Here is a 125,909-nt window from a genome sequence, read left to right on the forward strand (position 1 = left end):
AATATATATTGAGGGCATTGGGGTGGGGGGTATAATATATATAATGAGGCCACTGTAGGGGTTGGGGTTTAAAAAAAAGGCAATGAAGTTCATTTGTTTTCAACGGACATTAAAATTGAATGCCAAGTGGACGTTAAACACTGATAGACAGCCAGGAAATGGATGCACACATCCATGAAAAATGGCAATGAAAAACTTACAGTTTATTCATTTTTTATGTTTTTTCATGTCATTATACCCATAGTGTTCAAACCCAGGACCATTGTGAGATAACAGAGATGGCTGCTGAGTTGCTAAATTTTAAAATCATAAAATGTGATTAGAGGGATTGCCTGAAACAACACTTTTCTCAGATTCCTGCCACATTTAAATGGCTAGACACAGTCCGTGGACAGAAATTATGCGGACAATAATAGGACATGTTCTGTTTTTTGGCGGAATGGATATAAGGACATACGGAAACGGAATGCACACGGAGTAACTTCAGTTTTTTTTTGCAGACCCATTGAAATGAATGGTTCTGTATACGGTCAGCAAAAAAAAAATGGAACGGACACGGAAAGAAAATACGTTTGTGTGCATGAGGCCTTAGTGCTACTTTAAACTATTTGCATATATGTCTACCCTAGTAAAGTGACAGATCTGGAAATTTTTCATTAACATACAGTATTCTCACAGGTATTTTCCCTGAAAATATATATGGTGGACACATACTGATGGAATTTCTATTAAGTTCAGGTCTCCCTCATATAAAAATCCCCAAAAAGAAGCAGCAAATGTCCTAAATAAAAAATAACAGTTGTTACCTCTTTAATTTTCTGTCGATCCAGCACAGATGCTTTGGAAGCCCCCTGCCAGTCTTTATGTACAGACTGTCCATAATGGCATTAAATAGGGAATGAATAGGTGAATTTGTTTTTCATTAGGACATTTGTTGCATCTTTTTTAAATTCCTGGACAACACCTTCCAAAACTGAGGCTAAATTAAAAGGAGATTTGTATAGGTCCGCTTCAGTGGAACCATTAGTAGCCAGTTGTTACATAAGAAACACAAACTCTTAAAACACTGGCACAATACGCCTATATATCTAAGGCCAAAGTGTGTAGATTTCCTGAGTCTGAAAACAATGCTGTAGGGGAGTAAATATATTAGAGTAACAGTAACTAGCATTAGGTTGTAGAATATAATCAGAAGTCACAGAATAACTGTAACAGAATATAATACTATGTACAGAATTTTACTTTCATACATGTTTCTTTCATGTTTTATACATGAGCAAAAATAAATTTAAAGTTCCTCTGATCCGAGGAAACATATGATAAATCATTGAACTCTTTTTTTCTTTATGCCATCACTCACCTTTTTGCTTCTTCCTTGCATAGTGATCGATTTTCTATGTTATTCTTGGCCTCTTTTACTGGTGTACAACTTCTTAATTAGTCATCTTTGCATAATCCTCTGCCCGTTTTCCACATTTTGTTCGGCATAGCAATACTTTTATTTGCATCCTTTCATTCCTGTCCTGTACCCCCTCCCTATGCCTGTCCGCATCATTATAGCTCTTCCCCCTCCCCCATACCTCTGAATTGCAATTAGCTAATTTCGTACAGACTTCGTTCTGATGCCCCTTCCACATACCTTTGCTGCTCTTGGTTCTTCATTTAGAAATAAACTAAGTTATTTCCCACTTTGCTCTGATTCCTCTTCTGAAGGCTTCTGTACTCATGAGACGTCTACCTACTTTTGCTGTTCATTCTTTCTCTCTCTTTACTTGGTTTTGGAAGTCTCACTGGAGTCTGTCTGTGAGCTTCCTCTCTGGGGACAATGTGGGAGTTTGTGTGACCTTAATAAGCAGGTTCTGCAAACATGGTCCATAAATATACGCCTGCATTTACCAATGTAAGGTGCTATTTTAAATCCCATGCACGTCTGATGTTTTAACTAAGTTTATAGAACATGCTTTTGATTTTTTCCTTAAGTCTGAACTTATTAAATTTGAAATGTGAATGCAATCTTCATTTTGTATGCTACTTTCAGTTAATACATGAGACATATCACCTGGTTTGGGGCCACTAAACCGCCAGCATGGACGGTGCACCTCTGATGTGCAGTGCACGTGCAGTGAAGTGAGGTGTACCGTCATTCATCGGTGCACTGGAGAACAGTCCCACACTCATCTCCTGGATTGGACTCTATACAGTCATGTGAACGGGGCCTAAGTTTGATTTTCATTTACTACTCTCTGTGGTGAAGGATGGGTTTGCTATGGCAGTTTTAGGACTGTGAACCCCAGCTGCATAACAGCATGCTGATGGTTTAATGGTCCTGGACCAGGTGACAGGTTCCTTTTAAAATTTATAAATTCAGTTTAATTCCAAAGTTGAATCATTTATCCCATGAGACTGATGGTTGTCACATGTGTCTTTATAGAACATTGGTATTACTGGAAATTGAGCATTAGAGACTAGAGACTTAGAACACGTCTGTCTTAGGCCTCATGCACATGGCCGTTGTGCAGCCGTTCTGTGCATTGGGGACCGCAATTTGCAGTCCCCGCTCATCCGTGCAGTGGCTGGGATGGATCGAGACCCAAAAATAGAACACAGTGCTTCCATAGGGTTCCAAGCCTCCGTTCCGCACCGCAGCTCTGGATTGAATGGGTCTGCATCCGTGATGCAGGGAGCACACGGCCAGTGCCCACATATTGAGGTCCCGCTGTTTGCAGGCCGCAATACGGCCACGGCCGGGCAACGTGCGTGTGCATGAGGCCTTAGGCCCCATGCACACGGCCGTGTTTCACAGCCGTGTGCGGGCCGTGGAACCGCGGCCTGGATCCCTCCTGAGAGCAGGAGCGCACGGCGTCACTGGTTGCTATGACGCCGTGCGCTCCCTGCTGCCGGCACAGTACAGTAATACACTGGTATAGATCATACCAGTGTACTACTGTATTGCGGCGGCAGCAGGGAGCGCACGGCGTCATAGCAACCAGTGACACCGTGCGCCCCTGCTCTCAGGAGGGATCCAGGCCGCGGTTCCAAGGCCCGCATACGGCTGTGAAACACGGCCGTGTGCATGGGGCCTTATTCAGGACAGTCAGAGAGTATGTGACTGGTTAATACCTAGCACATATCCAATTATTTTTATAGCAAATGGTGGTAAATGTTGAACAAACCCTATTCAGGCATATATCAACTTTCCACAGATTACTGCTCAAGAAAACTGCTGGTGTCTGCTCAAATCTATGGACAGCCATCCATCGTAAGTACCACAATCAGGTTCTCTGGGGCAGTTTAGGAAGCCAAAATCAGGAGTGGATGATAAAAGTAGTGACAGTATTAAATGTGACTTCTCCTCTTGTATGAATTCATTTCTGAATTTGGCTTCCAAAACTGCATCAGGAAACCTGAACAACGTGGTCATAACCTAATTCATGTCTGCAGGCAAGATGAGTGTCTTCACTTGATATAGCAGCTAATCATGATGGCTTCCAACAGCGAGATAGCTAGACTTGCTGCTTGAGAAACAGTTGTTCATGACAGAAATGTATGTGTTAATGTGTAATATGTATGGTATATGCATGCCTTAAAGGGGTATTTTAGGAAAATATGTTACAGGCATGCTTTAAAGGGGTATTTGGGGAAAATATGTATATTGTCCCCCAAATAAAAATGAATAAAACTTACTAATATACTTTCCAGACCCTGTCTTGCTCTATTCTGACAATACAGATTGCGTGTCCTCCCTGGCTCAATTTATTAGCTAAGCCAGCCCCGTCTTTGCACCCTCAGTAACGGAAAAGGGGGCTTATTTAGCTTTTAAAATGAGCCAGTCAGCACCTCGGCAACATATAACTGGTGCACAGAGAGGGAGGAAGCTCTGTACTGTGTCAGAACTTACTTGCAGGAGGAAGATGGGGTTTGAAATTGGGACATTGGGGCAATATTAATAATAATAAAATGTATTTATATAGCGGCATCATATTCCGCAGCGCTTTACAAATTCATAGAGTTCATTTACAAAACAAAAGTAACTGGCTAATATGCAACTAAAACACTAAGAGTCAGGGTCCTGCTCGCAAGAGCTTACAATCTATTCAAAATGAAAGCATATTAGCAAGTTTTATTAATTTTTATTCAACTTTTTTTCTCAGACAACCCCCTTAAAGGGGTTCTCTCATCTGAGACATTGGTGCCATATCGCTAGGATTTGCCACCAGTGTCAGATTGGTATGGGTCCTACCTCTAGGACCTGGACCTATCTCCAGAACAGGCCCCCAAAAGTGAAGGAGCAGTGTGCTCTATGTTAATTTCTATGGGAGTTACTAAAATAGTTGGGCAAACTTCTATGGGACTGCCGGATATAACCAGGCAGGCACTCAGCCATTTTCCGCAGTCCCATAGAAATGAATGGAGGGTGGCCATGCATGCACAGATGCTCTCCACTCACTTTGAGGATCCTGTTATGGAGATAGGTGGGGATCCCAGAGGTGGGAATCACACCTGACATTAGTAGCATATCCTAGAAATATGCCTCCAATATCTCAGATGAGACAACTTCTTTAATAGTGTTCCACTGGCACTTGTATATATTAAAAACTATTTGCTGAATTGTGACATGCACACTTGCAGGTACTCTGCGCACTCATTTCAGTGACTTTTGCTGTTGTGTCTTGGTTTTAGTTTTATACTACACAGGTACAGTTCGTTGGTGTCATCATTGCCTCTGGTGCCTCCTCCTTTCCTGCAGATCTGGAGTTTAGACTGTATCCTGGCTGTCTGTATTTTGAGTCTTTCACAAAACCCTCTTTGTTCCCAGCTCTGCACACAGTCACATGACTTAATTGCTACCAACTTTGTATTTGTTTTTTCAAGTTTTCGGAAATATTTTTTTTATATGAATGCATTTCTCTGTGAGAGACTTGGTGTAACACATTAAGTGAGGATGGAGGAAAATAAACTTCCATAAGAGGCTTGAAAAGAGTATGAAATATGTACTTCTATGATTACATTCAGTCAAAGAAGCTATGTACGCAGTGTAGATTTACCCCAAAATTCTGTGACAAGACTACACATTATAAGCTTCCATTTATTTTCCTGTGTAACATCTCCCTTAGCTCCAAATTATGACCAAGGATATTACATCACTTCCTGGGTCAGTGACCCCCAACATCTCTTCTCTTAACATACCTGTCATGGTCATAGACAGGGATTCATACTGGCTGCCAAAATGGCCCAGATTTGAAAGCATATTATGTATGTTACAACACATACCAGTGCTAAACACATTTGTACACTGTGCTAAGTACAACTCAACAAAATTTTCCAGGAACCACAAAAACATTTGTAAATAATATTCCGATACACATGCATTGATCATACTGATCACTGAAGGGTATAGCAAATAATAGAGCATCAAAAAATAAGGATCCATGTGATTTACCAGTAATAATGCTAGACATTTTGAAAAAGTTCCCTTAATGGGGTTTCCCAACTTCAGATCGTTTTACAAATGCCCCTCTTCCATCCAGCAGGACTTGTTCAGAGAAGCATACTAACCTGCTATCCTATAGGTGTCTCCTCCTTTCATCAACTATATGTAACGGGGGTTTGAGGGCGCCCCCTAGTGTCTTTGGGGTCCCTAAACCTAGTTAACTCACTATGCCTGACAGGCGGATCCTGAGCCTCCGCTATCTGGGAGCTGGGGTACATGTCTGCGGCAGTGCCTCCACCCAGTGGAGCATCCGGGGTAGGGATGTGGGGTCCCACTGGGAACATACTTGGTGCAATGAGACTGACACAGCCTAACTGAAATTTACATATTATAGTAAGTAGCAAATGAACCAACATACATAGGAAAATACAATAGAGTAACACAGATAACAATGCAATGTGGATTTTCCTCACCCACCCACCAGCACACCTGCATCCCACCCCCTTATCTTCGCCCTAGTGGTCGTTGGTGCACATAGGAGAGTTGGGGCCCTATAAGTCCTGCTCCGCAGGGTCACTGAAGCAGCCTGAGCTGTGTAATGTACGTCACTGGACCTCAGAGTCTTTACTGTTAATGAGGAGACAGGTGCCCTGTGGTGATACAGGGAGAGGTTTGGCTTACCCTCACAACACGATTAACCAGGTCAGTCAGCAGCAGTCTCCTCTCACTGGATTCACCAGACGTCTGGACTCAGTGCTTGTCTTTGCCAGCAGGTCCCTCTCTTAGCAGATGTGATCTTGGGTGAAGCAAGTTCTCTTCACAAGGTTCTATCTCTGTGCTGCAGTCTCTCACAACTCGACACATGTCCTTTCTCTGGCTCAGCATGTGGTAACTACCAGAAATCTTCCAGGACCTCCCTCCTCAGCGCTGTGCCGGAAGTATATCCTAAAAGGACCTGCGATGATGCCACCATCATGTGACTGATTTCAGCAGGTCATGTGATCAATGCAAAATGTTTTATTAACAGCATACTGAGTCCATCTACCATCTACTGGGCATTTCAGATAACGCAGCCCATGTAACTTCACAGGGTTACATGCTCACCCTTGAAAATACTTGCCTTCCACTGGCAAGTCCTAGCCAGGGGGCTTAACAAAAATTCAACAGAAAAAAGTTTAGTATACATACAGTACAGTTAGCACAGTAACATCCTAGCTAGCTAGTTATCTAGGGCAAAGAGTCACTAACATTTACCACTTCAGCTAGAGCATGTAGGAAAGTGGCCATTTTAGATGCTGCTTGTGTCAGCGAGGTATAACTGGGCTCTCCTATATTATCATAAACTAGGGCCCTAGGGGGGTGCCGCACTCTGGTGCTGTGCCTCAGTCCTGTGGGAGAGGATTTTGGGACATCAACTGTGGAACTTCGACTCCTGTCCTCGAAGTAGAGTCTCTAAAGGAAGTTCCAGGCACAAAACATGAACTTTCTGGATTCAACCTTGGAGAACTTTGCGACCCAGGAGAGGTTCCGGGACTTTGTGAAACCACAGGAATTAAAGGAGTCAATTGCTGTGTTTCTTCTGCGGGTAATGACCACCACTGATCCTCTGCACTGGGAGTTCCCGGGGTCTCCTCTGTCCCATTTCCAGGACTCTCTGCTGGGTTTTCCTCCAGTTCTTCACTACTCTCTTCCTCTTCATCAGCATACACAACTGGAAGCAGATGGTTTCTATGCCAAGCCTTTATTCGGCCCTCCGGGCCCCTAATGTTGTACACTGGCAGTCCTTCCAGTTTGGACACAACCTCAAACAGAGTATCTTTCCATCTGTCACCCAGTTTGTGTTTTCCAGGCACACCTAGATTCCAGAGAAGAACTTTATCTCCTGCTTGAATCTCCCGATATCTCACCTTAGAATCATACCTTCTTTTGTTCCGTTCTTCCATTTTTGCTGCTTAGGTGGCCAACTCATAGGCCCGATGAAGGTTTTGTTTGAGGTTCCTCACATATTGAAAGTGTGAAGTTGAATCTGTTCCATTAGGAGACACTCCCAAATGGACATCTATCGGCAATCGAGCTTCTCTTCCGAACATTAGGAAATAGGGTGAGAACCCTGTAGATTCATGCCTTGTACAGTTATATGCGTGGACCATGGCTTCCAAATGTTTACTCCAAGACCGCTTCTCGACTTGCTTGAGAGTCCCTAGCATATCTAGGAGGGTCCTATTGAACCGTTCTGGCTGTGCATCACCCTCCGGATGATAAGGTGTGGTTCTGGACTTCTGCACCTGCAACATGTCCAACAGCTCCTTGATCAACTTACTCTCAAAGTCTCTACCTTGATCAGAGTGTATCCGATTGGGTAGTCCATAGTGCATAAAATACTTCTGCCAAAGGACTTTGGCTACAGTCACAGCCTTTTGATCTTTAGTAGGTGTTGATGAAGGGTTGAGACGTATGCATATATATCCATGCATGCCTGCAAACACGTGCGGGCATGTATGGTATATATGTGCATACATTAACCACAGTATCATGGGACGATGTGCGCAGATGTGCCCAGCATCTGCGCACGTCTGCCTATGGTGATCCCCAGGGGCTCATGGTGGCCCCTGTGGGAAATATGTGCCTCCTTTAGACCGTGCCCCTTATAATATATATGGCTGTGGCCCCTTATGACATATATATATATATACACTATGTGCAGAATTATTAGGCAAATGAGTATTTTGACCACATCATCCTCTTTATGCATGTTGTCTTACTCCAAGCTGTATAGGCTCGAAAGCCTACTACCAATTAAGCATATTAGGTGATGTGCATCTCTGTAATGAGAAGGGGTGTGGTCTAATGACATCAACACCCTATATCAGGTGTGCATAATTATTAGGCAACTTCCTTTCCTTTGGCAAAATGGGTCAAAAGAAGGACTTGACAGGCTCAGAAAAGTAAAAAATAGTGAGATATCTTGCAGAGGGATGCAGCACTCTTAAAATTGCAAAGCTTCTGAAGCGTGATCATCGAACAATCAAGCGTTTCATTCAAAATAGTCAACAGGGTCGCAAGAAGCGTGTGGAAAAACCAAGGCGCAAAATAACTGCCCATGAACTGAGAAAAGTCAAGCGTGCAGCTGCCAAGATGCCACTTGCCACCAGTTTGGCCATATTTCAGAGCTGCAACATCACTGGAGTGCCCAAAAGCACAAGGTGTGCAATACTCAGAGACATGGCCAAGGTAAGAAAGGCTGAAAGACGACCACCACTGAACAAGACACACAAGCTGAAACGTCAAGACTGGGCCAAGAAATATCTCAAGACTGATTTTTCTAAGGTTTTATGGACTGATGAAATGAGAGTGAGTCTTGATGGGCCAGATGGATGGGCCCGTGGCTGGATTGGTAAAGGGCAGAGAGCTCCAGTCCGACTCAGACGCCAGCAAGGTGGAGGTGGATTACTGGTTTGGGCTGGTATCATCAAAGATGAGCTTGTGGGGCCTTTTCGGGTTAAGCATGGAGTCAAGCTCAACTCCCAGTCCTACTGCCAGTTTCTGGAAGACACCTTCTTCAAGCAGTGGTACAGGAAGAAGTCTGCATCCTTCAAGAAAAACATGATTTTCATGCAGGACAATGCTCCATCACTCGCGTCCAAGTACTCCACAGCGTGGCTGGCAAGAAAGGGTATAAAAGAAGAAAATCTAATGACATGGCCTCCTTGTTCACTTGATCTGAACCCCATTGAGAACCTGTGGTCCATCATCAAATGTGAATTTTACAAGGAGGGAAAACAGTACACCTCTCTGAACAGTGTCTGGGAGGCTGTGGTTGCTGCTGCACGCAATGTTGATGGTGAACAGATCAAAACACTGACAGAATCCATGGATGGCAGGCTTTTGAGTGTCCTTGCAAAGAAAGGTGGCTATATTGGTCACTGATTTGTTTTTGTTTTGCTTTTGAATGTCAGAAATGTATATTTGTGAATGTTGAGATGTTATATTGGTTTCACTGGTAAAAATAAATAATTGAAATGGGTATATATTAGTTTTTTGTTAAGTTGCCTAATAATTATGCACAGTAATAGTCACCTGCACACACAGATATCCCCCTAAAATAGCTAAAACTAAAAACAAACTAAAAACTACTTCCAAAAATATTCAGCTTTGATATTAATGAGTTTTTTGGGTTCATTGAGAACATGGTTATTGTTCAATAATAAAATTAATCCTCAAAAATACAACTTGCCTAATAATTCTGCACTCCCTGTACTATTGTATTCTATGTATAAGCGATCAGGATTGCATGTTCAAGTTAGAAAAGAAAAGAAAAAACAAATATATTAAAAATTGCAATCCCCTTTTCCCATATTAAAAAATACAAAATCAAACCATAATTGGTATTGCTGCATCCAAAATCTTCCAGCTATTAAATTCTATAAATATTTTTAATGCACGTACTGGATAAAATAAAATAAAAACAAATTAGCAGTTTTTGGTCACATCCCCACCCTAAAAAATGCAATAAATAGTGAAGGCAAAAAGTCAAATGTACCCTAAAATGGTACAGATAAAAACTACAGCTCACCCTGCAAAACAAAAGCCCACACACATTATCAAAAAGTTGTGGGTGTCAGAATATGACGATGCAAAGAAAAAGTACTAAAACATATACTGTATGTCATGCCTTCAGCAGTTATCTGTAAAGTATACATTTGCTGTACTTATAGTCATACTGTTAGGGCTCATGCACACAAATGTATTTTCTTTCTGTGTCTTCATTTCAATGGGTCCACAAAAAAACGGAACGTACTCCGTGTGCATTCCGTTTCTGTATGTCCGCATAACCGTTCCGCAAAAAATGTGAACATGTCATATTATTGTCCGCATTACGGACAAGGATAGTACTGTTCTATTAGAGGCCAGCTGTTCTGTTCCGCAAAATGCGGAAAGCACACGGAGGTCATCAGTATTTTTTGCAGATCCATTTTTGAGGGCCGCAAAATACATACGGTCGTGTGCATGAGCCCTTATAGCGTCATCTAATGGTCGCTTGTGAAAACAGCTTCTAGCTAGTCAACATTTAATTCTATGTATGCCCCATGAGAGCCACTATATCTATCGCATATGACCCTGGTAACATCACTAAATTAGCTCACAGTAGCCATATTTTCCATGTTCAACTGAAGGACATGCAGCATCTCCAATCACCCTCCACACTGAAACCTAACATGGCATCACTGGTATGTTTTAGGCTGTCAGTTAGCATTGCAGGATTGGATATTCATGCATATTGATATGCTGTACTGAATGTAACCCAAATGTTATGCACATGTTTGTGTTTGAATTGCTTTGTACAGTAATGTGTCTTAGCCTGTTGCTGCGTGCTGATGAACAATAGTAAGCACACGTTCTTTCTGCTTCTCAGATATCAGAATGAAATGTTCGAAATGACAAATTTAGTCTCTCTTCTGGATTTATTTATGGTTCTGATGTGTTTTATGCCTCCCCTGCCTATACGTTAGGGTGGCCAGATGTCTGGTTTTAGACCGCATAGTCCCGGCACCCTGTCCTCCATCCAGAGCAGGGCCTGGACGGACATTGGAGTGTCCTCTTGTTCAGTGGCTCCATGCTCAGACAGCAGTCAGGCACAAACTGACTGAATGAGGCTTTTGTCACCCCTAGTCAGTGACAGATGCCAGCTCTGTTAACGGACCCTGCTCTTGATCTCTTGCATTGCACTCTTCTTCCCAAGGCCCTGGCCGAGCTCCTTCTCCTGTGTATGTGTAGCAGACTTTGTCTTCCCCTGTTATCTCTACCTGGGAACTGGCTCCCTCTGCTGGACTGAAATGATAACAGCAAGTCTCTATGTCCCAGCACTGGAACAGCTCCTCCTAATACTACAAGCGCTGACTGGCCGCTCTCCTGCAACTCTAGAGACTTATTAGTCAGCTCGCCAGGGATACAGACCATTAACAGTGTACAGAAGTCACTGGGCAGAAGTGAATTTATAGCGTTTAAGGCCAGCTTTATTCCTTCCCTGTAGGAGGGGAGGCCAGGCAGGCTGGCTTCACGGTACTCTATTGTGCTAAGGGAAAAAAGAAGCAAACTAATTCACCTTTATAGAGGTTTCCCGAGATTTTTTTTACTGATGAAGTCACAGATAGCGGCCCAAATAACTAGCTGCGCCTGAAATATGCCTAATTTAGGATTATTTCAGAATATTAAATGATCCCCTATGTTCGTAAATGTTGAAATTGTTTTGAGAATGTATTTGGTCTTGATGGTAACAGGCTGCCGTGGAGAGAGATCATTTTCAGAAATGAAGCTGATAAAAAAAAACACTTCACAGTACAATGGACCAGGAACATTATCCCGCCAGAGGTCACATGACTGACGCCATCTTTAGTCCTATTCAGATCTCCTGCAGATGCATTTTACAGGACTAATATGGGCCGCACCATTTTTTTTTTTACAGAGAGGCTATTGTGCGAATATAATTAAGGTCTGAGAGCAAAATTTTAAATACATGTAAACTAGAACATGGTATAACTAACTACCTATTCTCTAACCAAATAAATGTAATCATTAAAATCAGAATTCATCTTTAAAGGGATTCTGTCACCTCGTTTTAGCTTATAGAGCTGTGAACATGCACAACTAGATCGCCGCTAGCATGTCCACAATATACCTGTCCCATAAAGCTCTGTCCTCCGAATCTCCTCCTTGCTCACAGTTAGATTGCCGTAATCTCGCTATGCACGAGCTTGCGCATGCGCAGTTCCTTCCCTGAGGCTGATGCAAGCACAGGGAAGGGACACTATACCGGAACTGCGCATGTGCAAGCTCACGCATCGCGAGATTACGGCAATCTAACTGTGAGCAAGGAGGAGATTTGGAGGACGCAGGCGGTGCTGGGCTCCTTCACAGTGGGGCGTGGCTGGGCACGAAGAAGATTAGTACAGCCCCTTGGGCACCTTACAAGGCTCATTTACATATCTATAAAATCATTTTTTTAACACAATAAAAGGACACAGCTTTATGAAACAGGTATATTGCGGACATGCTAGCGGCGATCAAGCCGTGCATGTCCGCAGCTCTATAGGCTAAAACGAGGTGACAGAATCCCTTTAAGCATTGAACTTGACATTAGTGAACTAGACTTTTCAAATCTCATTGAAGCATTTCCTTTCAAAAAAGCAAGAAAAGTTCACTTCTAAGTTTCTAAAACTTGGGCTTTCCTAAATGTATCCCCTCCCCTACATATGTGTAGTTTTTAGATAAATATCACATAGAAATGTTCACAAGACTTTCGTATTTCATATATAGTTACATAGGGGGTCTTAACCCCTGTATCTAGCGGTTGAACCGCCAAAGTCATGAAGAGATGCAGGCCTCTACATGACTTTAGATAATAGCAGCTTGTGATATGGCACTCATATATCTGAAGAGTCAGCTTCAACAATTATTGATTATTATTAATTCATATATCATAACAGTAAGTAATAAAAATGTTATCCATAAAAACATACAATAAAATAAAATAATATAATATAACACCACTAAAATGACGTAATTAGGAATATATAGTTTAAAATAGGACTAAATAGTAGCCACCATGATTAACTCAGGTATACCGGGTTGAAAATATTGCATACTTTTGCATTTCCATAGATCAATCAGCTTCACATAGGATTGATAGTAGTCAATTTGAATGGTAAGTATAGGATATAGCCGCACCATATGTTTCAAAAAGTAACGTTGCCATTATCATCTCTGTGTAAGGTATAGTTCACAGATGCTTAACAGTGGGGGAATTAAGCTCTAGGTGGGGTCCCACCTGTTTGGAGCTATATTATTCCTTCCTTCCAAGTCAGTGTGCGGCTTGCTCCTCTGAACTCCACCACTTTAGCGTCCCTCGTGCTTTGATGCTGGCTTGCTCCAGTCACGTGAGAGTAGATTTGCCAGACTCCAAGTGTTCTTTGGAGCAGTTGTTCACGAGGGGACAGATCAGTTTCCTAATCGGCAGGCAGCAGGTAAGTAAGCGATCTTCAGCATACGCAGAGACAATGGTGTTGCAAAGTCCCGATTCCTCCCAGACGCATTTCGAAGTCCTGACTGACTTCTTCCTCTACATAACTTTGTTGGATCTGGCGCCTGTCTAAATGTACACCATCTAGCTGTCTTACATTTTGACCATTTTCTACGCCTAAAACAGGCATAGAAAATTATGAATGAGATGGACCCAGCGGTCCGTCCCCTTCCCCACTTACGGCACGCCCACTTTTTTAGACCTGGCGTGATCGTGGAAAAGCCGCACTGCAATCTGCGTCAGAAATATGCCTAATCTAGGCATATTTCTGGATAATAAATGACTCCCATAGTTTGTAAGGCTGAAAATACATTATATTTATCCAGCAATGTTCAAAGGAAGGCGAGAACCTACAAGAAGCAAAAACTATTTTTCATTTCTTTAGAAAAAAGGTTAAATCCCTACTTCAAATATGGCAGCCAAAATTAATCCCTGGCTCATCAAACATTCTCCTAAAATCTGGCACCTATAACATGCAATACTTTTATATCCAAGAAAGGCAACTGGGACCTTCTTGAACTTGTTCAATGAATCAACCTCCTCTGGCAGAGAGCTTCATAGTCTCACAGCTCTCACCATAACACTTGTGTTCATGGTGACACCTTCTTTGCTCTAGCTGTAGAGGATGCACCCTAGTTATAGTTACACATAGTTACACACTTTATTATAAAAAGAGCTTTGTACTGGCCATTCATATATATATATATATATATATATATATATATATATAAACACAATGCAACAGCACTCTGCAAACCAAATAAAGTGCAAAAAAGTATTCTGGTGCTAATGCTACACTTATTAAGTAAATTTGAGATTCTTGGCAAATACATTTTGTATATAATTATTTGAGCCTGTCTTCCAAACATCAAGCAATCTCTGTAAGAGGGGAGCCTAACCTGACAGGAACATATATAAGTACATTACAAATGGACCACCCCTAAATAGAGCACTCTTTTGTCCAAACTGAATGACACAATGTGTTATACCTTGTTAGATATTTTATTTTTTATATTAATTCATTTTGGGCATTTAAGTAGTCGTAATCTCATGTCCTTTTATGTATTTAATAAATTATGATCCCTCAATCACTTTAACATGAAAAGTCATCATTTTAACCCCTTCTTGTGTTTTTTTTTTTTTTTTTCCAGCGCTGATTAAGGCTAGGTTCAAATCATGTTTTTCCCATGCTTTTAATGTATACAAAAAATGTATATGTTAAACGGATGCCTCAGACTGATGCCACACAGTGGCATACATTCCCCATAGAGTTCAATTGTAATAAAAAAATAGTAGTTTTTTTTACTGGACTGTGCAGAATACAAGAATGTGGTGTGCTTTGGAATTATATATGGAGAATTACTGTGTTGAAGGTAAGTAGAGTTGCAAAGTTCTAGTCTGGTAATACGGCAATTCTAATAGTTATTTTACCCTTTTCTAATACTTTTCACTTTTTCTCAGCATATAAGATATGTTTTGAGGTTACTGTAAGAATCACTGGGTGTATATTCATCATGGCATTGTCTGCAGACATGGTGACAGTGCTGAGACCCCGGCTGTTACACACAGCCAGGGATCTCAGCTACCTGGCCCGGGATCAATGAGGGCAGTCCCGATCCAGTGATCGCTCTGGTTGACTAGTCTGTACAGACTTGCCAATCAGGGAATCCTAAGAACCTTGCTAAATGTATAAAAAAAAAAAAGGTTTATACCCCCCTCCTGAAAACTGTGGTGGCCGGTCCCCATCGGTTCTCCCTCTCCCTCCTCCCCGTTCAGGATGACCCGCACTGCTCATCACCCTCCCCTACCCTTCTTGCAATCTTAATTTCTTCAGGATGGCCGGAGCGGTGAGCAGTGTCAGCTGTAACATACAGCTGACACTCTGCTTAAAATGGTCGACATCGGTTCTGGCACAGATGGCGGTCGTTTAACCCTTTCCATGCCATGGTCCATAGGGACCATTGTATGGAAAAGGGTTAACAGGGAGGGAGCTCCCTCCCTCTCCCATCAGGCCACTGCTGTGCAGCGTGCAATGCTTCAATGGTTCACAGAGGGAAGGAGCTCCTTCCCTCCCCCACCGGGCTGCTGTGGCAGCTTTCCTATGGTTACCATGGCAACTGGACATCTTCACAAGCATCCAGCTTGCCATGGTATATCTGAGCCTGATCAGGCAGGAGCCTGATCAGGCTAAGAGCTGTTCACACAACCATGCCGTGTTTTGCGGTCTGCAAATTGCGGATCCGCAAAACACAGATGCCGCACCTTGTGCCTTCCGCGGTGGTGAGATTGAACCATGCACCACCAGCCCATTTACCAAGTGCTTTTAATTAGATAACTTGTACAGCTGTATTCTACTCAGCCCATACTGCAGGTTCACAACCTGGGAGAGGCATGCGTAGGATACAGCTTGGTACTACTTTGCCCAGATTGTAGGCTGTAAGCCCAGGAGAGGCATGTTAGAGTAGGACCCATCTGATTAGAAGCTACTTTGTCGATTTGGTAGATGGGCCCGAAATATTTTTGATCAATTATATTCGCAAAGAGCTTCTAGCTGCATTTGCAGTAAGTATGACCACCAAGTATTTATTTTTTCAGTGTTTACTTATATCTTTGTGCAATTGACTAGCAGAGTGCTGTTACCTGTAGTTCTACTAATCCAATAATATAACCTTCATCAGATGAACATTGTAAAAAAATAAAAATAAAAACTGTGCCAGAACAGCCATTTTTGGCAACCTTGCCTAAAAAAAAGTGTAATATCAAGCAATCAAAAATCATATGTACCTCAAAATAGTATAAATAAAACTGTCACCTTATCCTGTAGTTTCCAAAATGGAGTCACTTTTTGGTCTATTTTACTGTAGGGTGCATCAGGGGGGCTTCAAATGGGACATGGTGTCTAAAAACCAGTCCAGCTAAATCTGCTCTCCAAAAACCTTATGGCGCTCCTTTCTTTCTGAGCCTTGCTGTGCACCCATATAGCAGTTTACAACCACATATGGGATGTTTTTGTAAATCTCTGAATCAGGGTAATAGATTTTGAGTTTTGTTTGGCTGTTAACCCTTGATGTGTTACAGTAAAAAATGGATTAAAGTAGAAAATCTGCCAAAAAATAAAACATTTAGAAATGTCATCTCCGTTTTCCTTAAATTCTTGTGGAATACATAAAGTGTTAACAAAGTTTGTAACATCAGTTTTGAATAACTTGAAGGGTGTAGTTTCTACATTGGGGTATTTATGGGTGGGGTCCACTATATAAGCCGCATAAAGTTCATAGTTCATAACTGAACTGGTCCAAAAATGGTTTTGGAAATTTTCTTAAAAATATTAGGAATTGCTTCTAAAATTCTAAACCTTCTAACTTCCCAAAAAATAAAATAACATTTACAAAATGATGCCAACATGAAGAAGACATATGGGAAATGTAAAGTAATAGCTATTTTGTGAGGTATCGCTATCTGCCTTAAAAGCAGAGAAATGCAAATTTTGAAAATTATAAATTTTTCCAAATTTTCTGTAAATTTAGGATTTTTTTTTATACATAAAGCTGATTTATATTGACTCAAATTTATCACTATCATGAAGTACAATGTGTCATGAGAAAACAATTTCAGAATGGCTTAGATAAGTAAAAGTGTTCCAAAGTTATTACCACATAAAGTGACACATGTCAGATTTCCAAAATTTGGCCTGGTCCTTAACCACTACAGGACCGCCGCATGCAGGATCGCATCCTGGCGGCGGCCCTGTTATTCCTCCTGGAGGCGCCGGCGCGTCCTCTCGCGAGACTTCGGGCAGAGCCGGCCCGCGCATACGCATTGCGGGCTGGCAAAGGTTAAAGAAGTATTTCGTCACCAGCCTGCCAGCCAATGATCATCGCTGGCAGGCTGGTGATTTTCAAAAAAACTAATCAGAAGCCATTTAACACCTTATATTTATAAATATAAGGTGTTAAATGGCTTCTGTGCAGTTCACAGTGAGTACACCAAACAGTACACTTAACATAGTACATAACATAGTAACATAGTATATAAGGCCGGAAAAAGACATTTGTCCATCCAGTTCGGCCTGTCATCCTGCAAGTTGATCCAGAGGAAGGCAAAAAACCCTGTGAGGTAGAAGCCAATTTTCCTCACTTTAGGGGAATAAAAAATTCCTTCCCGACTCCAATCAGGCAATCAGAATAACTCCCTGGATCAACGATCTCTCTCTAGTAGCTATATCCTGTAATATTATTACACTCCAGAAATGCATCCAGGCCCCTCTTGAATTCCTTTATTGTACTCACCATCAACACCTCCTCAGGCAGAGAGTTCCATAGTCTCACTGCTCTTACAGTAAAGAATCCTCTTCTATATTTGTGTACAAACCTTCTTTCCTCCAGACGCAGAGGATGTCCCCTCGTCACAGTCACAGTCCTGGGAATGAATAGATGATGGGATAGATCTCTGTACTGACCCCTGATATATTTATACATATTAATTAGATCTCCTCTAAGTCGTCTTTTTCTAAAGTGAATAACGCTAATTTTGATAATCTTTCAGGGTACTGTAGTTGCCCCATTCCAGTTATTACTTTAGTTGCCCTCCTCTGGACCCTCTCCATCTCTGCTATGTCTGCCTTGTTCACAGGAGCCCAGAACTAGGGATGAGCGAACTCGAACTGTATAGTTCGGGTTCGTACCGAATTTTGGGGTGTCCGTGACACGGACCCGAACCCGGACATTTTCGTAAAAGTCCGGGTTCGGGTTCGGTGTTCGTCGCTTTCTTGGCGCTTTTGTGACGCTTTCTTGGCGCTTTTTGAAAGGCTGCAAAGCAGCCAATCAACAAGCGTCATACTACTTGCCCCAAGAGGCCGTCACAGCCATGCCTACTATTGGCATGGCTGTGATTGGCCAGAGCACCATGTGACCCAGCCTCTATTTAAGCTGGAGTCACATAGCGCCGCCCGTCACTCTGCTCTGATTAGCGTAGGGAGAGGTTGCGGATGCGACAGTAGGGCGAGATTAGGCAGATTAACTCCTCCAAAGGACTTCACTTGATTAATCGATCGATCTGCAGCTGTGCATCATTGAGCTGCTGAAATTCAAATGCTCACTCACTGTTTTTAGGCTGCCCAGACCGTTTGTCAGTCACTTTTTTCTGGGGTGATCGGCGGCCATTTTGTGTCTTGTGCGGTGCTGCGACCAAGTGCATCCAAGCTGCGACCAAGTGCATTTAACCCTCAATGGTGTGGTTGTTTTTTGGCTAAAGCCTACATCAGGGTGAAGCTGTCACACCAAGTGCATTTAACCAGCAATAGTCTGTTCATTTTTTTGGCCATATACTAAATCAGGGGCAAGCTGCGCCTGTCACCAAGTGCATTTAACCCTCAATGGTGTGGTTGTTTTTTGGCTAAAGCCTACATCAGGGTGAAGCTGTCACACCAAGTGCATTTAACCAGCAATAGTCTGTTCATTTTTTGGCCATATACTACATCAGGGGCAAGCTGCGCCCGTCACCAAGTGCATTTAACCCTCAGTAGTGTGGTGCGTCAAGCTGTGACACCAAGTGCATTTAACCAGCAATAGTCTGTTCATTTTTTGGCCATATACTAAATCAGGGGCAAGCTGCGCCCGTCACCAAGTGCATTTAACCAGCAATAGTGTGGTTATTTTTTGGCCATATCCCAGTCTAATTCTGTCACTAAATCCATACCGGTCACCCAGCGCCTAAATACTAGGCCTCAAATTTATATCCCGCTAAATCTCTCGTTACCGCTGTCCTGTTGTGGCTGGGAAAGTTATTTAGTGTCCGTCAAAGCACATTTTTTGTTCTGGGTTGAAGTACAATTCCCAATTTAGCAATTTCATAATTTAGTGGTTCCTGCTATATCAGAGCTATTTGAAATCTATCCCTAAAAGGGTATATAATATTCAAGGTGCACATTGGGTCATTCAGAATAACTTCACACACACCCGCTACTGTGTATTTCCAAGTCTAATTCTGTCACTAAACCCATACCTGTCACCCAGCGCCTAAATACTAGGCCTCAAATTTATATTCTGCTAAATCTCTCGTTACCGCTGTCCTGTTGTGGCTGGGAAAGTTATTTAGTGTCCGTCAAAGCACATTTTTTGTTCTGGGTTGAAATACAATTCCCAATTTAGCAATTTCATAATTTAGTGGTTTCTGCTATATCAGAGCTATTTGAAATCTATCCCTAAAAGGGTATATAATATTCAAGGTGCACATTGGGTCATTCAGAATAACTTCACACACACCCGCTACTGTGTATTTCTAAGTCTAATTCTGTCACTAAACCCATACCTGTCACCCAGCGCCTAAATACTAGGCCTCAAATTTATATCCTGCTAAATCTCTCGTTAACGCTGTCCTGTTGTGGCTGGGAAAGTTATTTAGTGTCCGTCAAAGCACATTTTTTGTTCTGGGTTTAAATACAATTCCCAATTTAACAATTTCATAATTTAGTGGTTTCTGCTATATCAGAGCTATTTGAAATCTATCCCTAAAAGGGTATATAATATTCAAGGTGCACATTGGGTCATTCAGAATAACTTCACACACACCCGCTACTGTGTATTTCCAAGTCTAATTCTGTCACTAAACCCATACCTGTCACCCAGCGCCTAAATACTAGGCCTCAAATTTATATCCTGCTAAATCTCTCGTTAACGCTGTCCTGTTGTGGCTGGGAAAGTTATTTAGTGTCCGTCAAAGCACATTTTTTGTTCTGGGTTGAAATACAATTCCCAATTTAGCAATTTCATAATTTAGTGGTTTCTGCTATATCAGAGCTATTTGAAATCTATCCCTAAAAGGGTATATAATATTCAAGGTGCACATTTGGGTCATTCAGAATAACTTCACACACACCCGCTACTGTGTATTTCCAAGTCTAATTCTGTCACTAAACCCATACCTGTCACCCAGCGCCTAAATACTAGGCCTCAAATTTATATCCTGCTAAATCTCTCGTTAACGCTGTCCTGTTGTGGCTGGGAAAGTTATTTAGTGTCCGTCAAAGCACATTTTTTGTTCTGGGTTTAAATACAATTCCCAATTTAACAATTTCATAATTTAGTGGTTTCTGCTATATCAGAGCTATTTGAAATCTATCCCTAAAAGGGTATATAATATTCAAGGTGCACATTGGGTCATTCAGAATAACTTCACACACACCCGCTACTGTGTATTTCTAAGTCTAATTCTGTCACTAAACCCATACCTGTCACCCAGCGCCTAAATACTAGGCCTCAAATTTATATCCTGCTAAATCTCTCGTTAACGCTGTCCTGTTGTGGCTGGGAAAGTTATTTAGTGTCCGTCAAAGCACATTTTTTGTTCTGGGTTTAAATACAATTCCCAATTTAACAATTTCATAATTTAGTGGTTTCTGCTATATCAGAGCTATTTGAAATCTATCCCTAAAAGGGTATATAATATTCAAGGTGCACATTGGGTCATTCAGAATAACTTCACACACACCCGCTACTGTGTATTTCCAAGTCTAATTCTGTCACTAAACCCATACCTGTCACCCAGCGCCTAAATACTAGGCCTCAAATTTATATCCTGCTAAATCTCTCGTTAACGCTGTCCTGTTGTGGCTGGGAAAGTTATTTAGTGTCCGTCAAAGCACATTTTTTGTTCTGGGTTGAAATACAATTCCCAATTTAGCAATTTCATAATTTAGTGGTTTCTGCTATATCAGAGCTATTTGAAATCTATCCCTAAAAGGGTATATAATATTCAAGGTGCACATTGGGTCATTCAGAATAACTTCACACACACCCGCTACTGTGTATTTCCAAGTCTAATTCTGTCACTAAACCCATACCTGTCACCCAGCGCCTAAATACTAGGCCTCAAATTTATATCCTGCTAAATCTCTCGTTAACGCTGTCCTGTTGTGGCTGGGAAAGTTATTTAGTGTCCGTCAAAGCACATTTTTTGTTCTGGGTTTAAATACAATTCCCAATTTAACAATTTCATAATTTAGTGGTTTCTGCTATATCAGAGCTATTTGAAATCTATCCCTAAAAGGGTATATAATATTCAAGGTGCACATTGGGTCATTCAGAATAACTTCACACACACACGCTTCTGTGCATTTCCAAGTCTAATTCTGTCACTAAATCCATACCGGTCACCCAGCGCCTAAATACTAGGCCTCAAATTTATATCCCGCTGAATTTGAATACAATACATTGGGCCAAATAATATATTTGTTGTTGTGGTGAACCATAACAATGAGAAAAACATCTAGTAAGGGACGCGGACGTGGACATGGTCGTGGTGGTGTTAGTGGACCCTCTGGTGCTGGGAGAGGACGTGGCCGTTCTGCCACATCCACACGTCCTAGTGTACCAACTACCTCAGGTCCCAGTAGCCGCCAGAATTTACAGCGATATATGGTGGGGCCCAATGCCGTTCTAAGGATGGTAAGGCCTGAGCAGGTACAGGCATTAGTCAATTGGGTGGCCGACAGTGGATCCAGCACGTTCACATTATCTCCCACCCAGTCTTCTGCAGAAAGCGCACAGATGGCGCCTGAAAACCAACCCCATCAGTCTGTCACATCACCCCCATGCATACCAGGGAAACTGTCTCAGCCTCAAGTTATGCAGCAGTCTCTTATGCAGTTTGAAGACTCCGCTGGCAGGGTTTCCCAAGGGCATCCACCTAGCCCTTCCCCAGCGGTGAAAGACATAGAATGCACTGACGCACAACCACTTATGTTTCCTGATGATGAGGACATGGGAATACCACCTCAGCATGTCTCTGATGATGACGAAACACAGGTGCCAACTGCTGCGTCTTTCTGCAGTGTGCAGACTGAACAGGAGGTCAGGGATCAAGACTGGGTGGAAGACGATGCAGGGGACGATGAGGTCCTAGACCCCACATGGAATGAAGGTCGTGCCACTGACTTTCACAGTTCGGAGGAAGAGGCAGTGGTGAGACCGAGCCAACAGCGTAGCAAAAGAGGGAGCAGTGGGCAAAAGCAGAACACCCGCCGCCAAGAGACTCCGCCTGCTACTGACTGCCGCCATCTGGGACCGAGCACCCCAAAGGCAGCTTCAAGGAGTTCCCTGGCATGGCACTTCTTCAAACAATGTGCTGACGACAAGACCCGAGTGGTTTGCACGCTGTGCCATCAGAGCCTGAAGCGAGGCATTAACGTTCTGAACCTGAGCACAACCTGCATGACCAGGCACCTGCATGCAAAGCATGAACTGCAGTGGAGTAAACACCTTAAAACCAAGGAAGTCACTCAGGCTCCCCCTGCTACCTCTTCTGCTGCTGCCGCCTCGGCCTATTCTGCTGCTGCCGCCTCGGCCTCTTCCTCCGCCTCTGGAGGAACGTTGGCACCTGCCGCCCAGCAAACAGGGGATGTACCACCAACACCACCACCACCACCTCCGTCACCAAGCGTCTCAACCATGTCACACGCCAGCGTTCAGCTCTCCATCTCACAAACATTTGATAGAAAGCGTAAATTCCCACCTAGCCACCCTCGATCCCTGGCCCTGAATGCCAGCATTTCTAAACTACTGGCCTATGAAATGCTGTCATTTAGGCTGGTGGACACAGACAGCTTCAAACAGCTCATGTCGCTTGCTGTCCCACAGTATGTTGTTCCCAGCCGGCACTACTTCTCCAAGAGAGCCGTGCCTTCCCTGCACAACCAAGTATCCGATAAAATCAAGTGTGCACTGCGCAACGCCATCTGTAGCAAGGTCCACCTAACCACAGATACGTGGACCAGTAAGCACGGCCAGGGACGCTATATCTCCCTAACTGCACACTGGGTAAATGTAGTGGCAGCTGGGCCCCAGGCGGAGAGCTGTTTGGCGCACGTCCTTCCGCCGCCAAGGATCGCAGGGCAACATTCTTTGCCTCCTGTTGCCACCTCCTCCTTCTCGGCTTCCTCCTCCTCTTCTTCCACCTGCTCATCCAGTCAGCCACACACCTTCACCACCAACTTCAGCACAGCCCGGGGTAAACGTCAGCAGGCCATTCTGAAACTCATATGTTTGGGGGACAGGCCCCACACCGCACAGGAGTTGTGGCGGGGTATTGAACAACAGACCGACGAGTGGTTGCTGCCGGTGAGCCTCAAGCCCGGCCTGGTGGTGTGTGATAATGGGCGAAATCTCGTTGCAGCTCTGGGACTAGCCAATTTGACGCACATCCCTTGCTTGGCGCATGTGCTGAATTTGGTGGTGCAGAAGTTCATTCACAACTACCCCGACATGTCAGAGCTGCTGCATAAAGTGCGGGCCGTCTGTTCGCGCTTCCGGCGTTCACATCCTGCTGCTGCTCGCCTGTCTGCGCTACAGCGTAACTTCGGCCTTCCCGCTCACCGCCTCATATGCGACGTGCCCACCAGGTGGAACTCCACCTTGCACATGCTGGACAGACTGTGCGAGCAGCAGCAGGCCATAGTGGAGTTTCAGCTGCAGCACGCACGGGTCAGTCGCACTACAGAACAGCACCACTTCACCACCAATGACTGGGCCTCCATGCGAGACCTGTGTGCCCTGTTGCGCTGTTTCGAGTACTCCACCAACATGGCCAGTGGCGATGACACCGTTATCAGCGTTACAATACCACTTCTATGTCTCCTTGAGAAAACACTTAGGGCGATGATGGAAGAGGAGGTGGCCCAGGAGGAGGAGGAGGAGGAGGAGGAAGAGGGGTCATTTTTAGCACTTTCAGGCCAGTCTCTTCGAAGTGACTCCGAGGGAGGTTTTTGGCAACAGCAGAGGCCAGGTACAAATGTGGCCAGCCAGGGCCCACTACTGGAGGACGAGGATGAGGAGGAGGTGGAGGAGGATGAGGATGAAGCATGGTCACAGCGGGGTGGCACCCAACGCAGCTCGGGTCCATCACTGGTGCGTGGCTGGGGGGAAAGGCAGGACGATGACGATACGCCTCCCACAGAGGACAGCTTGTCCTTACCCCTGGGCAGCCTGGCACACATGAGCGACTACATGCTGCAGTGCCTGCGCAACGACAGCAGAGTTGCCCACATTTTAACCTGTGCGGACTACTGGGTTGCCACCCTGCTGGATCCACGCTACAAAGACAATGTGCCCACCTTACTTCCTGCACTGGAGCGTGATAGGAAGATGCGCGAGTACAAGCGCACATTGGTAGACGCGCTACTGAGAGCATTCCCAAATGTCACAGGGGAACAAGTGGAAGCCCAAGGCCAAGGCAGAGGAGGAGCAAGAGGTCGCCAAGGCAGCTGTGTCACGGCCAGCTCCTCTGAGGGCAGGGTTAGCATGGCAGAGATGTGGAAAACTTTTGTCAACACGCCACAGCTAACTGCACCACCACCTGATACGCAACGTGTTAGCAGGAGGCAACATTTCACTAACATGGTGGAACAGTACGTGTGCACACCCCTCCACGTACTGACTGATGGTTCGGCCCCATTCAACTTCTGGGTCTCTAAATTGTCCACGTGGCCAGAGCTAGCCTTTTATGCCTTGGAGGTGCTGGCCTGCCCGGCAGCCAGCGTTTTGTCTGAACGTGTATTCAGCACGGCAGGGGGCGTCATTACAGACAAACGCAGCCGCCTGTCTACAGCCAATGTGGACAAGCTGACGTTCATAAAAATGAACCAGGCATGGATCCCACAGGACCTGTCCGTCCCTTGTCCAGATTAGACATTAACTACCTCCCCATAACCATATATTATTGGACTCCAGGGCACTTCCTCATTCAATCCTATTTTTATTTTCATTTTACCATTATATTGCGAGGCTACCCAAAGTTGAATGAACCTCTCCTCTGCCTGTGTGCTAGGCCTAAATATATGCCAATGGACTGTTGCAGTGGTGGCTGACATGAAGCCTGATTCTCTGCTATGACATGCAGACTAATTCTCTGCTGACATGAAGCCAGATTGTCTGTTACGGGACCTCTCTCCTCTGCCTGGGTGCTGGGCCTAAATTTATGACAATGGACTGTTGCAGTGGTGGCTGACGTGAAGCCTGATTCTCTGCTATGACATGCAGACTGATTCTCTGCTGACATGAAGCCAGATTGTCTGTTACGGGACCTCTCTGCTCTGCCTGTGTGCTAGGCCTAAATATATGCCAATGGACTGTTGCAGTGGTGGGTGACGTGAAGCCTCATTCTCTGCTATGACATGCAGACTGATTCTCTGCTGACATGAAGCCAGATTGTCTGTTACGGGACCTCTCTGCTCTGCCTGTGTGCTAGGCCTAAATATATGCCAATGGACTGTTGCAGTGGTGGGTGACGTGAAGCCTCATTCTCTGCTATGACATGCAGACTGATTCTCTGCTGTCATGAAGCCAGATTGTCTGTTACGGGACCTCTCTGCTCTGCCTGTGTGCTAGGCCTAAATATATGCCAATGGACTGTTGCAGTGGTGGGTGACGTGAAGCCTCATTCTCTGCTATGACATGCAGACTGATTCTCTGCTGACATGAAGCCAGATTGTCTGTTACGGGACCTCTCTGCTCTGCCTGTGTGCTAGGCCTAAATATATGCCAATGGACTGTTGCAGTGGTGGGTGACGTGAAGCCTCATTCTCTGCTATGACATGCAGACTGATTCTCTGCTGACATGAAGCCAGATTCTCTGTTACGGGACCTCTCTCCTCTGCCTGGGTGCTGGGCCTAAATTTATGACAATGGACTGTTGCAGTGGTGGCTGACGTGAAGCCTCATTCTCTGCTATGACATGCAGACTAATTCTCTGCTGACATGAAGCCAGATTGTCTGTTACGGGACCTCTCTCCTCTGCCTGGGTGCTGGGCCTAAATATATGCCAATGGACTGTTGCAGTGGTGGCTGACGTGAAGCCTCATTCTCTGCTATGACATGCAGACTGATTCTCTGCTGACATGAAGACAGATTCTCTGTTACGGGACCTCCCTCCTCTGCCTGGGTGCTGGGCCTAAATATATGCCAATGGACTGTTGCAGTGGTGGCTGATGTGAAGCCTTATTCTCTGCTATGACATGCAGACTGATTCTCTGCTGACATGAAGCCAGATTCTCTGTTACGGGACCTCCCTCCTCTGCCTGGGTGCTGGGCCTAAATATATGCCAATGGACTGTTGCAGTGGTGGCTGACGTGAAGCCTTATTCTCTGCTATGACATGCAGACTGATTCTCTGCTGACATGAAGCCAGATTCTCTGTTACGGGACCTCCCTCCTCTGCCTGGGTGCTGGGCCTAAATATATGCCAATGGACTGTTGCAGTAGTGGCTGACGTGAAGCCTCATTCTCTGCTATGACATGCAGACTAATTCTCTGCTGACATGAAGCCAGATTCTCTGTTACGGGACCTCTCTCCTCTGCCTGGGTGCTGGGGCTAAATTTATGAAAATGGACTCTTACAGTGGTGGGTGACGTGAAGCCAGATTCTCTGCTATGGGACCTCTCTCCAATTGATTTTGGTTAATTTTTATTTATTTAATTTTTATTTTAATTCATTTCCCTATCCACATTTGTTTGCAGGGGATTTACCTACATGTTGCTGCCTTTTGCAGCCCTCTAGCTCTTTCCTGGGCTGTTTTACAGCCTTTTTAGTGCCGAAAAGTTCGGGTCCCCATTGACTTCAATGGGGTTCGGGTTCGGGACGAAGTTCGGATCGGGTTCGGATCCCGAACCCGAACATTTCCGGGATGTTCGGCCGAACTTCTCGAACCCGAACATCCAGGTGTTCGCTCAACTCTACCCAGAACTGTACACAGTACTCCATGTGTGGTCTGACTAATGATTTGTAAAGTGGTAGGACTATGTTCTCATCACGGGCATCTATGCCCCTTTTGACGCAACCCATAATCTTATTGGCCTTGGCAGCAGCTGCCTGACACTGTTTTTTGCAGCTTAGTTTGCTGTTTATTAAAATTCCTAGATCTTTTTCCATGTCAGTGTCACCGAGTGTTTTACCATTTAATAAGTATGGGTGACTTGCATTATTCCTTCCCATGTGTATAACTTTACATTTGTCAGTGTTAAACCTCATCTGCCACTTATCTGCCCAAGCCTCCAATCTATCCAGATCGCTCTGTAGTAGTATACTGTCCTCTTCAGTGTTAATTACTTTACACAGTTTAGTGTCATCTGTGAAAATTGATATTTTACTATGCAAGCCTTCTACAAGATCATTAATAAATATATTGAAGAGAATAGGGCCCAATATTGACCCCTGAGGTACTCCACTAGTGACAGTGACCCAATCTGAGTATGTACCATTAATAACCACCCTCTGTTTTCTATCATTGAGCCAGTTACTTACCCACATACAGACGTTTTCTCCCAGTCCAAGCATTCTCATTTTATATACTAACCTTTTATGTGGTACAGTGTCAAATGCTTTGGAGAAGTCCAAATACACGACATCCATTGATTCACCGCTGTCAAGTCTAGAACTTACCTCCTCATAGCAACTGATTAAATTAGTTTGACATGACCGATCCCTCACAAAGCCATGCTGATATGGCGTTATTTGCTTATTTCCGTTAAGATGCTCTAACATAGCATCTCTCAGAAAACCTTCAAACAGTTTACCCACAACAGATGTTAAACTTACCGGCCTATAGTTTCCAGGCTCTGGTTTTGGACCCTTTTTGAATATTGGCACCACATTTGCCATGCGCCAATCCTGTGGGACATTTGCTGTCAATATAGAATCTGCAAATATCTGAAATAAGGGTCTGGCTATGACATTACTTAATTCCCTTAGGATACGGGGGTGTATGCCATCCGGTTCTGGCGATTTGTCTATTTTAATCTTTTTAAGTCGCTGTTGTACTTCTTCCTGGGTCAGACAGGACACTTTTAATGGGGAATTGATTTCAACATTCAGCATGTCATCTGACAGTTTATTTTCCTCAGTGAATACATTGGAGAAAAAAATATTTAACAGCTTTGCTTTCTCCTCGTCGCTCTCTGCGACTCCACCCTCATTACTCTTTAAAGGGCCGACACCTTCAGATTTATACTTTTTAACATTTATAGAATTGAAGAATATTTTAGGGTTAGTTTTACTCTCTTTGGCAATTAATCTCTCGGTCTCTAGTTTGGACAATTTTATTTGTTTTTTACATGTTCTATTTTTTTCCTTATAGTTTTTCAGTGCTTCCGTGCTACCTTCCTGTTTTAGTGTTTCATATGCTTTCTTTTTGTCATTTATTGCTTTCTTTACAGTTCTGTTTATCCACATTGGTTTCTTTTTGTTCCTTAACCTTTTATTCCCATACGGTATGTACCTCTCACAATGAGATTTTAGGATGCTTTTAAAGATATCCCATTTTGTGGCTGTATTTTTATTTGTGAGGACTTTATCCCATTTAGTTAGGCCTATTGCCTCTCTTAGTTGGCTAAATTTAGCTTTTTTGAAGTTTGGTATTTTTGTTACTCCCTGTAGAAATGCTCTTTTGAATGATAATTGGAAGGTTATTACTTTGTGGTCACTATTTCCCAGGTGTCCCCCAACCTGCACGTCTGTTGTTCTGTCAGGCCTATTGGTTAATACTAAGTCCAAAATGGCCGTCCCTCTAGTCGGGTCCTGAACCAGTTGGGAGAGGTAATTGTCTTTGGTTATTGCCAAGAACCTGTTTCCTTTATGAGATATACAAGTTTCAGTTTCCCAGTCTATATCTGGGTAGTTGAAGTCCCCCATAATAACCACCTCATTATGATTTGCCGCCTTGTCAATCTCATTTAGTAGAAGATTTTCTGTGGACTCTAGTATATTAGGTGGTTTATAGTAAACTCCTATTAGTAATTTATTATTGTTTTTAGCGCCATGTATCTCTACCCACAGTGACTCCACATGTTCATGTCCCGCACTTATATCTTCACGGAGTGTGGGCTTTAGACCGGACTTTACATAAAGGCAGACTCCTCCCCCTCTCCGTTTTGACGATCCTTTCTAAACAGACCCTGTGCATTAACTGCCCAGTCATAGCTATCATCCAGCCATGTCTCAGTTATTCCCACTATGTCATAGTCCTCCTCACACATCACTAATTCCAGTTCACCAGTTTTATTAGTCAGCCTTCTGGCATTAGTATACATACATTTGAGAGGTTTATGTATATTTTTTACCCTACACCTTTCCTTCTGAACTGTTCTAGTCCCTCCTTCCATTCCTCCCCCAGTCCCACTACCTTGCCCCCGGTCTCTATCTGCACTATCTTCCCATCCTATAACATAATTACCCTCCCCCCTAGTCCCTAGTTTAAACACTCCTCCAACCTTCTAGCCATCTTCTTCCCCAACACAGCTGCCCCTTCCCCTTCCCCATTGAGGTGCAGCCCGTCCCTACGATAGAGCCTGTAGTCGATAGAGAAGTCGGCCCAGTTCTCCAGGAACCCAAACCCCTCCTTCCTACACCAGTTCTTGAGCCACTTGTTAATCTCCCTAATCTCCTACTGCCTTTCTTGTGTGGCCCGTGGTACAGGTAGTATTTCGGAAAATACTACCTTTGAGATCCTTGCCCTAAGCTTTTGAACTAAATCCCTGAAATCATTTTTAAGGACTCTCCACCTACCCCTAACTTTGTCATTGGTTCCGATATGGACCATGACTGCTGGATCTTCTCCAGCCCCTCCCAGTAATCTTAGCCCCCAGATCACCCCCCATCACCCGAATTAACCCCTTGATCGCCCCTGTAAATCACCTAGTGAAAGGGAAAAAAGTGATCAGTGTAAACTGTCACTTTTTTTTCCCACTAGTATTGACGGTTAGGTTAGGATAGTTTAGGCCCCTTTGTTAGGCAGTTAATGTCAGTTAGCGCCCAGCCTACCGCACCGCAGTCACTGATTCGCTGATTAGCGTATCGCAAATCAGCATTTGTACTTTTATAGTATCTGTAAGTTATCAGAACTGATCACAGTCAGATCTATAATAGTATTAGTGTCACCTTAGCTCGCCCTCCACCGAAAATGCGGTGTTTGCCTGATCAGGCCTGATCGGTCGCCCACACGTGCGTTCACCCAGGCCCGCCCCGCCGCAGTGACAAAAAAATTATAATTTTTTTATCACTGCACAATCACTTTACAAGCTCTGCGGCGATAAAAAAAAAAATCAGTTTTGATATTTTTTATCAATCGCAGCGGCCTCCGGTACTTCGCTAGCCTCCCATTTGTAAGACAGGCTTGCTTTTTTTCTTGGGTAGTCTCAGGGATTACCCCCTAAATTTAGCTGTCCAAATGGCAAATAAGGGGTATTCTTCTGAAGAGGCCTACAGGCTTCTGACCCAGTCAGGATGAGGAATGGGAACCCTCATCTGATGAATCCAGCGGGTCAGAATACGAACCTGTAGAAAGCAGTGGCAGTCTGACCCAAAGTTCGGAGGTTGAGGTCCCTGATACCACCAGGCGTACCCGGCCCCGTGTTGCTAGACCACAGGTTGCGCAGGATCCGCTTCAAGGGCAGCAGAGTGGGGCTGGCGCTGTCGTATTACGTGGTGAGGCATACACCAGCAACGCAGCCCATCCTAGACCTAGTACCAGCACTGCCGTACAACATGGTGAAGTGGTGAGCACCAGAAGGGCAGTTGAAGCTGGTACAGTGGTACGTGCATTAGTTCCCCCGTCGCAGCCACCACACATACAGGCCCGTAGAGCCCCTGAAGTGCTGGCAAACCCTGATTGGCAGCCTCCAACTTCAGCCGCAACAGTAGTTCCCCCTTTCACCGCCCAGTCTGGAATTCGGGTTGAGACAGCTCGGCACTGAGGTTTTTTGAGCTGTTCTTGACTGCGGAGCTGTCGGACTTAGTCGTGGCAGAAACAAATCGATATGCTACTCAATTTATAGCTGCCAACCCGGGAAGCTTTTATGCCCAGTCTTTCCGGTGGAAACCCGTCCAAGTTTCCTAAATTATAACTTTTCTGGGCCTTCTCCTCAACATGGGCCTAACAAAAAAGCATGAATTGCGGTCATATTGGTCCACAAACCCAATTCATCACATGCCCATGTTCTCTGCTGCCATGTCCAGGACACGATTTGAGACCATCCTGCGTTTCCTGCACTTTAGTGACAACAGCATCTCTCGTCCCAGAGGCCACCCAACTTTTGACCGGCTCCACAAAATTCGGCCCCTCGTAGACCACTTTAACACCAAATTTGCAGATTTGTACAGGGAGTGCAGAATTATTAGGCAAGTTGTATTTTTGAGGATTAATTTTATTATTGAACAACAACCATGTTCTCAATGAACCCAAAAAACTCATTAATATCAAAGCTGAATATTTTTGGAAGTAGTTTTTAGTTTTAGCTATTTTAGGGGGATATCTGTGTGTGCAGGTGACTATTACTGTACATAATTATTAGGCAACTTAACAAAAAACAAATATATACCCATTTCAATTATTTATTTTTACCAGTGAAACCAATATAACACCTCAACATTCACAAATATACATTTCTGACATTCAAAAGCAAAACAAAAACAAATCAGTGACCAATATAGCCACCTTTCTTTGCAAGGACACTCAAAAGCCTGCCATCCATGGATTCTGTCAGTGTTTTGATCTGTTCACCATCAACATTGCGTGCAGCAGCAACCACAGCCTCCCAGACACTGTTCAGAGAGGTGTACTGTTTTCCCTCCTTGTAAATCTTACATTTGATGATGGACCACAGGTTCTCAATGGGGTTCAGATCAGGTGAACAAGGAGGCCATGTCATTAGATTTTCTTCTTTTATACCCTTTCTTGCCAGCCACGTTGTGGAGTACTTGGACGCGTGTGATGGAGCATTGTCTTGCATGAAAATCATGTTTTTTTTTACCTTGCAGACTTCTTCCTGTACCACTGCTTGAAGAAGGTGTCTTCCAGAAACTGGCAGTAGGACTGGGAGTTGAGCTTGACTCCATCCTCAACCCAAAAAGGCCCCACAAGCTCATCTTTGATGATACCAGCCCAAACCAGTACTCCACCTCCACCTTGCTGGCGTCTGAGTCAGACTGGAGCTCTCTGCCCTTTACCAATCCAGCCATCTGGCCCATCAAGACTCACTCTCATTTCATCAGTCCATAAAACCTTAGAAAAATCAGTCTTGAGATATTTCTTGGCCCAGTCTTGACGTTTCAGCTTGTGTGTCTTGTTCAGTGGTGGTCGTCTTTCAGCCTTTCTTACCTTGGCCATGTCTCTGAGTATTGCACACCTTGTGCTTTTGGGCACTCCAGTGATGTTGCAGCTCTGAAATATGGCCAAACTGGTGGCAAGTGGCATCTTGGCAGCTGCACGCTTGACTTTTCTCAGTTCATGGGCAGTTATTTTGCGCCTTGGTTTTTCCACACGCTTCTTGCGACCCTGTTGACTATTTTGAATGAAACGCTTGAGTGTTCGATGATCACGCTTCAGAAGCTTTGCAATTTTAAGAGTGCTGCATCCCTCTGCAAGATATCTCACTATTTTGACTCTTCTGAGCATGTCAAGTCCTTCTTTTGACCCATTTTGCCAAAGAAAAGGAAGTTGCCTAATAATTATGCACACCTGATATAGGGTGTTGATGTCATTAGACCACACCCCTTCTCATTACAGAGATGCACATCACCTAATATGCTTAATTGGTAGTAGGCTTTCAAGCCTATACAGCTTGGAGTAAGACAACATGCATAAAGAGGATGATGTGGTCAAAATACTAATTTGCCTAATAATTCTGCACGTAGTGTATACCCCTGAGAAAAACATCTGCGTAGATGAGTCCCTGATACATTTTACCGGGCGCCTTGGCTTCAAACAATACATCCCAAGCAAGCGTGCCCGCTATGGGGTTAAATTGTATAAGCTCTGTAAAAAGGGCCACAGGCTATACGCACAAATTTCGTGTCTATGAGGGTAAAGATCAGACCCTGGAGCGGGTCTGTTGCCCTGACTACCTGGGGAGCAGTGGGACAATCTGGGACTTGGTGTCACCCTTATTTGGCAAGGGGTACCATCTTTATGTGGACAATTTTTACACAAGTGTGCCCCTCTTCAGGCATTTGTTTTTAGAACAGATTGGCTGCTGCAACCTAGTCGCCGGGGCTTCCTCCAACGGCTCGTTACCACCCGTCTTGCTTGAGGGCTGCCTTGTGTAACGAAAAAACTGCTTGCGGTGAAATGGAGAGACAAGCGTGACGTTTACATGCTCTCCTCCATTCACGCAGACACGACAATCCAAAGTGAACGACCAACCAGTGTCATTGAAAAGCCCCTATGTGTCCACGACTATAATTCGCTCATGGGAGGGGTGGACTTCTATGACCAGATGTTGGCTCCCTATTTACTTTCCCGCAGAACCAGACGCTGGTATAAGAAGGTGTCTGTATATTTGATTCAATTGGCTGTATATAATAGTTTTTTTCTCTACAGTAAGGCTGGGAGAACAAGATCCTTTCTCAAATTTCAGGAAGAGATCATCGAGAACCTCCTGTATCCAGGAGGTTCCATGGCCCCAACCACCAGTGTAGTGAGCCGTCTACACGAGCAACATTTCCCCAGTGTCGTTGCTGGTACCTCAAACCAACCGCCACCCCGAAAATGTTTTGGTGTCTGTAGCAGGAGTGGAATAAGGCGTGACACCCGCTATTTCTGTTCTGACTGCCCTGACCACTCTGCCCTATGCTTAGGGGAATGTTTCCGGAAGTACCACACACAGGTACACTTAGCATAGGGATTGCATCTCACAGGACAGGCACACAGGGCTATTAAGGCCCATTCACACAGAGCGGCTGCAAACCTCTCCTTTCACCTGGGACAAAGTGCATAATGTACTTCGCCACATCTCTGGGCGATTTGCGCTTCGCACATTGTCCCATGGGGAAGGAGAGGTTTGTCCAATAAAAGGTAAAAAAAAGCAAAACAAAAAAAAATTCACCGGTAAGCAAAAAAGTTAATGTTCTGTTTCAAAAGTTCATAAAAGTTAATGTTCTGTTCAAATGTTATTATAAAGTTCATGTTAATGAATCTATTGCGTTGCGGCCTGTTTTTTTTTCCTTTTTCTTTAGTTTTTTTTACCTTCTAGGTGGACCAACCGATGAACCAGCTGCAGCACTGATGTGCATTCTGACAGAAGCATTGCGCTGCTGTCAGATTACACAAAAGTTGGTGTATGCGTCGCTGCAAGACGAGATTTCTTCTCTGCAGTAAAAAAGATACGTTTGCCGAGGCTTATGAGCTGAGGAGGTGGCGGTGTTCATATGCTTTGGCAAACACTTTGTATATAAAAGGAAAAAAAAAAAAAACGCCAAGGATTTATTCATCCACATCGATTGATGTGAATGGAGAAATCGGGTTTGCCAGGGCATACGAGCTAAGTGGGTATGGATGTTGGGCAGAGCTCCTATGTCCTGACAGACGCCTTTCCCCTCCTTTTTTTTTTTTTTGGGCAGAGATTTTTTCATTCACATTGATCAATGCGAATAAAGAAATCTGTGCCATTCATTCTTTTTTTCAGCCCAGAGGCTGAACGGAAAAAAAAAATCTCATTACCTGTATCCTCAATATAAGGAGAATAGCAGAAACTCCTAATGCTGGCCATACATGTAATGATTGCGGAGACCCTCAAATGCCAGGGCAGTACAAACACCCCACAAATGACCCCATTTTGGAAAGAAGACACCCTAAGGTCTTCGCTGATGGGCATAGTGAGTTCATAAAAGTTTTTATTTTTTGTCACAAGTTAGCGGAAAATTATGGGGTTTTTTGTTTAGTTTTTTTCTTACAAAGTCTCATATTCCACTAACTTGTGACAAAAAATTAAAACTTCCATGAACTCACTATGCCCATCACGAAATACCTTGGGGTGTCTTCTTTCCAAAATGGGGTCACATGTGGGGTATTTATATTGCCCTGGCATTTTAGAGGCCTGTCATGGAACCATGAACCAGACGTACAACAAGAGATAAGTGGAAAATAAGAAGGTTTTATTGAAGAGCAAGCCGTAAGCAAAGTCCGAACGGATGGCTAAACCGAAGCCGGGTCTTGCGGAGACAGAGGTCAGGAACCAGAAGGGTAGTCAGACGAAGCCAGGAACAGGAACCCACGGGGTAGTCAGACGAAGCCGGAATCAGGAACCAACGGGGTAGTCAGACGAAGCCGGAATCAGGAACCAACGGGGTAGTCAGACGAGGCCAGGATCAGGAACCAGAAGCAGCAGCAGTCTTGGAAGCATGTGAACACAGGAGGACCAAGCAAGGAACTGAAGCCACAGACCTCCTATATATATGAGCTGGGCATCCAGCTCCTCCCAGTGGGAAGGAGGAGCCGCAGGGTGGGAGGCTACAAGAAAACCCAGAAACCAAGATGGCCGCCAGCACATGTCAAACGAAGGGAACAGCAAGGAGGTAAGACCATGACAGTACCTCCCCCTCAAGGGCCCCTCCTCCGCGGAGTAAGGAACGGTTTCTGAGGGAAGCGTGCGTGGAAGGCTCGGAGCAAAGCAGGAGCATGGACATCTGCGGAGGGAACCCAGGAACGCTCCTCTGGACCATAACCACGCCAATGGACCAAAAACTGCACCCGGCCGCGGACCAGGCGTGAGTCCAGGATATTGCTCACCTCATACTCCTCATGATTGCCCACTTGGACCGGACGAGGCCGAGGAATCGAGGAAGTGAAACGATTACACACCAGTGGCTTCAACAGGGAGACATGAAACACGTTGGAGATCCGCATGCCAGGAGGAAGCGCAAGGGCATAGGCTACCGGGTTTACCCTGCGAAGCACTCGGAAGGGACCAACAAAGCGAGGCGCCAGCTTGGGAGTGGGCACTCGAAGGTTGAGGTTGCGGGTGGACAACCATACGCGGTCTCCGACCTGGTAGGAAGGAGCGGGCGCTCGTCTGCGATCAGCCTGGAGTTTCTGGCGCTGCGCAGAGACCTCAAGGGACCTCTGGATCTGTACCCAAGAAGCACGTAGGACGGAAAGGTGATCCTCCACAGCCGGAATATCCTGGGGAGAGAATACCTCTGGTAACACGGCAGGTTGGAACCCATAATTGGCCATGAAGGGAGACGTCCCAGAGGAAGAGTTCACCGCCGTGTTCCTGGCAAACTCAGCCCAAGGCAGGAGGTCAACCCAATTGTCTTGGTGATCGGAGACATAGCAACGAAGGAATTGCTCCAAGGCCTGATTGGATCGTTCTGCGGCCCCATTGGACTGAGGGTGGTAGGCCGAGGAGAAAGAGAGATGAATCCCCAACTGGGAGCAAAAGGCGCGCCAGAACCTGGACACAAACTGACTCCCCCGATCCGACACAATCTCCTTGGGCAAACCGTGCAACCGGAAGACCTCCCTGGCAAAAATCGAGGCCAACTCTTGTGCAGAGGGTAACTTCTTGAGAGGAACACAGTGGCACATTTTGGAAAACCGATCCACAATCATGAGAATGACCGTATGGCCTCGGGATGCAGGGAGGTCCACAATGAAATCCATCCCCAGGTGTGACCATGGACGCTCCCCGGTGGCTATGGGTTGCAAAAGGCCCAACGGAAGGTGCCGAGGGGACTTACTCTGGGCACAAACGGAGCATGCCGCTACATATGCGGCGATGTCGGAACGTAAAGAAGGCCACCAGAACAGACGTGAAACCGCCCAGGACAGCTGATTCTTTCCAGGGTGCCCCGCGGCCTTGGAGTTATGGTAGGTTCGCAACAACCGAGTGCGCAACTCCTCAGGCACAAAACATCTGCCGTTGGGTCTCCCAGAGGGAGCACCAGATTGAGCCGCCAAAATCTGCTCACCCAGAGGAGAAGTCAGGCTGGTGCGAATAGCGGCCAGGATCTGATTCGGGGGTATGACCGTAGTCGGAATCGACTCCTCCCCGGACAGCTCGGAGTACTGCCGTGATAAGGCATCCGCTCTGATGTTCTTGGAGCCGGGTAGGTAGGAGACCACGTAATTAAAACGTGACAAGAACAGAGCCCATCTGGCCTGACGTGGTGTCAATCTCTTGGCCTCAGAGAGGTAGGTCAGATTCTTGTGGTCCGTCAGGATGAGAACCGGAACCACCGAGCCCTCGAGCAAGTGCCTCCATTCTTTAAGGGCCTGCACGATGGCCAATAACTCCCTGTCACCAATCTGATAGTTGCACTCCGCGGAAGACAGTTTCCGGGAGTAAAACCCACAAGGAAGCAGAGGACCCTCTGGTGTTCTACGCTGAGACAGGAGGGCGCCTACTCCCGTCTCAGACGCGTCCACCTCGAGGACAAAAGGCAACCCAGGGTTGGGATGCGACAGAATCGGAGCCGACACAAAGGCGGACTTTAGAGCCTCAAAAGCTCGGATGGCCTCGAGCGGCCAGACCTGGGGATTACTGCCCTTCCTGGTCAGATCCGTGAGAGGCTTGGCTAGCATGGAAAAGTCCCTGATGAACTTCCGATAATAATTGGCGAAGCCCAAAAAGCGCTGCAGGGCACGAAGACCACTGGGCTGGGGCCACTGTAAGACAGCCGAAACCTTCTCAGGATCCATGGAGAACCCCTCAGCGGAAATGATGTAACCTAAGAAGGTTACCTGGGATCGGTGAAATTCGCATTTCTCAAGCTTACCGAACAGCTTGTTCTCTCGTAAGCGTTGCAACACTCGTCTGACATCCAGAATGTGGGCCTCCATGGATGCAGAATATACCAAGATGTCATCCAAATAGACCACCACACACTGCTGCAACAGGTCACGGAAAACATCGTTGATGAATTCCTGGAAGACTGCGGGCGCATTGCACAACCCAAAGGGCATAACCAAGGATTCATAATGACCGGTCCTGGTGTTAAACGCGGTCTTCCACTCATCGCCCGCCTTGATCCTTACCAGGTTATATGCCGCCCTCAGGTCGAGTTTGGTAAAGACCGTGGCCCCTTTGAGGCGATCGAACAGCTCGGAAATCAAGGGTATCGGGTAAGCGTTCTTGATCGTGATGCGATTGAGACCCCTGTAATCGATGCAAGGCCTCAACTCGCCGCCCTTCTTTTTCACAAAGAAAAATCCAGCCCCTGCCGGGGACGAGGATTTGCGAATGTGTCCGCGTGAAAGCGCCTCCCTCACGTACTCCTCCATGGCCTCATTCTCCGCTACCGACAGTGGATAGACTTTGCCACGAGGAGGAACGGCACCGGATTGTAACTCTATGGCACAATCGTATGGGCGGTGCGGAGGTAGGGCAACCGCGCGCACCTTATCGAATACATCCCGGTACTCTTCGTATTCAGGAGGCAACAGAGAGTCCGAGGAAGTACACAGCAACTTGACAGGCCCATGGATGCAACTAGCCCCACACTGCGGTGACCACGAGAGGATCTCGACCGATCTCCAATCGAAAGTCGGATTATGCTTCTGGAGCCAGGGGTACCCCAAGACCACCGAGTAGTGTGGAGACGAAATAACCTGGAGACAGACCGACTCTCTGTGAACGGCACCAATGGCTATCCCCACTGGAAGGGTCTCATGAGTCACGTGTGGCGGCAGAAGGGGTCTGCCGTCTATCGCCTCAAGAGCCAGTGGGGAACCTCGAGGCTGCAGAGGAATGGAATTGGCGGCAACGAACACTCTATCAATGAACAAACCACCAGCACCAGAGTCCACCAACGCCTGGGTCGTCACCGAGCCCCCGACCCAGGAGAGGACAACCGTGATCAGTGGTTTGTCAACACGGGAAACCGGGGACGAGGAGACTCCACCCAAGATCTGCCCCCGACAGGACCTCAGGTGCGAGCGTTCTCCCGGACGGTTCGGACATGCCAACCGAAAATGCCCACCGAGACCACAGTACATGCATCGGCCCTCGCGTCTCCGGAGTACCCTCTCCCCCTCAGACAGGCGAGCAAACCCCCGCTGCATGGGTTCACCCCCAGACAAGTCATCCCCAGGAGGCGTGGGAGGAGAGGGAGGCACGGGTGGGACAGCAAACGTAGGCGCCAATCTGTTAGGAGACCTCCGCAGGCTCTCCTTAAAGGAAGGTCTCTCCCTGAGTCTGGTGTCAATCAAAATCAGGAAAGAAATAAGAGACTCGAGCTCCACTGGTAGGTCCTTAGCTGCAACCTCATCCTTCAAGGCATCCGAGAGACCATGAGAGAAAGCAGCGACCAGAGCCTCATTATTCCAGCCCACCTCTGCTGCCAGGGTACGAAACTCAATGGCGTATTCAGCTACGGATCGTGAACCCTGTCTGATGGACATAAGGAGCTTCGCAGCAGAGGCAGCACGAGCCGGCACATCGAATACCTTCCGAAGAGAAGCAACAAAACCGGAAAACTCGGCAACCACCGGATTGTTGTTCTCCCATAAAGGGCTGGCCCAGGCCAAGGCCTTGTCCGAGAGCAGCGAGATCAAGAAGCCCACCCTTGATCTCTCAGTAGGAAAGGCATGTGGCAGCAACTCGAAGTAAATGCCCACCTGGTTAAGGAAACCTCGGCACTGAGTTGGCTCTCCCCCAAAGCGCTGTGGAAGGGGGGCAGAACCGGTCATACCCTGAAACACCACAGGCGCAGCAACAGGTGTCAGGGTAGACTCTGGCGCAACAACCGGAGCGGCAGTAGGAGCGGGCCCAGGAGCGACAACCGACCCATCGGCAACGGAAGCTAAATGAGCCGTGCGTTCAAGCAGGGTTTGCAACGCCACAGCGAACCGACCCAACAGGTGATCCTGCTGATCAAGTCTGGCAACCAGCGTAGGTAGCGAGGGTGGCCCTGTACCGTCAGAATTCATGGCTTGGTCCTAATGTCATGGAACCATGAACCAGACGTACAACAAGAGATAAGTGGAAAATAAGAAGGTTTTATTGAAGAGCAAGCCGTAAGCAAAGTCCGAACGGATGGCTAAACCGAAGCCGGGTCTTGCGGAGACAGAGGTCAGGAACCAGAAGGGTAGTCAGACGAAGCCAGGAACAGGAACCCACGGGGTAGTCAGACGAAGCCGGAATCAGGAACCAACGGGGTAGTCAGACGAAGCCGGAATCAGGAACCAACGGGGTAGTCAGACGAGGCCAGGATCAGGAACCAGAAGCAGCAGCAGTCTTGGAAGCATGTGAACACAGGAGGACCAAGCAAGGAACTGAAGCCACAGACCTCCTATATATATGAGCTGGGCATCCAGCTCCTCCCAGTGGGAAGGAGGAGCCGCAGGGTGGGAGGCTACAAGAAAACCCAGAAACCAAGATGGCCGCCAGCACATGTCAAACGAAGGGAACAGCAAGGAGGTAAGACCATGACAAGGCCCTAAAGCATGAGAAGAAGTCTGGAATACAAATGCAGCCTTTGCGCACCTAGGCTGCAAAAAAGTGTCACACATGTGGTATCACCGTACTCAGAAGAAGTTGGGCAATGTGTTTTGGGGTGTCTTTTTACATATACCCATGCTGGGTCAGCGAAATATCTCTCTAAAATGACAACTTTGTATTAAAAAATATGAAAAAGTGACTTTTAGAGAAATATTTCTCTCACCCATCATGGGTATATGTAAAAATACACCACAAAACACGTTGCCCTACTTCTTCTGTGACACTTTTTTGCAGTCTAGGTGGGCAAAGGGGCACAAATTCGAAAGAGCACCTTTAGGATTTCACAGGGCATTTTTTACACATTTGGATTTTAAACTACTTCTCACGCATTAGGGCCCCTAAAATGCCAAGGCAGTATAAATACCCCACAACTGACCCCATTTTGGGAAGAAGAAACCCCAAGGTATTTCGTGATGGGCATAGTGAGTTCATGGAAGTTTTTATTTTTTGTCACAGGTTAGCGAAAAATGATGATTTTGCTCCCTATAGATCGTGTTCCCTACGGATGAACTTTTTCAGAGTTCTAGCGCAAGTGCCTACATTTGGAGACTGAGTATGGAGACTGAGTCGGAGGGGCATGCGCTGTGGGATTCTTCCTACGAATTAACTTTTTCTAAGTTCTAGCGCATGCACCTCTACTTAGGAACCGTGTAGACAGAAAGCATAGATGGAGAGACTGGACCTATAGGACATGCGCGGTTGTTCGGAAGATCCCGATACGGAGGTAAAAGTTCTCACGCAGGCGCATGTCCTCTCTAGGCATTGGTGACACTCACGACTGACTAATCACTGAGACCGGAATTTATTGGCCAGTTTGCTTTGCTATCACATGGGTGCCGCGTGTTTATTGGAGAATAGAAGAGGAAAGATCCGCCCATAGGAGTTTTAAACATCGATTCAAATGGCGCTCGTGTTGATAGTAGCTCCATTTCCCCTGAAGACTCCACAGTAGTGGTGAAACATGTTGGGGGAGCTGCAATTTAGGTTTTAGGCAAAGTTCGGCTGAGACTTAGTGACCGTGTCTTGGTGCACTGCAGGCACCTAGTACACGGACACAAGCGGCAAGGGGAATTCACCCCTAGGTGAAAACTAGGGAATGAAGGGACAGATAAAGAATATTAGACAGCAGCACTCTGAGAATCTTAGTATATAGGGATAGAGAGTAAAGATCCCGGTATACCAAAGACAATAGTCAGAAAACTGAGAAAATATCTCATCCCCAAAAACTGATAAAGAAAATAGAGGAAAGTGACTGTTCATAAAAAACTATTACATTATCCCAGTGCCGCAGAGCCCAGCCGCATTTCATTTTTAACCACTTATTTCTTTTTTTTTTCCTGTATATATCTTTTTTTAAATAATGAAATAAATGTTATGTCTTAAATTAGACCAAAAACGGGAATCTATTAGCCTTAGGATATTTGAAGTGCAGTATGTGATGCGCTTCATTCCGTCTGGTCACCTGGGGCGCTCCCCTTCCATGTTACTTCTGGTGCATCTGGCTGAAATGTCATCCGGCAGTGGCAGCCGGCTTTCTGTACTGTGGCAGTCCCCTTCTTCTGGTCCGGAGGTTTCTGGCTCTGCCACTGAATTCTTGAATGTGTCCAGCGTGGAGCAACATGTCCAGCTTGTCAGTAGTTCTCCTTCACCGCATGTGGAATAGGATTTTCGCCTGGATCTCGCCTGGATGGTGTCCCTTTGTAGTGTCACTTTGTCAGCAACTGCAGCACAACAGCCTGGACCAGGGTCACAGTCGGGTGAGTTTGTGGTTGTCCAGCTGGCCCCTGTTCTATTCTCTCTCTCTCAGTTTCTCTATACTTTACAGTCTCTTGTCCCTGCCAGCCTGCCCCCTCCTCTTTCTGCTCAGCCTGCTGGGACTGATCCTGTGGAGGATGTGACTTTTGCACGGTTAGTGGTGGGTCGGGGTGGCAGGGGTGAGGTTCACAATGTAATTGACTTTTTATCTATTCAGCCATGCTTGCCTTCTGCTGAGCATGCGAAGGACATTGCTGAAGGTTGTTTTAAGGAGATTTTGCCTTGTGATGTTTCTCCCCTTGGTTTTCATTTATCTTTGACAATAAAAGAAAAAAGTTGAAAGGTGAATATACTGATATTTTATCTCTCCTCCCTGCGTCCAAGGATTTTGTTGTTAAATTGGATCACAGGAAGAGAGGTCCAAGGAGGATAGGCACCATTCTTTCCCCTGTTCTTTTACAAGAGCTTTGGTGGTTTTGTTTGGTTCTATTATGATAAGAAGATCAGGCAAAAGATAGTGGTTTACCCACAGTTACGTTGGTGTACTAAGGATATTGGTCTTTGGTTGAATCTTTTGCTGTTAAAAAATCTGCCACCTGTTGCACAGAGGGCTTCTCCAACTATAGGGCTTTATCGGCACGGCTTGTGTTTTACTTTCAATGAGTCTCAATGTAAATGGCCCGCTAAACATTAATGTGTTTTCTGTGGCTGAGGACATCCTATGTCCTTTTGTTTTAAGAGGGCTAACTTGCCTTCATAGCTTTCTACCAATGAGTTTCTGTCCAAAAGCCGGGATGCCAGTAAGATTGTAGAGCATGCTGCCCTGGTTAAGCATATAGTAACGTAGTAACATAGTATATAAGACCGAAAAAAGACATTGGTCTATCCAGTTCGTCCTGTTATCCTGCAAGCTGATCCAGAGGAAGGCAAAAAAAAACAAAAAACTGTAAGGTAGAAGCCAATTTTCCCCACTTAAGGGGAAAAAAATTCCTTTCCAACTCCAATCAGGCAATCAGAATAACTCCCTGGATCAACGACCCATCTCTAGTAGCTATAGCCTGTAATATTATTACACTCCATAAATACATCCAGGCCCCTCTTGAACTCTTTTAGTGAACTCACATCACCACCTCCTCAGGCAGAGAGTTCCATAGTCTCACTGCTCTTACCATAAAGAATCCTTTTCTATGTTTGTGTACAAACCTTATTTCCTCCAGGCGCAGAGGTTGTCCCCTTGTCACAGTCACAATCCTGGGGATAAATAGATAATGGGAGAGATCTCTGTACTGACCCCTGATATATTTATACATAGTAATTAGATCTCCCCTTAGTCATCTTTTTTCTAAAGTGAATAACCCTATTGTTGATTGGGTTATAAATTGAACCACTGAACTCTTCAGAGCTTGCTCTTCCTGAGGCTTGCTCTAGTAAGTAGGCTTCTTATTAGGTGGCGTTAAAGAAAAGGAGTTCTGGTGCTGAGTGTGATTTTGTGGGAGTGATTGCAGGTGGCTGAGTGTGGTTTGAAGCAGAGATCCTTGAAAGTTAAGTTTTTGCATTTTAGTACTGACATTTAAAACTTATTTTTTTTTCTCTGCTGTGTATTGCCATTTGAACCCATTTCTTTTTCTCTGCTTGATTAAGGGGAGTGGCCTTGAACCACTAAACTCTCCAGGGCTTGCTCTTCCTGAGGCTTGCTCTACTAAGTAGGCTTCTTATTAAGTGGAGTTAAAGAAAAGGAGCAAGACAAGGAGCAGGAAACTAAGGTTGGATATAATTTCCTTAATTCTAGGTAGTCCTTCAACTACAGCAGACAGGGTCTAATTCTAAATCATATTTACTGTTTTACTTTTTTACTGTCGTAATCCCCATTTAGTATGTGTTGCACAATTGACAATGCAGTCCAGTGCACATCTTGCATAATGTATGCAGTCATGGAACAGCCGTTCGAGGGTGTATATCTTTGTTCAAGATGTGAGCAGATTACCCATTTGGAATCGCAAATTGAGTCTCTAAACGTGCAAGTTGCAACACTGAGAGGCATTGACAATTTGCAAAAGAGTTTGCTTCTCACCGAGCAAGCACTCTTTGGGGTAGATAAGGGGGAGGGTGACAGAGAGGAGGCTGAGGAAAGTGAGGTAGTTAGCTGGCTAACAGTTAGAAAGCGGGGTAGAGGGAAGAGTGCCAGGGAGGTTAGCCCTGATCTGACACACCCCAACAAGTTTGTACGTTTGGCAGATGAGGGGGATGTCAGTCCAGGGACAGCACTGCTGCAGCCGGACACTTCCTCTGCCAGTCAGGGGAATTTCAGCTCCAGTAAGCAGGGAACCAGGAGAGCAGGGAAGGCTAGACAGGTGCTGGTAGTGGGAGACTCCATTATTAGGGGAACAGATAGTGCAATCTGTCACAAAGACCGTGATCGCCGAACAGTGTGCGGTCTTCTTGGCGCTAGAGTTCGACACATCGCGGATCAGGTTGACAGATTACTGGGAGGGGCTGGAGAAGATCCAGCGGTCATGGTCCATATCGGAACTAATGACAAAGTTAGAGGTAGGTGGAGAGTCCTTAAAAATGATTTCAGGGATTTAAGTCAAAAGCTTAGGGCAAGGACCTCAAAGGTAGTATTTTCCAAAATACTGCCTGTACCACGGGCCACACAAGAAAGGAAGCAGGAGATTAGGGAGATTAACAAGTGGCTCAAGAACTGGTGTAGGAAGGAGGGGTTTGGGTTCCTGGAGAACTGGACCGACTTCTCTATCGGCTACAGGCTCTATAGTAGGGAAGGGCTGCACCTCAATGGGGAAGGGGCAGCTGTGCTGGGGAGAAAGAAGGCTAGAAGGTTGGAGGAGTGTTTAAACTAGGGACTGGGGGGAGGGAAATTACATTATAAGAGGGGAAGATAGGGCAGATAGAGACCGGGGGCAAGGTAGTGGGACTTGGGGAGGAATTGAAGGAGGGACTAGAACAGTTCAGAAGGAAAGGTGTAGGGTAAAAAATATACATAAACCTCTCAAATGTATGTGTACTAATGCCAGAAGCCTGACTAATGATAGCTATGAATGGGCAGTTAATGTACAAGGTTACAGTCTGTTTAGAAAGGATAGTCAAAACCGGAGAGGGACACATCCTGTCCCTCCAGCCCGCCCAGCTCCTCTTGATTGACAGCCAACCTTGCTCCATCTCGGACGAATGCCTGCGCATTTATGCCCGGCTTGAGGGACGCGATGGGTGGCATAAATAGTGAGTAGACAGAGCCTCTAGGTGCTGAAACGACGCCCACATAGCACCTAGAGGCTCAGTTGCATATCAATAAAAGTACGGTTTTAAGCTTAACAGCAGCAGACAAAGGTGATACAAGAACACAGTTAGGTACTGCTGACACTAGCAGATCACTAGTGTCAGCGAAATATGTCAAAATCTGGTGGTAGAAACCCTTTAAGCTGCCAAAATGTTTTCATTAAGATGAAGAAATTTTAATTTGAATACAAAAAATCAACATGAACCTTACCCACTTTACCCGACTTCAATTTTGGAATACGTGATGCAGGTACTTCATAAATGTGGCATATATTCTAAACACTTTGGGATTCATTTATTTAACTGGCGTAAAGTAAAAACTGGCAGGGGTGGAGCTAGCGCCGAACTGTGATGGCCGCATAGTCAGGAGCTCTCTGTGATAGATCCCCTACAGCACCAGCATACGCTAGCAGACAGACGACAAAATTGTCAAAATCGGTCAAGCTAGATCCGGGGAACCCTCATCTACTAAGAGAACGGCTAACAACAGCGGAGACATGGATAAATTTATCAAAAAGGCCGCTGCCGTCCTGGGAGCCCAAGATGGCGCAGAACCCGCCACAGAAGGTGAGCGAACGCTCTGCCGACTTCTCTGAAGGCAAAAGTGATGCTGATGACTCCCATGGTAAAACTGCGCTTCCGATCACACACCGCTTCCTAAAACACTCACTCACCAAAGCCATGGAGCCGTTACTGAGTGAGATTACGGCCCTCCGCCATGACATGCATCATATCCCTGGAAACCCGCCAGGCCGCAGTATTGGAACATCAAAACATGACCTCGACCACACTTCACTTTTCCACTGTCATATGCATCTGGGACCAGCAATATGGTATGGGATTTCTTTTTCTTCATTTACTTAAACCCTCATGACTGATCTAAAGTTAGCATCCTTCAATGTGAAGGGTATTAGATCACCATCTAAAAGGTCTCAAATTCTTAATCTCTTATAGAGAAAGAGCTGCTCAGTAATTTTCTTACAAGAGACCCATTACAAGCAGGGCAAATTCCCAGACTTATCCCATTCTAGATTTCCGGAAAGGTACCACTGTGGTGCGGATGGGGCAGCCTCGAGAGGAGTCAGTATTGGCTTCCGAAAAAACGTCCCTTTTCAATATTCTACACACATTTTGGACCCTGAGGGAAGGTATATCATCCTAAAAGGTCTCATTGGGCATAAGTTATTCACTTTTGTAAACATATACTCGCCCAATTCTGACCAGGTCCCGTGGCTCTTATCAGTCCTTTCCCTAGTGGACTCAGTCCGTGAAGGTACACTAATTTTAGATGGCGACTCTCGATGGATACGTCCTCTAAAAAATCCTCTACTTCAACTAAGCTCCTGAAAAAAATGGATGCTAAACTATATGTTCTAGGCCTGATAGATATTTGGAGATGTATGAACCCTGCATCCATTGATTATACTTTTTATTCAGCTCCAGGTCAATCATATAGTAGAATCGACTATATCTTTGTACCCAAAGACTTCCTGCACCAAAGCTTGGACCATGAAATTGGTAATATAACCATCTCCGACCACTCTCCGATTTTCTGTACTTTCCGTCCTTTACCTGGGTCTGGTAAGTCCCCTTCCTGGAGAATTAATGAGTCCATATTGAGCGATGATGCCCATGTAAAACACTTTTCCTCCCTTTTAGAACAATACTTCACTTCTAATGATACCCCAGATATTTCCCCACAGGTATTATGGAATGCTCATAAAGCATTTATTAGAGGCCATTTCATCAGCAAATGCTCCTATCTAAAAAAGCAAGCAGATAGCCAACTAACATCCCTTTTGGATCGTATCCATGCTATGGAGAAGATACATAAAAAATCCTTAGACCCTCAACGCCTTTCGGACCTCTCATCACTCAGATCACAACTCAAAAATTTACTTAAACAAAAAATCTGCCAAATACTATCTTTCATCCCAACATAAATTTTATGTACATGGCGACAAAGCGTTGAAATTTACGATGAACCGTATTAAACGTAAAAGAACTGCCAGATATGTTACCTCATTAATATCCCCTCAAGGCCACAAGATTTTCTTGCCCGATTCCATAGCTGAACAATTTCGTCTGTTTTATAATGATCTTTATAACTTACCTTCCCCCTCCGACACTTTGTTCAAGAAAGACATAAACCTACTGACTGAATCCTTTTTAGATTAATTGAACCTACCTGCCCTATCCCTTTCCCAAAGCAAAGACCTGGTAAAACCATTTTCCATCACAGAACTTAGCTAAGCTCTTAGCAGCTCCCCAAAAAACAAATGTCCCGGACCAGATGGACTCTCAACCACTTACTACTCCACCTTCCAGTCCATTTTACTCCCTCACCTGCTACGCGTATGTAATTTAGCCCTCCAAAATTGCCCACTTTCCACTAGTATGACTAATGCTATGATTACAATTATACCTAAAGAGGGTAAAGATCCTAATCTTTGTGCTCATTACCGCCCCTTCTCCCTTCTAAACATTGATCTGAAATTATTAGCAAAAATGCTGGCAACAAGAATCCAATCCCTTCTCCCTGTCCTGATACATCCAGATCAAGTAGGCTTCGTCAAAGGCCGTGAGGGTAAGGACAATAGAACTAAAATATTAGACCCACTCTTCTACTCCGCCCATAAAAAACTGCCGTTGGTTCTCCTAGGTACCGACGCGGAAAAAGCTTTTGACCGCATAGACTGGTCCTACATTAAACTTACATTCAATGTAAAAATTCAACTTCCCGGAACCATATATACATGCCATCTTTGCAATGTACAAAAACGCTTCCGCCTCGGTCCTAGTGAACAACCTTAATTCGGCTACTTTCCAGATTAGCAATAGTACACGCCAGGGCTGCCCCCTCTCCCCCCTTATCTTTGTCCTAGTTATGGAGACCCTAATGCAGGCCCTAAGACAGGAAAGCTCTATCCAGGGTTTGAAAGTTGGATCTCAAGAATTCAAATTGGCTGCATTTGCTGATGACCTCTTAATCCTCTCCATCAATCCCCTCACCTCCATGCCCAAAATACTCTCTTTACTTAACCAATTTAGCCTCCTATCAAATTTCAAAATAAACCCTCAAAAATCACAGGTTTTACATATGGGCCTATCTTCTTCCTGCATTAAAACTCTCCAACTGAATTCTCCCTTTAATTGGACTGAACAAAGACTAACTTATTTAGGCATTAAAATGAACTCCCTCCATCGCCGCTCAATTGCACTCATTAGAGGGACACCATCTTTCCTGGTTTGGCAGGAAAAATATATTGATGTCCCTGATCATCCCTAAACTTACCTACCTCCTCCAGGTGCTACCCATTATGAGTCCCTGCTCTTATTTCAAACAATTGAACTCACTTACCCGACAGTTTTTATGGCAAGGGAAAAAATCCAGAATCTCCTTCGCCACTCTTACCAAACCCAAACACTTGGGTGGCATTGGCCTCCCAGACCCTGAATTATATATGAAGAGTGATTGATTGGATTCGTAGCCCCCCTCATAAGCTCTGGCTCCCAATTGAAAACGCAAATTTTAGTTCATCCCTTAGATCTCTGTTACTGACTGACAAACCTCTATTAGATCTACCCTCCGGTGCCAATCCATTGATACGCTCCACCATTAAAGCGTAGAACTGGTTTTCTTCTACCTACAAGGTCCCTTCATCTCTCCCCTCCCTTTTGCGGGTTAAAGACCTTCTCTAGCTCCTGTAGAAGTCAGATCTACAGCCCCTATACAAGTTAGATCTTCATCCACCTTAATAATGGACCTCCTTGACAAAGATGGTAGTGTACTACCAGAGCCAGAACTAGCCACTTCTCTTAATATCCCAACTTCTAACTTCCTCACTCTTAAATTCCTGAGAGCGGAACTGAACTTGAGGACCAAATCCATATCTAAGGAAAACTCTCCTAATTGGTTTGTCCCCTTGGTATCTGACACTTGCTATCCCCCCAAATTGATCTCCCTCATTTATAAAAAACTGAAACTGACCCTTATTGAGACCATTTATAGGCTTATGGGAGAAGGACCTAAATAAACAATTCTCCATTAGGGAAATCAAATACCTACTCACTGTCCCACATAAACTCTCTAGGTGCGTTCGGGTACAGGAGAACGGATATAAAATCTTATCCAGGTGGTACAGAACTCCAGATAAAGTAGCTCTCCTGTACCCCGACGTTCCCAATACTTGTTGGAGATGTAACTCAGATAAAGGCACTTTTATACATATCTGGTGGACTTGCCCCCTCTACAGACCTGGTGGAACAAATCTTCCAGATTAGCAATAACATTTGCAATTCTAACTTTCCATGCTTACCAGAAACTGCTCTCCTGTCCCTTGGCCTAACCGCTTCGGGTAGCCAAAACACTTTTCTCCCATCCTTTATGTTATCAGCAGCTCGTCAATTAATCCCTACTAGGTGGCGCTCCTTGGAAACTCCCTCAAAAGACCACTGGAAAAATAAGATAGACCAAATCTACCGCCTAGAAGAGCTTTCTAATTGGGAGATGAGAACTAGAAAGAAATTTCTTTCGATCTGGTCAGCATGGAGAAATTATAGAAACTTCTCTTGATTCATCTGATTTCTCATGTACTCCCCTTTTATATAACTTCCCTTTTAGAGATATTTGACTTGTCTTTTATTACGCCTTGCTGTTTGGCCTTGAATCATGACTGTATTGTCATCTACACAACCTAGCATACAACGTATTCTCTCTTTACTTTCTGTTTACACAGCCTTTGATATCTGAATGAGGTGTAACTGTAAACTGGATTGTCAAATCATACTATATTTCAATTTACTGTAACCTCATACTTTGGAGACTGTTTTATTGTTTAAAATCAATAAAATTGTTTATAAAAAAAGAAAAAGTAAAAACTGGCTTAGTTGCCCATAGCAACCAATCAGATTCCACCTTTCATTTTGCAAAGAGCTGTCAAAAATGAAAGGGAGTCTGAGTGGTTGCTATGGGCAACAAAGCCAGTTCTACTTTACATCAGTTTCATAAATGACCTCCAATATTTATCAATTTATTAATACCAGCAGAGGCAGACTGGCCATAGACCCTAAGGGGTCAATACCCAGTGGGCCTCCCTAACTCTCCTCATAACATTCTGGTGCTCCCAGTGTTAGTTAATGCTGTACTGTGGTATTTGGCTCTGCTGGGGCAGTAATTTGTGCTGCACTGAGGTATGTGGTTCTGCACGGGCAGCATTTTGTGTTATCTAGATGCATCTGATTTAAAGTAAGTAGGATGATGAATGTGGATCCACTGTGATATTTGAACAGATCTGGCTTAAAGCTACACCTAAGGGCATTGTCTAAGTGGACACCTTAATCTTCACCCTTTAACCCCATATCCAGGGAATGGACTCTGCTACAGGGGAACCACCAGGCAACTACCTCTTGGACTAGTCTCTGTTCAAGTTAATACTGACCCAAGGGGGTCAAGAGACATTGGTTCAGATCACTGTGGGATCAGGCAAAACAGGGCAGGTCAGAGCAGGCAGAGTTCATGCTATTTGAATCATAGTCTTAGGTCAGGGTAGGCAACTTGGGTAAGAACAGAAATCAGGCAAAGGTCAGATCAGACAGGGAAGGGTCAAATATTGGAAACAAGGAGAAGGCAGTACACAGGCAGATGAACGTAGAAACAGCACACCTTTGCAGAACAATAGCAAGCTAGAACCTATTGCTCAGGCACCTACCAACAGGTGAAGGTGTCTTAAGTACCCCTAGGTGGCCAGCCATTGGCCAAGGTGCACATGTACTGGCGCTTTATGAGTCAGAAGAAGTATGCATACCCTATGGACAGAGCAGAAGAAGGCCTCAGTTTGAAGGGAGGAGAAATGCTGGTAAGGATCAGGCTGCAGCCTGCAGGAAAGAGCTAAGCTGTTCCGGCGACTGGGCCTGCCAGGAAGAGAGACCCTGGTAGGTCTGAGCTGCTGGAACCTATGAGCAGGCGGGTGCTGTAACAGACATAAGGTATACACGAAATAAGTGCAAAGTTTGGTAGACAATCAGTTGATGATAAGTTGTGAAGAGGTTGTCACAGACATTCCCGCTAGAGGTGGCAGATCGGTTAGACTGGCAACACATGGTTTGATCTGACATGTTTTCTGTTTGGATCAAATAATGTCTATGTTGTTTCTGGTGCTTGCCACACCTTCGTTCCCCAGGTGGGGCTATTTTTGTCATTTAACCTTCTCTATTTATTGCTGTTTCTCCCACTATGCTATGCAGTTTATAGCTTCAGATTGAGTTGTGGATAACTGGTGTGTGGATCTCGGCTGACTTCCTGGTGCTGCCATAATTACTTGAAGTTAAAGGGATTCTGTCACCTCTTTTTACCCTATAGAGATGCAAACATGCACGGCTAGATCGACCTAGCATGTCCGCAATATACCTGTCCCATATCTCTGAGTGTTTTTATTGAATGTAAAAAACGATTTTATATATATGTAAATCAGCCTGGTAAGGAGCCTAAGGGGCTGCACTAACCGCCCAGCCACGCCCCCCTGTGAAGAAGCCCAACACCGCCTGTATCCAGGAATCTCCTCTTTGCTCAGGAAGTCAGATCGTCGTAATCTCGCGATGCGCGAGCTCGCGCAGTTCCTAGTAAGCGTTATCGGTTGCTATGACGGCGTGCGCTTTGTGCCGATGCCGCAGTACAGCTATACAGTCGTATGATCTATACGAGTGTATTACTGTACTGCGGTGGCGCACAAAGCGCACGCCATTATAGCAACCAATGACACTGTGCGCTCCTGCACTAAGCAGGATGCCAGTCCGGTATCTTACGGACCGTGTTCCACTGACGTGTGAAAGAAGCCTTAGCTCTGAGGGCTCTCTTGATCATCTTGAGATGTTTCTACACTTGATTGGAGTCCTCCTGTGGTAAATTCAATTGATTGGACATGGAAATGATTGGGACATTTGGAAAGAAACACCCCTGTTTATATAAGGTCTCACAGTTGACAATACATAGAGTAAAAACCTAGCCATGAGGATTAAAGAACTAACTGTAAAGGATTGTGAGGAGGCACAGATCTGGAAAAGGGGTACAAAAAAAATCTACTGCACTGAAACTTCCCTAGAGTACAGTGGCATCCATAAGTCTTAAATGGAAGAAGTTTGGAACAATCAGGATGCTTCCTAGAGCTGGCCGCCCTATCAGATAAAGTAATCGGGGAGAAAGGGCCTTGATAAGAGAGGTGACCAAGAACCCAATGGCTAAGCTCCAGAGGTCTTCTGTGTAGATAGGAGAAACATCCAGAAGGTCAACCATCACTGCAGCATTCTACCGATCTGCGCTTTATGACAGAGTGGCCAGAAAGACGCCTTTCCTCAGTAAAAGGCACATGAAAGTGTGCAAAAAATCGCATATAAGCACTCAGAGACTGTGAGAAACAAGATTCTCTAGTCTGATGAAACCAAGATTGAACTTTTTGGCCTCAATTATAAGCGTCATGTCTGGAGGAAACCAGGCATTGCTCATCACCTGCCCAATATCATCACTTCAGTGAAACATGGTGGTTGCAACATCATGCTGTGTTTTTTTTTTTTCCGGTGGATGGGAAAGGGAAACTTTTTAGACTTGAGTGAAAGCTTAATGGAACAAAGTACAGAAATATTCTTAATGAAAACCTGATCCAGAGTGCTCTGGACCTCAGGTCTCTGGACTGACCTGAAATAGGCTATCGCCTGAACGGTGACCGTTGGTAGACTGGAACCTGTAACTGTAGTAATGATCAAAGGGTCCGAATATCTATGTCAATGCAATATTTTGGTTTTTCCTTTTCAATAAATTATCAAAGATTTTGAACATTCCATTTTCACTTTGTCATTCTGGGGTATTGAGTGCAGAATGATGGGGGAAATTGGAACAATTTTTATACTTGAGCATAAATCTGCAACATAACAAAATGTGAAAAAAGTGCAGTGTGTATAGGACTCGAACCTATTAAACATTTGTGACATGCCCCTTTAAGTCGAGTACTCCCTGCTTAAATAAATGACATTCATATATCCTTAAGGCTATGATAATATTCTGTGATGCATTGCATAAACACAGTGCTAAAGACTTGCCATGTACCTTCTGAGGTACATGTACCACAGGCTGACCACCAGAGCATGAGTAACTGTTACAGAGTAGATCTTCATTCTGCCAAATGGAGAGTGGCCCCAAATTTCAGACTCCACTCTTCTCATTCAAAACAGCAGAACTTCAGCTGTGTTTCTGGAGGATACTCAGACACTGATTCAAAACAGGTAATTTGTTAGACAGGTTCTCACTATTGTCTGATTGCAAATGAGCATAGGTGATTAAGATGTTAAATTTGTTGTTGGGGGAGGAGCTTTTGTGGGAGTGTGTGTATATATAGCCACATAGTATTAGCTTGCCTAATTATAGCTTGCTGCTTTTATAAGTGCATCTGAGATATTCAGATTTGTTTGTTTAAAATCTTTCCCCTCTTTGAAATGGCAGACCTGGTTCTGTGCAGGAATTGTTGTGCTTTTATTTCAGGTTCCACTCTTCAGAGGTTTGGATACTGTCTGATCTGTAGACAGCTCTCCGTAATGCAGCAGGAAATAGCATTTTTGAAATCTGAAACTGTTAAACAAACTCAGGCTAGGAATGTTGCAATGCCACTGACATAGAGGCCCCCTAGAAATGGAAGATTGGTTACTGCAGGTTCTGGTAGACTGAGAGTTGTTGATAGAAGATATGTCCCACAGTCTGTGGCTCTCCATAATTCATTTGCAGCACTTTCAGAGTGCAAGAGCAACATGGAGCATGGCTCAGGCACAGTGGGTGAGGAACAATCATCTCCCATGCCTAAAGTATGCAAGACTGCAGCCAAAGACAAAAAGGATAAGGTGAAGACTGATAGTAAGCAGCTGTTGGTGGGCGATTCTATCATAAGAGGTGTGAAGTTTGAGGAAAATGGTGTTGTGAGATGTCTCCCTGGTGCTACCGCTAGCAGGGATAAACGACGTATCCTTAATATTGTTAAGCAAGCAAAGCAGGAAAGGGAGGTGGATGTTATTGTCCATCTTGGGACAAATGATCTGGCTTGCAATGAGGTTTCAAAGGTGAAGGAAGCTTTTCACACACTTGGAAATTATATATGGGAGGTTGCATCAACTGTTTCATTCTCTGCAGTTTTGCCTGTGCATAACCTTCAGCATGACAGGAAGATGCGCATTAAGGAATTCAATGTATGGCTTGGTGAAAGGTGTCTGAACCAAGGGTTTGGCTTTGTGTCTCATGTTAGCTCTCGTTGGAATGAAAAAGAACTGTACAAGAAAGATGGCTTGCATCTTTTGTTCAAGGGAACAAATGTCCTCAGTGAACAGTTCAAAGTATTTGCTAAGGAGCATTTAAACTAGGAAAGGGGGGCAAAAGGGTGATAATCCAGCAGTCCAACTGCCCCCCGGAACAATGCCATAAAATGCCAGTAGCACATAGGTTAAGAAATGACAAGATCAGAGGCTTGTCTACAAATGCTCGCAGTTTAGGGAATAAGATCAATGAACTTGAGTCTATAATGGCATCTGAGAATATACATTTAGTGGCTGTTACTGAGACATGGGATCAATGGGAGTAATGCTTGGGATATAACAATACCAGGGTTCTCTCTATATAGGAAAGACAGAGAAGGCAAGTCAGGGGGAGGGGTGGCCCTATATGTGAAAGATAGCATAAAATCTAATTTAATACAAGTTAATATCATTTTAGCTATTTCCTCAACAAGTAGATCATCTAATTCTTTGACTTGGCTAGGTGGTCTATATATCACACCTACACGAGTTACCTTATGATTATGAAGCTGCAAGGTAATCCAAACTGACTCTAAATTGGTCTTGCTAACTTTTCGGGTTGAGGATGGAGTCAAGCTCAACTCCCAGTCCTACTGCCAGTCCTACTGCCAGTTTCTGGAAGACACCTTCTTCAAGCAGTGGTACAGGAAGAAGTCTGCATCCTTCAAGAAAAACATGATTTTCATGCAGGACAATGCTCCATCACACGCGTCCAAGTACTCCACAGCGTGGCTGGCAAGAAAGGGTATAAAAGAAGAAAATCTAATGACATGGCCTCCTTGTTCACCTGATCTGAACCCCATTGAGAACCTGTGGTCCATCATCAAATGTGAGATTTACAAGGAGGGAAAACAGTACACCTCTCTGAACAGTGTCTGGGAGGCTGTGGTTGCTGCTGCACGCAATGTTGATGGTGAACAGATCAAAACACTGACAGAATCCATGGATGGCAGGCTTTTGAGTGTCCTTGCAAAGAAAGGTGGCTATATTGGTCACTGATTTGTTTTTGTTTTGTTTTTGAATGTCAGAAATGTATATTTGTGAATGTTGAGATGTTATATTGGTTTCACTGGTAAAAATAAATAATTGAAATGGGTATATATTTGTTTTTTGTTAAGTTGCCTAATAATTATGCACAATAATAGTCGCCTGCACACACAGATATCCCCCTAAAATAGCTAAAACTAAAAACAAACTAAAAACTACTTCCAAAAATATTCAGCTTTGATATTAATGAGTTTTTTGGGTTCATTGAGAACATGGTTGTTGTTCAATAATAAAATTAATCCTCAAAAATACAACTTGCCTAATAATTCTGCACTCCCTGTAGAGTAGCAGGAAATGCTAGCAGAATGCTTGGGTGTATAGGGAGAGGCATTACCAGTAGAAAGAGGGAGGTGCTCATGCCGCTCTACAGAGCACTGGTGAGACCTCATTTGGAGTATTGTGCTCAGTACTGGAGACCATATATCCAGAAGGATATTGATACTTTGGAGAGAGTTCAGAGAAGAGCTACTAAACTAGTACATGGATTGCAGGATAAAACTTACCAGGAAAGATTAAAGGACCTTAACATGTATAGCTTGGAAGAAAGACTAGACAGAGGGGATATGATAGAAACTTTTAAATACATAAAAGGAATCAACAAGGTAAAAGAGGAGAGAATATTTAAAAGAAGAAAAACTGCTACAAGAAGATATAGTTTTAAATTAGAGGGGCAAAGGTTTAAAAGAAATATCAGGAAGTATTACTTTACTGAGAGAGCAGTTGATTCATGGAATAGCCTTCCTGCCGAAGTGGTCGCGGCAAATACAGTGAAGGAGTTTAAGCATGCATGGGATAGACATACGGCCATCCTTCATATAAGATAGGGCCAAGGGCTATTCATAGTATTCAGTATATTGGGCAGACTAGATGGGCCAAATGGTTCTTATCTGCCGACACATTCTATGTTTCTTACATAACATATGGACAAGAGTTGTGCTCCTGAGACAATCCCCTTAAACCATAAAACCATGATCAACCTATTTTGAGGACCTAGAATTTTTCTTTTTCAAATCAGAAGAGCCAGAACATTTTTTCATTTTCCAGCTGACAAAGCTGTAAGATTTTTTTTTTCTTTTCAGGACAAGCTGGAGTTTTTATTTACAATATTTTGAGGTACACATAATTTATTTTTATGTGGTGCTTTATGGCAATTCCACCATTTGTTCTTGTAAGAAGTGTGATGTGTCTTGAGATTGTTGAGAAAAAATTTATCTATTTTTATTTAGAAAGGCCAAATAGATCTTCCTATACGGCAGGCCTCTTAGGACCCTGGCTGCCTTGGTAACCCATTCATGTCCTGAAGCCCTCTCCTTCTGTCAAACTCCTTAGTAAAAACATCTATATATTTTATACATTAAACACAGGAACCTATCAGGGTCTTTTTATGTTGGGAATGTCTGGGAAGCATACGAGGGGCCTGAGGTGATGAAGGCTCCAGAAAACATATAATTTTGTCTGCTCAGGTGCATTGGGTGGTGGAGGTCCCTGGGCTATTACTCTATTTTTCATTTGTACAATCCAGCTCTACATTAATATGTATAACATCAACAAATGGCAAAATGAATTAAATAAGAATTACATGTTTTTCAAAGTGATCAGAAATAAAAAATATCTGGAACTAAAAATGTTATTTGCTGAACTGAATAAAAAAAACATTTTTTGAACTAAAGACAATGAGCTGATACAGGCTTCAGAAGTATAAATGTAATCATATTTTTAAGAAAAATGTATAATTTAATGGCTCAGTGATAGAAAACGGAAGTGGCTATTGTTCAGATTGGGTCACCATTACTAGTGGGGTACCTCAGTATTGGGTCCTATTCTCTTCAATATATTTATTGTAGAGTAAAATCTCAATTATGACACTGAACTATGTAAGGTAGTAAACACAAAAGAGGATGTTTAAACAGCTTTACAACCCACCCATCTATATCTATCTAGGGAAAATACATACCAAAACTGCTCAATCAATGGGAAAACACAGGGTAAAACTCACACAGAAAAGGATTTAGGAATATTAGTTGATCAGTGCCAGGCACCTGCTGCCAAGGCAAATAAGATTATAGGGTGCATAAAAAGAGGCATAGATGCACATGACAAGAACTTCTACCACTTTAGAAATCAATAGTCAGACCCCATATGGACTATTGTGTACAATTTTGTAGATAATAGAGGTTAACCAGGTTCAAAGGTGGGCAAATAAATGAATAAACTGAATAGGTGGACTACAGTGCTCAGAAAAATCTGAATTTGGGTAATTTAGTTTTGTTCTTGTTTTTATGACAGCTGTGGAGGGACCTAATGGCTATGTATAAATACAGTATATCAAAGGTCAGTACAGAGATCTCTTCCATGATCTATTTATTTCCAGAACTGTAACAGTAACAAGGGGACATCCTCTACATCTAGAGGAAAGAATATTTCTACATGAATCACAGGGGGTTCTTTACTCTAAAAGCAGTGAGATTATGGATCTGCCAGAGGGGCCTGTGATGGTGAATTAAGAGTTCAAAAGGGGCCTGGATGTACAAGTAAGGGTACATTCACACGACTATGTGACAGCCATGCCAGTTTTGTGGTCTGTAAACTGCGAATCCACAAAACAAGGTCGTGTGCATCCTGCATCGTGGTGCGGACCCATATACTTCAATGGATCTACAAGATGAGGCTAAAGAGAGGACGTTTCCTATCTTTTGAGGTGCGGAGGCAGGGACCCGAAACCTACGCATTTACACCACAAAAGATAGGACAGCTTGTGGCGGTCCGCAAAACAGACACAACCGTGTGAATACGGCTGGGTTCAGACCTGAGCGTTTTACAGCGCGTTCCTACGCGCTGTAAAACGCTCCACAGGCAAGAACCAATGATTCCCTAAGGGAATCGCGCTGTAAAAAGCTCAACAGGCAAGAACCAATGATTCCCTATGGGAATCGCGCTGTAAAACGCCCGACGCCCCAAGAAGTACATGAGCTTCTTTGGGGTGTCTTGTCGCATGTTCCCATACATAGACTTCAGCGGGAACGCGTGACAATGGGCGTTAGCTTGTCTCTGTATGCGCGATTGCAAAGCCCGTACAATCGCGCATACAGAGCGTTCCATCGAGAACGCTCAGGTCTGAACCCAGCGTAAGGGTACATTCGCACGACCATATGTATTTTGCGAATCTGCAAAATATGGAATGGACTTAAAGAGGACCTTTCATGTTTTTTTACTAATTAAATTAAATACCTTTACTTGGGGGTAGTTTTTCCGCTCAGTATGCGAATACTGAGCATCGGTACAGGGAGGAGGAGACGCCAGAGTTTCTCAATGGGCGCCTTCTTCTCCCTGGCTGTGACGCTCTCCATTGTGAGTGGATCGCGGCACAGTCAGGGAGGAGGAGTCGCCCATTGAGAAACCCTGGCATCTCCTCCGACCTATACGGATGCTCAGTATTAGCATACTGAGCGGCAGAACTACAGTGGGGCACAGCGGGGATATTTAAAAAAAATCAGGCAGCGGGGGGTACCCCGCAAGTAAAGGTATTTATCTCAATTAATACAAAACCATGAAAGGTCATCTTTAAAGGTGTGGTAAAGACACTGATGATCCATGTGCTTTCCGCATTCATATGTCTGTTCTGCACAAAATAGTACATATCCTGCACTTGGTCATTTCTTGACGTCTGTTATTCACTGGGCGGGCCATCAAAAAGAGTGCCGTGTGTATAACCCCAACATCCATCACACGTCCGTTTTTTGTCATGGGAATGCAGCCTTATGGTTACTATATTACCTGAAAAGGGTTGTTGATCCAGGGAGTCACTGGGCGTTAAGGAGGATCTTTTTCCCCTAAGATGAGGAAACTTGGCTTTTGCTGCATTTTTTATTTTTTTTTACCTTCTTCTGGATCAACTTTTCAGGGTAACAGGATGAACGTGTCATTTTTCAGCCTTAGAAACTACATTACTGTAAAAGCTTCCTTTCTTGTAAAACTGTGCAATGCAAACTCCCAGATTTTGAAGATTGTTTTCATTTTTTCCATTTCTATTTCCTCTTCTTTTGTCTCTGATAATGTCTTCAGTGTGTGATGTGCCCTCATATTTGCTGTTTTATTCACATCCTATTTGGTCATCATTAGAGATGAGCAAATTTCTTAAAAATTCGATTAAGCTGCTTCGGCAAATAAAAAAAAAGAAATACACTTTGTGACAAATAACTTTTTAGTAGCGGGTGCAATGACAGGTATCTGCGATAGCGCCGCCACTGTCATTGTACCCCTCAGATGCCGCGTCCATACATGATCGCGGCATCTGAGTTTAAAAACAGTGTAAAATTAACAATAAAAAAACAATTACATCAAACTTACAGCCTCCATTTGCTCACAACGGGTCGAAATCCCGAGCTAATGGAGGAGGCAAGTTTGATTTTTTTTTGTTTTTTATACTATTTAAGGATTTATCGATTCGCTGACACGAAGCACGACGAAATTCGGCTTCTAGGCAAATCGAATTTATCCTGAAATTCGGATTGAATTCCACTTTGTGGGATTTGATTCGCTCATCTCTAGTCATCATATTGATCATATTAATTTTAATACAGCAAGTTTTATGTTATACTTATGTCACTGTATATTTTGATTTACCCTATGCAGAAAACCTTTCACATACGTCAATTAAAAACATGTATAAAATCTAAAAAGTTGAAAGGTACCAAGTTTCTTAGCTTACACAAGTAACAGATGTGTGACTGAATTATATTTATTGCATTTTATATGCCAATGTCCATACATATTTGTTTCATGCACCTAGAACCTATTGTACACGAGGATTCTGTACCAGGCGCACACGTGATGCCGGCACAGTGTTGGATCTTTTATACAGAGACCCCTGCACTGATGAGGTAACAATTCCTGCCTTTTCTCTTCTTCCTCCTACCAACCAGCAGCATAGTGACACAACATATGGGTACTTCCATGGGAAAGGACACAGGGTGTGGGCTGTAGTGTGTACATCCCCTCACACATGGCTGTACACACCCAATGCCAATTACAATTTAAACATAGAGCATGTACAAGTATACCTTTTAAATGTAAAAAAACATACACACACATTCATCACCAACTTGCACACCTAGTGTATCTGGCCACAATATTATCAGTGTGTAACACACATTCAAATTATGGTATGACTTCTACATGAGTAAAATTAATACTTTTTCTAGTCTTGTCTACAAACATACAAAATCAACAAGTGTTACCACAATCAACAAATGTACAGGATGGCAGCAACTGATGCAAAACCAAGCCTCACAATGTATATATGTAGGTCAATGACATAAAGCGCAAAGTGATATTGGGCTCTAGTATGGGGTTGGATGATTGGGGGATGGGGTTCGTTAACTGTTGCTGATACACGAGTACCTTTGGCTTGGGGTAACCTCCATACTTGTACCAGGACCATAAAGCCAAAGTAAGAGGTGGTTTTGGTGTATTTGGCATGAAGAGGTATCTTTGGTCAGGGAGTCATTGGAGGATGCAGCACACAAGAGGAGGGGTCCTACAAGACCTAAACTTGTACAGGAGCTGTGGGAAATTCTGTCACACACATAAAACAAGGAAGTAGTTCTTCCAAAATTTCAACAGACCATGTACATATGTGATGTAAAATGACACTTATGTGTAAGCGCAGTGAACTGCATGTGTTAACAGAAAAACTAATATATATGGTAGAGTTGGGTTGTGGCCACCATACATAGCATAATTGGTCCCACATAAAGTGACCTTCTTAGCATGTAGCCATGTTTTTGGAAATCTGATGCTCCTAAAAGTGTCCTAACATTAGAATTATATTCACCAAAGAAGAATGTGTGTACTGTGTTTGAGCTTATCCACACAACAGTGTGTGCCTAAAAACAAAAAAAAGGATGTTTAAAAAAAATAGATAACATTTTTTTATCACCCCCATCAATAGAGATGGCTATTCTGATCCATAGAAACTGACCAGAACAGAACCTGTGGAGAGATCCTTGGATCAGCACACAAAGCCCTAATAAAGGATGTGTAAAGAGCCACTGTGAAGTGTATTGGTCAGTGTGCTACTCTACTTAAGGGAAATGTGTCATCAGAAAATGACCTATTCTTTAAATCAGTTTTACTTTTTTTTACATTTGTGAAGAACTTGATTTTTGATTATGTTATTTTAAATTTTCCATGTCAATATCTATATAAAAAAATATAATAATAGGCACCACTTGTTCGTCTGTAGAGATCACTTTACTGCAGTTATCTGCTTATAATTACAGGCCGGTTTAGAATGGCATATATCACCTCTGTTTATAGATAACACAGGATCCTCCATTCTCAATAGGTGATCGCCAAAGATTATCTACTGTTTGTCTGTAAAATGTCCTCTGCGCAGGTCACAGAGTATGCATAGAACACACTCATAGATGTGAATGAGGTCCCCTCCTTTCCATTGTGTCTATGGTCCAAGTTGCTGCCGTAAAGCAATTCTTTAAATGCTCAGACAAGATGGCTGCCCCCATAATTATGTTCAGGAAATAGAATTAAAAAAATCTTCAAACAGAAAACAAAAATAGATTAACAAAAAAGGATATGTTTTGCTATCTCATTTGAAATGGCAGAAATGTCTTTGGATGACACATTCCCTTTAAAGCCGGATAACACACTGAAGAAAAATACAGTCATGTGAATAAGTTATTAGGGTAAATATACATGGCAGTGTAGTTTATGCAGATTTTCAGACAAATTCACACCAACATCTACATGCGTTGCATGAGGATATTGTCATGGCTTTGGGTGTGTGCCTAAAATCTGCGCAGGCAATTGACATGCTAAGGATTTCAAAATCGACTTACATGCGGAAAATTTGCAGACCGTGTAGATGAGACAGAAAATCTCATCCACTTTGTTGGTACTGTATTATGCTGCAGATTTTCCAAAACAGAAGATTTGCACAACATACGCACCATGGGCATATGGCCTTAGACACTGAAAACTGGAGACTAGATATCTTGTGCCACATGCCACCAAGGAAATCATCTTTATACAAAAGTATCTAGCAACATACAGCACTCTTATGACTGATGGCTTTAAGTGCTGTTTGTGCAGCTTATGAATGGAGACCATATTGTCTATTGTAAAATGGCATTCTTAGCTGATTTTCAGTAGAACTTCAGTGAATGTAGTTTGCACCATCCTAGAGCAATATCTAACTAGTATAAAAAATATTTGGAAAGTTTTTGAAGAGATAAGTCCATGTGTTCGAGGGTCTTTTTTTTTTGTTTTGTAGACATACAAAGCAGCATTTGTCCTATTTTTATGATGCACAAATTCCCTCCAAGGCACAACAACACTGCTCTTGGGTCTTCCACGTGTGCATTTGTCTACCACGGAAGCGCAAATTCTCTATGTATTATGTTGGTATTTTGGATGTGTCTGGACTCATCTGTTAGTGTACGTACCATATGCTCACATGTATGAGTGAGGAATGCCAGCAGTAACGTTGATCCAAAACAAGCAAAGAAAATAAATAAAGTCTGGGTTTTTGGTACCTTCAGAAGTGACCAGGCAAAAGAGCTAGAAAAGATAATTTATGGGACACCCAGTCCTGCATGCTTAGTGGGACGGAGAAAGAAGTCCAGGCATGCTCCTCTGAGCCATCTATAAAAGGAGTCCATGCTTTCCATAATGTGCAGAAGGGATAAGAACACAGGAGTGCCCCTTTGCGGCTAATATCTGGCCATATCGCATCAGTGCCCATTCCATAATTCCATATTTCCTTGGTGATTGTGGGACATCCCTCTTCTGTCCATAAGTCACTGAAGTGCTGCCAGATTAAGGAAGACCCAAGGGGTTGTAAATAGTCATGTTCAAGTCTCATTCATTTTTAATTGAACAAAGGTTGGGGTAAAAGGGTCAACTTGGTTTCTGATGGAAGTGCTGGACTTTGGGGCAAGGGAGGTAACAATTGGGCACTAAAGCTATTAGGACAAGTCTTCCATAGCTGTCTCTGGTTCCAAGTCATGGTCTTCTGGTAGCACTGTGTTTGGGTTAGTAACTGAGAGAGAGGCAGGTCGGACGTCCTCTTCAGCCGGCTCTTCTTTGACATGAACAGACTGACTATAATGCCAAAAAAGAAATAGTTAATGCACCTTGGGTTAGGGTGAAAATTATCTAAATTTACAAAGTTATTAAAAATAAAATATAATTATGAATGTTTCCAACTATTATTACCTGTATTGTGGAGAAAGGCGAGGGCTGCTCCCATTACTGTTTCCAGGTTCCCCAGTGCTGGTGACATCATCGTGTCCACCATGGATTCCACTGACAGAACTGTTGTGGAGTGGTGGGCTGTTTAGCAGAGGGAAACTACTTTCTGCAAGTGCAGCCTGGGATGGAACAAACAGATATGTGCAAGGGAAGCAAGATAACAGTTACAAATTTATTTACATTATTTACATTATTTGCTCACACAAATATTTGATATTGAAGTATAACCTCACTATTAGGGCCCATGCATATGGCCATACTTTAGGGCTTTGTTGTATGGATCTGCCATATACTGTTATGAGCCCACACCGCACATCTTATTTCACACACAGTTTAGTGGATTAATACAGAACATTTCAGAGGTATTCTCCCTTGTGGTGTTCCACAGACTGTCCATCACTTGGTAATAAAGGGCCACAGCGAATCTGTGTGCTGCCATACAGGATCCGTTAATGCAGTTTGAGATGTGCATGGACTGTAAATACTGCAGCAATGAAATTGTCAGATTGACTTTTTTTATATAATAAGTAACAGTCCATAAAAATATACATTTTAAAAAATAATGATGTTACTAAAAGCAAAAATTACATTGTGAACAAAGAAATTAGGAGTTACCCCCAGTAACGACTAGGGCGTAATGGTCAGACAATTTTTTGCGATTTTGCACATAGGTTGGTTTAGCAACCATAAACTTTTTTATTTCTTGTGCTACCAAAATATTTTTAGGTGTGTTGAGGACTATGTTTATTACTTTTTATAGAATCCACCCCCCTTTTGATGTTATTTGGAACAATATAAACAAGAATTAAAAAAGTATATACTGTATATACTTTTTTCAAATTGCAGTATTATTTATTAAATTAGCAAACTGAAACTAAAATAATGTATTTGAATATGTTTACTTGTTTCAGTCGTATTGATGTGAATATGTCTTAGTTAATGAGGCAACGATAGTGGCAGTTTCTGTTGGCATAGTTGGTGTGTTTTATTTAATTTTTTATTCTATAATTTTTCTTCTTATTTTGAAATAATGACCACCAATCAGGTCATAAAAAAGCTCTAGGGGACTTTTTTATTTTTAAGTTTTCTGCTATAACTGGAGAACTTTAAAGAGCGCCTTTTTTTTTTTTTTTTTTTTTTTTTTTTAGCTTGTACCACTGCAGAGAGGTCATTAATTTTGTATTTATGCAAGGTAGTTAGTTGGAGCATAAAGGGGCAGGGAAAGGGGAATGACCAAAGCCATGGGGCATAGCTGTTTCGGCGCTGCTAGTGTCACAGCCAGCTCCTTGGTGTGCCAACTAACTAATTTTCATAAATATAAAAATAATGATATCTCTGAAGTGGTAATCAGCATGATCAACCCTAGCAGACAGTATGCCTGATTTAATGGGGTTGATCTTGCTGACAGATGCTCTTTCTTGTCACTGGCATAACTGATCTGGGCCTGCAAAGATCACATGATAGCATCTGACTGCTACATAGTGCACTACTGACCACTTTGTAGAGTGGAAAACAGAAGACAGAACCTGTTTGTTACTTTTTTGGTGATTTTTTTTATTATTGTATAAAAGCTGCATTATTGTATAACTTAATTATCAGTTTATCCTGGCATGTATCACATATGTATAACAATCCAAAGTTAACGCCCCCTATTTTAAACCTTTTTTGACTTGAGATATTTTGGGCCTTCATGCACAGAACAAAATTTCACCTTTTGTAATGCTGCAGGTGAGGTTTTTTTTTTGTTCTTAGTCTACCCCAAAATGTTTTGTTTCTTTTTTTGGTTGGACACATGATCGATTGGAGTGGATAGCAATTCAATTTGTAGGTCTTTTCAAGGATAATGGCCAGAAACAAGAAAAACATTCCTAATTTTTTTCATGCATGATTTAAACAGATTCTCCAGTTTCATAATTATTATGCTTTATCTGCCCAGAGTACCCTAAATATTGCATTTATTTGTCCCATATACCTGCTTTTTATGTCAGCACATCGCTTCCCCTGTTCTTAGCATGATGTTTATATGCAAATCTTCCTGTTTTCATCAGCTTCCTGTTTGTGTTTTCTAACTATACAATGCATGCTTTACTCTTTTTCTCAAGGCTTGCCCTGCCCGCTACACTGTTCTCTCTCCATTAGTGCCCCATCTCTGCTCTCCATGTTAGCTAGGTGGAGCAAGCCCTGTGAGACATTACAGACCATGTTGGGTTTGGTTACAAAACCCAGCAGGAAGCTGATGAAAACAGGAAGTTCTGCACATAATCATCCTGTCGGTTTGCAGCATCTCTGAGAAATGGCAAGGGAATTGGTGACATGAAAAACGGGTATATGGGACAAATATATGAAGAGTACGGTGTTCCTCAACTCCAGTCCTCAGGGCCCGCCTGCCGGTTATGTTTTAAGGATTTCCTTAGTATTGAGCAGGTGATATCGTTAGTGTCAATCCATCAGGACTTACCACAGGTATTTATTCTGTTGGATATTCTTAAATCATGACTGGCAGGTGGGCCCTGAGGACTGGGGGTGAGGAACACTGATGTATGGGATACTCTGAGAAGATACAGTGCCTCAAAAAAGTATTCATACCTCTTGAACTATTGCACAATTTTTTCATGTTGCACCCACAAACTGAAATTTATTTTTGGGGGTATTTTATGAGATAGACCAACACAAAGTAGCAAGTACAGTATGTGTGAATTGAAAATAAAATTATAGTGTGGTGTGAATTTGTATTCAGCCATCCTGACTCAATATTTTGTAGGACCACCTTTTGCTGCAAGTCTTTTGGGGTATGTCTCGACAGCTTTGCACATGTAGAGGCTGAAGTTTTTGCCCTGGACTTTGACTGGGCCATTCTAGCTCATGAATTTGCTTTGATCTAAGCCATTCCATTGTAGCTCTTGCTGTATGTTTAGGGTTGATGTCCTGCTGGAAGGTGAACCTCCTCCCCAGTCTCAAATCTTTTGCAGCCTCTAACAGGTTTTCCTCCAGGATTGCCCTATATTTAGCTCCATCCATCTTCCCATCAACTCTGACCAGCTTCCCTGTCCCTTCTGAAGAAAAACATCTCCAAAGCATGATGTTTTACGGTGGGAATGGTTGAGGGTTAGTTATCCGCCACACATAGCGTTTTGCAATAAGGCCAAAAAATTGAACTTTGATCTCATCTGACCAGAGCACCATCCTTCACATGCTTGTTCTGTCCCCTACATAGCTTGTGGCAAACTGCAAACGGGACTTCTTATGGCTTGCAGTTGTGCCATAGTCGTTCCATTTTCGGATGATGGATTCAACCATGCTCCGTGAAATGTTCAGAGCTTGGGATACTTTTTTATAACCTAACCTTGCTTTACTCTTCTACACAACTTTAAACCTGACCAGTCTGGTGTGTTCCTTGGTTTTCATGATGCAGTTTGATCACTATTGTTCTATAACAAACCTCTGAGGCTTTCACAGAACAGCTGTAGTTATACTGAGAATAAATGACACATGTGGACTATAAGAGTACAGGGGGCTGAATACAAATGCATGCCACACTTTTCAGGTTATTATAAAAAAAATTATAAACCTCATAAAATCCCAATAAAATACATTTAGGTTTATGGGTGTAAAATGAAAAAATGAGTATGAATACTTTTTCAAAGCACTGTAAAAAATCTAAATATAAAACCAGAGAGCCCCATTTTAGGAAATTTGTCCCCAGTTTTATGCTGGCCTATCTGAGGACAACATAAAACACAAGTAGAAAACCGTCATACATTTGTGGCTTTACCAAAAATTGCTACAATTTTGTGATGCTGTTTGTGCAGATGAAACACACTGAATGTATTAACCTGCACAAGCTGTATGGGCAAAAACTACACTGCAAAAATGTGGTAAACATTTGTGGTCTTCTTGAGAGGTCACTGCTAGTATGGCTCATGGCTTTGAACTTACCTGGTAGCTTGCATTTAATGCTCCATAGCCAAGGCCTGAAATCATATTCTTAACAAGGGTTGGGCTCCTGCAAGAATGAAAGTAAAAAACATATAGTCTATTTGAAAAACCAATCTATGTAGAATCAAATCAGAAAAAAATAATCTACACCTGCTATCCAATTTTTATAGAGAATATATGGTTGATTTCCCAGAAAACCCACGTTTCAATTAAATAATCACTGATTCAGTGAGTGGACATTTGCAAAAAATATATACAAAATTAAAGCTTTCATTTCATCATGTACCCTAAAATAATCCAGTTTCAATTGTTCTAAAGTATTTAACTATTACTTGCTGCCTATTTATTCCCTCCTCTTCTCTGTATTCATATCTGCAGGCTACTGGTCTATGTTTTCCTATAGATCTTGTTATAAGGACACAAGACCTAGTTTTGTCTTATACTAGATCTAAAACAGCTAGTTACTATTGACCCTATACGTTCCTGTATTTACGTCCTCGGGGGTCTAGAGTCTAATCACAATATATTTCATTGTGACATGCAGGATAGATTTGTGCGACAGACATCGATGACAGCTTTCAATCAACAAGCTGCAGTTCAACCATTTGATATAATCTTCTATGGGAAATTTTGAAGCAATGTATCTATGTTGCCACCTGCTGGCAATTTCTGGTGCTACACTTTCATTGTTTCAGTAAATTAGGTCATAGAAGTAGTCCTTATTGCATAGAAAATCATGCTAAAAGTCATTATTTTTGTCTCACAACTGTTAGACAACACAGAATTCACTTCCCATAGTAATGAGTTGGTTTGATCAGAAAGAATAGGCCTTCTCATTGATTCGGATGGCAGTGTTTTTTAGAATGCCAGTTAACTGCCAGCAGAAAACATAGAGGAATGTGCACCAACTCTGGATGCCTACATTCTGTCTTTTTGGAAATAAAGCATCTACCGCACTGTACATCTAAATAAAAGTGCACACTGTGTTGGAGCTATGTATTGTTTTCAGGAACAAAATTCAATTTACACTTTAAAGGTGCTATTTTGATGCAGCTTTTGAAGCTACAACGAGAAGTATATTATAAAAAGAGAAACTTAGGGGGAGATTTATCAAAACTGGTGCAAAAAAAAAAAAAGGCCCAATTGCCCATAGCAACCAGTCAGATTTTCATTTTTCAGAGTTCCTTTACACCAGTTTGATAAATCTCCCCTTTCCTATATATTTCGCCTCCATTAATGATGAAAGCCAGACATTTGGTCCAAAAACGACATTGAGAAATTGCGCCAAAACAGCATGTGTGAAAGCACCCTTACAACTAGAGGTGTATTGAATCAGTTCATTTTTCTTTATATATTTTTACACTATAGTACAAAGCCTTATATTTGAGAATATATGTTTCAGTACCTGCCCCATCAGATTTATCCCTACACCAAGCCAAACATGTACTTCTACCAATTTAATGAGACCTCAATTAACCTACTTCTATGGGTTTAGGCTGACGAGCAGCCAGACATGGTAAGGACCTTACAATTAAACATATGGTATGCTATGAAAGACAGTAATGTTAGGCTATGCTAACATGATGGAATTTGATGCAGATTTCAGCACATATTCCATTGTCATTAGGTTTTTAGAAGTGCTTTTTGGAGGGCACATTTTTTTTTTATTCAGACACATTTTTCAGATGTTTTTCTAGTAGAGAATCCTATCGGGGAAAAAGGTTGGTAATAGCAATTCTTACAGCATGCTGCATTTTGGGGGGGGGGGGGGAATTAAAATAATACTGGAAAATACACTGCAAAAAATGCTCATTTTCCTGAGAACAGTGGGGTACATTTATCAAGATTGGCATACCCATGTGCCAGTCTAGATCTCTCTGCACTGGTGTGAGATGCGCCTAATTTATTAAGAGGCAGATGCAGGGGCTGGCGCAGACTTCAGATATAACTTCCACCAGTTTATGGCGAAAGTTATTGTAAATCCGGTGTACAGTGTGCAGCCCACCCCTCTCGCTAAGTCCCACCCCTTCCTGTGCCATATTGCGTGCCTTTTTTAGCCACAATAGTAAAGTACACTAAAAGTGTCCCATAGTATGTGTGAAACCACACACACTGATTGTTCCAGCAGTTTCTGCTCACTAAAAGAGGCCATAGAAGCTGCTTGTGGTTTATGCCGTACTACATCGTTTTTATGGCTTTTTTTTAGCACCGTTTTTTCTAAACAACTGTGTGAACCTTTTTTTTTTTGCTATTTTCCCTACTGAGAGAAAGAACAAGCTCCAAAAAAGAAAAAACTGGTAGAATGTTTTCTAAAATGCCCCGAAACCCCAAAATGGCCACCTAATAAATACACAGAAAGATATTTCCATGATGCACATCATTTTACTTGTGGAAAATAGTTCATATCATGCAATTGCACTGCACCATGTGTTGTTTTTTTTTGACAATATTAGCCTAAATTACACAATTAGCATATACTATCAGCAACCGTGAAACAGCACATATCATTGGTTGAAACTGTTTGTTTTTTTTTTTTTAGAAAGTTTGTATCATTAATGACAATCAATATGTCTATTGCCAGATAAATAAAAATAATATAAAATTATATACAGTGCCTTCCTTGTGTGGTAAAAATTTTAGGGTCATTACAGACATGAATTTTGTTTTACCACTTAAAAAAGTCATAGACACCTTTTTTTTTTCTAAATGACTGGGTGAGCCATGGTCTTTTTTCTGTAGGAAAAAAAAAACACCAGAAAAAGTATGTAAAAATGACAGAAAATAAATAAAAAAGCTTCAGCATACTGCGTCTTTCAAAAACTGCCAGAGACTCAAAAAACACCACCTAATTAACAAAAAACACTAGTAGCAAAAAATGTGTCCAGCGTTTCATATTTCCCATACTTTCAGCTGACATCTGGAGCTGACATTTTTATCACAAAACCACACCAAAAACCAAAGCTACAAAAAATGAAAAACATCAGAAGTACCCAGGGATGTCATGTGAACCCATCCTAAATATGCCTCTCAAAATGCATCAAACACATACATAAAAGAAAGCTGAGTCCACTTTCACATGGTCAGTATCTTGTTAGTTTTTCTCTCTGTAGGTTACAAATACTGATTAAAATAAGTGAACCAAATGAGCAGGTGTGTAATTGGACTTAGAGCCCATTCACACAGTGGTCCACAAATTGCGGATATGCAAAACACAGATACCAGTCGTGTATGTTCCAAATTTTGCAGAACGGAATGTCCTGCCCTCTCCTTGTCCATAAAACGGACAAGAATAGGACATGTTCAATTTTCAATGCGGATCGAATGTGGACCAAAATCACAATCGTTTTCATGAGGCTTTACTGTGTATCTGGAACTAGAGCTTGATGGCTTGCAGTGGAATGTGGCAGGCAAAGTTGTGTTCTACAGAAATCTGCACTGAACGCAACAGGTCAGGAAACAACCAGCAAAGGCAACAACCATCACACCCATAAAAGATAACGGACAATGTGTGCTGCCAAGAAGATTGTATGCAACACCGGGTTAAAACAAAATCATCTATTGTCGAGCTACACAGATGGGTATTGCGGCGACAGAAGTCTTTGACAAGCTCTATTGTTATACTAAAACCATCCAACTGATACTAACAGACTAGTTAGATTTTTCGGTTACTTACCCTGTCATCTTTGGCGGTCTCCTCTTTTGGTATTCCAGCTCATCTACGGTCCACACAGCACCCTTCACATTTTCCACGCGCACAAAGCACTTATGCAAACTAAGGTTGTGTCGAACTGCATTCTGTAGAAGAGTGAATCATTTTGACAATTATACCACCTATTTATCTGTCATTTATGTCACACAAGAAAATGTACAGCTGTGCTGGCAATATATATATATATATATATATATATAATATATACACACACACATACCGGTGAAACGCGAAAAATGTGAATATCGTGCAAAGTTCATTTATTTCAGTAATGCAACTTAAAAGGTGAAACTAACATATGAGAGAGACTCATTACATGCGAAGCGAGATATTTCAAGCCTTTGTTATAATTTGGCTTATAGCTTCTGAAACCCCAAAGTCACACTTTTGAGGTACCCTTTGCTCAGGGGGTATGGATTAATTAGCTGACTAGAGTGTGACACTTTGAGCCTGGAATATTGAACCTTTTCACAAAATTCTAATTTTAAGCTGCATTAATGCAATTCCTTTTAATTTGCATTACTGAAATAAATGGACTTTTGCACGATATTCAAATTTTTTGAGTTTCACCTGTATATACGCACACACACACACAATATACATACATACACTGGGTCCCTGCTAATGAAACTCCAAAACAATTTCTATATTACACACTATGGAAAAGTCATAGAAAACCAGCCGGCTTATGTGTTCATGAAGTAGTTCTGCGAAAGTGTACTGTGTGCTGTTCAAAAAGACAATACTTGGAGGGTACAAAGCTTGGCAAGCACTGGTTAATCCGTAAAAATTTGTGCATCATGCCTTACAGACAAATGGGGCAAGCAGCTGATATGAAATATTCGGCTTTCTTTTTACTCAAACTAATTTGCCTCTAATCAACACAGTACATTTTAAAGAGTCTCATAAGCTGCCATTTCTGATTACCAAGGAGTTAATAGCAGGGCAAAGATGGCAGCACGTGCATATCACCACCCTTTCCTGGCACTCCCACACTCAAATGATATGACCCCAATTTCAAAGCAGCGCCCCTTCTCTCATTTAAGCCCTGGCTGGAGATGAGAGACTAATTCGTTAGGCTAAAACATTAACAGCAATTTGAGAGGTCAGAAAGGGGTCAGGCAACCAGAGCTCAGACAGACGGGAGGGAGCGGGCTACAGAAAGAATGAGAACCAGGAGGAGCGAGAAGGAAGGAAAATGAATACACAGCAGAGATAAGGACAGTATGAGAAATCTGCATAGAAGTCACTAAAACATTCACCCTACCTATACAAGTGTACCATTTATGAAGCTTCTGCTACTGATTCGTGGCTGGAGACCGCTACGTGTGGAAAACATGTTTTATTTCTGAGGATTCATCACTACAGTGCTCCAAAACTACTAATATCCAGAGACCAGTAACAAAATCTTCCTTAAGGTCATATTAGGGCTACTATAGAGGTGCATATGTATCCCTTCAAAGTCATATGGTCTTCTATTTCTGTACAAATCTGACAGAAGAAAAGTGCCATCCCCATGAGATCTCCCCTAGAAAAAGAGCCTTTATGGCAGCCCACCAAACCCTATCGGCTTGTGCTCGACATGAAGCAAAAACAAGGTGTGAACAGCCCCTAAGACCAATAGATTGAAGCATGCATGAGTAGGGGTTGGTGGTGTAAAATGTCAAAGGCCACCCAGAGATCGTGATCCAGTTATCAAAAAGGTGTAAAACAAGGTGTTTTTTATAGAAAGTTGGACTGTATCACAGAAAAACTTCATGAAAGCAGTAAATACATAGAGTCTAGATGCTCTCAATTACCTTCCATGTGGCTGTGTTCCTTCTGAAGTATGCAAACATGCGAGTGAACCAATTGTAAATCTCATTCAAAGTCAGCTGTCTGTCTGGTGTATCCAGAATAGCCTGTTAAAAAAATGCCGAAAGGAGGGGGGGGGGGGGGGGGGGGGGAGTATTTCAAGTGTGTGTTTGATTTCTAATGCCGCTCTAGCTTCATTACTGATTTTCTGCTCTTACCTGTCGGATAAGTGAGGCATATGTGAAGGGTGGGCGAACCTCAGCATTTTTATAAAACTCATGATTCTGAGCAAGCTCTAAAAAGTTAAGAAGAAAAGGACACATTACACATTAGCTCTTTTGTAAGTTTGTATATTCAGAATTTATAGTGAATAGTAACAGTGGGGAATGCATAAAAACTAACACCCTTCCCCTATCCATGGCTGCATGTATCTAAGTCTTCCTGCCCTGACCATTCATGGTTCGTCCTCTCTCCATGCAACGTCCTCCGCCTCAGCCCTACAAACACCACTGTGAAAATCAGCTTAACAGCGCATGCGCCATCGGGGCGGCCCACCACAGACTCGCTGGAAGAAGGGAAGGATCTGTGAAACCGATGCCCACAGTGGTTTTGAGGGACAGAATTTAATGGAGGGAGAGGAGTGGTGGTACAGGGAGAGGATAAGGGTGTTAGGAGATGGGTGGAGCTATGAACAGTAAGGTCAGATTGGTTTGATTGGGTACAAGCAATGATGATGGATGATGCCGCCCTAGGCACTTGGGCCCTAATTTGCATAAGGAATAAAGATTGTTTTCTGCTGCAAACAAGCAACACAAATTATAACAAAAGTACGTTAAGAAGGCTGTTTAGGTTACAGAGGTCTAATGAGTGAAAATGAGGTGGCAGACTCTCTTTAAAGGAAACCTGTCACCTGCATTTTGGGCATAGAGCTGAGGACATTTGCTGCTAGATTGCTGCTAGCACATCCGCAATATCCATTCCCCATAGTTCTGTGTGCTTTTACTGTGTTAAAAAAAACACGATTTTATATATATATGTAAATGAAGCTACTAACGCTTCCGGAGCCCAGCCATGCCCACTGTGAAGGAGCCCAGCACTGACCTGCATACTCCGAATCCTGCATCCTCCTTGCTCCCGGACGTCACAAAGCTAGAGCGCTGTAATCTTGCGACGCGGGAACTAGTGCATGCGCAGTTTCAGCATAGTGTTCCTTCCCTGTGCTGGCATCAGGAAGGAACTGTGCATGCGATAGCTGTTGCATCGCCAGATTACGGCGCTCTAGCTTTGTGATGTCAGGGAGCAAGGAGGAGATTCGGTGGATGTAGGACAGTGCTGGGCTCCTTCACAGTGGCCGTGGCTGGGCTCAGAGAACGCTGGATTCATCTCTCAAGCATGGAGGAGACAGGACTCATCTAAGGTTCATTTACATATCTATAAAATCGTTTTTTTACACAATAAAAGCACACAGAGCTATGGGGACTGGGTATTGCGGATGTGCTAGCGCCCATCTAGCAGCCCATGTCCTCAGCTCTATACCCCAAATCCCGGTGACAGGTTCCCTTTAAGCACACTGTCAGCCGACTTTTGACTGTAGTTAATATAACACCCCACGCCCATATGACACTCACCAGGGTCCAGGATGCTGTGGAAAGTGGAGATGTATGCTGGGGTCCTCACACTGAACAGCTGTTTCTGTGCCTGCAGAACTGACATGGATGGAACACGCTAGACCCAGTGAACTGAATTTCTGACTAATAAAATGATGACTCAGCGGAATATGCTGGAGCTTTATGAACAAGGATAATGAGAACAGTCTAGTTCTAACAACTGCAGAGCCACTTTTATAGTCAGGGAAAGACATTCACTGGTGACTACCATTTTCCTCCATGTAACAGGGAGGCTCAAAAACAAATAAAGCAGCCCTTACATGCAAATACCCTGCATTTGAGCTTCTGAGACTCACGTGAGGGAGTGGAAGATTGGGGTTAACTGCAGTAAAAGCTGCAATCTTAGCTTTAGGTTAGAAGTGTGCTCTAAAAGGAACCTGTCATGTTGACAATGGTGTCTGATCTGGAGGCAGCACGTTATAGAGTAGGAGGAGCTGAGCAGATTGGTATCAGGAAAACTTCTGTTGTATTCAATTACATCTCTTCTCCTTTTGGTTTTGGAGTCAAGGTGATGATCCTCTTCAGTGACTTACATCCTTCCCTGTGTGACTAGCATACCTGTAGAACCACCTATGTGACTCCAAAGCCCAGAATGAGCAGGAATTAGGCCAGTTTCATATATGCGGTAAAGGTATCTGGCGGGCTGTTCCAGCAAATGAACAGCCTGCCAGAGTCCACCGTATTCAGCATAGTAGGATAGGGCAGTGCACTATTGTACACCCGGCCAAAACCTGGCGCTCATGCCTCTTCAGATCCTTGCTGGTTCCCATTATAGACAATGGGGTCTGGCGGTGCACGGCCCTATCTGGCTATGTTGGACACAGTGAACTCTGGCAAGCTGTTCCGACAACCTTTACCGCAGATGTGAAAGTAGTCTTACAGGTTATGCTGAATCCTTTCCTCAAAGATATACATCAAACTGCTCTATGACATGCTGATTGCCGATGACATTGTTTCCAATCTGACAGGATAACTTTAAGAACTATTGTGAAAATGTTCATCTTCTTTAGGTCTCATGCATATTTTTCTTCAGTGTACTATTCATTTTTAAATTGGATAGCACACTGACCAATAGAGATCAAAGGGGCCATGCACAGATCCGTCTTTTTTTTTTTTACAGATTTGAGTGTCCGACCTGAGAATCTAATCTAAGACAAGTATCGTCCTTTCTATTAGTGGAAGTGTATCTAAAGAACCAAAATGTTGTCTAGGCTTCTGATATACTAATTGCAAGGAAGACGTACACAGGGCTTCTGAAGGTTAGACAAATTGTTAAAAAAAAACGGCAGACAATACACTAATTAGAGCATGCATAGAGTAAATGTAATGCAATGCAAAGCATGGAAAATAGTTTGACAGTGAAGGCTTAAATTAAGTGGCATTCACCTGAGGATATTGGAGTGCAGAACTTATCCACTATCCTTCTCCGTACAGGACCCATGCTAGGTAGACTTGAGGAGCTGATCACAGAAGTACCGGCTCTCATTGGAGTGATGGGGGCTGTTGCAGAGGTTGGAGGTTGAGGTAAGCCATCTGGGTAGTTGTCTGAAGACATCTTTGTGTGGGTTGCACTAGAGACCAAGTTAAGCTAGAAAAAAATAAATCAAAAGTGCAATGACATGAGCACCCAGCGAAACAAAAAGGGGAGAGTGGTTCAGAGGATAAGGGTGACTTACTGGTTGACTGAAGGGCTTTGGTTCTGAGGGTCTCATGTGCAGATGTGTCATCATTGCTTGTAACCGTTCACTCTCTTTTGCCAGCTAACATAAAAACAATGCACTATAGTAAAAGCTTGTAACAATAAGCTATACAGTGAACATAAAACATTCACAAAATATAAAATCAATAGAGTGATGACAATGGAGTTTTCTCCTATTTACCTGTATTTCCAGCTGTTGGACCACCTGCATCTGTACCCGGCACTGAGCTGTGCTGCGATCATCCAGCGCATGTTCTGTGTTTAGATGCCTTTAAAGAACACACAAGGCAAAGATTATAATATCGTCTGTAAGAAGAGACCTAGTACAACTGGTACTGTCCAGAGTGCATGTCATCAAGTAATACTATTCTGGTATCAAGTCTTGTAGTAGCACACAATGTATGGATAAATGCACACACAAATTCTATTATCCATGCCTCAGGTTATCTGATACATAGAAAGGTGTGATTAAGTAAAAACCGCACCCTGTTGGGAATTCTACGGCAGTAGACAGGGGGGTCCTCTCTTTAGGATCCTCATCTCTTTGCCAGGGTACAGCATGGTTGCACAGTGTCTCTGACTCTGGAAGAGCTGTCCTGTCCTTCCTATTGACTTGCATGGATACTGTGTAATACTTCATTTCCCCTATCCTGATGCTTCAGGGAAACTGAACACTTGTGATCAGCTTGTTGTCATGGGGCCCTTGTAAACAGTAGGGAATGTCCAAAGTAGAGTACTTCTTTAAGAATAATACATTCTGGCTTTATTTGCAGAGTTTCTTAGACGCTGAACTGTAGCTCCACATTCACAGGATTCCCAAATGGGATTTTCTTATGGCTTTCAGTTGCTCCTTAACAACAGACTTCAAACTGTAGCTTAGTTAGAAACAGTGCAGGGTGACAAATGACAGTTTTTAGCTCGTTTCTCAAGAGCAAATGAGAGAATTTTAACGACCTAATGAGGAAAACTATGTGAAAGTGGATCTTGGTATAATGTCAGCCAAAACAATATGAAATGACAAAGAACGTTCTTCGTTTTGAAAACTCCCGCTACATAGTGCATAAGCTGTACCAGATCATATACTTTACTTTTGATACTAACTTGATAAACTGTCCCATATCCTCGCACAAAGCCTCACAGCCTGGCCACCGACATTCACCATGTCCATAAAGCAAGTGTGAACTGGGGGGCACCTCATAATGTGACGAACTGTAGATAGAAATAAGGCATACAATAGAAACTATACATAGAAGATTGATTGGGATACAATAGAACGCACTGCTCTGCGGAAATGGTTCATATACCAATGTACGAGTCACTAACAACTGCAGATACAGTCTTATAAACGCATGAATTCAATGTACTACGCTTATAAATGCTTATAAATGCTTGTGCAATGAAGGGTTTGCAATTACCTGTCCCGCCGCAGGTTTTGTAGGGCACTTTGACCATTAGGTAAAGAAGGGTGAACTGTGGGAGGAGACATCTTGCTGCTTGAGAATGAGGTAGAGATTGTGCTGTGCAGTTCAGCATTATCTTGTTTGCTGGAATCCTCTTGGTTGTTGCTCATCTCCTTCAAGAGCTGCTGAAGATCTGATGGGGACACAGCTAGTGGGAGATTCCAAAATCACGTGTAAGGAAACGTTTAAGGCTAAGGCTTTCTGTCCCTTACAAATAGTCCTTTCCTGCCATATGTCTGGACACTGCAGGCTGCAGTGTAAAAACATCAGACCAAATCTAATATCTGTATGTTTCAGTCACATATCAATACTAACCTTGTGGCAGGCCCGACAATGTCACTTGTCCCTGGCCTGGCTGCAGTCCTACCAGGCTTTGTCTCTGTAGATTTAACAAGTGCTGCTGTTGTATCTGCTGCATCTGTAATAGCTGTTGTTGGAATGCAAGCTGTTTATTCCCCAGTGCTGCCTGGAAATCAGATATCTCAGTGAGAACTACATGAGCAATGCCAACATATGGGAAGCAGGCAGGTATTTAGTCAATCCTACATACAGTGATTAATACATGCACGACTCGTGGTTTCCTGCCATTTAAGCCTGGTATATTCAAGCAAGAAGACTACGAGAATGAGCTGGAGGGAAATCTATCAGTGCCACAGCTATATGCACGCAGTCCGACAGACGAACATAGCTAAATGCAATACACTTGTCTTTCTATATAGTGGAGCTGACAATCTGAACAGATATGGCCTTTTGTGAGAACTTTTCCCATAATCTTCCACTGTGAGGTCAGATCTTTTTGAGGACACTGGCACTCGTTTTTCTTTTTTCATTGAAGGGGCAATGGCATCCTAAAATTGCTCTCCTTAATGTTAATTATTAGAAAGCATTTCAGTTCATTAAGGCAATAGCTAAAACTATATTTCACAATTAAAACTGGCCCCTGGTATAACTTCTAAACACGAGTCTATTAGCAATCATTTCTGCTCAGTAAACGTCCTTAAATCTTATGTTCACACCTGACCGTGAAAGTTATTGGTGGGATCTGGGCAGTTCAGTGGGACTCTAATACGCTTCCACCATTTGCTAGATACTGTTTTAAAGGGGCTGCCCAACCAGGAAAATGTTTACAAAAGGAGCATAAAAAGTAATATGAACAATATTGATCCCGCGTCTCTCCCATGCTTTCCAGGTCACCTGCTGGTCTCTACTTCCTGGTCCCTCTAGACACAAAAATGTGACCGTTCAGCCAATGACTGATTGGAGAAAGTCACGGCTGTGACCAGTGGCTGGCTGAGTGGTCTCACATTTCCTATATTAAGAGGAACCAGTGGGGGATCCGGGAACAGTCAGAAGGAGAGCTGCAAGCAATCAGTATGATATTACTGATCCTTTTTTTCAAAACAATTCAAAATGTTCCAGCTGGACAACCCCTTTAAGGTGCACAGATGGATGTGCTTATATTCAGCAAGGGCTGAAATGACCTCATCTTATAGGCTAGTCTTTCTGCCATCCGTTCTTTGAGAAAAATAATAATTTGTGCATGTTAATGGACGGATCAGGAGTGTATTCCGCAGGATTAGGAACAAGATTTGAAGAAGTACTCAGCTTGGCAAATGCTCACCTCTTTATGCTGCTGTTTCCCTGCCTGTTGCTGGGAAAGTAACTGGAGGTGTAGCTGCTCTTGTTGCTTCTTGTAATATTCCTGAAGCTGCCAAGATGAAGAGGAAACACATTACTCACTTCTCCATTTAAAGCCTGCAATAATTAAAACTGATCTACACTGAAAATGTGTCTTAAAAATGAATGATTCTGTAATATGAACGACTATCAAAGCATTACCCAGAATCAATGGTGTAACTACAAGGTGTGAAGTGTGGCTCCTGCCACAAGCAATACCTATACTATAAACAGCCGCTGATAATTGAGGATTCTAATCCGAACATAGTCTATAACACACCATACTCATACTGTATAATGAAAGGTGGTTGTCTCACGTCAGCAAATGGCATTTATTATGTAGAGAAGGCTCATTTAAGGCACTTTCTATTAGGGCTCATTCACATGACTGTATGAATGGGTCCGCATCTGTGCCGCAATTTTTCGGAACTGTGGTGGACCCTTTCATTTCAATGGGGCTGCAAAAGATGCGGACAGCACACTGTGTGCTGTCCGCATCCGTTGTTCTGTTCTATGGCCCTGCAAAAAAAGATAAAGCATATTCTATTGGGGACTAGGCATTTCCTATATAGCGCCGGCACTGTCCGGTATCCATTTTGTATTGTGATTGTCCATATTGCTTCATTTGCTGGCTTGATTCATTTTTCCATCACATTATACACTATAGGAAAACGTGGCCAGGACTATGGTAGTACGCATAGACGCGCAGCAGCTCCCGTGCCGGCCACCTCACATCTGCACTGCAGGGTGGTCATAACCATGGAAACGAGAAGTGTATAATGTGATGGAAAAATGAATCCAGCCAGCAAAGGAGGCAATATGGACAATCACTAATTTAGGCGCATTTCAACATTATGCTGAAATGCACCTAAATTAGTGATTGTCCATATTGCCTCCTTTGCTGGCTGGAACTGACCCCCATATAAAAACAGATGTGGGTAAACTTGATGGCAGTGAAATTAAGCTTGGTGCATATATTAATGTCCAACCATTGTTTTGCACACGGTTCCTTTGTGTCCAGTGTACCATCCGTGGATCAGAACTTACCTGCTGCAACATAAGAGCTTGCTGCTGTTGCATGACAGCCTGGAGCTGGGCTGGAGACAAAATCTGCTGCATCTGTTGCTGTGTGATCATCTGTGGGGACATCATAGCGACTGAAACCGGGACCTGTGGCAATAATACCGGAAAGATATGATCTCTCTACCCTTCCGAAAAGGCATCTGCCTCACAATGCACCTGTGCAATGGTCTCACCTGGACTGACGGCTGCTTGTTCTCAGTACTGGTAGGAGTGCTCAGCCCTGTTGCCTGCTGGAGCAAAAGCTGCCTGGCCATCTGTAGAGCCTACAAGAACAGTAATGGAAGGAAACTCAGAGAGAAGGCTACAGAAGACAGATATTCAGAACTTATACTGTACATTGCATCTGCTGTACTGTGTGCCTCAGATTTCTTATATCGCCTACTTCATGCCCTGTTCATTCCTCCCCTTCCTTTTCCTTCTGTACCTACTGTTTATTTTTCTTCAGTCACCCATCCCCCCTCATCACCAATCACTGCTAAGGCAGGAAGCCTAGTCCTTGGGGTCACACTGTGTTTTTTATCTTTTGCCACCTTCTCATTTATGGTCTCCCACAACACTTCCTACCACAGACCTTCTTCTAATACACTGCTAGGAGGAGGCTGAGGGGGGAGGCCCATGGTAAACCAGCCAATGTTCTGAAAATGTAGTATTATTTCTATTAGGACTCCTACTGGAACTGAGCTGAGTCATTTCAAATCATTATCTGTAGCCTTATTTCAGTGTTTTAGCTGCCCGCACATCTTCAATAGCTATACGTGCGCGCTCAGTATCACTGAACCTGCATAAGTTTCACCATTTCGTTTTCCGTTCTTCTGATCAGTCAGAAGAACAGAGATAATATTTTGTTATGATCCGTTTGTTTCAGTTCCGTCAGAGATCATTTTTCATAGGAGAAAAGGTCCTGCATACTGATACTTTTTCTCCCGTCAAAAATAACTGATTTGGATCAGTTATTTTAACTGATGCTAACTGCACAACTGATGCTCAAAATAAAGGATCCGTTTTTTTCTCGTCTGTAGGGATCAGAAGAACGGAAAGCTATGTGAATTCGCCCTAAGTTGTTGCAACTTTTTCCCTGGGGGAACAGGATCAGGCATAATAAAATTCAACATACCCGATCATTCTTTCCCCTAGCAGTTGATGTTGGGGTGAGTCGGGAGGCCCCTCTACACATAGCAAATATGGATACATAAATTGGTTGATGGGACGTAGAGCAAGTTCCCATGCATGTCGTCCTTCCCTAAATTTGAGCTACTTAAATCGCAGGCATTAGAATTTTGGAACCACTAGAAATTTTACTAATACCTATAAAATAAAATGCACCTTGCGTCTTTAAATGTAAGGGGTCTTAGGCTACATGCACATGAAAAACAGACATGAGATGGATGTGTCCATTTTAGGACAAATGGTAGTCCATGGGGTTATTCACATGGCAGGTTTTTTGATGGCCAGTGAATAACGAACTTCGAAAAATAGAACATGTTATATCTTGTCCGTTTTTCACTGACCAACTGCCCCGATACTATTGAATGGGTCCATTTTTAACATCCGTTTCTCAGAAAGGCATCACTGAAAAAACTTCCTTTAAAAATGGACAGTGCATCATCATTTTGTGTGCATATAGCCTTCAGGTTTTATACAAAAAAACGTTTAATCACTTTCTAATATGCATTAGCCCATATTTACTAAGCAGATTACACTAGTTTTTGGTGTAAACTGTTTCAAAAAAAGTTCAAGTTCTAAGATGAGTTAATATTCAGTTCTAAAGGTAATATGACACGATCACAGCTGGCACAGAAATGCCATTCTTGGCCTCAGTCAAATGTATTAAGAGGAATGCCTGAAAATGGCACATGTTTTGGCAAACTAATTGTGTGACAACTTGACAGTTACATCTGTGCCAAAAGAATTAAGGGATGTGCACCTTTTGGTTTATGTATCCCTGCTAAATGTATTTTATCGGACATCCTGGAACTGCTGCAGCATAGGTTGGCTGTATTCTTCTATAAAACATGAAGCAGAGGTGCTGAAGCCCCGTATATTCCATGGCAGAAGTCGCCGCAGTTTCTGCCACAGTTTCACCCCCCCCCTTGAGGCTTTAAACTGTTTGCCATACGATTCTGATGGCAAATTCCGCCTTCTGAACAGGCCCCTTGTAGTGCTTTAATGTGACTGGCAAGATGGAAAATGTCCATGACCTCTGCAGTCAAATGTTCTGGAGGCAATGCACAGTGCTAACACTTTATTGTGTTTTCTGGGAAAATTAGAAAAACTCCACAATGCTGCAAGGCTTGGGGCGCCACGTGTTGTGTAATGTAAACCTTTACTACCAAAGATTCAGCAATCTAAACCAGTTCACCTATGCCTCTTGTGTCATTTACCTGTTGCTGCTGGAAATGCAAGAGCTCTGCTGTGCTTAACTCTTCATTAGTCTCCCCGCCGGCGCTGCCTTCCCTTGTTCCGCCTGCATCTGACTGGTTGGGAACACTGCCAACTCCATTTTGACTGGTTGGAGTTGATCGAATCGATTCAGATGCAGATTCCACCATCATGACGTTTTTCACAACCTGTATAAGACAGAGAGCAATTAGTAATAGCGTGCACATTTTACATTGCTTTACCATTTATTCACATGTAAGGGAACACACAGAACGTCATTTTAATATTGAGAATTACTTCTGGGTTGTTCATTACCACTTGTTCCAATCATCCAATTATGATCCACTACTAATGGTGCATGCACATGACCAGAAAAATCTGACTTTCCATGCCATTTCGCAAGGCATTTTTTTTAATTTTTTTTTTAGCATTTGACTTTTTTGAACTTGCTGAACAACTGCAGATTGGTTGCAGGAATTTATTTCAATTATGTTTTCTAACTGGTGTTTTTCTCAAAACAAATGTGTGCGTGGCATATTTTCTATACAGAGAAGCTGAAATATTGTCTGAAACAACCACCCTTGTTTCAATATGCCGCATTAAATCCAGAGTCACAATCCAGAGACATAAAAAGCCACTAAAATACAAATTAGTGCAGAAAAACGCCACACAAAAAGCCTGTGTGTGAATTGACTCTAAGAAAATTATTTGTAACAAATCTGATACTTGTGAACTGACCCCAAGGGGTTATTCACACAACCGTGCTTGGTCCGGGAAACATGGTCCGTGTTTAGGCCACATCTCTTCGATCATAGGGCCAGATTTATCATGACTCTGACAGCTCACTCCACTTTAACATCTGGCTAAAGTCAGTTTTAGCCAAGTCAGATTTATGATCGGCCCTTTAAGACTGTAATAAATGTGGTTTGACGGTAGCAGTTTATCCATCAGTAAGCAGCTTTACAAAAGTCGCACATCTTTACGAAAAAGTCGCACATTTTTATGAAAAAAGTCGCATGTTGGGGACTTTTTCACTCCTTTATTCTGACCTGAGCTAATGATAAATCTGGCCCATAGTGTTTAATGCAGTCCTATCTGATTGCAGATCTATTGTACTGTACTCACATAATCATGTGAGCACAGTGGACCCATCATCAGATAGCAGAAAAGGGCAAGAAGAGGGGGGAAAGGCACTCATAGGGTGGTATGTACGTGATGGAGAGGGTCGTTTGGAGAAATTCATGCTCACCGTGTGTGGTTGTGCTAACCATAGGCACAGCACTAGTGTACATCAGTGATAGTGGGAGGTTGGTGCTGCCAGTGTCGTCTGGTCCTCACTTGGATGGGTTGCCAGCCCTTGTGAGGTGAATAATAAAATAGGAGGGGGTGGGACCCATAAAAAGGGCCACACCCTTGGTAGAGACACTATTGGCACAACTGCACGACCAGGTCAGCATTCGATACACACTTTACCTTGAATAAAGAAAAGTGTGTATCGAATACTGACCTGGTTGTGCAGTTGCACTGATAGTGTCTCTACAAAGGGTGTGGACCTTCTCATGGGTCCCATCCCCTGCAAATTTTTGTTCACCTTCATCAGATAGGAACTGCCTCTACCATAAAACACTAGGATGCAGTCAGTTTGGGTTAGGGAAGCTGTGGTTGGTTCAGGAGATGCGGCCAATACATGGACCATATTTCCTGGATCAAGCAAGGTGGTGTGAATGACCACTTTAATATGTAGAAAAGGCAATTCTCAAATGTTAATGTTTTACACAATGTACAGATTTACTTTCCTTTATGTCTTTTTAAGACTAAATTTCACACGACCATGTTCAGTCCGGGAAACATGGTCCGTGTGGTGGCTGCATTTCCCGGACTGAACACTGCTCCTTTAGTCAAAAATTCCCAGTATCATAATGATGCTGTAAGAAAGTATGGACTCTATCCTGTATGCCTTAATACCCGTATCTCATCTTGTATCCAGGCGAGGGGGCCACATGAAAAGCTGGCATATCACCTAGTTCACAATGCTGCCATGCAACATGCTTTTCATAAGACTTCTTTCACAGCACATTTTTAAAATTTTCCATTAAACACATCCATTTTTACTCAGAAACATTAGAAAGTGCAAACGTTTTTGTCTAGTTTGCGTTCCTGTGTTTATAATCGAATGGCGAAGTGCAGATGTCTGTGCTATTCTATCTAGAACACAAAAGGGCAACTAATCAATCACAGGTCACACAATCCGGGCTCCATCTTTTTTGGCCATATTGTTTCCTGGTAAAAACTGAAAAAAACAGAAGCCTCATAAAAACTGGTGTCAGTTTGTACAAGTTTTTGGAATGGATAAAAAATATGGTGTGAGAGCACACAAAGGGTGGCTTTACACGCAGGTTTTTAATGGCATTTTTGGGCACTTTAGCATTTTCAGTGGCGTGTTTTGTGCCTGTGTTTTATGGTGTTTTCTCTGTGGTGAAAACGCCAGCTTCCGATGTTCGCTAAAAGTTTACGGGATATACGAACGGTGGCATGGTCTCTGGTGTATTTTTTAAAAATGCTAAAGCTTTTGGCGTTTTTTTTCTGACATTTTGATAGCTTCTTCTCTACAGGGAAAAAAATCCACAAAGAAGAAATGTGGTTCACAGAAAAAAAAACAACACATGCTGTACGGGAAAAAACTGCGAGCAGTTGTGTTTTTTTTTTTGCGAATATAATAAAACAGAAGAGAAAATTCAGGTTGGCAGAGACACTTACTGCTGCAGCCAGACGTGCTGCAACAGTGAGCAGGATTTTACAAGATCCCACGCAAACTATGTGACAGAGCCGTGCGTTTTCTTACGTTTTTTTTCTTCAAATCAACACCTGCCTTATCTGTAGACTTTTTCAGACCCTTCCCAACATGCTGCATAAACACAGATATATACATGAAGGAACAGCTTATAGAACTAGACCATTGAATGCAATAGCACTTCTGACTGCAGTATAAACACCTGTATTACTATTTCAGTAGAAGGAGTAAGGCTTGTTACAGATTTACATGACTTTTCACAGGTTAGGTATAACTGTTGCTTTCACTACTGAAAAAAGGTATTTTAATGCAATGTTACTCACACGTGGAGTGCAAAATCGGGAACCATAAGTGGACAGCAGACTGCCTGAAATAGGAAATCCATGTCAGCTCTGTGACGGCATTGTTCTGCTCGATACTAGTGGAAATGGTGGGGGCAGCTCAAGGTATCAGTACCCTCTAAGCAGGTAAACATTACAGGGCGGTAGTTTACAGGTACTCAGAAGTGGCCAATCCACATTCTGCTGCACGGGTCATATTCTATAGGGAGGGAATGGCTGCGATAAGAAAAGAAGCAGGAGGAGGAGACACACTTATTGTTTTACCTGTAAGTACACCTGACACAAGCAGCCGGGTGAAGGGTCTTGGACTCTGCCCTCCCACACCCCGCTCAGATAGGAAAACCAGCTCAACCTATTACTTGTGTTAACAACTTACAAGGCTAAAGAACCTTTCATACATGTACCTAAGAAAAAGCAGGTAACCGCGTCTCCAATATATGTATAGAAATGCAAAATGATTCAAATATAATAGTATGTACAGATGTTCAGGCCTCTCTACTACAGGTGTATGTCTTCTCATTGACTTCCATTGTAAAAAACATTTCCAGTCATTTTTGTGTTATTTTTAAGGCTACTTTCACACTGGCGTTTTGGCTTTCCGTTTGTGAGATCTTTTCAGGGCTATCACAAGTGGTCCAAAACAGATCAGTTTGACCCTAATGCATTCTGAATGGAAAAGGATCCACTCAGAATGCATCAGTTTGCCTCCGTTCCGTCTCCATTCCGCTTTGGAGGTGGACACCAAAACGCTGCTTGAGCCAAACAGATCCGTTCTGACACACAATGTAAGTCAATGGGGACGGATCCGTTTTCTATGACACAATCTGGCACAATAGAAAACTGATTAGTCCTCTATTGACTTCCAATGGTGTTCAAGACGGATCCGTCTTGGCTATGTTAAAGATAATACAAATGGATCAGTTGTGAACATATGCAGACGTTTGTATTATCTGAACGGATCCGTCTGTGCAGATCCATGACAGATCTGCACCAAACGCGAGTGTGAAAGTAACCTAAGTCTGTCTTGGTTTGTGTGGGGAGGCACCTAATTTATGAAATGTTACAGTGATCATGAATTTAGCTTAAGTGTATGTGGTTTACACCTATATCGGTAAACGTACGTCGGGGGAAGGGGGCTGCCTGACGTGGAGATGCAACTTTTTAAAAACTCGCACATCATAAATAAAACATATAAGTGTTGTATTCTATAATCCCAGCAAACATTTCACTCAAGTTTTGAAAGTGGCAAAGCTCACCAAATGTCCCAAGATTTCACCAAAAGTCACAAAAATGTTGCACACTTGTGACACTTTTGCACCACAAAACAGGCACATCAGAGTTTATAAATGTCCCCCTATATATACTCTGGTGGCTGATGGTGTTCGATGCATTATTACCTACATGTTGAATGGAAGTCTATGGGAAATATTAAAAATGTAGCCTTTTTTTGTAGTGACGTGCATTGACTTTTGGGTCAATGGATTTTATTTTTTAAATCAAAGCAAGCTCTGGGTCTGGCATTTTCCCATAGACTTTTATAAAAAACTGTAAAAAAAATAAAAAAATCACCAATAAAAATGTTAAACTGAAAAACAACAAATTCCTGGCGTTTATTACATGCCCAAAAAAAGTCTAAAAGATTGTATGTGGCAGCACGTTTTGGAAAGCGTTTCCTCACAGAAAACTATCCATACAGTAGATATACATTTATGGAGCAATATTCCTCAGATAGAAAGTCTGTTCTATATGACAAACTGTGTGTATAGAATATTATTTGTCTTTTAGGATAGGGCTACATGGCGACGTGTTGTGCACAAAAATAAAAATGGTCCAGCTACACAGTGACATTTCAGGTAATGTATTTCAATGGTGTTGTAATGCGATACGCTGCTACTGCAATAATCACAAAGAAATCTGACTTGCGACGGTCGCAGCATGTTGCATGTCACATTGCAAGACCATTGAAATACATTACATGAAATGTTGTGCACGTGTAGCACTAACCTTAAAGGGGTTGTGTCACTTCAGTAAGTGACATTTATCATGTAGAGAAAGTTACTACAAGACACTTATGTAATGTGACTGTCCATATTGCCTCCTTTGCTGGCTTCATTCATTTTTCCATCACATTATACACTGCTCGTTTCCATGGTTACAGACCACCTTGTAATCCATCAGCGGTAGTCGTGACTATAGGATGAAGCGCCGGACCTTGGTTTGATGGGACCGTAGGAGTGCACATAGGCTGGTGCTTTTTTTATAGCGTGCAAGCACATCCACCATTGCTGGATTGCAGGGTGGTCGTAACCACGGAAACAACAACTTTATAATGTGATGAAAAAATAAATCCAGCCAGCAAAGGAACCAATATGGGTAATAACAATACATTAGTAAGTGCCTTGTAATAACTTTCTCTACAAAACAAACGCAATTTGCTGAAGTGACACAACCCCTATAAGCTGTGTTCACATTACGTTCTTGTCCCACTTTTAACATATACACATGACATATACGTAAAATGGATGTCTTTGATAGATGCATACATTGGCATCTGTCGCCATAGGGTTCCATTGTATGCTTTAGTGTATATTTTTTTTTATGGACTCTGCAGGATGGATAAGTGTAGTGTACTGTGCTTTTCCATCCTTTTCTCCCCAATTTATATGTTAAACATAGGACAAAACGTGATGTGAAGATATGTTAGCGGTATACAGTATAGAGGGCTTCTATATAATATATTTACATGAACAGATAATTTGCCAGTCAAACTCCACAGTGGGTAAATCCACACCACACAATGCTGTTTTTTTTAACTGCTGCAGGTTTGCTGCAAATTTCACCCTCTGCAACCACAACTGACATGCACGTCATGTCAAGCTATGAGTGACTTTCCTGAGAAGCATGTGGATGAGGTCTGTGGAAATGTTATCTCTTTGCTGCGACTGTAATTCTGCAGCAGAAAATCTGCAATACGTACGCTTCCTGAGGTCGCACCTTAAAGGGGTTCTCCGGGAATTAAGAAAATACCTAAATATTACTTTATTATAAATATATTCCCAAATACCTTTCATTATCTATATTGGTTTGTTTTGTCTAGGGAGCAATCATTAGGAGAAATAAAATGTCCGCCATCCTATTAGTACACACAAAACCTGTCCTAGTCACACGCCAGGACAAGTTACTTCACAACATTGTGGTGAAGAGCTGCCTCCTCTCTGCTCTACTTGACAGGGATTATGATCCTGAATACAGCTGATAAGATCTTCAGCTGAATCTCTGAAGAAAAGGAGCTCATTAGGAGACACGAAGTACAGAGAGGACGGACAGGACAGACTGTGGTAATGGAGACTGCATACAAATGCTGCTGCTTATTACTCACATGTCCACCATCCTCTCTGTACTTCACACCTCCTCCATTCCTACAGAGATTCAGCTGAAGCTCATATTAAACTATATTCAGGATCATAAGTACCTGACAAGTAGAGCAGAGAGGAGGATGAGACAGCGCTTTAGCTCAGTGTTGTGATGTAACTTGTCCTGCTGTGTTATTAGGACAGGTTTCTGGTGTACTAATAGGACAGAAGCCATTTTATTTCCCCTAATGATTGCTCCCTAGACAAAACAAGTCATTATAACTAATGAAAGATATTTGGGAGTATATAATAAAGAATTTGTAAGTATTTTCATTTTAATTCCTGGAGAACCCCTTTAAACAAATTCTGCTTAGCCTCAAAGCTTGGGTCCATGACGCACTGTATTGCAGCTTCTTCTTGTTGCAGTGTGCCTTCTGTTGTGGCTGAAGGAGACTAATGTGGCCATATGCGCTGTAGTAATGTCAGCTGACCATGTAATATGTCTTAATGTGTCTTTGCGGGAGAGAAGGACTGGGCATTTGGATTTCATGTCTGATCCTTTTGTTCTCAGGTAGGTAACCACCACCAGCGGTGTCTGGCAGTGGCTTATTACCTCCTCCCTTCAGAACACATGCATGCTTGGCCAAGCTGAGTTTGTATATGTGTATAGGCAGTGGCAGGGGGCATCTGGAGAAAATGCTATCAGCTGTTAGGGTGAAAACTATCTAAAATACGTGGCCAATTTATGTGCTCTGAGCACTGACTCTGCATGGCACCCGCCAACACTGCAGCAGTTGTGTCTGTTGGTTAAGGACAGCACTACAGACAGACATTACATGCCGGGTCATGTGATACTAAAACATGGTCAACCACGTTAAAGAGCCTCTGTCAGCACGATCAACCCTATTAAACCAGACATATTGCCTGCTAGGCTTGATCATGCTCATTTAAATAATACCTTTCTTTTCTTTTGGACCTCTGTGTAGATAAGTGGACTTTTAGATTTATGTAAATCAGGCAATTTGAGCACTGAGGGTCTGGTGTAGCGCTTGGAGCACCGCTACAGCTATGCTCAGTACACTCCCCCTTCTGCTTTGATTGACAGGGCTAGACCTAGTCCTGTCTCCTGGTGCCTGCACTGTGGCTCAGCATTATTTTTACTGGTAAAAACAATAATTAGGACCGGTCTGTTTTAGCAAATCATGCCCCTAGGAATTCATGATTTTGCTAATGTTATGTGGCCAACATGGAGGCATTCATTAGTGGCAGTTCTAACACAGGGCAAGACGTAGTGATCCACAACTTGAGGAATGCACACGGCCAGTATCTGCAGGTCCACAATTTGCAGACCACAAAAAAGGCTATGGCTTTGTGCATGAGGCCTAAGTCTCGGTTCACAAGTGACCGATTAGCTGCAGATTTTCAGCAACAGATAATCTGCAGTACTCTGCATCTAATCTGCAGCAGAAAAAAGTGCCAGAGTGCCTTCACATGCTGCGGTTTTTATTGCAGAAAAGCTGCAGATTTCATTATTTGCATTGGAAAGGGTGAAATCTGCATTGAAATCTGTGGTATAAATTGACATGATACAGATTTAAAATCCGGCCGATAGGTCAGTTTCTGCTGCAGATTTTTTATATGTGTAACTGAGAATTGCTGAAAGCTCATTCACTTTGCTGGTACTATACAACGCTGAAAATTTGCGACACAAAAATCCAAGACAGCAGATCCGCAGCAAATCAGTCACTTGAGAACCCAGCCTAAATAATTCTGGACCACCAGTGACTAAGTGAGCCACCATGTTTGCACCAGAAGATGAGACTATCTAACCTTGTGCATGAAAGGGGATAGGGTAAATGTACTGAGCACAGAGCAGTGTAGCGGAAGTGGTGCTCCAAGAGCTGTGCCGGCCCCTTGCTACTGAAACTGCCTAATTTGCATAAATATAAAAGTCCACATATCTATGCAGCAATCTAAGCTAAAAGGAAGAAAGGTATAGTTTTAATTGGCATGATCAACCCTACCAAGAAATAGCGCTGCCTTCACTTTAATGGGACAGCTCGTTCCTATATAATGTACTTGAAAAGGAAGGAGCTGTCCCATTGAAGTGAATGGGATGGCTTGTAGGTACACCTGCTGGCCACTGCAATGTCAACGGTGAGCAGGTAAACAATGAAGGGAAGGCCACGCTCACACGAAGTGCGGCCTTCTCTTCAACCAGCTGATCAGCGAGGGTCAGCTCTAATGAGCCTATATCAAGTATAAAGAGACAGTACACATGTGCCCAGTATACAGTGGTCCCTCAAGTTACAAAGGTCTCAGGATACAATATTTTTAACATAAAAATTGGCTTTCCTGGGCCGCTGCAACTGGAAATCAGATTCAATATATTGATACTGCCAATCTGTGGCCAATCTGTGGCCTGTGGGATTGACCAGAAGATCCAACCAATCAGCACATTTACATCCCTCAACATTGAAATTGCAACACCAAGAAGGACAAGCTGTAAGGTTATGCAAATTGAAGAAATAGCAGTTGTTTCTAAGATATGCAAATGATCACATTTTCACGCACCTAGCTCCAATCTGTAGCATAAAAACCACGTTGAAAGCAAAGTTTTTTAGCCACATGAAACCTCAAAAATCCCTTCCTGTATCAGATTAAGTCGGTCCCCTCCACTGTATGGGGATGAGTTATGGATATTGATACCACCCATTGCCATACAGATTCATATATATATTTTTTTTATAAACCACAATCTGCTCCTCATAAATGATGATTTAGGCCTCCACATGAAACATTGTTTTACCCAAAGAATAAGCATATCGCTTGTTCATTGGGTGATCGCCAGCAAGTTTGCACAGGCAGATAATTGGGAATGAGTGATAATACTAATGTTTGTCCTGTATAATCTGCCCAACAATCGGGCAGTGTAAATCCACTTTGAGAGACCCTGATTTATCACTCTGGCAGATTGCTATACACCTAGGCTAAGATGTCATCAGCACTGTTCAACGTTGTACGTTCCAGTGGTTTGGAGAACAATGAGAAGCTAGAATGACAGCAAGTGATGCACATAGGCACATGCAGACTCTCTGGACTTGTCTTCCATTTTGAACATCTGGGACCTCATTAGTTGGCAATTGTAAAGGGAGCTACTAGTAGTGGATCTTGATGATTTACATGCCCAAGTGCATAAAGTGTGGCAGAGCATTCCTCAGACAACCAATAATAACCTCAATCATAGTATGCCAAGGCATGTAAGGGTGTGTATTTCTGTCTTGTCTATGTAATGCTGTGCATCCGAGCATTTATTGCGCATGCGAAGTAGCTGCCGGCTAGATCGGGATGTTGGGGCCAGCGCATGCGCAATAAACGCTTGGATGCCCATAATGGGTAATGCTGTGCGCAGGTGCGGCGATTCGGATGCACGGCGCAGCATTTCACACTGAAGGGAAGCGGTAATAAGAAGAACCTAGGGCCAGCCTAAGTGTTTAAAGGGGAGGGGTTTCATATGAATAGCGAAGAGTGGCCTGGGCACCAGCCGCTTGAACGCCGCCCCTGGGCACCTTCAGACCTAATTTGAATTTTTTTTATAAGAGTGTTTTTTGAAGGAAATAAGCGACGGACAGCTAAACAGTAAGTAGCATTTACATATGGGTACTATAATGCTGAGAATGGTGTTAGTGTTCAAAAATGGTCAGTATAGGTGAAAGACTCCCTTTAAAGAGAAAAGAGAGAAAAAAAATGAAGAAATAAAGATGGCTCCGGCAGCATCTCACATAATCCAGTATTTTTATTGCTTGACAAAGACTGAGTTTCAGCCGAAACGTTGCTGCTATATTTGTCTTGAGGTCGCAATAAAAATACTGGATGATATGAGATGCTGCCGGAGCCATCTTTATTTCTTTGTTCATCATATGGCCTGATGGATCAAGGGCCAACGGCGAGGCTGTTGCATTGAATATACGCATCGACGAAAGACCGTATAGTGCTGCTTTTACCTATTATTCATTACTATTTCCCTTTAAAGAGAGTCTGTCACCATAAAATTCCCTGCTACATCAGACAATTCCTGTGGGGCTATCTAAGCTGAATGTAATGATACCTTTCATTTAGCGATCCGTGGCTTCATTCTGGAGAAAAAGTACTTTTAATCCATATGCAAATAAGCAGTTAAGTGCACTGAGGGCGGGACCAGGCCACTGTGTACCCTTAGTCACCCACCTTTCTCTGCAAGCTCCTCCCCATTCTTCCAAAGTGGTAGGACTAGGCAGGAACCTGGCTTCTCAATCAAGGGTACACAAAGTGGTTAGGGCCCACCCTTATTATATAACTAATTTTGTGTCTATCAAAAGTTGTATTTATTTTTCTCCAAATTCTGTAACTTTGGCAGAAAAAATATGTGCAGATCAGACTTTATTCTTGATATGAGAAAGAATTTTTAAATCTCGAAATACACATGGAATAAGTGATTCTACCCCTGATTGTTCTCAAATACCTCACTATAGCAAGCAAAGTATCTACCTAGTCTCTATCCGCAGGTCAAATACCTCGGTAGTCCTATGGCTCTTGTTTCGCTGATAATGAATGGGCTGCATAGCCTTATACTACCAGATCTTGAAGTTAAGTAGTGCTGTACTAGATGAGGAAGCTTCTCTTCTCCATCTCATTAAAAAGGTAAACATGAGAGCCAGCTAAGTGTCTAATTAAGCTTCTAATTAGTCCCTGCTTGTTACTAATGCAAATTAGATTACGGCGCTTAACTACAGCATGTCCACAACACCCTTGTTAATTGTGGCCTTTGAAATTAAATTACTCCCTAATTAGCATATCAAAGCCATTGATTCTGAGCCAGAGAAGACAAGGGCAGGAGAGAGGCGAGTGCCAAGTTTTGTTAATTAGGGTCGGCTAATTAAATTGTGACGTGTGACTGCATGGTGAGGTCTTGAGTAATATAAAGGCACGTGTTACAGAGTGCCAGCTCATAGGCCTAACAAGTGGCTGCTTTCACCATTATGACATTGCATTTATTCAAGTTGGGCCCTTCAGACGCCACGATTATCGTTCACAATATCGTTTGTAAAGTAGACAGTTGCATTTACACAAAGCAAAAACTTAAGTGACGTGCTTAATCACACCCACAGCGTACTCATCTGTAATCGTGCGTGGTGAACGATTCCTGTTTACACGTATAAAAATCATTAACATTCAACAATTATTTTTTTGCCCACATAAACGATCGAACCAATGAAAAAGCTACCAATTGTCGCTCTATCGTTCATTGCTTTTATACTGCTCGATTTAACTATAATTTACACGATAATTGCCTCGCTTAAAAAGGTACCTTTAGAATAAAATTTTATACATTTGAATCTCTCCTCTTTTTTACTTCAATTGTACATGGAGGAAGTATTATAGTGACATTGCATTCTCTCTGTGTATACAGAGATAGCTGTCAGTCACTGATATAGCTGTACACAGGGAGGTGTCATCAGGGATTGATAGCATTCCCTGTGTGTATACAGAGATAGCTGTCCGTCACTGATATAGCTGTACAAAGGGAGGTGTAATCAGTGATTGATAGCATTCCCTGTGTGTATACAGAGTCATCTGTCAGTCACTGATATATCTGTACATAGGGCAGGTGTTCATTGATTGATAGCATTCCCTGTGTGTATAGATTTAGCTGTCAGTCACTGATATAGTTGTACACGGGGAGGTGTTATCAGTGATTGATAGCATTCCCTGTGTGTATACAGAGTCATCTGTCAGTCACTGATATATCTGTACATAGGGCAGGTGTTCATTGATTGATAGCATTCCCTGTGTGTATAGATTTAGCTGTCAGTCACTGATATAGTTGTACACGGGGAGGTGTTATCAGTGATTGATAGCATTCCCTGTGTGTGTAGAGATAGCTGTCAGTCACTGATATAGTTGTACACGGGGAGGTGTTATCAGTGATTGATAGAATTCCCTGTGTGTATACAGAGTCATCTGTCAGTCACTGATATAGCTGTACACAGGGAGGGGTTATCAGTGATTGATAGCATTCCCTGTGTGTATAGATTTAGCTGTCAGTCACTGATATAGTTGTACACGGGGAGGTGTTATCAGTGATTGATAGCATTCCCTGTGTGTATAGATAGCTGTCAGTCACTGATATAGCTGTACACAAGGGAGATGTTATAGTGATTGATAGCATTTCCTGTGTGTATACAGAGATAGCTGTCAGTCACTGATAACGCCTCTCCCATGAACAATGAAGTCAGAAATTTCAGAGATCTTTTCCCACAAAACCATATATCAATCTGCTCAGCTCCTCCTCCACTATCCCAAGTGCCTTGAAGGGTTAAAGGGGTTGTGCATGGGTTCTATATTGATGACCTATCCTCAGTGCAATGAACAGAAAGCAGTGCTCGCATGGAGAGCCACCTCCTCTTCAGACAGCTTATCAAGGGGATAGCTGTCAGTCACTGATATAGTTGTACACGGGGGAGGTGTTATCAGTGATTGATAGCATTCCCTGTGTGTACAGAGGGGAGCTGGGTGTTGGACCCCCACAAATTAGATATTGATGATAGGATAGGTCATCAATATATACCCCTTTAAGAAGGATGCACAGATGGCTTCAAAATGACCCATAAAATGCACACAAATTTTTCATGTGTAATTGTTAGAAGGACGCACAGATTTGGTGCTGTAGTGGATGTAGTGTGCAAAGTTTCAAATACATTGACGTCTATTAAGAAATCCAGAAATGCATCCAAATTCAATAGAAATTATTTCAGAAAAGTTACTCCATGTATGAGTAGGGGATTTCCCCCAAAAAAGATTACATAGTATAAATGTCTGCATTTGATTTTTCCACAGCAAAAGTATGCAGTTTTTTTAATGCCACATGTGAATTCAGCCTATCAATTTAAAAACCATACATAGAGTTACAGGGAGTCTGTCACCAGGAAGAGCACAATGCCTTGTTACTAGCACAGCTGAATGTAATGATACTGCTCACTTATCCATCTGTTGCTTCACTCTGGAGATAAAGTTTCATATGCAAACCAGCAGTTAAGTGCACAGAGGGTAGGGCTCAAGACACTCTGTGCACCCTTGCTCCCTCCTGCTTCATCTGCCTGCTTCTTCCTCTCTTTGACTGAAAGGGCCAGCTGAAAAAACTATGCTTGAACCTGGCCCTCTCAATCTAGGAGGAGAGGGGTTGCAAAGGAAGCAGGAGGAGGAAGGATGAGCCCGTCCTTGGTGCACTTAACTGCTCATTTGCATACAGATTAAACAATACTTATTAGAATATCACTGCGGCTTGAAGGCTGTGTGGTTCTCAGCTAAATGATGGCCAACGTGTGGCTGTACCATTAAAATTGGTTTCCCAGCTAGAATCTGTTCAGAGGTTCCTCCAAAGACAGCAGCAGATGCTGTCACTTTTACAGGAGGGATGTCGAAATGTTTTCAGGCTGCTTGACATGGAGGCAGGCCAAGCAGTTAAAGCGATTCTCCTGCCATATATATTGATGACCTATCATTAGGATAGGTCATCAATATCTGATCGGTGGTGTCCGACACCTGGCACCCTAGCCGGTCAGCTGCTTGAAGAGGAGGTGGTGCTCCATGTACTGACCACTTCCTGGTCAGTACACTAAACGTTGTCTCCTCTGGAGCTGCTGTTTAATGTAATTACAAGTACTAGCACTAGCACTAGCACTTGTAATTTACACTGCAATTCCGAGAAGACGGGCTGTGTAATAAAAAGGACGCGGCACTAACATCAGTGGGGGTGCCGGACTCCCGCCAATCAGATATTGATGACCTATCCTGACGATGTCATCAATATGTATGGCAGGACATCCCCTTTAACCACCTCCGGACCGCCTAACACAGGATTGCGGTCCGGAGGCAGTCGATTCATTCCACTTTGACGCGCTGGCGCATCATCTCGCGAGGCGCAAGATTTTCTGTGAACGCGTGCACACAGGAGCGCGCGTTCACAGGAACAGGAGGTAAACTAGTTCATCTACAGCCTGCCAGCGGCGACCATCTGCTGGCAGGCTGTAGATACGATTTTTTTTTTAACCCTTGAAAGGTATATCAGATGCTGTTTTGTTAACAGCGTCTGATATATCTGCTACCTGGTCCTCTGGTGGTCCCTTTTGCTTGGATCATCCACCAGAGGACAAAGGTAGCTCTGTAAGTAGCACCAAACACTACTACACTACACCCCTACCCCCTGTCACTTATTAACCCATTATTAACCCCTGATCACCCCATATAGACTCCCTGATCACCCCCCTGTCATTGATCACCCCCCTGTAAGGCTCCATTCAGACGTCCGTATGTGTATTGCAGATCCGTGGATGCATGGATCCGCAGATCCGCAAAACACATACGGACGTCTGAATGGAGCCTTACAGGGGGGTGATCACCCCATATAGACTCCCTGATCTCACCCCCCTGTAAAGCTCCATTCAGACATCCGTATGCATTTTGCGGATCCGCAAAACACATACGGACGTCTGAATGGAGCCTTACAGGGGGGTGATCACCCCATATAGACTCCCTGATCCCCCCCCTGTCATTGATCACCCCCCTGTAAAGCTCCATTCAGACGTCCGTATGTGTTTTGCGGATCTACGGATCTGCAAAACATGGACACCGGCAATGTGCTTTCCGCATTTTGCAGATCCGCACATTGCCAGAACTATATAGAAAATGCCTTTTTTTGTCGGCAATTGCGGACAAGAATAGGACATGTTCTATAGGCTCTACAAAAAACGCTGTGTTCGCCCGATCAGGCCTGATCTTGTGCGCACACTTGCGTTCAGTCCGCCCCACTGCAGTGACAGAAATGTTAGGTAGTTAGTGGAAATAGTTTTTTTTTTTTTTTCTTTCTTACAAAGTCTCATATTCCACTAACTTGTGACAAAAAATAAAATCTCACATGAACTCACCATACCCCTCACGGAATCCAAATGTGTAAATTTTTTTAGACATTTATATTCCAGACTTCTTCTCACGCTTTAGGGCCCCTAAAATGCCAGGGTAGTATAAATACCCGACAAGTGACCCCATTTTTGAAAGAAGACACCCCAAGGTATTTTCCATGAGGGGCATGGCGAGTTCCTAGAATATATTTTTTTTGGCACAAGTTAGGGGAAAATGATTATTATTTTTTTTTTTCCTCTTACAAAATCATTTTCCGCTAACTCGTGCCCAAAAAAATATATTCTAGGAACTCGCCATGCCCCTCACGGAATACCTTAGGGTGTCTTCTTTCCAAAATGGGGTCACTTGTGGGGTATTTACATTGCCCTGGCATTTTAGGGGCCCTAAAGCGTGAGAAGAAGTCTGGAATCCAAATGCTTAAAAATGCCCTCCTAAAAAGTACTCATTGGAATTTGGGCCCCTTTGCACATCTTGGCTGCAAAAAAGTGTCACACATGTGGTATCGCCGTACTCGGGAGAAGTAGGGCAATGTGTTTTGGGGTGTATTTTTACATATACCCATGCTGGGTGAGAGAAATATCTCTGTCAAATGACAACTTTGTATAAAAAATGTGAAAAGTTGTCTTTTAGAGAGATATTTCTCTCACCCAGCATGGGTATATGTAAAAAGACACCCCAAAACACATTGCCCTACTCCTTTTGAGTACGGCGATACCACATGTGTGACACTTTTTTGCAGCCAAGATGCGCAAAGGGGCCCAATTTCCAATGAGTACTTTCAGGATGTCACAGGGCATTTTTACGAATTTGGATTCCAAACTACTTCTCACGCTTTAGGGACAAAAAATAAAAACTTCCACAAACTCACTATGCCCATCAGCGAATACCTTAGGGTGTCTACTTTCCGAAATGGGGTCATTTGTGGGGTGTTTCTACTGTCTGGGCGTTGTAGAACCTCAGGAAACATGACAGGTGCTCAGAAAGTCAGAGCTGCTTCAAAATGCGGAAATTCACATTTTTTGCACCATAGTTTGTAAACGCTATAACTTTTACCCAAACCAATAAATATACACTTATTGCATTTTTTTTTTATCAAAGACATGTAGAACAATAAATTTAGAGAAAAATTTATATAGAAATGTAGTTTTAATTGAAAAATTTTACAATCCGAAAGTGAAAAATTACGTTTTTTTGCAAACATTTTGGTCAATTTCGATTAATATAAAAAAAAAATGTAAAAATGTCAGCACCAATGAAATACCACCAAATGAAAGCTCTATTAGTGAGAAGAAAAGGAGGTAAAATTCATTTGGGTGGTAAGTTGTATGACCGAGCAATAAACGGTGAAAGTAGTGTAGTGCAGAAGTGTAAAAAGTGGTCTGATCATTAAGGGGGTTTAAGCTAGGGGGGCTGAGGTGGTTAAGGCTCATCTGTCTGCTAAATATGCTGTCTGCTATATAAGTTAAGGCAGCATATTACAGTTATAGGTCAGTACTATTAGCAGCCAAACCCACACAAACAGATAGTGGGACAGATTTACTAGACAAAGTAAACCCAGACCGTACAGTGTAAAAATGCTCCAGATTTATCAAAGTGACTGATGCTGGATGATAAATCCGATGCACCTTTAACCCCTACCCTTCATCCGCCGTACATGTAAAATCTTTAAAGATGGCATAGCCGCCAGCTAAAATCCACGGCCAGCGGTACTGTGACCACGGCGTACGAGAGGGCGTACTTGGAAGCGTGTGCCTCCGGGGAAAAAGAGCACTTTCCCCAGGTGGAGATCGTGGAAAGCGTTCTATACATGTAATGAGCAAGGAGCCTGTACTAGGATTCCAGACTCATTACTTCTATATTACAGTTCAGGCCAGCAGTTGGTATCACTGAAATGTAATGCACCTATTTAGGCTACTTTCACACTCGCAGATCGCAGACTTGTGCAGATCCGTCATGGATGGATCCGTTCAGATAATACAACCGTCTGGATCCGTTCAGAACGGATCCGTTTCTATTATCTTTAACATAGCTAAGACAGATCCGTCATGAACACCATTAAAAATCAATGGAGGTCAGATCCGTTTTCTATTGTGCCAGATTGTGTCAGTGAAAACGGATTGAATAAAGTTGTGTGCCAGGACGGATCCGTTTGGCTGGTGTCCGTCTCCAAAGCGGACTGGAGACTGAACAGATGCATTCTGAGCGGATCCTTTTCCATTCAGAATGCATTAGAATGCAAAATGATCCATTTTGGACCGCTTTTGAGAGCCCGTAACGGATCTCACAAACGGAAAGCCAAATCTCCAATGTGAAAGTAGACTTAGAATAATAGAGAAAATTCCATTATTCTATATAAATTGCCACCTAATGATTGTAAGTTGGAGTCCACTTGAGGACATAAAAAAATAAAGTTTTGAAAAAAAAACAAAATGTTAAAACTCAAAACACCCACCTGTCCCCAAAAATAAAATAAACAATTTTTAAAAATAATGAGCCTTGCCTTGTGTGAAAACGGCCGTACTATTAAAATATAAAAAAAGTATCCCATATGGAGAATGGCTTTACTTCCCCAAATTTTTTAAATAAAAAGTGATCAAAAAGTAATATACACCCAAAAATGGTATTAGCAAAAACAACAGATTGTCCCACAAAAAAATTAGCCCTCACACCTATGGTAACAGATTACCTTAAAGGGGTTGTCCAAGTTCAGAGCTGAACCCGGACATACTTCCATTTTCCCTCTGGCAGCCCCCCTGACAGAAGCATCGGAGCAGTTCATGCTCCGATGCTCTCCTTTGCCCTGTGCTAAATCGCTCAGTGCAAAGGCATTTTTTGGAGATCGGGTGACGTACCCGGAGCTCTCCATGGGGCTTCCAGGAAGCCTGATGACATCACTGGCACTGATCGCTGCCCTAGCCAGTTAAACGGCTAAGGCAGCTCTAAAGCCCGTCCATCAGAGCAGGTAACGTCACCGAACACACTGCTGGGCGGAAGTTTCGGCCTGGCAGTATGTTATTGAAAACAAAAGAGCCCGTGCCATGCGCGATTAAGCGCAGGGCAAGGGAGCGCATCGGAGCATGAGATGCTCCGGTGCTAGCCTCAGGGGGGCTGACTGGGTGTAAATAATGGTTTGTCCTCGTTCAGCTCTGAACCCGGACAACCCCTTTAAGAACGAAAGGATCAGGCATGTTGAAATCCAACTGTCAGAGAACTGAGACTCAGCCATACATATTAGATGGCCAGTCCTACCAAAATTTCAGCCTCTGTTTATTTGAAGTGTGTGGCCCCCCTGAGTATAGTACTAGTGATCACACCATAAAATGACAGAATTGAATTGTGTTTCTCCATGGAAATGTAAAGTTATCTCTTAGTTCTTATGTACATATCTGTTTTATGAGACTCACAATACAGAGGACCATAGATATAACGTACTGGACTGCAAAATACATGGCAGAAAAACACTGCTAGTTCTGATGAGTCCCCTAATAAGGCGCAAATGCCAGAATTTTAAATGCTTGTACTATGAAACTATATCTCCATTTTATAGAGATAGTCTGGCTTCTAGATACTGATGACCGATCCTCATGATAGTTCATCAATATCAGATCAGTGGAGGCCCGAAACCTGGCACCCCCACCAGGTCATCAATAGGCCATTACAAGCTAGAGCCTGAACAACCCCTACATAGCCCTATTCACATGGAGTGGTTTGCTTCATTTCTCTTTCTAACTGATACCCAATAATAAAAGAGGTTTTATGTAAAGAATAACCAAACTGTGAAGATGAACCTCTTGTTTTAGGTTTTTTTTTTAACCCACAGCAGTCTTGGCACCATATTGGAAATATTAGGGCTAGTTCACATGGTGGATTTTGTCTTTGTCAAAAACCGTCACAAATTCTGCTGCAGAGGCCAGGAGGTTTTTCAGTTTGAATGTGGTGGACTATCTCATGGTTTAGCCCTATTGAATGCGGACCTAACCTTTCTTGGTACAGCCACAGAAATAAACTGTGGCCACGTGACCTGCAGCACAAAGGACGAAGAGGTCCAAGAGGTTTCTGATAGTCACCCATCTCCCTTGCTCTATGTTGGACCACAGTAAGGCTAAGTTTAGATCTGTGTCCAAATTCCAGCATTCTGTTCTTGCATAGGAACTTAATACCGAATTGCTGTATCTGGCATTTAACCCCATTGGGTTTCCTACCATGAATTACCACCATTCTGCCATAGAAAATACCGCCGCATGCAGAAGTATTTCTTCCTTTTTTGCCATAATCTGTAATGGAGGCTACTGCTGAAATCTCAACCACAAATGCAGCCTAACTTGTGCTTCTCAGAGATTATGGTAAGGGCTCATGCACCCGAACGTAAGGGCTCTGTGCCATATTGGGGGCACTGGCCGTGAGCACTCCGTGCTGTGGATACGCTATTTTTCAGCATGGCCACAGAGTCCTTATGTTTGTGTGCATGAGCCCTAATTCAGAGTGGGTTCTAAATTGTATAAAAAAATCTTCTGGCATTACTGAATATAGGTAACATCATTTACAGGACTAATAAAACCAATAACCATTGGTGAACCTTAGAGGTCTTGTAGATGAGACCCATTATAATCCCAGAGTTTTGACATGGATCCTCAGGTTATCAGGTGAGACAGTCCAAAATCTGTCCCTGTTCCACAGGAAAAAACACAATTTGCTGATAACTATTTAATGTTAACTTTTATCAGTAGTTACCAAATGACGAAGTATTAATTATATGTATATTATATGTGTATTATAACCCCTTTAAAGAGGACTTGTCAGCTTTCCTGACATGTCTATTTCAAAGGGGTATTGTGTATTCTGGTTTAGTAATTTTTAGCATCAATTTACAGGTAACAACACGTTATCACTAATAGTTATTGTTTATCTGTAATGCCCCATTTTCCTGCCCTATCTGTGATCTTGCCCCTAAGGGCGGTGTTCTGCTCATTCCCCTGTAGAGGTGATGTCTGCCATGGTGCTGTGTCTTAGGCCTCATGCACACGACCGTTGTTTGGGTCCGCATCCGAGCCGCCATTTTGGCTGCTTGGATGCGGACCCATTCACTTCAATGGGGCTTCAATAGACGCGGACAGCACTCCGTGTGCTGTCCGCATCCGTGGCTCAGTTCCGCGGCCCCGTTAAAAAAAAAATAACATGTCCTATTCTTGTCCGCGCTTTGCGGACAAGAATAGGCATTTATATTGCCGGCTCCTCGCGGAAGGCAACATGGGCAGCTTCCGTTTTTTGCAGATCCGCGGTTTGCGGACCGCAAAAAACGGCACAGTCATGTGCATGAGGCCTTAGGGTGTGGTTTTTGCAGTAGGGCTTCAAGCAGGTTTGGATCTGTGATTTTGATCTGGGAGAGGAAAAAGAGGCAAAGACCTGATGCTACAGACACTCCCCATGAGTCTTCTGCTGGGATGTAAACACAGGGCATGGGTCACAGATCGCAATTATGCTGGAGGTGTCAAAAGTACTCAAGGCATCTCTTCCTAATGATCCATGAAACATGGTTGAAACACGGATGGCATCCGTGTTGCACCCATGGTTTTCGCTGACCCATAGACTATAATGGGTGTGATGGATCCGTGAACATGCATCCGTGCTAAAAGAAAAACCTGACTCATGGACTGTGCTACAACTCTGAATACACACATAAAAATGAATGGGGACCTGTGCTATCCGTGGAGAACACGTACAGCACATGTATGTGGAACACTGACATGTGAATGAGGCTTAATACAATACCAGCAAAGTGAAAGATTAGTCAAATCTCATGTTCACTTTCCTTTTGTCTTAAATGCGGAAACTGACCTGCCGTGTAGATTTTGATATCTACAGCCTGTCAATTGTTTGTTTTTGTTCAGCACCTTCTGTAGAGTGGTTTTCTCCATAAACATCAATGGGGCTGTTAACACAAACAGAAAATCTGCACCAAAATCTACACCAGTCACTGCATGAAAACTGGACAGAAATGCACCAAAATGACAATAAATAGTGTGGATTTATGTGTATTTGTGCAGATTTTCTGCATACAAATCTGTACCATGTGCAGGTACCCTTGAGCTGCAATGCCTTCACATCAGATTCCAGTGGATAGAAAGTACACCTTACAGCACCTCTGAAATCTTACTAGTTCACCTCTTTAGGGGTATCATACAGGCCATTTCCTTTGATCAGTATTTGTAAGCCCAGACCAGGATTGCAACCTACAGAAAATAAGTATAATAGAAAGATATGTGCCTCTTCGGTGTTGTGGACCCACTCCTGGTTTTGGCTAACAAATACTAATGAAAAAGACCAAATCCTGATCTTAGATGTTTTTAATGGGAACCTGTAAACTCTACTATGCTTCCCCTTGCTGAGGGAAGGATAGTATAGTGAGAGACCCGCTGATTTCAGTGGGCTGTCTCAACTGGGCTGGTACTGACAGTGCGAACAACGCAGTGCTGCCATGTGCTATGAAGGGACGCGAGTCCGATGAGACTCATGGCCCCGCTCTCCTCCTGCCCATGACTGGCAGGTTTCTTTTATGTTACACATACGAAAGGAACCTGCCAGTAATGGGCAGGAGGTGGGGGATGGTGGGGTTACAAGTCTTATTGGACTCATCTCTCTTGCAGTGCTGCCTCACGTTGTGAGGTTCACCCTGATAGCACTGTAAAAGTACTGTCTGATTAGGGCAGGTTTTGTGTGTACTAATAGGACGGCAGCCATTTTATTTCCCTTAATGATGGCTCCCTAGACAAAACAAGCTATTATACCTAATGAAACATATTTGGGAATATATTTATAATAATGTAAAATTGAAATATTTTCAGTAATTTTATGGATTTCTGGAGAACCCCTTTAGGTGTGTCTTTCTAATAAAAAGTTTATTTTAAATAGGAACCACAGCTATGATATCTATAAGCAGGTAAGACATATTCCAGGATGCCGATCCTCTTCTTAAAATTCTGTAGCCTTGTGGACACCACAGAAACTACAGGATTTTTCTTTTCCTGAAACTTGGAAGACAAGAAGAACAATCCTTATTCATCTCTTATTTTAGTAAAAATTTGTAAAAATGGGAAAATAAAAGGAAGGTTTCATAATGTTGCAGTGTTTGAAATAAGAAAGGGAAAGAAAGCCCAGAGAGAGGCCGCTTTTAATCACCCTCCACACAAACCTCGTCCCTGAGCTGATTCAATTAACTGATAACAGAAGCATCAAATTAATTTTTCAAGGATGTTAGATTTTGATGAAGAAAATCTTTCTGATTTTAATCGGCATGGTGTTTAAAAGGCATAAATGAATATCCTTTTTGAATCATCAGGGGCACGAAAGGACACTGGCGCCTCGCTTAACATGTACATTCCAACCGTTTAATTGGGGAGGGGGTGAGAGAAGTACAAGTCTGTATGAAGAAATTAAAAAAGATCCCACACCCATTTAATTATTAAACACTGGATGGCGAAACTTCACTCAATAAGATTTCCCAAAGTAAAGTACGAGAGGGCATGCAGCAGCTAGCAGAAAAAAAGACATTCAATAAAATACATAAAACTGCCTGGAAAATAGAAATAAAAGCTAACTCATGTGGATGACTTCATAAGCCTGTAATATTGTTTACATATTTCCATAAAATGTTCATTTTGGGGACATGGATACAGAAGATAAGGCCTTTTACGCAGCCCTAGAGCCTAAGCAGACCCTGTATTGTAAATGTCACATGGTAGGTAGGACGGGGCCTGTTACAGATTCTGCATTGGGACCAAGGAGATCTAAAGGGACACTTCCATCAATTATATGAGACTATTCTATGTATTTTTTAATAAACACAGGTGAATGCTTTTCTCGATATATTCATGTATTCTGCCTCTTTAATTCCTCTGTATTTGGGCATTTAGCTGGGCTAACAGCCTTGCAGACTGTTTACTGTGGCATGCACAGCCACTTCTCCACCTCTATTTTCAGAACTCCGATAGAAGCGAATGGAAGGTTGGGTGGTGCACTCTCTTCTACTTTCAGGGCCGCAGGTATCCAAGGTGAGACCCGCATATCCTAGCGATAAGATGTCTGAGATGAGACAACCCCTTTAATAAAAATGACGTGAATAAAAGGGCTGGTGGAAAGTACTGAACCACAGCATCATTTGGACTACATGTTAGTGGGGTGAGATTTGATGGATTATCCCTGGGTACTCATAGACTACATGGGTGTCCGTCAGGATGATCAGCCTGTAAATGTAACCTTTACCTTCACTGAAGATCAAGCAATTATTGTGAATGAACAATTTGTTCCCAATATTTACCTATTAAATTTGTCGGTGTAAAAGGGTCCTTACACATAAGATATGGGTTCCCTGAATGAATGTTTATTTGACAGCTTTGTCCTCTCGCTCCCCCATAAACATGGTCAGTTTTATGAAGCAGAGTGTGGATGACCCCATCTCTTAGAAGAACCAAAGAATTTGAAAGGTTAAAACCCAACTCTTGCTTTCTCTAACAGGAGATTTCAGAAGATGGTTAGGCTGTCCCCATATGTCCCATAGATTATTGGTGGATCTCATCAGATTGATTACATGGTGAATATCTAATATGTATGGCCTGCTTCTCAATCAGATTTCCCAACCAATAGAAAGCACAGTTTCACAATAGCCTTGCCATTCTGAAGGATAACTAACATCCATGGGCTTCACATGAAAATATTGCGCATGCTTTTATTTGTTTTGCTTACAAAATAAAAATAAGACAATTTTGCAATGAGTGACTTATGGTAACTTTAATGACCATTTCAATACACTAAATTGTAAGAAGGGTAGAAAAAGCTTTTCTAGTAAATTGTACATTTCACCCTAGTCACACGCTGCAGCTTTGATGAATATTTTTTAGCTATAACAGGGACGAAAAAAACTTTCGTCCCTGTTTCAGACAATGGCAGGACAATATTTTCTAGTCATTAAAAAAAAAAAAAAAAAAGCAATGCAACAAAAAAACAACTATACCATGTGTGAACTTAGACTATGCACAAGGCCGTTGTTGTGGTCCGCATCCGAGCCGCAAAATGACCCATTCACTTCAATGGGGCCGCAAAAGATGCGGACGGCACTCCGTGTGCTGTCCACATCCGTTGCTCCGTTCCGTGGCCCTGCAAAAAAAACATAGCATGTCCTATTCTTGTCCATTTTGCGTACTAGAATAGGCATTTCTACAATGGGCCGCCCGTTCCGCAAAAAACTGAACGGTCGTGTGCACGAGGCCTAAATGATATTATTCCTATCCGAACTTTCTATTTCAGAATAGAATGACCAGACCTCAACCATCTAATACCCAAAGCCAACAGAGCCACCAACCAAGAGATGGTTCGTACCTGATGAATGTCGTTAACCTGAAATGTTGCATGTCGAATTACACAAGTGATATTTATTGGACCTGGGTTGCATGGATAAATGTAAAGAAAACCGTTCTCCTCAAACATGCACCCACTAATCCAATGATCGAGAGTTGTGCTGCCCGGACACCGTGCTGAACTATAAAGCATGTAAATGGAATTTTGAAAATCCCATTAAAGGGGTTGTCTCAGTTCAGTAAGTGGCATTTATCATGTAGAGAAAGTTAATACAAGGCACTTACTAATGTATTGTTATTACCCATATTGCTTCCCTTGCTGGCTGGATTCATTTTTCTATCACATTATACACTGCTCGTTTCCATGGTTACAGACCACCCTGCAATCCACCAGTGGTGGTCGTGCTTGCACACTATAGGAAGAAGCAGCAGCCTCTCTGGTGGCCGGGACCGTGGGAGCTCACATAGTCTACTGCTTTTTCCTATAATGTGCAAGCACGACCACCACTGATGGATTGCAGGGTGGTCTGTAACCATGGAAACAAGTAGTGTATAATGTGATGGAAAAATGAATACAGCCAGCAAAGGAAGCAATATGGACAATCACAATACATTAGTAAGTGGCTTGTATTGACATTCTCTATATGATAAATACCACTTACTGAAGTGAGACAACCCCTTTAAATACTGTGTTAAAAAATGTGCTCTACTTTATCGACGTCCTGAGGATTTTAAGATACACAATATGCCTGATTTAAAGCTGATTTCATCATTTAGATAGGTTAGCTGAGATTATTATTATTTTTTTAAAGCAGCACCACTTTTTCCACAGGTCATGTCTGGTATTGCAACTTGTCCTCATTCCCTTCAAAAATACTTTTTTCTAATCTTAGACCAACTTTTTAACCAAGGCTGCATACCATAATGTTGCTATACTTATAAAAAAGAGCTCCCCCATGTCGGTCCCCCTATATCCACATGATGTAAAAGAATTTGTAGAGCTGGCCACTGTTCTCATCGATTCATGGTCCAGTTGTGATTCACATAACCACTAAGCACCACGGGCACTCTGACAGGCCAGCAAGTGAGTTGCACTGTACTGTACGTTCTGACACCTTTCTATTATAGCCAACAGTAACCCTCTCCGCAATTTGGGCTGGGATCGCACAAAATGAGCCTTGAGCGCCCATAACCCTGTATTTGAACGACCAGTTGCCTTTCCTTGGATGACTACCGTTGGTACCTACTACAGCATGCTGGAACATGCAGTTTTGGAGATGCTCTGACCCAGTCATCTAACCGTCACAAATGGTCCCTCTGTAAATTTGCTCTGGCCCTTACGCTTGCCCATTTCTCCTGTTCCCAACATGTTGACTGACTGTTCAATTGCTGACCAATATATCTTATCCCTGTCACGTCACCTTCCTGTGGTTCTGACTGGTACATAGGTTTGAATAACAATAAAGTAGGCTTTTATAGGGCAGATGTATGCCAAATATGTGACCTTTGATTTACACTTGGAAGCGTCTGGATTTTTATTATTTTTATTTTTTAGGTTATTGTAAACTATTTCTGGGAAATAACAGAAGAAAGATTTAAAAAAAAAAGTTAAAAATGTCAACTGTATATCAATACTTGAAGTCTGTATCCTTTGTACAGAATACCCCTTTTTTAAGGCATATATCTGAAATATGAATAAAATTCTAAAAAGTGCATGTAATATATTGTGCTGAAGGAGGAACTCAGAATGAAGGAAAAAAAATAAAAAGGAATGTGTCATTGGAAAATACTATTTGTTTAAATAGTTTGTGAGTTAAATCAAGAAATTATAGTTATTTTTTTTATAGCTATATATATATATATGTATATATATATATATATATATATATATATATATATATTTTTTTTTTTTTAATGCAATCATGCTATTTTCAGTTTGCCCTCAGCCTGACACTTCCGGTCCTATAGAGATCAGTCACCTCATGATAATCCCAGACAGGACGAACACCTCTATTGGGTGGAGGAAGGTAACACGGGATTCCCACTTTGTAAAATGTCATAGAAACATAGAATGTGTCGGCAGATAAGAACCATTTGGCCCATCTAGTCTGCCCAATATATCTGAATCCTATGAATAGCCCCGGCCCTATCTTATATGAAGGATGGCCTTATGCCTATCCCATGCATGCTTAAACTCCTTCACTGTATTTGCAGCTACCACTTCTGCAGGAAGGCTATTCCATGCATCCACTACCCTCTCAGTAAAGTAATACTTCCTTATATTACTTTTAAACCTTTGCCCCTCTAATTTAAAACTGTGTCCTCTTGTGGTAGTTTTTCTTCTTTTAAATATGCTCTCCTCCTTTACCGAGTTGATTCCCTTTATGTATTTAAAAGTTTCTATCATATCCCCTCGGTCTCTTCTTTCTTCCAAGCTATACATATTAAGGTCTTTTAACCTTTCCTGGTAAGTTTTATCCTGCAATCCATGGACCAGTTTAGTAGCTCTTCTCTGAACTCTCTCTAGAGTATCTATATCCTTCTGGAGATATGTCATGGTCACAGTATCCCTCCCTCTGCACAGAAAATGCCCAGAACATGTTCCCACAGTTATCAAGTCAAAGTAATATCCAGACTACAGCTTCCTATGGTCCATGTGGCTGTTGTAACAGACATCTCTAATTGCTGGTAACAGACTCTTGCAAGATGGCTGCCCACACAAACATGCACAATTAGAAAATAAGACTATGTTTCAGGATCAGGTTTTAATAAGGACATATAGGTGTTACATTCCCATTAGGTAGAGATAACCAAGTTAAGGGCAGAAATTCTAGGAATGAGTGTCCTAAGAAGAAAAGCAAACAGCAGAGAGCACATTCTCCATCTACTCCTTCTCCACTTAACAATCTCAGAGCTGGGAAAAATACGTTTGTTAGCATATGAAGGCTTTGTAGGAAGTTGGAATTTAGCCAGTAAAATTATCTAATTTGAACGGGTCAGAATCCATAAAGTTCAGTAAAAAATGACAGCAAAATTTCCACAGCTACAAATATTCTCCTCCAGAACAATACACTCTTCCAACAAACGCCTGAGCGTGGCTTCTTCATGTAGCCATATTATGCTAACCAATACTGCAGGCAATGATACGTTTCTTCTAAGTACCAGGATAGCAGCAGCATCTTTGTACCCTACTGCATAGCTAAAATTGAGTACTTTGTAGAAGAATTTACTTATCACATACCGGGCCTGTAAATCATAGCCGTTAGGAAAAATATAAAAGCGGCAAACCTGCAATGTATGTGTTCAGAAAATCTGCATTGTCTTGTAACCTTCAATAATTACTGCCTTTTGTAGTCATCATTAGGCCATTTTCACACAGTCAGTATTTTGTATCGGTATTTGTAACCAAAACCAAGAGAGGAATGGAGATAACATATGATGGAAATATATGTACATCTTCTGTGTTTTTTGGACCCACTGCTGGGTTTGGCTTACAAATATCGATGAAAAATGCTGTCCGCGTGAAAGCGGCCTTACCCTGGAAAATTAGAGGAGGAGGTCTGGACAGAAAAGTACAATACAAATTGATATTCATTTTACCAAACCCAGGAATATCTGTGCATTTATCACAAAGGGCTAGGAAAGAAACTCCAAATTTTTATCTTACTATGCGTATGCAAGTGTATGGTAAAAAAAACTTCATAAAGCAGAAAAGACAGATTATAGTAAACATCATTGGAGATTCCTATATTGTTTTAACTAGATTTTATCTAATTTAATTGTTTTAGGAATTATTTGTGTAGCTGTTTGATCTCCAATGTTTTCTGGAATGCAGATTCATTTCAGCCAGATAAACAAGTGATGAATTCTTCACACCTTATAGTAACTGACAATTATTAACTACTTACTGACAAAAAAAAAAAAAAAAAAAACACACAGAGGACAGAGGTTACATGTTGGCCAAGAGGAAATTATAAAATGTCCTACAAACTCAGCATTTTTTGTCCTGGTGTTTTGAGACAGTTTCCTGGAGTCTTCTGGGCCCTTTTGGCACTTCTTTATAGGAAAAAAAGGAACGTTGTGTGTTTTTATAACGCCACCTTAATAAAATGCATGAATAAATATGAATGAATTTCATGCCATGTGGCAGCACCCTAACAAGCTACTTCTAGGACAAAAGCTATGGCCCATGCTGGTGGTAAATCAGGTACCATCTGTGGTCACATATTTTCGGTGCAGTAACTCTAGATGGCTCTGCCACACCACAACTGTCCAAGTCTCACTTTACATTTGATGAATTTGCTGTTATAAATGTTTCCAACTGAATCATGTCATTGGACCAGATGATTCCTTAAACATGTGGTAGAAGTGTCTGCTGCATTTTTAAATGTCTACCTAGAGTGATTCTGGGGATAAAAAGTTATCTGCAGCCAATAAACTATTTTACTAACACCTTCCACCCTTTCAACTGTGGGCTTCCTCATGAAAATAAAAGCTAAGATCTAGGAGGATACGCGGCAGTCCTCACCATGTTGCAGGTTGGTACCACTTAGATCCAAAACGTTCATTTGAATTAACCTTGAACGCCTGATGAGCTAATGTAAAAGTACATGTATCTGGAAGCCTGCCTTTCTCTAGTCTTTCTCCAGAGACATGGGCAACTTGTGACTCTTCCTTCTACTCTCACAGACTGCCCAGTAAGGAATCTAGTTCTCCACTCCAGCACAGGGTATTCTATGAGTCAGCTGGAACTGGTGTTACTTTTCAGTGTCTTCTGTTCATTAATAACCATCTCTCTTTTTCGTTTATTAATCTCACCATATTAGGATGGGTCAGATAGGCATGGAAAAGCAGAGTGAAGATACCCTTACTTAATGCTTTTAATAGTTTTCAAACAAAGTTTTAGTAAGATGGTCTTAATATAAATTTTAAGACCTTTTTAGGTTTTTGATTTGTCATTTTAACCGAAAAGACGTATACGAAAAAAAAAATATATATATATCACTTTCTTTTCTTTTACGTTACCTTCCTTTAGGCTCCACTCCTGACTATGGCTTAAAACGCAACTCAAAAACTGCATCAATCGGCCCTGTGTGAACCAGGCCTGAAGGCATACATAATAGTCTAAAGATGATCAAAACAGATGATTTCAACCAAAACGATCCTTCGCCTGAGGAAATTTAAATAAACAATCTTTTTAGCCGACCAATTATAGACCATTATCGTGTGAAAAGAAGTGGTCCGTGTTTAATATTTTCGTTTGATAATCGGACGAAAGACCTTTTGTTAAAAGAAAGATCTCTGTGAATGAAAGATCTTTTTTTGAAAGAACGTTCCCAGAACATTGCCTGATTGCAATGAACGTGCCCGGCCAGTCTGGATTTCTGTAATGGATAAGGGTACTTTCACACTTGCGTTAAACTTTTCCGGTATTGAGTTCCGTCCTGGGGGCTCAATACCAGAAAAAAAAAAACGCTTCAGTTTTGTCCTAATGCATTCTGAATGGAGAGGAATCCATTCAGTATGCATCAGGATGTCTTCAGTTCAGTCACTCTTACGGTATTTGGCCAGAGAAAATACTGCAGCATGCTGCGGTATTTTCTCCGTCCAAAATTCCGGAACACTTGTCGGTTTGCCGGATCCGGATTTATTTTCCATTGAAATGCATTATGGCCGTATCCGGCACCAAGTGTTTCGGCAAAACGGATCTGGTTTTCCAGTATGCGCATGAGCAGACCTTTAAAAATGCAAAAAATAAATAAATACCAGATCCGTTTTTCCAGATGACACTGGAGAGACAGATCCGGTGTTTCAATGCATTTGTTAGATGGATCTCCGGACAGATCCGTTTGCACATGGATTTCCAAAACTTCACAACGCAAGTGTGAAAGTACCCTAATGTGGACTAAACTGTGCATGGCCATGTCTGCTATAGGAACCTTCACCAGATGTTTGTTCAACAAACTTCTATCTAATGTGTATGGCCAGTTTAGGAGGCCAAGGTCGGATCATCTTTAAACGGTTGCACTCTTCATCTTCAGCACTGTTCCTTCCATATTTTCTAGAGTATTTCTTCGGCAGAATATAAACTGCTCATTGATCCCATTACTTGTACATGTATTAATCATACTACCTAATCTCCAGCTCAGACAAATGTACAAAAAGCAGACTGTATATGAAGTGAAGAGTGACACATATTATAAGAGGTATGCTAGGTATCCGCTCCAGAGCTGCCCTATGTATTTATGAGGCAGTAGACAAGACAGGGCTATACAGACACAACATACAGATATAATAGGCACATGCAGAATACACAGAGGGATGATGTACAAGGACAGTCCAGAGTGGAGACGAGAAACAGATGTGCAGCCGGTATACACAGACAAAATACAGCACGCGGTGATAAGACCGAGATGTATAGATACAGTATGGGAAGACAAAGGGTGCATTAACACTTTACATTCTGGTGCTAGGTAGTGCACCAGCTCTGCTTCAGACGGGCTGAAGAGCCACTTCAGACAAGGAAAATAAACTCAAAGTTTTTCACGTTCCAAAAATATTTGAAAAATCTCAGAGATAATCTTTAAAGAGGGACTTAAAAAGTGCCACATTGTTCAAAACTGTGTTTGTTCTTTTGATATAGAGCTGTTGTTGGAGTCTGGTATCTGACAGTTCAGTCATCTGTATTTTCTGATAAACATTAAAGAAAATGTTTTTTTTTTCTATTTTGTAATATTGTTATCTTCTTCTAATTCATTGGGTGCCTCTACGCGTTCGCTACTAGATTGCCATAGGTAAGCTGTTCCTTGAGACATGATGGACAGCACACTGACATGGTACACTCAGAACAGTACTTACCTAGGACTACCTATGCCAGCGCTCCATCCCCCTGAGGCTACAAACACATGCCACCTGCTCTCCAGGTTCTACCAATGTACTGACATCCACACCCGTGTAGCCACCATGGGAAGGGGACAAGGGGGTTGGAAATTTTACTGGAACAGCTTCTGCAGCAATACAGTAGGTGCTCCTTAGGGTCTTGTTATGTCAAAGGTTAGTTGTCTATAATGAAACTATTTCCCAATGTACGAATCCAGAATTTCATCCTCTATCTACTTGTTTACTGCTGAACGTACAGCTATATGTATTTGCAGAGGGAGAACGTTACGTTGTACTTAACCTGGACAAGACAAGGTGGACCTGGACACCTTGCTGTTCCCTTCTTTATGTCTGCTCAGACAGATATAGCATCCATTGCATTTGCCAAAGATGTGGTTAAATTTAAATCAACCTGCTTGGGTGGTTCCACACACAGTACTTTTGCATTTATTTTTTTAAAACATCAATGCGTTTTATTTGTTTTTAACCAAAGCCATTATATTCCCATTCTTTTGAAACCAAGCACTTGTGCCTGAAGCCACCCTAGATGGTGTCAAGAAACGCAGGTTTAGGCTTCATTCACACAGCCATATCCAGATTTCTGTCAACAAATACAGATGCCTTCCGTATGTGTTTTTCTCACTCCCAACAGTAAAAAAAAAAATATTCCTGTCCCCAATATGGACCAGAATAGGACATGTTCTATAATATATGGAACAGACAAAAAATATGGATGTGTGTACAGCCCCAAAGAAACTAATGGGACAGTGTGCAAAAAATGCTGATAGCACATGGATAAAAAATACAGTCGTGTGCATGAAGCCTAATGATCTCTACTAAAAATCAAAAAGATAATGATCTAATACACTTCCTGACCCTCTGAATAGACCTTCTCGCCCACCGCTACCTGGTTGGGTGGAATCATGCTTGATGACAGATGCAATGATAGAGTTATATGAGAATCTCCTTCCATTTCAGACCCCATTAGCAGATGAATCCTGTCCAGGAACACCACACAATAACAATGGGGTTGTGCATTTTTTGGGCTGTTACTCTGCACAAAGTTACATAATAAACAGCATATATAGGGGTCTAACAAATAGTCATATAGTCCAGCCGAAGACTTGGCACCAGCGTCTAGCAGGACACTGGACAGGAAAGGAAATATGATGTCATACTCGTACTTAGGGGCACTGGCAGTGTGAAGCTTGGTATACAATGTGCCACACTGTAGTACAAAACAGACAAGACACAACTGAGGTGGCCTCCCTGCTCATGCTTGGATTTTAATGGCACATTTCCTGCTTCATTACACACCAAAGTTATGGGGTCTGTGAGCCCCTGTAGGGTGACTGTGCCCCCTCCCCATAGTCCTACTGATCTCAGCTGTGTAAACATCCCATCCTCACCCCCTAAAGTTCCCGAAAGGGATATGTGACCGGTCACTTTGGCCTTGCATGCAGTTTTAAAACCAGTGTCCTGTATTCTGTAATGTGCATTATTGTAAGATGCGGAGATAATTACTGCGGGGGAAAGTAAATCTTCAGAACATGAAAGGAAATCATTTGTGACTAAAGACAGTAGGAGCGAGCACATGTCGCGTTTCAGACCATATGCAATGATCTGTTACAAACAGTAATTCACTGTTATCGCTGATATCCAGCACTTTGGACTAAGGATCATTTCCAGTGCCTGCTTCACGCTTTCAGGCAAACTTTCAGACAAAGCCCCTGCTCGGCCGCATAAAGCGGACCCTTGTACTCAACAGGTGTTATTTATTTCCCCACATTAAACTATTTCTCGCTCAAAGTAAGCAGGTGTCGGAGAGATGTGCGCTGCACGCACGTCTGCGAATACGTCTTCATGTGAAAGTAAACACAGCTTAATACCTATATCTTATAGATGAAGGTGCTGGGTGCCTAGCTTGTCAAAGTAAATGACACGGGCCCTCTTGACTATACATTTGGGAAAAGTTAAGGAAAACAACAAAAACCCACAAAAACACGTCGCCTGTATATTGAAAGGCGACTTTTCGGCAGGGACAATCAGGGGACCAAAATGTGAAGTGCACAGGACACTGTAAAAATATGGATGGTCAACGCTGTAGGACTGTATTAGGACTATGTAAGCTGGATGACACGTCAGGAGACAATAGCTGGAGCTTTATATCCTGCACGGTGCTGTGTCGGAGCGTATAGATTCAGTACGTACACACATCCATCCCGGAGCAGCAGAAACGCACTCACATAAGCAGATTTCAGTTTGACATGATTTGCACATTTCTATATAAAAACCCAACAAAGACACCTGTGTTCTTCCAACAAAGGAAAATCTCAGGGCCTCCATCTCATGCCACTTACAAGTATTAACTAATGGTAGCGTCCTCGTCAAAAGATCGAAAAATACCCTAAAAAGATGGGATTTTATTTTTTATTTTTTTACGGCATACAACAGACAAAAGCACAAAGAGGGAAATACTTCATCCTTACTTTTCGTTTTAGGTCCGGCCTGATACTACATATGGATCAGAAGATTAAGGGAATACCAGACAGATAACTTTCCTGTCCTGTAAGGAAGACATAAAGTCGCGGTTTGTAGATATTCTGGCTTCAGACACAAGCCGGGGTATTTTATTATTAATATTTATTATTATTAAAGCGCCATTCAGTCCATAGCGCTGTACATATGAGAAGAGGTATACATACATAATACAGACAATTGCACTAAGCATAAACAAGACGCATAAACTGCCCGATTTCTCCTGTTACACCTAATAATCAGCATTTTACAGACAGAACAGATAATAATAACGATGATAATATAAAAATAAGCAATTAGAGAGGTTCTAAAAGAAGCCACCGAGAAGCTCAACAAGTTCCAGAGTTCTCCAAGTGCCAGACATGATAGAGGGTTAAGTCCTCCACCCTGGGTGCACCACGCTCGGTATTGTGATGGATCCCAGTCCCAGGAATACACGGCTATAAGTGCCAGGCTAAATCCGAAGCTCTCCACCTGCGTGCCTCCGGGAACTCTATGTGAGAATTTATAGTATGGTTGCCTACGCATTTCACACTTAGTATATATGGTATTTCTATATTTACATACAATATTACACATACGTTTCTTAAAGATTAAGATAAAAAGTCTCCTCTACATGAAGTGTATCTTTGAGGGTCACATCACCTTTCTTCTGATTATTTTTTTGTATATTGATCCAATCTTTATAAGCCATGAATCTGTCTCCTGCTGTCTCCACCTCAATGGTGAGGTTGTCTGTTCCTTATACGTGTAATCATTAACCTATATACAAACAGAGGTGCGCACACTAGCCACCCTGACGGCACCACACTAACAAGAACCCACACAAGAGGCTTTCTAGGAAGGAACAGTCACTTTAGGACCAGGATCATAAATGAAGGCTGAGCCTTTAGAGGTCACACAGAGGTGGCCAGGAAAAATGTCCCACTTCAGATGGATGAGGGACCAGTTCCGACTTTATTCCCTCTAGAAATCTACCATGAATAATTATTTCGCTGTAACGTCCACTATAAGTAACACATGGACAGATGAAAGTTCAGAGTACACTCATAAGACGCCACTCCCAAGACAGATTCACTATCACAGAAGTTATGTCTGAGGAGGACAACACAAAAGAGCCATGTGGGAAAGAAGAGCCTTCAAAGCCGCCCTCGCTCAGGCGGAGAATGGGGGCCCTGAAAGACACTCACCTCCTCAACTACAGGAGTACGGGTGAAAATAGACCACTATCTAGATAAAATGTGTGGCACTTGGCCTAATGACAAAGCATATGGTGGCATCTACACCTCCTTACATTTATATACCACACACAATGGAAGCAATCATTTCTTGATTACCTCCTCAGCATAGAGGAGATCTGACAGGCAGGTTTCTTACCATTTTTGCCAACAAAAGACGCCCCACCAGCAAGATACAATTATGGAGGAACCTACAATGAAATTCTTTGCAGCAGAAGACAGTAGTAGGGAGGTGACCAGTTGTCTCCAGGGATGGTTAGGCCAGAGGGAACTAAAGTTGAAAACTTCAGGACTAGGGAATTAATTCTGGCAGGGACAGATGCCAGCTATAGAAAGGGATCCCCCCATCAGAACAATTACACGTGCGATCTGTGCCAGTCTGGGCACCTAGCATATGCTAGGTCTCTCCAGCCACACATCACACAAGTTTAGTGTCAGGAAACTTCTTCCAAGTCCAAGGTGGAAGACATAAGATGATGGGATGTGAGGAGCTGGAGGTGTTTACCGCAATTTGCTTTTATTCTGCCGATCAATCGTTTTTCTGATCGGATCTGGCAGAAATCCTGAACGATTTGCATAGATTTGTACTGCAGGGAAGTATCTGCGTGCCTATAGTAATGTATGGAGGGACCTGGAGGAGGAAAAGTCTCGGAACTCACCTCTAGATGCGTCCAGGGTGTCTTCCTACCAACGATCCGCCACAATCCATGCAGGTCCTGAAAGGATCAGCAGAACTTATGGAGAAGAAGTTTCTGGGGTAGCCCCAGCCCTGGCGTATCCTCCGAGGGGAATCCGTCCCAGGAGAAGGAGCAGGTGGAAGGAAGACGCAAATACTGCTATCACCGAGCTGTGGAAAACTTGTGAGGAAGGAGAGCGGCTCCCTGCTTCTCCTGAGGCGCACACTGACTGAACTGAGGGACAGGGAAAAAACAAAAAAAACTCCTTCCTCGCCCCCCAGTGTGACACTACAAAGACAAGAGCGGAGCTGCACCTCTGTGTATCTGCTCCCAGCCCCCTCCCCTCCCAAAACCCACTCAGACAATCCAGTGCCGGCCCCCTCCTCCCCCTCCCTGCCTCCCGCCCGCCCGCCCGCTCACAAGACACCAGCTCCGAGGCTGGGAGCAAAGAAAGCCGAAGAAAAGCCTCTCCAGGCCCGAGCCGCACACACCCCGCGCCCTCCGCGACTCGGCGCACTGTCCTGCCCGTGACAAGCGGAGAGCGCCACCGGGCTCACACTGCACGGACACTTTGGGGGAAGTTGTATAGAACGACTCCCTGCCTGCCACAGGGTGGGTCTGCTGAAACTGGCAGGCGAGTTGGCACAAAGGTGTTTTCGTATGAATTCACCGTGTAAATCCACTGAGGGGAGGACCATGTGACAACTCAGTTCCCTTCCTGACCAGGCGGTTTTTCTCTGTACATGCGTCTTTCAAAGCCATAACTTTTTTCTATTCAGTTATGTACCGGTTTCATTTTTTGCTATTTTTTAATACATGGGGTTTTATTTTTATGTCAATTTTATGTTAGTATTTTATTTATAAATACATTTTTTGCTATACCCAGGAAAAAAAAAGGAAAAATAACCTGTGTTTCAAATTTTTCCAGGACAACATGCAACTAATATATATATTTTTAAATTGTCCTCTTTCCATAACAGTTTTTGTGATATTTGGGAGGCATGGGTTATGGTTGTCAGGGGCCACAATGTGGCTGGTGCTGGAGTTTTTTTATATATTTTTTTATTTTACAGTTTGTAGCCCCATAAGGTCATACATTTTTTATTTCAGATTTCTCCTGTGACATATGGCCCCCAAAGAGGTTCTACACCCCTGCCCCCATGACCGCTGGCACTACCACTTCCTGATTTCTATACACAGCGCTGGAGAAGTCTCCGCTCCCGTAGCTGCATGATTAGCGCTCAGCTGCGACTTCTAAATGCCAGGAAGTATATAGTCAATCCCCCATTGCCTTTGAAAAATCGCAAGCTGTGTGTTTGTGACTTTTTAAATGCAACTTTTTGGGAAAAAAAGCCTCTTTTTGCGCCACCCTCGCCACTTTTCCGAAAAAGGGCGTAGTATGGACGAGGAAGGAACGTGGTCAACACCAGAGACAAATTTATCTTCATTTACTCCAGTTTTCTGAAGCCAGTAATCTACAGTCGCTGCCGTATATTTCTGTTTAGGAGCACGGACCGCCGGAGGATGCACAGAGAGTGACGGTCTTGATAAATCTCCCCCATAGTGTTTTTTGCACATCATGGTAGCATGCTCCTGGACTTTGGGTCTGTTATTTTTTTGTGCTGTACAGCTGGAGGAGCGGCTGCTTGAGTTTGCACTGTGCCCATCTGTCCCAAAATCCTATAGCTGGATCCTACATTACCCTGCCGGCTTTCTGTGAGGATAGGCCAGTGATTGTTGAGGGTCTCCCCACATGATAAAAGTGTTTGAAGAGGCTGAGTGCTATGGCCTCTTCCTAGGCCAGTGATGTCAAATTCATTGGTCACGTGGCCTACTTGCAGCTCAGTCCAATTAAATGGGGTTATAGGGGTCCAAGTCCCAGTGTTCTGCCAAATCTCTATACCTTGCCAAGAGTCTATACCGGAAGTGACACGGCCGCACCGGAAGTGACAAGATCGCCAAGGAATCAGCTGGAGGAGGGTGTGTGCGGTGCTACGCAAGCGCACATCCACCGACTTAGCAAATAATTATTGCAGCGCCGCGATGGAAGTACTTCGTACACCGCGCGTGCGCACTTAGGGGCATAGAGATTTTGCAGAGCAAAATGTTTCATCAGATCTCCCTACCCCTGAGTGTGCAGGCGCCCACAAATCATCAGTTGCAGTTCAGCTCTACTATGTGGTGAGCTCGGTATCCAGCACTCAGCTCTGCGGTAAAGATGAACTGCAACTGATGATTTGTGGGCGCCTGCGCACTCAGGGGTAGGGAGATCTGATGAAACATTTTGCGCTACAAAATCTCTATACCCCTAAGTGCGCGCGCGCGGTGTACAAAGTACTTCTATCGCAGCGCTGCAATAATTATTTGCAGCGCCGCGCACACCATCCTCCAGCTGATTCCTTGGCGATCTCGTCGCTTCCGTTGCGGCCGCATCACTTCCGGTATAGACTTTTGGCAAGGTATAGAGATTTGGCAGAACACCGGTATCCTTGCTGATCTGCCTTTTCAAGGAGCTGCTGTGTTCCCCGGAGCTCTGATGAGCGATGCAGACTCCCAGCAGCTTCCCAATGACAGCGCCGTACATCGTATAGTGGCAGTGCTTGGTATTGCAGCCCCATTGACTTGAATAGGGCTGAGCTGCAACTAGACCCCATGACTTCTAACAGCTGATTAATGGGGGTCCTGGGTGTCGCAGATCTGGTACTGATGACCTATCCTGAGGATAAGTCATAAATATCTTTTTCGGGATAACCCCTTTTAGGGAATGGGCTTGAGCCAGTACAATGTAAAGATGATTGAATCGATTAGTGCAATTCAGTTCTGAGCAATGGCGCGTGCACAATTGCTGCTCCTGTGGAAGCAGCAGAGCCTCCACGCCGCTAGTTGGAGCAGAAGTGCGGGCTATAGACTGACAGGGAAGAGCCACATGTCCAGTCCCGTCAATCTAATGGGGGGGCCTCCTGAGCAGCAAGAACCGTACAAATCTATTTGCTCATCTCTAATGCAATGTATGGCGCTGTGAGGGGGCCACAGCACTCACCAGAGCACCGCGACCCCTTCAAACAGCTGATCAGCAGAAGTCCGGGATATTAAATCCCCACAGATCAGATATTGATTTAACCTGGAGATCGGTCATCAATATTACACTCCCAGAAGACCCAATTAAAGCCGCTTTCACACAATTAGTATTAGGTCAGTAGTTTTAATCAGTTTTTGTAAGGCAAAACCAGGAGTGGAACCTTCAGAGAAAAACATAAAAGAAAGACTTGTGTCTCATGTCTGGATTGGACCCACTCCCGGTTATTATGTAACATATTGACTAAATAACTTGATGTATAATAGCTCTCTGCATGAAAACTGGTATCAAAGAGTACAAGGCAGTCTCTTTTATAGCCAGCTTCACATAAATCTTTAAAAGGCCATACTAATGCAAGGGTATTACAACCAAGTACTCCAGCCCATCCACGCATCTACTGACCTGATCTCACAGCATTGTGGATCCAGATCAGAAGACAGGCTGGGACACTAATACAAGTGTGGAAATGCTTCTGTAATAAGCTTGTGTTAAACTGGCCTAAGGATTTTGCTTACCAACTTCACACTGTAACTATATACACTGAACAAAAATATAAACCCAACACTTTTGGTTTTGCTCCCATTCTGTGTGAGCTGAAATCAAAGATCTGAACCATTTTCTACATACACAAAAGACCCATTACTCTCAAATATTGTTCACAAATCTGTGTTAGTGAGCACTTCTCCTTTGCCGAGATAATCCATCCCACCTCACAGGTGTGGCATATCAAGGTGCTGATTAGACAGCATGAATATTGGGCAGGTGTGCTTTAGGCTGCCCACAATAAAATGACATGCCTTATTGGGGAGAGGGGGGGGGGGGGGGGGCAGAAAACCAGTCAGTATCTGGTGCCTCACGCAGTGCAACACATCTCCGTCGCATGGAGTTGATCAGGTTTTTGATTGTGGCCTGTGGAATGTTGGTCCACTCCTCTTCAATAGCTGTGCGAAGTTGCTGAATATTTGCCGTATATATGCCGATCCAGAGCATCCCAAACATGCTCAATGGGTGACATGTCCGTTGAGTATGCTGGCCATGCAAGAACTGGGATGTTTTCAGCTTCCAGGAATTGTCTACAGATCCTTGCAATATGGGGTCGTGCATTATCATGCTGCAATATGAGGTGATGGTCGTGGATGAATAGCACAACAATGGGCCTCTGGATCTCATCACGTTATCTCTGTACATTGAAAATACCATCAATAAAATGCACCTGTGTTCGTTGTCCATGACATACGCCTGCCCATACGATAACCCCACCGCCACCATGGGCCACTTGATCCTCAACGTTGACGTCAGCAAACCGCTCACCCAAACGCTGTCATCTGCCTTGAACAGTGAAAACTGGGACTCAACCGTGAACAGAACGCCTCTCAACATGCCAGATGCCATCGGATGTGAGCATTTGTCCACTCAAGTCTGTTACGACGACGAACCGCAGTCAGGTCCAAACCCCGATGAGGACGACGAGCATGCAGAGGAGCTTCCCTGAGACGGTTTCTGACAGTTTGTGCAGAAATTCTTTGGTTATGCAAACCGATTGTTGCTGCAGCTGTCCGGGTGGCTGGTCTCAGACAATCATGGAGGTGAACATGCTGGATGTGGAGCTCCTGGGCTGGTGTGGTTACACACGTAGTCTGCGGTTGTGAGGCCGGTTGAATGTACTGCCAAATTCTCTTAAACTCCTTTGGAAACAGCTTATGGTAGAGAAATTAACATTTATTGCCCGGACAACAGCTCTGGTAGACATTCCTACAGTCAGCATGCATATTGCATGCTCCCCCAAACATTGCAACATCTGTGATTTCAGAGTGGGTTTTTATTGTGGGCAGTATAAGGCACACCTGTGCAATATTCATGCTGTCTAATCAGAATGGGAGCAAAACCAAAAGTGTTGGGTTTATATTTTTGTTCAATGTATGTAGGGTGTTCCGGGCAACAGGTCTGGGATTCGCAAGGAAAAAAAAGCTGAGTGAAGCAGTTTTTGTCAGGCTGATTGTCGGTATATTTGCCAGGTAGCAGTTGGATCTCTGCTGGACCCAATTATAATCAATGGGTGGTACTATCTGGCAACTGGACACCGGAAGAACCTGCCAGAGTTCCCTGCAGCAAGTGTAAAGCTACCTTATAATGAAATTGATTCCAAACTGGACCAAAGCGATTGTAGTCTTTTCAGCAGCATCAAAGTTGTCAGTGGGGTCATTTATGAACTCCCATGTCACATTATAACTATACAGATAGACTACACATCTGTCCGCAGATGGTTGTGACCATGACATCTGACATCTAGCCAATTCCAATAAGTATTTCTTCCATGGTCTAAACGCCTTTGGGCTAGTGACCTCAGTAAGCATCCACATAGTAAAGCGCACCATTGTTTACAGCCTCTTTTAGTATTCTTATATTGAGAAATTTAATGGGCAAAAGGGCAGGCAATGTAGAGGGGGCACTGTGTCTGATGCTGTAACACGGCAGCAGACACTATAATTTGGGCATTTTGGTTGGTCCTCTGAGGATACCAATGTTGGCATTGAAATTAGTCATTGGGGTCTGTGACTGTTATGATGGCATCTTTGTTGGCGAAGCAGTCCCCCACAGATGTTGAATTGAGAAGCATACTTGCTTCCCAAGCAACAAACACCTGCCTTTAGATGCAGCCCATTTCAGATGTTCCATGTGTAAGGTGTTTTGCTCATTTGCGCCAATATTTCCATTGTTCTCAGTTATAAGAGCAGAAAAACAAAAGTAAGAGAAGAGCAGGATGCTCCTCCAAATAATAGAAAGGAAATGAGTCCGACAGACCCTATTCACTATAATGGATAGAATAGCTTGGTATGTT

General features: G+C 43.0%; 1 protein-coding gene across 4 annotated transcripts; it reads right to left on the bottom strand.

Annotated features, from left to right (window-relative positions):
• Positions 1-60,918: 60,918 nt before the first annotated feature.
• On the bottom strand, positions 60,919-120,349 carry FOXP4 (forkhead box P4). 4 transcript variants are annotated; one of them, XM_044273325.1, is made up of 18 exons: positions 119,977-120,349; positions 83,872-84,057; positions 81,664-81,753; positions 81,455-81,544; positions 80,352-80,438; positions 79,046-79,196; positions 78,686-78,878; positions 78,372-78,479; positions 77,452-77,539; positions 77,248-77,331; positions 76,958-77,159; positions 75,533-75,610; positions 74,123-74,199; positions 73,910-74,011; positions 72,075-72,196; positions 68,402-68,468; positions 64,430-64,584; positions 60,919-64,315 (listed from the first exon to the last, which is right to left on the bottom strand). In XM_044273325.1, the coding sequence occupies exons 2-18, from the start codon at positions 84,040-84,042 to the stop codon at positions 64,180-64,182; spliced, it is 2,001 nt and encodes a 666-aa protein (XP_044129260.1). In that variant the 5' UTR covers positions 84,043-84,057; positions 119,977-120,349; the 3' UTR covers positions 60,919-64,179. The 4 variants fall into 4 exon arrangements, with proteins under 4 accessions (XP_044129260.1, XP_044129258.1, XP_044129259.1 ...); XM_044273323.1 differs by having other exon boundaries at positions 81,455-81,577; positions 119,977-120,348; XM_044273324.1 differs by lacking the exon at positions 119,977-120,349 and adding an exon at positions 118,031-118,052 and having other exon boundaries at positions 81,455-81,577.
• Between the last annotated feature and the right edge of the window lie 5,560 nt (positions 120,350-125,909).

Source organism: Bufo gargarizans, unplaced genomic scaffold (genome assembly GCF_014858855.1).
Source record: "Bufo gargarizans isolate SCDJY-AF-19 unplaced genomic scaffold, ASM1485885v1 fragScaff_scaffold_585_pilon:::fragment_2:::debris, whole genome shotgun sequence".
NCBI lineage: Eukaryota > Metazoa > Chordata > Amphibia > Anura > Bufonidae > Bufo > Bufo gargarizans.

Excerpts from the sequence above, each read along its gene's own strand:
- FOXP4 (XM_044273323.1), bottom strand. The coding sequence starts at position 84,042 with ATGATGGTGGAATCTGCATCTGAATCGATTCGATCAACTCCAACCAGT. Across the intron at positions 78,480-78,685 it reads CAAAACCTGCGGCGGGACAG|TTCGTCACATTATGAGGTGC; the intron begins GTAATTGCAAAC and ends TTCTATCTACAG. Across the intron at positions 77,540-78,371 it reads GATATGGGACAGTTTATCAA|GCATCTAAACACAGAACATG; the intron begins GTTAGTATCAAA and ends TGTTCTTTAAAG.